We start from the raw sequence: 144,179 nt of genomic DNA, 5'->3' as shown, positions 1-144,179 counted from the left end.
ACAGTCTCCCACTCATTTGGTTGGACGGCTGGTTTGTGATGCAGAGGGGGGGAATACCAGGTTCAATTTCCCACACTGACAGAGGTTACCATGATATGGACGCTCTCTCAGCCTCACCCCAACACCTTAGGTGTGCTCACCCTCAGGTTAAACCACCACGAGTGGTCTCTCTGTCATGACAGAGCAGCCCCATGGTCCTTTGGAACTCTATTCTATCACTTTTGCATTTATTTTATTTATCTACCTTACCATTTGTTTTGCATTATGTTCCTGGGTGTTTTAGATCAGTGTCATTTTGCACTACTGCCAGCATTTCACCCACACTGCATATTCCTGCCCAATAATCCTTGACTCCATTGTTATCTACGAACCTTCTGTCTGTGCCTCAAAAATATTCAATATCTCTGCCTCCAATGCTCTGCGGGAAGAGATATCCAAAGAAGAGAAAATAATAAATAACCTCATCTGGGGTGTGAAGTTGTTTTTTTGTCTCCTTATCTGAGATAAGATATAACTACATTGGAAGCAGTTCAGAGATGTTTCATTTGACGTATTCCAGAAATGAAGGACTGAAATTATGGAGGCTTTAATAGTTTATTACTGGAATGAGAGATGATCATATTGAAATATGCAAGACCGTGAGGAGCATGGATCAGGTAAATAACCACTGGGTGTTTGTCTGGACCAAACTTGCCATTGTCATAGAACCTCTATAATGTCGATGCAGGACATTCTGTCCATTGAGTCCACACTGGCCCACTGATCGGCATCCCACCCAGACCTATTCCCCTACCCTAACCATGTAATCCTGCATTTTCCATGACTACACCAGCTAACCTACACATTCCTGAGCACTATGGGCAATTGAGCATGGCCAATTAACTCTAACCTGCACATCTTTGGACGGTTGGAGGAAAGTGGATCACCGGGAGGAAACACACACAGATATGGTGAGTATTGATGGTTGCTATTGAACCCAGCTCCTTGGTGATGTGAGGCAGCAGTGCTAACCACAGATCCACCAGGCTGCTCCGTTATTTCTATTAGTTATATGTGGCTGAGTAAAGAAATCTGCCTGACTTGTTCCTATCACTGTATTTGACCCAGTCTGAGACCTTTATCATCGGCCATATCTCCAACCTGGTTGCATTTAAAGTTGTTGCAAACTGTGGAGGAGCGGGACTAGAAAAGGTAACACTGGCACCTTCCAACCACAGTCAGAACCGGAGTGAGAAGAATTCACAGAGTGGGCATTTATTCAAGTGGGAATTCTCTTTCCCAGAAGTTTGTGATGGCTGAATCTTTTTGTTATATCGAGGCTGGCTTCATCTGATTTTCCATAGACATGTGTATCGGGGATAATGGTGCATGGAGAGAAAAGTGCAGTCGAGAGCACAGTGAGATGACATACTTTACAGATGAAGTAGTGTCAAAGGGCCGAATGGCCCACTCGTATCCCTCAGCCCTATGCTCTGATGTTCCATTCAGCCCTTCGGACCTGCTACACAGGAGCAGATCGAGGTCACTCCGATGGTTAGGACCTTGTTTCGAAAATGTACTTGCAGAATCCAGGCTGGTTCAACTCCACTTTCCTGCTACCCCCTTGTAACTCTCAACTCGCTTATATGTCCGAAACCAATCCACCCTCTCTGTAAATACATTCAGTGACCCACCTTCCACAACTCTCTGGGTTCGGGAATACCAGACATTCACTATTTTCTGAAAGATGACATTTCTTTACATCTCGGTTTGAAATCGTTATCCCTTATTCTGTATCAATGTCCCGGAATGAGACAGTCTGCCCAGGTGTGGAACCATATTCTCAACAAATACCTTGTCAAGCCCCCTCTGTACCGTGTCCATTTCAGTAATGTCACGCTCATTCATTTCAAGCACAATGAATAATTGCCTCACCATTTTAGATATACTCAATAATTCAAACCTTTCATCGCAGAAACCCGCTTAATGTACCAATTTAGTTACTTTCTGCATCAGCATGATGACTTTATGTTTCATGCGCAGGAACACTCCAATCCCTTTGTACTGCTCTTTTGCTGGGACTCTTCTTCATTAAATAACAGCCGGCCTTTTGTTTGTCAGTGTCATCCTCAAACTCGGATGCGTATTGCACTCAGCTCTCTCCTTCAGGTTCTCAGTATACATGTCAATAACTGAAGCCATTGGACTGATATTCGTGCTACTCCAGTAGATATGTCTTTATCATATACATCGATGAATCCTGACTCTTCAATTTCTTTGTGATAACCATCCGTCATCCCATACTATCCATCATACTATGAGTTTCTGTCTGGTGGAAGAACCTTTACTTTGTGATACCTTGTGGAAAATCTCTGGAAAGCCTCATGACTACCAGTTCCCTTTATTAAGTCCGCTTATTACATTCTCATGGGATGTCCAGAAAAACTTTGCATGATTTTACAAGGCAAAATATAGTTTCCCTTTCTCAAAACCATGCGGACTCTGCCTAATGCTTTTCTAAACACCCTGCAATTCCTTCCTTAATAACAGACTGTCGCAGATTCCCAGCAATAATGGTCAGGCTAAATGGTTCCTGCTTTCTGTCTCGCTCCATCCTTGAAAACAGGCGCCATATTGAAGCTTCACGAGTTTTGCTGAAACACGTCTGTAATACAGAGAGTTATGGCATATTTCACACAGTGGCACCAGTCACTCTGTAGCCACTTCTTCTAAAACCAATTATGATTTACTGCTGACCTGCCTATCCTTAGTTTTATCCTTTGTTAAAAATCTTGTACCTTTTGTTAGAGACAGTTCGAGAACCCTCCTATTACCATTTTCTTGATGATTTTGCAATACTTACAGTGCCTTCCCAGTGAGGATTGATGTCAAATACTGGTGTTAATTATCTGCCTGTTCCCTGTAGCCATTTCCCCAGTGATACCTTCCGAATGTCTTCAATATACTTTCCTGAATTTCATTCTATCAAAGGTCACACACTCATCTTCAACTTTTTATATACGCACAGAAAAACTTGTGATGCTTGTTTTTATATTTCTTGCCAATTAATTTACATCATATCTTTTCATCCTTTATCCTTAGTGGGCGGCACGGTGGCACAGTGGTTAGCATTGCTGCCTCACAGCGCCAGAGACCCGGGTTCAATTCCCGCCTCAGGCAACTGACTGTGTGGAGTTTGCACGTTCTCCCCGTGTCTGCGTGGGTTTCCTCCGGGTGCTCCGGTTTCCTCCCACAGTCCAAAGATGTGCAGGTCAGGTGAATTGGCCATGCTAAATTGCCCGTAGTGTTAGGTAAGGGGTAAATGTAGGGGTATGGGGGGGTTGCGCTTCGGCGAGTTGGTGTGGACTTGTTGGGCCTGTTTCCACACTGTATGTAATCTAATCTAATCCGTCTATGTCTTGGTTTTTCCCTCGCTTTCTAGATTCATACAGTCATATTACACACAAACATTTCATCCAAAATGTCCATGCTGACCAGGTTTTCCAAACTAAACTAGTCTCATCTGATTGCATTTGGTCCACATGCCTCTTAACGCTTCCCATTAATATGTTTGTCCAAATGTCTTTTAAATGTTGTCGCTGTACTTGCATCTACCAGTTCATCTGGCAGCTCATTCCATACACACACCTCCTCTGCGTGAAAATGTTGCCGTTTTGTCCCTGTTATATCTTCCCCTTTTCACCTTAAAGCTGTATCCTATATGGTTGGTCTCCCCCATCGTGTGGAAAAGACCTTGGCAATTCACCCTATCCATGCATCCATGATTTTATTCAGTTCCAGAATGTCACCTCTCAACGTCCTCCATTCCATTTGATACTAACTTCAAGTACAAGCATTTACTAATCAGCATTGCAAATTTGAAACAATATTTAAAACAATGACAGATAAACAACACTCAGCCCAAACTTCATACTGTGATTTGTTCTTCTCCGTGTTACAATACTAAGGCAGCGTGAAACTCTTACTAGTGCCAATAATACGTCAAAAAAATAAATTCCTTTGTCTAAAGGGGGTGATGATCTCTACAGTGAAAACGTTTCTCTCACCAGAGCTATGTAAGAAAAGGAATTCTTATACCACACGGTCAGCGTGCAGTTGCCTTTAGTGCAGTGAGATGAAGGAATGAATACTTTTTAAAATTTGAATTATTCAGTACAAAGGGGAATAGAAGTTTTCAATAAAGTTTATTCCAAGAAGGAAACTTTCCAGAGTGAAGTGTGAGTGGGAGGTGTAAAACAGCATGAATGGAGAGGCCGAACCACACTGAGGCCAGAGGCAAAGTCGCAGCACAAACGTAGCTTGATGCTACTTCAAGGAAGGTAGACTTGATCAAAAAACTTCAGTTGTAGTGGGAAGGGACCAGAATGTGACAGAATGTGCTTAGTAATTGGAAAGGGAGAACCTGGAATCAGAAAGGGTAGACAAGCAGGAAAGAGGATGGAGCAGCAATGGTAGGGATTTCAATGTGTAATTTCGGAAGCACAATTGAAATTCTTGCCTCGCATCTGCGTATGGTCCCTGAAATAAATGTCTTAAATCTGGGCACACTCTAATGCTCGTTAATTTGTCATTAACTAATATCCTTGACAGACTTTATGTGGTTCATCTTCTTTCGAGTCCTTCTTTTCGAACTGAAACAATGATTTCTAAGCAGTATGGGATATCTGCTTGAACGTCTACCCATGTATACCCACTGACCTTCCTCTGGGTGTAATTCCACATCACGACTCAGACCAGATGTGAGACAGAAATCCTCACGTTAGATGTCCGGTTCTATTCAATCATTCGGGGGAACTTCTGCATGTGGCTGAACATATCATCAGTAGAGACTGACTCAGTCACAACTCCCTGGGAAGCAATATTTCACTTGTACTCTTTCAATCCAGTCTTACTGTCTTCCTCTCTGCTCCTCATAATGCAGTCTCCTTTACACTGGGGAGACCAAACAGAGACTGCACTGAGGAATATTCCCACTCCGTCTGGAAGAATAACCTTGACCTTCTCACTGCTTTCCATTTCAATAACCTTCCTTGCTCTCATGCTGACTTTTCGGTCCTGAGCTGCTGCAATGTTCCAATGAAGCACAACCCAAGCTCTAGTAACACCTCACTTTACGGATTGTATGTTACAGCCCCTAGGAGCTAACATTCATTTCCATAGCTTCACAGTCTGAACCCATTATGGCTGTTCTCCATTTTACGTACATTCTGCTTCCTATGACCTTGTCTATGTCTTGTTTACCTTGCACTCAGTAAAGAGAAACCATTTCTCCTATTCACACTTTAATATACACCAAATTTACATCTGTTTCTCTTTCACCACAATCAAACGCCCCTCCTCTGTGATATTGCACCTTCACATGCTCTGTTTCCCATTATCCCTCGTCCACTTCTGTCAAGGGATTAAACATCCTTTGCAGTTCTGAACAAGGCTCAAGCTGGACTTGAAATACTACCTCTGTTTCTTTGTCTGCAGAGATGCTGTCAGACCTGCTGAGTTTCTCCAGCAATTTCTGGTTTTGAACAGCTTGAAAGACGTGTATCAAAGCTACTCAAACGCCCTGTCTAACATTGAGCACCATAAACTGGGAAGTGAACAATAACACAAGATGTACAAATCCATTGGTTCTGAAATTACATAGGATTGGCATCATTGACACTACAAAGTTCTTAATCAAGGGCATGGAGAGAAACAGAGAGAAAAAGTTACAATGTTAAAACCGAAAGTGGCACAACTGGACAGAAAAGATTCAGATGAATATTAGAATTGGAATCGTTACAGTGTGGAAACAGGCCCTTCGTCCCAACAAGTTCTCACCGATCCTCTGAAGACTAAACCAACCAGACCCATTGCCCTATCTTATATTTATCCCTGACTAATGGACCTAATCTGCACATTCCTGAACACTATAGGCAGTTCAGCAAGGTCAATAACCTGCACAGTTTTGGATTGTGGGTGGGAACCAGAGCATGCAGACAAAACTCACACAGACACAGAAAAAATGTGTAAAACAGTTGCCAGAGGATGGAATCGGACCTGGGTCCCCAGCACTGTGAGGCAGCATCGCTAACCACTGAGCCACGGTGCTGCTCCACGGAAAATATTTAGGGGTCTTCAGAAACATGACAAGTAAGTGCTGTGACACCCTGGACAGATACTTAGAGGAATGAGAATATTAAAAGGGTACCACATCAGTAAACAGGGCAGTTCACGGGGTGATGGGTGAATGGGTCTCGGTGTGAACTGGGGGACAGACAGCTGAATTGCATTGCAGAAATAGCAGCTCAAACCTGGAAATTCATGTGATACTGTAGATCACAGCTGGACAGAAGGAAAATTGTATTCAGTTACAACCTGTAACGTTTTGCCCAGTCTAATCTTTCAGTCTATTATTCCCATTATCGGATCGATGTTTCATTGACGATTGTGGGTGAATATACCAGAGTCAGAACCATGTGTCCCTCAAACTTTTGACAATCCATTTAAAGCTATCACACTGGCTACTGTACTTACATTCCAAACAGCAGGAATAATATCTGATCGAGAAGGCAAAATGATTACAAAGCAAACAGATCAAATCGAAGCTCTGCAGTCCTGGCACATCCATCAGAAATGGAGTTGAACCATGGAACAACTGACGAGAGAAAACGTCTCAACAAACATTATTTGAAAACAATATTCATTGGGATTAGGGTGTCGCTTACTTGGTAAGCATTTATTGCCCAGAGGACTGTTAAGAGTCAATGACATTGCTGTGTGTCTGGAGTTACATGTGGGCCAGAGCAGGTATGGATGGCAGTTTCTTTCCCTGAAGGACATCAGTGAACCAAATCTATTTCTCCCACAATCAGCAATCGATTCATGATCATCATTAGCCTCTTAATCCCAAACATTTATTGGATTTGAATTCCATCATGTACTGTATACAGGATTCGAACTCAGGTCACCAGATTATTCCTGGAGTTGTTAGACTAACACATCTGCTGCAACACCACTCAGCTCGAGCTTGACCACTCCCCGAAAAACATGGAACCTTCCTGCACATCAGTGTAAAAGACAAGAATGCAGTGTATACATCATCCTCAGTCAGAAGTGTTGCTTGGATGATCCGCACAGAATCACCGATGCCAGAATTCAAACAATTCGATTCGCAGCACGTAACATGAAGAAACAGCTGAACACAGTCGATACGACAAAGGGAATGGGCCCTGACACTATTCCTGCAATAGAATGAAAGACTTGTGCTGCAAAACAAGCCGTGTCTCTGTGGAAATTCTTTCATTCCAGCTCCAACTCTGACATCTCCCTGGCAATGTGGAAAATTACACAAAAGTGTCCCGTCCCCTAAGAAGAGAATAATTACAATCTGACCAATTACCACCCCCTCATGCCCATCATGATAATCAAATTGGAGGGAATTTTTTGACGAGCACAGAAATAACGTGCGCAGTGCTGTTTCCGATAGGACCCCATGTGGAGACGATGTTGCTGTGGAAATATCACTGGATTACTAATCCAGACCAGAATAATGCTCTGGCCGCTGGTGGAAGTTAGGTATAATTAATAGAATATCGAGATCTAAAATCTTGTGCCAGTAATATTGACCTTGAAGCACATGTCCATTGTCAACCGTAAATTTCCTTTCCCTAATGTACATTCAGGAAGTGAATTTCCAGTGCTTTCCTGGTCGAACCAGAAAGTGACTCCAGACACACAGACATATGGTAAACACTTCGATGGTCTCTGAACCGGCCATGCAAGGCCGTTAAATCATACTTCTCCAAGGTATTAAAGGATAAAAATGAGATAACGCTTGGCACCAGCCTTTGTATCGGAAAAAGGAGAAGGAAGCAGTCCTGTCGACACCGCAGAGACCTCCTTCCTTACATCTAAGAGCTTATGAGAAGAAAGTGAGGACTGCAGATGCTGGGGATCAGAGCTTAAAAATGTGTTGCTGGAAAAGCGCAGCAGGTCAGGCAGCATCAAAGGCGAAGGAGAATCGATGTTTCGGGCATAAGCACTTCTTCAGGAATGAGGAGGGTGTACCAAGCAGGCTAATGAGAGCTTATGACAACATTAACAGAGTTTTCCCACAGACTGCACAGAAACATCGCAAGATGAGTAGGCCTTTCAACACATTGAGCTTTCCCCACTCTAAGTTATGGCCAAACAACTCTTCAATTAACTTTTCCCTAACACTATATACTGTATATCCTTTGAAGTGTTCATATATCAGAGAAATATGAAGTAGGAACTTTGGTCCGTCAATTTTGCTCTCCCATTCAATATAACAATGGCTGATCCTGTATCTCCACACCAAACCCCTGCTGCAACTTCACCCGTTTAGTGTCTAGATATCTTTATTTATATTCAGTGCTTTAGCTTCCACAGTCTTATGTGGGACAGAATTCCCCAGGTTCACCAGTCTGCGAATGCAGACATTTATTCTCATCTCAATGCAGAGTGGCTTGCCTATACATAATACTATGACCCTTGTTTTCGACGTCCCAGCCCGTGGAATTATCATTCCCGCTGATAATCTGTTTCACCCTGTCAGAGTTTTATATATTCCACTGAGATCTCCACCCATTTTCCTAAAGTCCATGGAATACAGGCCCAGTTGCCCCAAACTCTGCTCCCCCAACACGTCTGTCATCCCACAGATCAGTCTGGTCATCCTTCACTGCACTCCCTCAATGTCAGGTTTGTGCTTTATTAGGTAAGGGCACCAATACTGCACACAATACTGCGCAATGTTCGATATGGGGGCTCACCAAGGCCCTGTGTAGCTGCAGTAAGACACACCTGGGATCAAATGCCCAGAAATGAAGATCAATACATCACTTAACTTTCTACCTACTTTTTGTTGCAGCAGTATTGCTTTCTGTGACTGGTGTACAAAGAGGTCGAGATTCTTTTCAATGATACAGCTCCCCACTTGGTGGGTCTATGTATATTGGTCAGTGTGCCAATATCAATCCCAGTATTGACTTCTGGCTTCAGAACTAACTGTCCTGCATGGACCTTGGAGTTTGGTGGTGAAGAAGGCAACAAAAGTATACACGTAAGTATCTTCATGCAGCAACTTTTTTTCATGAATTCCTTTTGAAGTGGGAGTCTGTTCATCTATTTCCTACCAAATTGCTCAATGTTACATCTATCCACATTTTTCTTCATCTGCCACGTATTTTACCATTTCGTCCACTTGTCTCAATCACCTTGGAACTTTTTTATATCCTCCTCACCGACTCACAATCTCAGTTTGGTACCATCAGCAAATTTGAAAAGATTACACTTAATACCCATGAACAAATGTTTGATCTGTTTTCTGAATAGATGGGGCCCAAATATCAATTCCTGGATTATCCGGCGAGTCATTGCTTTCTACTGCAAAATATATGGAACGGTTTATGCTCATTCACTTTTTCCTGTCAGGTCTCCTGTTCTCAACCCATGCCATTATATTCGATCTAGCTGTTATACACTGTTATGGGCCAGTTCAGACACCCTCAAATCATTTCAAGGAAGTAGCACAGACCGAACTTTTGCTCATTGACTTAAGCAAGTCTAAGGCGGATATTCCAGGGGTGATGCAGCTGGTCAAATCACTTAGTTTTAATCAAAACAGAATGTCTTTGCAAGATTACTGAGTGAAACACAGACAATACAGAACAACTTAACCGATCCGAAAACCCAACAGATTATCCCAATTTAATGATGGTGTTCCAAATACTTGATATAATCCCGATAAACATTCAATGGCAAAACCGAAAGGGAAAAAAAATCAAATCCAGTTTCTAACTGGAGAGATGTCAGAGAGAGCGAGGAACAACATGGACCTGCCTCTTTGGGTCCGGTAGCTTCACAACTGCTGCCTGCTTTGAGTAAACAGCCAGACTGCAAAAAATCAGACCAAACAAACCGAAGCAGAGGAGCTGAACTGGGATAACTGGCCACTCCCCTTTCATAAGGACAGAAGAAGAGAAGAACTTGGAGCAGGAGTAGGCCTCTTCCATTCAATAAGATCATGACTAATCTACTCGTGGACTCTGATCTATTTTCCCGCGCTCTCACCGTATCCCTTATTGACTTTATTGTGCACACAGTATCTACCTTAGTTTTAAATACGTTTACTGAAGTAGTACCAACTACTTAACTGGGCAGGGAATTCCAGAGATTACAAACCTCTGGGTGAAGAGGTTCCTTCTCAATTCAATCCTAAATCTACTCCCTCTAATTTTGAGGCCATTCCCTCTTGTCCTAGCTTCACTTGCCATTGGAAACATCCTCTCTACTTCTATTTTAGCATAATTTTATATGTTTCTATGAGATCATCCCCTCATTCTTCTAAACTCCAATGAATATACTTCCAGTCTGCTAAGTCACACTTCATAAGCCAACCCCCTCACCTCTGGAATCACCCGAACTGCACCCCCTCCAGTGTCAGTATACCTTTCCTGAAGTAAGGAGACCAAAACAGCATGCAGTACTCCAGGTGAAGCCTCACCAGCACCCTGGACATCTGCAACATAACCTCCCTGCCTTTAACCTCAATCCCTTTAGCAATGAAGGGCAACATTCCATTTGCTTTCCTCAGTAAATACTGTACCTGCAGACCAACCTTCTGTCATTCATGCACATGGACACGCAGGTCCCTTTGTATAACAGCATGCTGCAACGTTTTACCATTCAAGTAATAATCCTTTTTCTGGCACTCCCATCAAAAAGGATGATATCACATTTATCAACTTTGTATTCCATCTGCCAGACCTTTACCCATTTACTCAAAGTATCTATGTTAATCCACGAAGTCTCACAGTCCTCCGCATGCTTTGCTATGAAACGCATCTTCGTGTCATCTGCAAATCTTGACACACTACACGTTTTCCTCAACTCCAAATCTTCTATATAAATTGTGAATAATTGTGGCCCCAACACCGATCCCTGAGGCACACCACTAGGTATTGATTGCCAGCCAGCATATCACTCACCTACACTCACAATTTGCACCTTTTCCTTAAGCAGCAGCTTCTTGTGCGGCAACTTGTTGAAGAGATTTTGGAAATTTAGGTACACCATAACCACTGAGGCCTCGTTGTCCATCTTACTCGTATTGTCTCCATAGATTTCCAAAAGACTTGTTAAACATGATCTTTCTTCATGAACCCATGCTGCGTCTGCACAATGGGAGGATTTCTATTGAAATGCTTTGCTATTTCTTCCTTGATAATACACTCAAGCAGTTTCCTCACTACACAGGAAAAGCTAACTGGTCTATAATTCCCCATACTTTGTTTACCTCCCTTTTTAAACAGTGGCGTCACATTTGCTGTTTTCGATTCTGCTGGGACTGCCCTGGAGTTCAGCAAATTCTATCAAATTGCCATAATTGCATTTACTATTTTCCCGCTACCTCTTCTAGAACCCTGGGATGCATTCCATCAGGGCCAGGAGACTTGCCTACCCTCACATCCGTTAGCTTGCGCAACACTATCTCTTCCATAATAATGAATGTTTCCAAGGTCCTCACCTACCTTCGTCTCTTTGACAAGTACTAGCATGCTATAAGTATCATCCACTATGATGGCAGATACAAAACACCTGTTCAATGCCTCGGCCATTTCGTCATATCTTATAACTAAATGACCCTTCCCATCCTCTGAAGGACCAACATTTACTCGAGTCATGCTTTTACATTTTATGCATTTATAGTATATACCATCATCTATCTATCTTTATATTCTGTCCTTTTCTTTTCTCTCGTGTTCTATCATACTTTTCTTTATAGTTCATTTTGTGGCTTTCTGTTCACCTTTAATGTTTTCCCCAATATTTTAGGTTTCTGCTGTTCTTGGCCACTTTACATTCCTTCTCTTTCAATTTGATAGCTTCCTTATTTCCTTCGACACAATTGACAGATTATTCGTTTTCTTAAGAGTCTTTCCTATTCACTGGAATATACTTTTGCCACGGAAATTAAAAATCTCCTTTGAAAGTTGCCCACTGCTTGTCAACTCTCCCGTCATGAAGTATTTATTTCGAGGCGACTTTAGCCAACTCCTCCCTCATTCTATTGTAGTCTCCCTTGCTGAAGCACAGCTACTTGTTATTGGATTTTATCTCCTCTCTAACTGTATTCTAAATTCAACCATACTGTGATCACTACTTCACTGTGATGTGAATACTTATTCTTGTCTCATTGTACATGACCAGACCGACGAAACCTTGCTCCTCATTATGCGTGCTTTTATTTTAGACTTGAAAGCATTCCCAAGTAGTCAAACCCAGACCTTTTGGATTCGCTGTTTTTAAGACATCCATGAAAAATAAAACAAGGACAGAATAAACTTGTTAAAGGAGTAGCATTGTCACAACACTAGACTTGGGACTTCATCAAAGATGTTTCTGATAATCCAAATTCTCTGCAGGCATTGCTGCGCCATAATTTATTTCCCAATCAGTTTCTCAAATATGATTGGCCTTTAATAAATCGGCAATGACTTTATCTATGTGCATTACTTCATCATTAATGTAATTTTCAAAGTTCCCTGAAAATGCGTCTTTTCTACTAGACTCTTGTATTGTCCTGATTTTTTTCTTTGGTGCTAAGCAGACTGTGATACCCTGCCTCCTTTACAAACACTGGGGTTACATTTGCTGCTGTCAAATCTGTGAATTCAGTTCCAGAATGATCAAGCATTTGGAAGAGGATAAACAGAGTATTCATTATTACCTTGGCCTCCTCCCTGAGTAATCAACGAGAAGATTAACAGGTCATAGGGATTTATCAGATTTCAGTCAAAATAATTTCTCCAAAACTGTTTATGTACAGATTTGATTCTATTTACTTTTTCTCAGTAGACTGAGAAGTGCTTGGAGTTTACTTTTTGAAATGTTTTCTTTTGTGAAGGCAGAACAAAAGTGGTTGCTTCATAGTCCTGCAATTTTCCTGTTCTCTGGTTTCAGTCTGTAAGGAAGATACAATGATCTTCTCTAACATTTCACCTTGGTATACTGTATGTTGAGAAGCTTTTGCATTTCACTCTTGTTAATGTACGCTTCATAAACCCATCATTTCCTGTCTAAAGCTGCTCAGTGATTGACATTCCATAGCCATACAATCACAGAAGCAATCTCTGTACAGTCCGAAACACAGTACAATCTACATTAGTCCCACTTTCATACATCAGTCCCATAGACGTGAGTGTTATGACACTTCAAGTGCTTGTCCACATTCCGTTTAACGGCTGTGCGATGACCCACAACAACTTCCCTCTCAAAAAGTGCATTCTAGACACCAACATCCTCTGGGTGAAAAAACCATCCTGAAATCCTCTCTAAACCTCAAACCCTTCACTTTAAAAGCGTGCTCCTTTGCTCCTGACCCGAGCGTATCCAGCCTCTCTCCATAGCTGATATGCTCCATTCCAGGGAACATCCTGGTGAATCTCCTCTGCGCCACTCTCAGTGCAATCACATCCTTCCTGTAATGTGGATCCCTGAACTGCACACAGTATTCCATCTTGACCTAGCCAAAGTGCTATATAACTCTTGTAATCTATGCCTCGATTAGTAAAGGCTATGCATACTGTCTCCAATTACTTCTTAACTAATCTATTACCCAGTCCTGTCACATTCAGGAATGTGTGGAGAAGGACCCTCTGAACTTGCGATTCTGCTGCCATTTATTGAGTCCTCCCATGTCTGGTTCCATCTTCCAAAGTGCATCACCTCATATTTATCAGTGTTACATTCCATCTGCCATTGATCTGCCCATCTGACCATTCTATCTGTATCTTCCTGTAACGTAAGACCTTCCTCCTCACTGCTAACCACCCGAGTAATCTGTGTGTCAGACACAAACCTAATTATTACACTCGCCCTATACCCCTTCACATTCACATCTATATCATTTATGAATGCCACAAATAATAAGGAACACGGCACTGACACACAAACAGTCTTCGACAACCACCTTTTTCTGCTGTAGTTTCTCGAACACTGATCTGATACTCACTGGTCTGTGGTTCCTTGGTCAATCTCTACAGCCCTTCCCATAAAGGGTGTTCTCCAGTCCTCGGTACCTTACCTGTGACCAGATTGTATTTAAACATTTTCATCAGCGCCTTTCATCCCTTGTCTCCAACAGAAGCCTGAGACGTAACTGAGCTGGACCTAGGGACGTGAATATTTTATACCAGCCAAAACTATCAATCCCTGTACACATCTTACATAAATCTGCTCAAGAGCTTCTCAGTCCATCTTCTCGAATTCTGTCCCTGCATTGTCCTTCTCCCAAGTAAAACAGACATGAAGCTCTTATATTTCAATCTATCAATGTTCACGAGCTTCACAAACAGATTCCCGCCTTGATCTCAGGCCAAGTTTCACCAGCAGAATACTTTGCTATCTGAGGGATTAATCTGAGAATCTCCATTCAGTATATGGGATCAGTATATTTTATTTAGATCAAGACATCAAAATTGTATACAATGCTCCAGGTACAGTCTCACCAGCACTCTGTATAACTAGTGCAGAATGTTTTTCTTGATCGTCTGAACAAATTACTGCAGAAGCTGGAATCTGTACTGAAACTAACACATGCTAGACATCACAGTGAGTCAGACAGCATCCGTAAAGAGAGAGCAAGTTATCGCTTTCAGTCTAGTTGACCCTTCATTGTCTGTATTCGGATTCCTTTTAAATGAAGGCAAACTTAACTTTTACCTTCCCTGTTTGTATATGTTTCTCCCAATACCCTTTGCTTTAATGTTTCTGCTAACATACTGTATGTGCTGATTAAAAATCCTCCTGAATATCTGACTGTATCACATCCATTGCTTCACTATGATTAGGTCTACAAGATATAGCTTCAAACAAAACGTTTGTAAATTATAACTTCCCTTTCATAAATGCAGAATAATTCTCTTGAAATTTGCTATTACTTTCTCAGTGTCCAATATCACATTCGTTATGATAGTTCGTAAAAGATTACTTCCTGCGGATGACAAGTAAACTGGTCTGTAGTTTTCCACTCTCCCTCTTCTTCCCTTCCTAAATCGTTGGAATGCATTTATATCATTTCAAATTGAATATGGATAAATAAAGTCATCCACAATTCAATCCATCTGTGTATTGCTGCTTTCTCTGAAATTGCAGTGTGAAGTACATCTGGTCTGTCAGACTTATCAATCCTCAAACCAGGTATGTTGTCATATGCTACACGTCACTAGTATGAAGGATTTTAGTGCTCTGTTACAAAAGTTCTATGGTATTTCTGGGATATGTTCTGGACCTTCGTCCGTGAAGGCAGACATAATGTAACAGTTTCGTATCCCTGTCAATTTTCTGTTCTCTACAATAAATTATCCTGTCCACACATTCACTGTGCCACATTTGGCGTTGTTTTCATTTTCCTTTCAAATATGGACCGACACTTTGCGCCAGTATTTACCAAGAACAAAAGAAAATCCAGCACAGGAACAGCCCTTCGGCCTTCCAAGCCTGCACCGATCCAGATCCTCTGTCTAAACCTGTCACCTATTTTCGAAGGATCTGTATCCCCCTGCTCCCTACCAATTAATGCATCTGTCTAGATACATAGTAAATGTTGCTATCGTGACCACGTCTAACACCTCCGCTGGCAATGCATTTCAGGCATCTGCCAGATTCTGTGTAATGATATTTCTGAATATATCTCCCAAAAACCTTTTCCCTCTCATCTTGAATTCCTGACCACTAGAAATTGAGTACCCGACTCTGGGAATAAGCGTCTTGCTATTCACACGGTCTATACCTCTTATGATTTTGTAGAACTCAATCAGGTCCCCCGAACTTCCGTCAGTCTAATGAAAATAATCCTAATGTACCAAACCTCTCTTCATAGCCAGTTGCCTCCAATACCAGGAAACATCCTGGTGAAACTCCTCTGCACAATCTCCAAAGCATCCACATCCTTTTGTTAAGGTGTTGATCAGAGCTGTACGAACTATTTGAAATGTTGTCGAACCAATGCCGTATAGAATTATAACATGACCTGTCATCTCTTGTACACAATAGATTCCAACAGATTCCCTCCTGTGGATGACAAGTTAACTGGTCTGTACTTCGCCACTTTCTCTTTTCTGCCCTTCCTAAAATGGTGGAATGCAGGAAGCAAAGTATGTTGTATGCCTTCTTGACCACTCTATCGACCTGCCCCTCTAAGGAACAATGGATCTGAACACCCAGATCTCTCTGTACATCAATTTTGCCCAGGGCTTTTTCCGTTTACCCGATAGTTCAGTCTTGAATTGGATCTTCCAAAATGCATCATCTCACATTTGTCCAGATTGAACTCTATTTGCCATTTCTCTGCACAACTCTCCAATGTAACTATTTTCTGCTGCATTCTCTGACAGTCCCCTTCACTTTCTGCTACTCTACCAATCGTAGTGCCATCTGCAAACTTATTAATCAGACCACCTTTACCGTCCTTTTGTTCAATTATGTGTATCATAAACAATAGCGGTCCCAGCACTAAACCCTGTGAAACACCACCCAGAACAGTTCTTCATTTTGAGAAACTCCCTTCAACTGCTACTCGCTGTCTGCTGCTGCCCAGCCTGTTCTCCATCCATTCAGCTAGTATAGTCCCTGGACCCCTTGCAACTTCACCTTCTCCGTCAGCTTATCTTAACAAATACCTTACCGAAGTCCATTGTATAACATCTACAGCCTTTTCCTCAATATCAATTTTCACTTCCACAAAGAAATCTATTACGTTTGCGAAGATGTGACCTCCCTGGAACAAAACCAGGGATGGTCTTGTTTGAAGTCTGCTTATGTTGTTCTCTGGAATCAGACGGGTTTTATTTCCAAGGCAGAACTTTATAAAATGCCACATTGACGAACTGACTACAAAGTGCATGTATTTTTTAAAACAAAATTGAATGCATTTGCACATACAAGGCTACAAATTCAAATTCACCCCACAGATTTATGTGTGCGTGCATCTGAGAAATGCGGAGTGTGTGTGCACGGGGGTGGGGGAAGTGTGGGAGAGAGAGCGCGTGTATGTGTGCGCGAGAAATACTGTGTGTGTGTGTGTGTGTGTGTGTGTGTGTGTGTGTGTGTGTGTGTGTGTGTGTGTGTGTGTGTGTGTGTGTGTGTGTGTGTGTGTGTGTGTGTGTGTGTGTGTGTGTGTGTACATGTGCGTACAAGGATGGCAGGTGTGGGTGTCCTCGTTAAGACACAGATTTGACAGATGCCTTTCCCCACACAGACTAACGCCCTGGATTCAGAGCTTCTAAACTCTGCAGCCTCTGCTCCATTTGTTGATCATGTTACAGACTCAGATACTGTAACTACAGTCCCCATGCTCCATTCAGAGTTGGGTCACAAAATCTGCAGGTCTTTCTGAATGCCTGGGGCAGCTCACAGCAGAACTTCCAGCAAACCATCCCCAACACCTCCACTCAATTTTGAATAAAGGGAGTCAGTCAGAAGATTTTCATAGAGTCACAGAGATGTACAGCATGGACACAGACCTTTTCGTCCAACCCGTCCTTGCGGACCAGAGATCCCAACCCAATCTAGTCCTACCTGCCACCACCCAGCCGATTATCGACCCAAACCCTTCCTATTCATATACCCATCTAAATGCCTCTTAAATGTTGCAATTTTACCAGCCTCCACCACTCTCTCCGGCTGCTCATTCCATACACGTACTACACTATGTGAAAAAGTTGCCCCTTTGGTCTCTTTCACCTCTCACCCTAAACCTATGCCCTCTATTTATGGACTCCCCGACGCTTGGGAAAATACTTTGTCTATTTACTCTATCAATGTCGCTCATAATTTTGCAAACCTCTATAAAGTCACCCCTCAGCCTCCGACGCAAGTTCGAGGCCTGCATGCCTGCCCCTTTACAATAATACTCGAGGGCCTCTTTGTTTTACTGGCCACACGATCAGCTGAGAGGGACAAACACAGGCGTTCAGGGGACAGGCACAGACTATGTTTCAAAGACGTGAGTCAAAACTGCTGAATCCCTCCTGTCCAATATGATCATTAAACTGTCAACCTTTTTTCTTTCTTCCATGTGTGTCGGAGTCGTGCAAGAGCACTGCAGGATTGCATATATAACATGAAACATGGGACACACGGGGAAGTGAACAACAGGCCCACATACCATTTCATTGTTTCTGAGTTTCACAATGTCAGCACTCGATACATTAGGGAGCCAAAACTCAAAGCCGGGGAAAGATACTGAGGGATAAAAAAATGCACATTAAAGATAGAACCAGGTAAATAAGATAGAAATAGGCACTATTGGTGAAATATGGGGAAAAAGACTAACTGGGGAGCTGTGCAGACTATGCCGATGTATTGCTTCGGAAGATGAACTATCTACCCAGCATAGGGAGCTGTGCAGACCGTGCCAGTGTATTGCTCAGTAAGTTAGACTATCTGCCCAGCATGGGGAGCTGTGCAGACCGTGCCAGTGTATTGCTCAGTAAGCTGGACTATCTGCTCAGCATGGGGAGCTGTGTAAACTATGCCAGTGTATTGCTCAGTAAGATGGACTATCTGCCCAGCATGGGGAGCTGTGCAGATCGTACCAATGTATTGCTCAGTAAGGTGGACTATCTGCTCAGCATGGGGAGCTGGGTAGACTATGCCAGTATATCTCAGCCTCACTATGGCCGGGGATGGGATGCAGTCAGAGGAACGCAATTCAATCTGTAAGCAGAACAGAGCATAGTGACCTAAATGCTTTCAATATTTAAACAGCAAGGGCAGTGATAAAATAAATCATGTTTCACAGTTAAAACTGGACAGGTCAACATAGAGACCCATGCGTAACAGTGCCAGAAGCAATGAGGGAGAGAGTGAATTAACAAGTTCATTGCTGTAGTTAGTAGTGGCTTGTAAAGTGAACATCTCGATTTAGAGTCTCAGCAGGAACAATACCAGAGACAATGATAATAGAGTCAATGAAAGGATAGCATTACAGTCAATCATGATTTATAAAATTAATGACTGAACATTGAGACTTACCAGGGACACCAACGAAAGCCAGGATTGGATAATAAAAATATTGAATAATGTAAAGTACATATTCGATCCGCCAAGATAATGGGCTTCGATCATAATATGTAGAAAGAAGCCAAACATCCCAAAATAAATTCCTATCCATTCTTGAGACATTCCAGTCTAAGGTTCTCAGATTCTGATTCATTGTTGGAACATTCCAGACACTTTAAAACTACTCAGATTCTGATCTCTCCCCACTGCATCTCTTGAGCTGCCGATCCCTGTTAATGCTGTCGGTGGTGGTCCACTTATACTGTGGAATAGCACATTCAACGGAACCCATTTAAAAGATGGAACCCCTCCACTGGGATAATTACAATCCATTGAGACTGGCATTAATCACAGTCACTAAACAAACAGGCTCAGTTAACCCCTTACTTACGTAACTTTTCCCATCCCAATAAAAGGGAACATTTACTCAGACTGGGTGGAATAGATGGGCGTTGCTTAGGGATGGACCATAAATCTTTCAGTATTCTTATTCTTTCTTCCATGTATGTGGGAGTAGTGCAAGAACACTGCTGGACTGTTTATATTACATTCTGTTTCTAAAGGGAGATTGAGATAAATAAACAGACCAGCTGCACAGGGTGACCAGTGGGGACACTTCCATAGACAATAAAACAGTGTACACTATTTATTGCCCATTGGCGTTGTGTAGTGCTGCTCCTTGCAACATCATTCAGAGCATTGCGACTGCTGCTCAGGAACAGGAGAAGGTAATTCTGTCCCTATGTATCTGTCACAGAGGGACAGGAGGAGACCATTCAGCCTTTTGACCCTTTTACAGATGGACAGTGAGAGGCCATAAAGCCTCTCGGGTCTGTTGCAGAGGTATAGGAGGAGACCATTCAGTCTCTCGGGTCTGTTGCAAATGGACAGGAGAAAGCCATTCAGCCTCTCGGGTCTGTTGCAAATGGACAGGAGGAGGCCATTCAGCCTATTGATCCTGTTACAGAGGGACAGGAGGAAGCCATTCAGCCCATAGAGCGTGTCACAGAGGGACAGAAGGAGGCCATTCAGCCTCTCGGGTCTGTTGCAGAGGGTCAGGAGGAGGCCATTCTGCTTCTTGAGCCTGTTATTCAGTAACTACCAGTTTTAAAATACTTATGGAGAAGAACAGTCCTGTCATAAATGGGAAAGTTCTAAACTGAATCAGGCCAACTTTGAACGTTTTATATTGGCAATTTCAAAAGCTGCTTGGGAGAAACTCGTGGCAGGAAAGTGGGAGGCCGTCACAACTGAGATTACAGAGTCTAGATAGAGTATGTTCCGGTTCATGAACAATGCAAGGCCGGTCGGGAATGCTGGATGGCGAGTGGAATTGCGGTTTTGTTCAAGAAAAAGACCTAAATATATGATAGGTACAGACAGTAGGGATCGAGTGAATCCATCGAGGAGTACCAGGGCTGAAGGCTAATACTCAAGAGGGAAATCAGGAGGTAAACTGGGGGCATAAAACATCTTTCTAAAATAAGGTAAGGGACAATCCAAAGAGAATCTACCAATACATTGAGGTCAAAAGAGTAACTAGGGAGAGGGCAGGGCCCTTTAAAGATCAGCAAAGCGACCTATGTGTGGAATTACAGAAGATTGGTGAGATACTACATAAATATTTTGCATCCGTATTTACTGTGGAGTAGGATATGGAAGGGAGAGAACTTGGGGAAATGAATGGTGATATCTTGAAAAGTGTCCAATATCCAGATGATGAGGAGCTGGCCGTCTTAAAACGCATAACGGTGCATAACTCCCTCTGACCTTTTATGTGACTCTAGGATAGGCACTTGGAAGTTAGCACAATGAAGGGCACATAGGTTAGTCTGATCTTAGAGTAGGAGTAACTGATAGCACAACATCAACTGCTCAAGGGCCCGTACTGTGCTGCACTGTTCTGTGTTCTATGACCTGATCAAGTGTACCCGAGAATCTGATGGGAAGCTAGGGAAGCCATTGTTTTATATCTGGCTGAGATATTTTTATCATGTACAGCCACAGGTAAGGTTGTGCCATTGTTTAAGAATAGTTGGTAAGGGAAAGTGAGGAAACTATAGACCGGTGGGTCTGATGTCATTGGTGGGTAAGTTGTTGGAGGGGATTCTGAGGGACAGGATTTACTTGTGTTTGGAAAGGTAAATTCCGATTAGCGTTAGTCAACATGACTTTGCGTGTGGGAAATCTTGTCCCACTAATTTGATTTAGTTTATTGAAGAAGTGACGAAGAAGATTGATAAATGCACAAAAATAGAACTGTGAAATAGAATATGGACTTTACTGAGGCATTCAAAAATGTTCTGCGTGGTAAACTGTTAAACATGGTTAGATCACATGGAATACAGGGAGAGTTGTAGATAATTCGCTCAAAGGTAAGAGATGAAGGTAATGCTGGTGCTGCATATTTATTTGGACCGGAGGCCTGTGACCAGCAATGTACCACAATGATCTAATGGATTTTATCATTTATGTAAATGAGTTTTACACTATATACTCTACATCCTTTGAAGTGCTTAACTATCTGGATATAAATTGAAGTAGGAACTTCGGTCCGTCAATTTGTAAAGAAGTCAACAAAAGTATACACTTATTTCACAAGTTTACATCAATTTCTTTTGAAATGTTAACCGTTATTTTATTTTTTCCAACCAATGTGCTCAATGTCACGTCCATCCACGTTGTTCTTCACCTGCCAGGTATTTGCCCATTCCCTCCAATTGTCTTCATCTGATCACCAACATCCTGATCACCAACTCACAATCTCAATTTGGGGCCATCAGCCGATTTGGAAAGATTGTATACAATGCCCTTGAGCAAATGTTTAATATGCTTTCTGAATAGCTGGGGTCCAAACATCAAATCCTGGATTATCATGCTAGTCATTGCTTTCTACTCCAAAAATATATAGAACTGTTTATACTGAAACACTTTTTCATTTAAACTCTCCCATTCTCAACCCATGCCAGTATATTAGATCTAGCTGTTACACACTGTTATGGACCAGGACAGACCTCCTCAAATCATTTCAAGGAAGTAGCGCAGACCCAACCTTTGCTCATTGACTTAAGCAGGTTTATGGTGGATATTCCAGGAGTGATGCAGCTGAATGAAACACAAGAGGATAGCAGATAGAATAACGTAACTTTCTGAAAAACCAACAAATTATCTCTCAACTCCGAATTCAACTCAGTGAAACTCTTCTGCACTCTATCTAGTGTCAGTACATTCGTTCTCAAGTAAAGGGGCTTAAACTTGATACAATACTCCAGGTGTGTCTTCACCAGCACCCTGTACAGCTGCAAAATAACTTACCTGATTTTAAATTGAATACCTTCAGCAACGAAAGGCAACATACCATTTGCCTTCCTCAGTACCTGCTTTATCTGCAGAACAACCTTGTGTGATTCATGCACATGGACACCCATGACCCTCTGCAGAGCAGCATGCTGCAACGTTTTACCATCCAAGTAACAATCCTTTTTACTGGTATTCCCAACAAAATGGATGCATTCACATTTACTGACATCGTATTCCATCTGCCAGATATTTGCCTATTCACTCAAAGTATCTGTGCTCTTCTTAAACGTTTCATAGATCTCTGCACACGTTGCCCTGCCACTTATCTTCATGTCATCTGCAAACATTGACCAACTACCGCATAGTTGCAGCCCCAATACTGATCCCTGAAGCACACCACTAGTCACTGTTTGCCAGATATGAATAGCACTCATTTAGACCCACCCTTTGCTTCCTGTTAGTCAACCAATCTTCTATCCATACTAATACTTTACCAATAACGCGTTCCATTTTTACCTTCTGCAGCAGTGTATTGTGCGGCACCTTGTCGAGGACCATTTGGAAACCTAGATACACTGCATTCACTTGGGCCTCGTTGTCTACATTGCTCATAATTTCTTCATAAATTTCCAACAGACTTGATAAGCATGACCTGCCCTTCAGGAAACTATGTTGTATCTGCGCAATGGGCCGATTCCAGTGAAATATATGCTGGATTTATCAGTAGTTAGCTGTGATATAGACATTTCGAAAGCATCCGACAAAATAAGCCAGTATTACCAGGAATGATGGTGAACAGAATATAGGTGTGAGAACAGATGATGGAGAGTTTTGGATGAGGATTTGTTCTGCAACTCTGTAACTGTGAATGGGGTCAGCAAGAGTCTTCATCTCATCCATCTGAATCTAACAATAATCTATCTTTGAATGATTGTCATTGAGTGTGACAAGCTCTGCACGAGGCCGAGCTAGTTTCCTGGTGTTATCTTATCGAACTCACCTCATTAATTACCCACCCTACCCCATGGTGTCGCTCTCATTCAATGCTAGCCCAATTTCCCCACCCATCATGGCTGGAGGTACCCACCATCGCCTGGATGCCCCTGGATATTCCATTATCCCTGGCACTGGTGGCATCTTTAAAAGGACAATGGGCACTCGATTGAGCTTTCCTGAGTTTGGAGCTGTCATGTACAGTTTACCCAGAGCATAGCAGATAAGGTTCAATCACGCCACGGTTTGTCAACAAGGTCACAGATGTCCTGGTGAATGGATTAGTACATCTCTTCCCAAGGGGGCCACACCACCAGACCCACCGAGCAAGGTCTGAGCTCACCACCCAGTTCAGTGCAGTATCTGCGATCTGTAGTAATGTCTAGCAATACAGAACAAGCATCGATAACATTTCCCACTCTGCGAGGATAAGGGTCATCGTATGCTCTCTGGTCCCTCACACTCAATGTATGTCTGTTCCAGCACCGACACCTGAACAAGGTTTATGCTCCACCACTCTCACTCCTGCATGAAGCACCCCCCTCCCCCCGTATCTCTTGCCTTTGTAATATCCCCCCAGATTGTAGATCTTCCGGAGAATGCTGATTATGGAATGTTCCAGATAATATTCCAATAATTCCCAGTTTCAGGAAAATGGCAGTGCCCCAGTGTGTAAAACATTAGGTGAAGGAACAGAGTGTGATTTGTAAAAAATCACATGCAATTAAAATCCATACTGAGTCCATTCAGCCCTTCAAATGTACTGTACCATTTAATAAGATCGGGGTGATCTGACTGTCTCCTGGGCTTCACGTTGCAGGAACTTTCAATCATTCAGCCCCCTGGTTTCCTGTCACTGACCAGACGACACTCACGCACTTTCTACCCTGGGTTTCTTCAAGCTTGTGTTCGGGAGGCATTTCCCATGGGGATCAACCCTCCAAAAATATGTTCCATAAGCTTTAAACATTCATACAATGGTTCGCATGCTTCACACAGACCAATCAAAAATGTACTCATATTTTATACTTATCGATATCTAATCACAATTAGTAATTCTGTTTATTTTGCTTGGGTAACCTTATTATATTCAACCAAAGACAGCATCCCATCAACTGTCTCGTTATAAAATACAATTTCCAGCGGAGATTTTTTTTCCTCAGCCATTATCTTGACCATTATCTGAATTGTGCCTTTTTTCCTTCTTATCAAAGTTTATATTTTACTTTGACTTTGGCTATTTCTATCTATAGCAGTTACACAGTCTCGCAATCTGTTGGCTGGCTGGTGATGCACAGGAAGGCTAACAGCGCAGGTTCAATTCCCCACACAGACAGAGGTTGCCACGAAGGGGACGTCCTCTCAACATCATCCTATCACCCAAGGTGTGATGACCCTTAAGATAAACCATAATTTGTGTTCTCACTAATGAGCAAGTGGTCGTTTGGGACTCTATTCTATCCATGTAAACATTTTAACTTTTTCAAAAATATTTTTATTCAGAGAAAATCTTTTTAATGCTTCAATGAACCAATAAGTACCAACTCAAAAAACAATGCACATTGAACACAATTACACCCATGTGCATGTATATAAAAAAGAAGCAAGGTAAATCAATGGACAGAAGAAAATTTTAAAAAAAATTATAAAATGAATAGTTGAGCTCAGTATAACAAAACTATAGCTCGCAACCTTCAAAAGCATTAACTAATACACGTTCATTTGTTCGTAATTCTTGCTCTCTGGACATTACATTCATTAGTCAAGTTCGTCACAGCTATATACAAGTCCTTATTAGAGTGGCAGATCAGCCTGTATCTTGGTAATTCAAAAAGGGCTGCCATTTTTAATAAAAATCCTTTATTTTCTGGTGCAACATACCTTTAAAAAAGTCCAAAGGGCTATTCTCCATGACGAGGTTAAAGCAACCCAACAGATCCAGGGGTTTTTCAGACACCCAACACAACAGAACATTTTTTCTGAACACAGAGAGTGAGGGTATTGAAGTATTTTTTTTCCTAAGCACATCTGAGTAAGGTAGACTATGCAGGTCCAGGAAAAGGGAAAACGGATCCATCTCCAATTCGGTCCCCAAGACCCTCTCCATCCTACCGAACACACCGCTCCTATAGCGCCGGTGGAAGGTCAACAAGCAATGAGTAAGAGTGCCCATAGTCATTCTGTATTTAAGACATATTCCCATCTTGAATTTTGAGAGAGGATATGGGGCCAGATAGATTCTGTGAAGAAACTTCAACTACATGGCAAGAGTCTTCTTACAGATCAAAATAATTCTTGCCTTTTCACAAATATCCTCCCCTGTGTCTGAAGAGATCTGAACCCCCAACTCTCTTTGCAGACCTCGGAAAGGCACAAAGTCTCGTCTGGGGGCCACTCTCCAACAAATGATAAAGGGTACTGACAGAGGGTGTGTTCTTAGCACCAAGCACCCTCTTCTCTGTATCGGATCTGTATGGGTCTGTTAAAAGCGTGGTTCTTTTTTGAATAACATCTCTGATCTGATAAAAAGAAAACAGAAGAGATCTCTACTCAGTAGTCTATAGTTACGACTTATTTGATCAAAGGATATTCTTGTTTTTCCCTCTGATAAATCATCAAAGCAAGATACACCCACGAGTTGCCCATAGTTTAAACATGGAATCGAGTATTCCCCCCGTCGGAAACACTGTACACCAAGTTTTGGGGTAAGAAATGAGGCTTGGCTATATTGCCCTCGATCGGACACATTGCCCTCCCTACTTTAAAATTATTGATACTCATTGGGAAATGGCAATATTCCGTATCTCCGTCCTCATTTTGTCTATGAATAGTAGACTAATAAGGGAGAATTTTGCCTGAGAAACTTCAATATCTTACCATATTGATGCCGAGGCCTCACTAACACGTGGTAACAAAGAGCTTAATTGATAGATTTTAATATCCAGGAGAACTACTCCCCACAAACTGTGGAGTCGTTGTAATTTGGTTAACTTGATAAGGGGTCGCTTATGGTGACAAGTCGAAGAGCTAAATCATCCATTAAATCTCCTAAATCTCTATCTGGGAATCATCAAATAAAGCATTCACATGGGGTATAGCAAGCAAGGGAGGGAATTCATTTTAATAAGAGCTATCTGATCTAGCCAGATTATTGGAAGTGCCTCCCATCTTCTAAGGTCTTGTTTAATTTTGTCAAACAAATGGACAAATTCCACGTTAAATATAAGTTCAAAGATAGAATTAATGAATACACCTGAAAAGGGAATATCCCCATAAACCCCGGGACCATTGAAAAATAAACCAGGTTTCTCCATCGACATCAGGTATTTACCCAATATTGCCCATAGACTTGGCCTCCGACTTTGTAAAATCAATGGTCTAGCCGGAAAAGGCACCATTCGAACTGATGCATTGCATGAGTTGAGGTACCAAAACTGTGGGATTTAACAAAAATATTAGACCATCATCTGCAGACAATGTAATCTTACGTGACTTCTCTCCCACTTCTGGGGCAGATATGTTGGGGTCCCTGCAGAAGGCCTTCACCAGTGGCTCAATCACCAACGTAAACAACACTGGCGAAAGGGGTCTACTTTGGACTGCCTCTAGCAATATTAATGTTATAGGATAACATAATATTGGTGAGAAACATGGCCAGAGGATCAATTTCAAGGACCATCACCCACTTGATTAAAACCTTCCCTCGACAAAACCATTCCAATGTATACAAGAGATACAGCCACTCAACCCAATCAAATGCCTTCTCTGCGTTAAAAGGGATCACTTATACCTATATAATTTGTTCTGGACACGCTTGACAATATTGAGTAGTCTCCTAATATTGTTGGGAGTATCTTCAGCCCTTTATAAGGTGGTTTGGTCCAGTTTTACAATGGAAGGATACACATTTTCCAGCCATAATGTAAGGGTCTCAGACAGGAACTTGAAATCAACATTTAAATGTGAGATGGGCCTATAAGTAGCACAATCTTCCAGTGTCTTCGTTTTCTTAAAAATAAAAGAGACATGAACCTTTCTTAAGGATGGTAGGAGTCAGTCGTGACTGTGTGAGTGACTAACATGGTAAGCATCGGCTCTGACAATAGTTCTATAAATTAGACGTAAAATTCACTTGGAGATCCGTCAGGATCGGGCGCCTTTCCGCCCTGAAGCTGCTTTACCTCCTCCAGCACTGACAATGGTGCATTAAGGCAAGACTCTTACTTGTGGGTATTCCCTGGAATATTCAAGTTCTTGAAGAAAGACTCCATATTAATCCACCTAACCTCAGTATGCTCAGTCTGATATAATTCGGAGTAAAATCTCCGAAATGGTGCTTTAACCTTTATGGGATTGCAGGTAAAGGTTCCAGTACCTTCCCTGAGGCAATGGCTTTGGGGCTCTCTTTTCCTCGCAAGATAGGCTAAATACTTGCCCGGCTTATCACCATGCTCAAACAGCCTTTGTTTTGCAAAAGTAAATTCATTCTTAGTTGTCTGTATGAGAATAGAATTCATTGTACACCGAAGCATTGTGATCCTCTGCAGCCTAGCCACCGAGGGTCTATCACAGTATACCCTCTCGGCTGCCTTCAACCGTGCCTGGAGCAAGCGTTCTGCTCCAGCATCTGCCGCATCCTAAGGAATAATTATTCCTTTGGCATCAACATTAGCAATTTTCCATAGAATGGATGGGTTACTGGTTGGATCTGAATTAATGGCTAAGAAATATCTGACTTCATTACAGAAATACTCAATGAACTGACTATCCCTAAGAATAAAGGGATCCATTCGCCAGTGTCTTGAGCCTGCTATATTGCCCTTAATCTTAACCAATAAGTATACTGCTGCATGGTCAGAAATGGTAATATTCCCAATTGCACAGAACACCATTGATTCGAAGATTGCTGCAAGGTGAGGAAGAGATCAACCTCGTGTGGCATTTCTGCGGGTTAAAAGAAAAAGGAAAAGCGTATACATGAGGTGGATCTGCCTCCAAACATCCACCAGCCCTAGTTCCACACAAAAATCCACTAATTGCTTAGATTGTCAAGAAGGTACTGAGGGCTTTTGGGCATTCTGTCCACGGTGGGAGCAAAAGACAATTGAAGTCTCCTCCTACAATAACAAGCTGCGAAGAAAGATTATTTATTTGGAAAATGCATATATCAGGAATTTAAGGCTGTGCGCCAGGGGGCAATAACATTCAAAATACCGTTTCTTCCCCATATATATTTGAGATTATGATCCTCCGTGGGTGCCTAATACAAACTCGTGATGAAAATGGAAGATTCTTCCTATCCAGTATGGCTTCTCCTCTACTCCTAGTATTAAAAGACGAGAAATAAAGCCATCAAACCCGCCCTGCTGTAATGTCAAATATTCCTTGTCATCAAGGTGCATCTCCTGCAATAGGACAATATCCACCCTCTCCTTTTTAAGGCTAGAAAGTACCTTTTTCCTCTTAACTGCTTCCCCTTAATGCTACAAATACACCATTTAAGCATGACATTAGCCATAACACACTAGAACAACATTTGAACTCCTGAGAAGAAGAACTCGAATTACAAATCGCTGAGCGTCAATGAAAAACGACTCATAGACCGTAAAAGACACATACTAACTAAAGCTACTACAACTAACAAGCTCTCCAAACGTCCCATAACTAAATACATACAAAAACAAGGATACAACGTGCCAATGGCACTCAGGAGGGGCATTTACCCCCCGCCCACTGGGGGCATTTGCACGTCACAAATCTTTATCTTCTGCCCCATTATCAATACTGCATCCATGGATTGAACTGCCCTTTGGTGGACATTCAGTCATCATGATCACCTTCATAACTCCCTCCAGATTGAGCCGAACCCGACACACAAACTAAGCAAGAGAAAAACGAGTACTAATGTTAATGAAGTTAAAAGTGTGTACTCTCCCCATCCCCGCCTATAATTTAACACTACTTAATACAAGAAAGATTCAACAAGCTTTCTTTAAAACGAGAGAAACATAATTATCGATATCCATTAAAGCATCCAGCCTGCTTTATAGTGTCCACAAAGTTTTCGCGTCCTCTGGAGCGTCAATGGATCTATTGAAAGATCCACCAGTGCGTAGATCTATTGAAAGCATACCGAGAACCGCTGCGTTCATGAAGGAATACTGAATCGCAAGTTCCCTTAGTCTTCTCTTGATATCATCAAAAGAGTTTCTTTCCTGAATCACTGCCGCTGAAAAGACCAAAAAAGAACATAATCCTGGAGCCCTCGTCGGATCTTTTCCCTGTGTTCTGGAAGCTTCCATAAGTCTTTGATTGTCTCTGCCACTACGTAATCGCACAAGGATAGGGTTAGGGCGTTAGTCTGAGTCTGACCTGCGCTCCGTAACCCGATGAACTGTCTCACTCTTCACCCGTCCCTCTTCAGCTTCGAAGTGAAGAAACACGGCAGCCAGTTCTCGAAATAAATCTCACTGGCTGAACACCTTATGTCTCCAGCAGACCGATGATATGAACATTCTTCCTTCTGCACCTGTTTCGAGGTCGTCACCTTGTTCAATTAAGGTACTGACCTGTTTTTCAAGGGCGAGGATCCGTTCCTTAGAGGAATCGATCACAGACTCTGCCCCTGTAGTTTGTCGCTCGACCTCATCCGTTCTGTTTCCAAGGCTTTCAATTTGTTGCTCATGTTTGTGGAGCACGGCTGAGAGTGGTTCTCGCCTCCTGCTTAACCTTTCTTCAATCATGCCTTCAATCATTTCACGTAACTTGGTGAACTCGGTAACCAAGACCTGGTGAGTAACTGGGCCATCGAACGAGCAGAGGGGGTTGCAGATGCGGCCACAGGCATGCTGACAGCTTCTGACGGGTGCACCGCTTGTTGGGACTTACTTGATCCTTTCCCATGTTGTCATTTCCACTTGACAAAATGGCATGAGTAAGGATTCTATAGCTCTTTTAGTGTTAACTTTTAAGTAAATGACTGTGGTGGGGTGGGGTTGAGCATCATTGTGATGCAGAGCTCAGCAAAGCAGACCTTTCAGATCTCTGCCATCTTGTTTCCCCTTTAAAACTTTATCGATGTTATCCATTTCGTTTAATTCCTGGATATTCTGGAGCCGTGTCATTCGGTACCAATGTCTATATTTTCCCCACAATGCACATTGCTGCCCACTCCATGATAATCCTTGACTCCTTTGTGATTTGTGAACCTTGCCTCAAAAATATTCAATATCTCTGCTTCCTATGTTCTGCTGGGAAGAGTGTTCAAAAGACTCACTACACTGAGAAAACAAAGATAAACCGACTCATCGGAATGTGAGATTAGTTTTAGTTTTGCATTCTTATCTGAGAAAGGATATAGTAACACTGGAAGCAGTTCTGAGGTGTTTCACTTCATTTATTCCATGCATGAAGGGCTGATATTATGGAGACTTTAACAGGTAACCCTTAGAATGAAAGCTGATCTTATTGAAATACAAAAAAGCCTTGAGGCGAGTGGATAAGGTATATATCGACTGGGATTTGAATAGCCCAAACTTGATCCCGTTGTCATTAAACCCCTACAGTGTGGAAGCAGGACATTCGACCCATCGAGTACACACTAACCCACTGAACAGTATCCCATCCAGACCTGTCCCCCTCCCCTATCCATGTAACCCTGCAATTCCCATGAATAACCCACTTAACCTACACATCCATGGTCACGCTCCGTAATTTAGCATGGCCAATCAAACTAAGCTGCACATCTTTGAACTGTGGGAGGAAACTGGAGAACTGGGAAGAAACCCACACAGACACGGAAAGAATGTTCAAACTCCACTCAGAGTGTCGGACGAGGTTGGCATTGAACTCAGCTCCTTGTTGATATGAGGCAGCAGTACTAACCACAAATCTAACATGCTGCTCCGTTAGCTCTATTAGTTACCTGCGGCTGACGAAAGAAATCTGCCTGACTTGTTCCTGTCACTAAACCTGACCCAGTCTGAGACCTTTATCATCGGTCATATCACCAACCTGGTTACATTTAAAATTTGTTGTGAGCAGTGGAGGATTGGGACTAGAAAAGGAAACAATGACACCCTCGATCCTCAGTCAGAACCGGAGTTGGTAAAAAATCACAAAGTGAGATTTCATTCAAGTGGGAATTCTCGTTCCCAGAAGTTTGGGATGGCTGGATCTTTATATTAATATTATATAATATTATATGATGTTTTTATGGCTTTGTCTGATTTTACATAGACAAATGAATCAGGGATAATGCTGCATGGAGAGAAAAGTGCAGAAGGGAGCACAATGAGATGAGCCATGATCTTATTTACTGGTGGAGTAGTGTCAAAGGGCCGATTGGCCCACTCGTGTCCCTCAACCCTATGTTCTGATGTTCGATTCAGCCCTCCGGACCTGCTACACGCAGGCAGATTGAGGTCATGCCGATGGTTAAGTGTAGTTTTGGAAGTGCACTTGGAAATTCCAGGCATCGTCAGGAAGTGACCCCGAGCCGCAATCCCTTTTTCCAGGCTTCCCCACTCTGTAACGTCTGCTCTGGAATTGCTCGGAATACAGCCCCCACATCCCATCCAGGGTTAACTCAGGCAAATTTCCTCCTCTCCCAAATGCAACATTGTACAACACGACTTCCAGGAAAATAACCAATTACTTTCCAAAAACATAACGTAAAACCTTAAGAAGTAGGAACATGAGTCGGATATTCGGCCTCTCAGGCCTGAACTCTCATTCAATAAGAATATTGCTGATGTACTTCCAGGCTCAATTCCACTTTCCTACCCAATTCCCTGTATCTCTCCACAACTCTCTGGGTTAGGGAATTCCAGACATTCACTGCCTTCTGAGAGAGTTCATTATTTTTCACCTCAGATTGAAATCGATGTTCCTTATTCGGTATCTACCGCTTCGAGTTCGAGACTCAGGGGAAACACCTTATCAGCATCTACCTCGTCAAGCTTCCTCTGCATCTTGTACATTTCAATAATATCACCCTCATTCATTTCAACCACAATGAATAATCGCCTCGCCATTGGAGATGCATTCAATAATTCATTCCTTTCATCCCAGAAAGCCGCCTCATGAACCAACCTAGTTACATGCTGCATCACCATGCTAACGTTATGATTCATACACAGGAACACTCCAATCCCTTTGTACTGCTCCTTATTTGGGAGTCCTCTTCATGAAATAACAGCCTGCATTTTGGTTCTCAGTGTCATCCACAAACTCCGATGTTTATTGCACCCAGCTCCCGCCGTCAGGCTATCAGTATAGATTGTAAATAACTGATGTCATCGGCCTGATATTTGTGGTAATCCAGTAGATATGTCTTTATTATAAAGATCCATTAATCCTGACTCTCCGATTTCTATGTGTTAAACAACTATCATCCCATGCTAATATATTATTCATCATACTACGAGCCTCTGTCTTGTGTCAGAACGTTTATTTTGTGATACCTTGTGAAAAATCTCTGGAAAGCCTCATGTTGACCAGTTCCCTTTATCAAATCTGCTTGTCATTTTCTCAGGGATTCCTGATGAAGGGTTCCTGCCGAAACATTGATTTTCCTGCTCCTTGGATACTGCCTGACATGCTGTGCTTTTCCAGCATGGCTCTAATCTTCACATTCTCAGGGATCTCCAAAAAATAATTTGTATGATTTTACAGGACAAAAATAGTTTCTCCTTCACAAACCATGCCAACTCTCCATTAAGCTTTTCTAAGTGCCCTGCAATTCCTTCCTTAATAACAGGTTCTAGCAGATTCCCAGCAATAATGGTTAGGCTAAATTGTTCCTGCCTTCTGTCTCATTCCTTTCTTGAAGACAGGCGCCACATTGGAGGTTCTCCAGTTTCACTGGAACACTCCTGTAATCCAGAGAATTAAGGAATATTTCACACAGTGCCGCAAGTCACTCTGTGACCACTTCTTTTAAAATTAACTATGAATTACTGCTGACCTGTCTATCCTTATTCTTATCTGTTAGTTAAAAACCTTGCTCATTTTGTTAGAGACAGTTCAATAATTTCCCTCCTATTACCATTTTGTTTATACCATTGACATGCTTACAGTGCCTTCCCCATGCGGAAATACTGGTGTAAATTATCTGCCTGTTCCTGTGGCCAGTTCTCCAGTCACCTCCTCCAAATGGCCTCAATGTACTTTCCTCACTTCACTTCTGACTCAGCTCACACACACATCTTCAAGGTTTTCTTATGTAGACGAAAAAGCTCATGATGCTTGTTTTTATATTTCTTGCCAATTTATTACATCTTATCTTTTCGTACATTTTCCTCGCTTTCTAGATTCATAGTCATATCATGTGCAAACAGAACATTTGGTCCAACTTGTCCATGCTGATCAGGTTTTCTAAATTAAATTAATCCCATCTGCTTGCACTTGGCCTATATGCCTCTTCACATTTCCCATTCATACGTTGGTCCAAATGTCTTTGAAATATTGTAGCTGTACTATTCCTCTGGCAGCTAATTCCATACATTCATCGCCCTCTGTGTAAAAAAAGTTGCCCCTTTGTCTCTTTCAAGTTTCCCCCTTTCAACTTAAAGCTGTGCATCTGTGTTTGAACTCCCCGATTCTGCAGAAAAGACCTTGGCTATTCACCCCCTCCATGCCTCCCATGATATTATAAACTTCTAGTATACCGCCCCTCAACCTCGTATACTCCTTTTGATAGGAGATCAAAAGTTTAATGATAAGCACTGCAAATTTGAAAGAATATTAAAAATGACAAGTAAAGAAAACAGCCCAAACTTCATACTGTTAGTTTTGCTGTATGTAACAAAACTAAGGCAGCATGAAACTCTTACTAGTGCCAATAAGTGGTCAAGCACCTGAATTCCTTAGTGTGAACGCAGTGATGATGTATACTGTGAAAATGTATATTTCTAGATCTATTTAATACTACCTGGTCAACATTCTCCCTCCTGTTTTCCCTATGACCTTGTGTGGTTGTGTCTTCTTTATCTTACACTCAGTTAGAGAGAACCCCTTTCCCCCATTTACACCTTAATTTAAACCCATTTTGCATCATCTTCCCGTTCACCACTGCTAATAACCCGTTTATCTTTTGCCACGCCATTTTTTCCAAGTCAACCATCCGCCATCTCCAGCAAGGGATTAAAAAGCCCAGTTTCCAACCCTTTTCAGTTCTGAACGAGTCACACTGGACTTGTAACGCTCACTCTGCTTCTCTGTCTCTGCATATTCTGCCAGACCTGCTGGAAACGAATAGGCACAGCACAAATTTTCAATTAAAGAAATAGCGAAGGTATACTGGAACTAAAAACACAAAAAATGCTGGAGAAACTGAGAGCTTCATAAAAGGGTCACTGGACCCGAAACATGAACTCCGCATTCACTACAGAAGATGCCGCCAGACCTCCTTTGTTTCTTCAGCAATTTCTGTTTTTGAACAAGTTCCAATGACGTGTGTGAAAGCTGCTCAAACGCCCTGCCCAACACGGAGCGCCCTACACTGGGAACTGAACGATACCGCAAAGTTCACACATTCATTGGCTCTGAAACTGCAAAAGGCTGGCATCACTGACACCACAGAGCTCTTAATCATGGTCAGGGAGAAAACGAAAGGGAAACGCATTCAATTCAAACGCTGAAGATGGCATTACGAGAAAGGAAAAGGTTCAGATGAATATGTTAAAGGGTTTGAGTAATGTAACATATTAGAAGCATGACACCAAGGAGAGACCCTCAGCAGAATGAGAATATTAAAATTAACGTATTCCTGCATCAGACACCAGATGAGGTCACTGAGTTCACGGCTGATGGGTGAATTGGTCCAGATGTGAACTGGGTGACAGTCAGCAGAATTGAATTGCAGATATTGCAGCTCAACCTGGGCATTCATGTGATGCTGTAGACAACAGGTGAGGTCACTGAGTTCCCAGCTGATGGGTGAATGGGTCTCGATGTGAAGTGGGGGACAGTCAGTACAATTGAATTGCAGATATTGCAGCTCAACCTGGGCGTTCATGTGATGCTGTAGACAACAGCAGCAACAGAAGTCGGATTGTATTCAAACATAATCTGTAACATTTTCCCCAGGATATTCCATCAGTCTATAAGTACCATCAAGCCGAGTGATGGTTCAGTGACGAGTGTGGGAGAACATGCCAAGGTCAGAACCATGCGTACCTAAAGCTGATGACAAACCATTAAAGCTACCGCACTTGCATGGTTTCATTCCAAACAGCAGAACTAACATCTGATAGAGAGGACAAAATGATCCAAGACCAACAGATCAGATCTAAGCTCTGCAGTGCTGCCACATCCAGACATAAATGTCGGTATACTAGTAAACAACTTACTGGAGGAGAGGACTCCAGAAATATCCCCATCTTAAGCAAAGGAACAGCCCTACACATCAGTGAAAAAGAGAAGGATGGAGTATATGCACCATCCTCAGCCAGAGGTGATCCACCTCAACCTCGTCATGATTCCCACAGAATCACAGATGGCAGTGTTCAACCAGTTCTATTCACTGCATGTGACATGAAGAAACAGCTGAACCCAGCAGATACGACAAAGACAATGGGCCCTGACACCATTCCTGCAATAGGACTGAAGACGTGTGCTGCACAACAAACTGTGTCCCTGGGGAAGCTGCTTCATTCCAGCTCCAACTCTGACAACTCCCTGGCAATGTGGAAAAGTACTCAACTATATCGCGTCCCCTCACGGATGAATAATTGCATTCTGACAATTTAACACTCCCTCAGTCCCTTCACGATAATCAAATTGGTGGGAGGTCTTTTTGACAGGGCTGTCAAGCAGTACAGAAATAACCTGCACAGTGTGGTTTCGGATATGTTTCTATGTGGAGATGGTGCTGTTGTGGGAATGTCACTGGATTACTAATCCAATACAGGATAATGCTCTTGCAGCTGGTGGAAGTTATAAACAATTAATACAATATCAAGATCTAGGATCTGGTGTCAGTAAGAGTGACCTTCCACCAGTGTTGATTTTAAACTTCGATTTCCTACCCCAATGTACTTTTAGGAAGTGAATCTCCCATGTTTTCCTGGTCTGGCCTACGAGTGACTCCAGACACACAGACATGTGATCAACTCTTCAATAGTCTCTGAAACGGTCAAGCAAGACATTCTATTGTATCAAACTGCTCTGAGGTCTTAAAGGATAAAACCGGACAGAATACCCGGCCCCAGCCTCGGTACCGGAAAAGGGAACGGTAAAGACAGACCTGTTGACCCTGCAGAGACCTCACCTCTGAGCGCTTGTGACAACATTTACAGAGCTTTCCCACAGATTGAACAGAAACATCGGGAAAGGAGTAGGCCATTCGACACATTGAGCCTCCCCCATTCTTGTTCATGGAGAAAATCTCCTGAATGCAGTTTTCCCGACACAGTGTTCAGATCCCGCAATATGTTTAAACACTGTGAAATATAAAATAAGAACTGCTGTCGTCCCTTTGGTCCATCAATTTTGCTCCTCGATTCAATATACAGGCAGTTCTCTGATAGCGAATGTTTATTAAGTACGATTTCGCTGCAATGCGATTCGTGAATTGCGCACCTTTTTCTATAAAGTGAACTCCCGTTCACTGTGACGCGATTCCTTGCCAGGCACCAGCTGAACAATAAAACCCAGCCTCAGGATCCTCTGTCTGCAAAATGCACAATAAATGTGTTCAGCTAAAACAGGAATGTAATCGCTCTGCAAACCTTGAAACTGAGCCTGAAACTGGGAATATTAGTCTATATTTAGAAAGAATTTTATTTAAAACCGGAGGAGAATCTTGGGGAGAACTGGATATCGCATCAGCATCTCGTGGTCAGTCAGCCCTGAATGCCTTCTGCTGAAGAGCTTGGTGAAAGGGACAGAGCTGTAGTCAGTGACTGTAGTGTGAAAGTGTTACATTCAGAGCACTATTGCATTAAAATATATGATTTAAAGGTTTACTTTGACTGCGCTAGTGTGTGTGTGTGTTAGACTAACTTTAATTTTTGGTTTTTACTGATATTTTGTGGTTCGCTCCTTACCTGTTTTTTCCCATTGACCCCATTATTAATATTGCACGATTTTCTGTAACATAGTATTGCACAGATATACAGCTACCGTGATATTGGAGAATAACCTGTAAAGATATCTGATCTTCTATCTTCATACCATACTCTTGCTTGCTCCATATCCCTTTACTGCATAGAAATCCTTATTTATAATCAGTGCCTTGGTTTACACAGCCTGACCTGGGAGATTGTTCCCCAGGTTCACCAGTCTCTGAGTAGAGACATTTGTTCTCATCTCAATGCAGAGTGGCCTGTCTGTATCTAATATTGTAGCCCCTTGTTTTTGATGTCCCACCTAGGGAAATTATCACCTCTGCTTCCAATCTGTCTCGTCCTGACAGAGGTTTATGTATTTCGTAGAGATCTCCACTCATTTTCCTAAACCCATTGGAATACAGGCCCAGCCGCACCAGCCTCTTTTCCCACAACAAGCCTGCTATTCCAGAGATCAGTCTGGTCATTCTTCGCTGCTCTCCCTCAATGTCAGGTTTGTTCTTTATAAGATAAGGAGACCAAAACTGCAGAAAATACTGCACAATATTCGAAATGAGATCTCACCAAGGCCCTGTCCAGCTACAGTAATACACCATTATTCCTGTATTCAAATACCCCTGAAATGAAGGTGAAAACACGATATATCTGCCTACCAGATTTCTGTTCCTGCAAAAGTGCTTTCAGTGACTGATGTACAGGGAGATTCAGATCCTTTTCAATGTTACAGCTTCCCACTTGTTGGGTCTGTGTATACTGGTCAGCGTACCAATTCAATTCCCAGTATTGACTTCTGGTTTCAGATCTCACTGCCCTGCACTGATCTCGGAGGGCTGCTCAGAAGGAAGCAAGAATGCAGCTTAAGTTCCTTTATAGATCAACATTTTTCAAAAAAATCCCTTTTCAAATGATAGGCTCCCGTTCTGTTATTCCCATCAAAGGTCACAACATCACATATCCCCCGCTCCCCCATTGCTCTTCATCTGCCACGTATTTGTCCAGACACTCCACTTGTCTCAATCACCTTGCAGTGTTTTTGACATCCTGCTCACCCACTCACAATCCGATATTGTTTAGTGCCATCAGCAGACTTGGAAATATTGTATTTGATCTCCTCCACCAAATATATGATATGTATTTGGAATAGCTGGGGCCCAAGCCCCAGTCCTGCTATATCCGCCAAGGGTTCCACTCGAAACAAAACTTGTTTATTCCTACTCACTGCTTCCTGCCAGCTCTCCCATTCAAAAGCCAAATTAGTCCCAGTCCCATATGATTTTAATTTGCATAATAGGCTTGGGACTTTATCAAAAGTCTTCCTGAAAATCGAATCATATTGGATTGATTGCTTCTCCATAATTATGCTAAAAGACACTTTCTCAACTATGATTCCCATTTGATAAATATCTGTTGACCTTGTCTGTGCTCATTACTTTCAGTTCCAATACTTCCTCTAAAACTGTTTGGTTGCTAATTTCATTCTATTCTCTTTTTTTTTCAACAGACTAATGTTCGCTAGTATTGTTGGGAAGTTTTCTTTTTTGTTTTGTTTTCTTCTGTGAAGACATAACTGAAGTATTTGCTCCATAGGTCTACCTTTTCCCTGTCCTCAATTCTCTGGTATCAGACTGGAAGAAAGCTGCACCTTTTTCCACTTAATTTTGCCATTGACATATTTTCAGAAGATATTACAAGTTCAATCTGAAAACCCTTGTTAATATACTCTTCAGAAGCCCATCAATTCCTATCTTAAGCTACTCAATGATTGACCTTCCACAGCCATGCAAACACAGACGCACAGACTTTGTACCATCAGAAATATTGCACGGTCTACATTAGCCCCACTTTCCGACACAAGACCCGTAGCCGTGAATCTTATGGCACTTCAACTGCACAGCCGTATATTTTATGATGGTTGTGAAGTTACCATGACAAATCCTCTCTCAGGAAGGGCATTCCTGACCCAAACACCCTCTGGGTGAAAAACAATTCTCAATTCCTCTCCAAATCTCAAACACATTACTTTAAAATGTGCTCCATTGTTCTTGGACCTTTGACTGAAAAGAACAGCTGCTGTCTGTCCATGTCCCTCGGAACACTATCCTTCCGAATCACGGCCCACTCAGCCTTCTCTCCTCCAAACTAAACAACCCGTGCTAATCCAGCCTCTCTCCATAGCTTATTTGCTCTATCCCTGGGAACATCCTGGTAAATCTCCTCTGAGCCCCCTCCAATACAATCAGATCCTTCCCGTAATGTGGTTCCCAGAACTACATACAGTATTCCATCTTGGCCAAACCAAAGTTCCGCACAGCTCTTATAATCTGTGTCCTGGTGAATAAAGGTTATGTTTACCTCCCCGATGCTTTCCCAAATTGTGTATTAACCTGTTTAGTCACATTCAGGGATGTGTGGAGAAGCACCCTCTAAGCATCCTCCTGTGCTGCCATTCATTGAGTACTCCCCTGTCTGGTTCCTTCTTCTAAAGTGTATCGTCTCATAATTATCAGGGTTACATTCCATCTGCTATTGATCTGTCCATCTGACCATTCCATCTGTATCTTCCTGTAACATAAGGCCTTCCTCCTCACTGCCAACCACCCGGCCAATCTTTGTATCAAACACAAACTTAGTTGTCATACTCCCGCCAACCCCGTCTGTATTCAAAGCTGCATCATTTATGAGTACCACAAATAAGAAGGTTATAGTTCACACAACACCTGGTTATAGTCCAACTGGTTTATTCGGAGGCACCAGCTTCGAAGGGCTGCTTCTTCATCAGGTGTTATGCACTTTGAAAGCACGTGCCTCTGAATAAACCTGCTGGACTATAACCTGATGTTATGTGATTTAGGTTTGTGCACCCCAGTCCAACACCAGCACCTACGAATCACAAATAATAAGGGACACAGCACTGATCCCTGTGTTATACCATTGGACACCGGTCTCCAGTCACACTAAGAGCCTTCAACCCTGACCCTCTGTCTCCTTCCACTAAGTTGATTTGGATGCAACTTGGCAAGTCACTAATGACTCCTACCTGTTCCCTTGTTATTCTTTCCTGCTTGACACACTTGCAGAATACCTGGGGATTTTCCCTAATCTTACCCTGCCAGCAGGTTTCCATGTTCCTGTTTTAGGCAGTTCTCACCGAGTGTTGAATTTCCTCATTATTACGGTCATAAGTGGCCAATCCCTTATCTTGCTTTTATTTGCCCTGAATGTGGGTTAGACAGCCAGGGAAGCGTTCTGTTCATTTCCAAATTGTCATATGTTTTGAGAATTTTCTAAATTTCACTGTGACCCACTTCTCATTCTTTGAAACTCTGGAGAACATAGGTCGAGTTTCCTCATCAAGCAACCTCACCATCTGTGGCATTAATCTGGAGAACGTCCATTGCACTTTATTTGTGGTCAGTATATTCTTTCTCAGATTGGGTCACCAACACTGTACACAATGGATGCAGGTTTGGAATGTTCATTTCCAGACGTTTCATTACCTTACTCAGTAACATCTTCAGTGGACCTCACGCGAAGCAATGCTGAAAATTTCTGCTTTCTATTTGTATGTTAAGGTTTCTTTGGGTTGTTGATGTCATTTTCTGTGGTGATGTTATTTCCTGTGGTGAAGTCACTTCCTGTTGCTTTTCTCAGGTGGTGGTAGATGGGGTCTGACAACCAATAGCACATCTAGTTAGACATCTGTCAGAAATACATACGGATTTTCTCCAGTGTTGCTGTTAATTTCTAAATATCCAGTATCACACTCTGTATAATAGATTCCAATAGTTTCCCTGCAGATGTTAAGTTAATTGGTCGCAGTTCTCCAAACTATGTCTTCTTCCCTTTATAGATGCTTGGATCCTTTCCATTAATCTGTAGTGCTTGGACCACATTTACTAACTTCCATTTATTCGCAATTGATTCCGGCCTCTGCAGAATGCACAGGAAAATAAAACAGTCTCGACAGTGCATTTAATACTTCTAATACTGATTTATGCCTGAGATTTTAATATGAAGTACATCAGGCTTGTCAGACTTAGCAATGCTCAATCCAGTTACTCTTTCAAATATTACCTTGTTACTGATATGAATTGACTTTATGTCTTTAGTTGCACAAGCCCCACAATATCACTGGGTATTACTGGGTGAATTGTGGATTTTCCTCCATGAAGACAGATGCATAGTAACTGATTATTTTCTTGACGATTTCCCTGTTCTTCACAATAAACTCTACTCTCCTGATTACAAATTTCCATATTTGACCTTGCTTTTATTTTGTTTCCTTTGAAATACAGATTGTAGATTTATGCAGCGTTTTTGTTCCTGTTTGTTAGAATTCATGTTCGCGTTCTGATTTCCTGATCAGTTTCAAGGCCCTCGTTTCTGGATCGTGAATTTCTGAAAATTCTCAGGTTTCCACAATGACTGAAATTCTTCTGAAGCCACTTCCTATGATTAATACATTTTCGAATTTGTTATGTTAAACATCATTTTCCTTTCTTTAGTGTTTGTACCTGAAATAAATAGACGTATTTTTCATACTTTGTATTTGTATGAATCTCCTGGTCTGACCAGATATATTCGGGAACACTGCAGGAGGACAGAGAAGGAATTGCGGGAGCCCTGGCTGATAGTTTTGCATCATCTTTGATCAACGGGTGAGGTATCGGAGGACTGGAAGGTAGCGAAACCTGTGCCCTCTACTCAAGAAGGTTTACAAAGAAAAACCTGAGAACTATAGACCAGTAAACCTAAAATCTCTTTAGGTATCTTAATGGAAAAGGTTCTGAGAGATAAGATGTACATGCATTTGAAAATACAGGGTGTGATTAGGAGTAAGATTAGAGTAGTGCTGGAAAAGCACAGCAGGTCAAGCAGCATTCGAGGAACAGGAAAATCAATGTTTCAGGCAAAAGCCCATCATCAAACTCAGCACGGCTTTGTGCATGGGAGGTCATGGCTCACAAATGTGTTCGAATTCTTTGATGATGTGACGAGCAAATTTGAGGAGGGCAGGGTGGTATATGTAGTCTATATGAGTTCCAGTAAGGCCTTCAATAAGGGGTTCCACATGGTATGCTACTCTGGAGGGTTAGATTGCATGAAATTTAGGAGGAGCTGCCAAATTAGATACAAAATTGTCTTGATGGTAGGAACAGAGGGTCATTGTGGAAGGATGCTTGTCAGACTGGAGGTCTGTGACTAGTGGAATGCCTCACGGGTTGGTGCTGCGACCACTACATATTACATATATCTATGATTTAGATGAGAATGTATAGGCATGATTTGCAAGTTTGAAGATGACACGAAAATAAGCAGCATCATGGAGAGTGAGGAAGGATATCAGAAATTTCAGAAAATACAGCAGTATCTTGATCAGCTGTAGAAATGGCTGAGAAATAGCAACTGGATTTTAATATAGATCAGTGTAAGTTCTTGCATTTTAGAAAGTCAAATCAAGGTTGGAGTTTCATGGTGAATGGTTGGATCCTAAGGAGTGTAGTGGACCAGAGGGACCTTGGAATTCAGGTGCATGGCTCTCTGAAAGTTGATTCAAAGGTCGACATGGCAGTGAAGAAAGCTTTTGGCACACTGGCCTTCATCAGTGTATATCACTAAGTATGTAAATTAGGGAGTTATGTTGCAATTATACAAGATGCTGGTGAGACCATACTGGGAGCGTTATGTTCAGTTTTGTTCAGTTTGCTATGGGAAGGACGATATTAAACTGGAAATAGTGCAGAAGAAATTTACAAGAATTTTGCAAATGACTCAATGGTCTGACTTATTGGGAGAGCTTGGACAAGCTAGGACTTTTAACTTTAGATGTATGAGGCTGAGGGGGAATCTGATAGAAGGGTATAAGATCATGGGAGGGATGGACAGAGTGAATGCACTCAGTGTTTTTTTTTCCCAGGGTTAGGCAATCACGGACAAGAGGGCATCAGTTTAAGGTCAGAGGGGAAACAATAAAAGGGAACCTGAGGATCAACTGCTTTACACACAGGGGTGATACGCATATGGAATGATGTGCCCGCGGAAGAGGTTGAGGCGGGAACATTTGCAACATTTAAAAGGCATTTAGACAAATACACGGACAGGAAAGGATTAGAAAAATACAGGGCAATGGGGTTAGGGTGGATGGGCATTTTGGTCGGAATGGACCAGGGGCCGAAGGGCCTATCTCCCTCCTGTCGGACTCTATGACTCTAACAACCATTGCTGTGTACTACTGAATGTTATATTGTACTTTCCCAATTCACTGGAGCGAACCTGACCCTCCAAGCTACCATGATGTTTGACCAGAATACTCAAGCATTCTATTTTATATGCAGACACCGTGTAAAATGCACTTTATTAATGTCACTATTCCTTAAAAGCTGTTTCAGAGCAAGGTTATTAATTCATCCTTCTGGTCACACAACACCAAATCCAAAATAACCTGCTCTCTAGTTTGCTTCACAACATACTCTTCAACCCACCTCATATGCACTTACAGAATTTACTTTTCACAGCGGGAGCAGTCACTTAGTTAATGCAGTTTAGATGCAACTTGAGACTAACCAACAAAACTGCAGTATCCATGATACTTGCATATCTAATTTCCAGAGCATATGATGCTCAGAGTTCCTGCAACCGTTTTGGTTTGGGTATATAACACACCAATATTTGCATCTCCTTGCTATTTTTAACCTCTAGCTAAACTGATTTTGTGGAATCTGAGGGTCAGCTCTGTGTCATTATTAATGAGAGACTTGGACAAAACATTCAGGGAGGCTCACCTCGACACTGAGATGATCTGAAGAAATACAGGACAAGAATCAATAACCTTCCCACTCTGTCAGGATAAAGGTCACCATATTCTCTCTGCTCCCTCACACTCACTGTGTATATGTTATAGCACCTACCCCCAGACAATCCTCATGCTCTATTTCCAAATAAGGCGCCGGCAGTACCACTCTCACTATTGAATTCAGCAACTTCCTTCCCACACTTTCTCTGTCACCTACGCAATACACCCCACACTAATAACACTATCGACTGACTCATTCCGGACACCTCACAACTCCGCCCAGCCCCACCGACACCAGCACTAACTGCAGGGACACCAAACCCTGCCCTCACTCCCTCCCTCCCTTTCTCCCATTCCAAGAGAAACAGCCTGGAATAGGACAGAAATGGCCAAGCCTATCCATGCCCCTCAGTGAAGAATCAAAAGTTCCCAATATCCATTCCCTCACCCGCCTAACACCGCCATATGGGGAGGACCCTAATACAAGATGGAGTGGACAGGGATAACTCGCGTTGAGTTTCTGAAACATCCATATCCCACTGACCGATTAAGGAGCAGTGCTCAGTGAAAGACAATTCTCACTTTAAACCCACTGGCAGTTCCAACGAGAGTCCTTTCACTTCCCCCAAAAAATATAGATGCAGACACTGAAATACACAGAATTATTGGTATATCAGACTCGATGGGCCGAATGGCTTCATTCTGCTACATTTTTCATGCTCATGTGGTGTTATGCTATCAGGTACTCTCTTCCTGAGACAGCAACAGAGGCTGTGTTTGATACATATTCAATTCGAAAGGGTCAGTGGCAATGTGGGACAGGTTTGGAGTCTGCAATGGTTTATGTTTATTCCTAATTAATCTTTCCTTATTTCTGAAAATAGGTGGTGATTTGATGTTCAGTTTTAAAATAACAGGTCTCACAAAGAAATAAGGACGTCCCTTTCACTTTAGTGTTGTGCTACCTGTGGTGTCCTCATCCTCGGGGAGCAGTGAAGAATTTTTTGTAGAGTCACAGCGATATTCAGCATGGAAGCAGGCCTTTCGGTCCGACCCGATCATTGCCGACCAGATATCCCAACCCAATCTAGTCCCACCTGTCAGCACCTAGCCCATATCATAACTATTCATATATCCATCCAAATGCCTCTTAATTGTTGCAATTGTACCAGCCCCCATCACATCCTCTGGCAGCTCAGTTCATATACGTACCACTGTCTGCGTGAAAACATTGCCCCTTAGGTCTCTTTTATATCTTTCCCCTCTCACCCTAAAACTATGCCCTCTATTTCTGGACTCCCTGACCCCAGGGAAAATACTTTGTCTATTTATCCTATCCATGCCCCTCACAATTTTGTAAACCTACATAAAGTCACCCCTCAGCTTCTGACGCTCCAGGGAAAACAGCCACAGCCTGTTCAGCCTCTCTATATATCTCAAATCCTCCAACCCTGGCAACATCCTTGTAAATCTTTTCTGAACCCTTTCAAGCTTCACAACTTCTTTCCAATAGGTAGGAGACTAGAATTGCACGCAATAATCCAACAGTTGCCTTACCAATGTCCTGACCAGCAGCAACATTACCTCCCTATTCCAGTACTCAATACTCTGAACAATAAAGGAAAGCATGCCAAACGCCTTCTTCACTATCCTATCTACCTGCGACTCCACTTTCAAAGAGTTATGAACCTGCACTCCAAGGTCTCTTTATTCAGCAACACACCCGATGATCTTACCATTAAGTGCATTAGTCTGAGCTTGACTGATCTTTGCTGGACAGTTCAGTTAATGTTTCTTGGGAACAGACAGGAGACGGATAGACAGACACATTCAGATCAGACATGAGCATTCTGAATGGTACAGCCAAATGGCCGACTGCTGCCCAAAGTCATGCCTTGTTCCTCAATTCAGCCCTCGGGGCTGTTACAGAGATATACTGCTCCCCTACCACGTGTGTACAGGAGCAGACATGTAATCAATTTCATTGAGTTGTGTAAATCCAATAATAGGATCATTGTATTTAGGCATTTCAATTCCAAACATTCATTAGGGCAGTGAATGTTTTTTTTTAAGAGGGGAAACATGTCTTGACATTTATTCCAGAGAACTTCTTATATCAATATGTAGCAGATACCAAAATGGGTGACAGAAGAGCAGTGAACGTATCGGGGTGCACCCAAGAAAGTTAGTAGAAGAACAAAAATGGGGTTAACAAAAAAATTTGCAGGCAATAGTTTCAATAATCCAAAGACATTTTATCGGTTTATTAAGGGCGAGAAGTTAACAAGAGAAACAATAGGGAGCATTAGGGCCCAAGGAAGCAGCCTCTGCACAGAGCCAGAGAATATTTTAAACACGGATTACATATCGGTCATCATTTTGGAGAAGCAGTTCCTGGATTCACTGTCAGTCTCCAATAGAGTGCTTTGAGCAAATTGAAACACAAGATGAGGATTGAATTGAAAGATTATGCAGGATAAAAAGTGGGCAAATCCCTAGATCCGGATGAACTGTACTTTAGGCTGATGTGGAAGATGAGGGAAGAGATTGCAGCCTCCTAATCTTTGCGTTTTTGATTTTGCATCTGGCCACAGAGGTGGTGTGATCGAATAGGACAGCAATTAATGTAGGTTCACCTTCCACACAGTGTTAGAAAAAAAAACATCATGGGTTTAAAGATCACCAAGTCTTACATCAGTGAGAGTGAAACAACTGTAGAAAATTGTGAAGGCTGTTGAGGCTGGATTACTAAACATCTTCAAGGCTGAGATGGACAGATTTTTAAACAAGTGTTACGGGGAAAATGCAGGAAAGTGTAATGGAGGGTTATCAGAATAAATATACGCTAATTAAAAGGAAAAGCAGAATCAGTGAGCGGATCAGCATACTGCCACTCATATGACCAATGGTAAGCTTTTTTTCCAATAGCCTGTATTGAGTGGAATTTCAACCTCTCTCCATGGGGATTGAGACACAGTTTGGAATGGAATCAAGAGATTCAAGGTATTCATAAATGCAGTGCTATTAGACAGAAAATACCAGAGTACTGCGACAACGCGGATTGGATGTCAGGGGGAGTATTTGCTTCAGCGCAGTCACCACGACCAGAAGGAAGACCTCAGTAAGGCACCTTCCAAGATCAAGCAGTGACCCGCACTGATGAAAAGGTCATTATGTGTGTGGTGTGAAGGAGTGCTTAAAACCCAATCACTACATCACTCTCGTGACTCCCTCCTTCCCTCGCCAAAAGTAAATGTGGAGCAGTCCATAGATATTCTGTCAGGAGCAGAGTAGGTCGTGGTGCTTTGATTTGAGCGGTTTCAGTGAGCAGCAGCTCAGCAAAAGGTGCCAATCAGTTCAGGTAAACTCCTTTTAACTCTAGTCTTATAGCAGTCGGGATGGCAGTTAGGTCAGTCGCATGTTCTTCCTGCAGGATGTGGGAGTTAAGGGAGATTTCAATTTTTTGATGAGTACACGTGTGTGGGAAGTGCACCCAGCTGCAGCTCCTGAGAGACCGAGTTCAGGAGCTGGAGCTGGATGCACTCCAGAACATCCGAGATACTGAGGACTTCATAGAAAAGGCTGGTGATGATACAGAGATAGGAAATCCAAGTGGGAGGTCTTACAGAGAGAGGAAAGCAAGGCTGGAGATGTTACAGAGAGGGGAATGCAAGTCTGGAGACGTTACAGAGATAGAAAAGCAAGTCTGGTAATGTTACAGAGATAGGAAAGCAAGGCTGGAGATGTTACAGAGAGAGGAAAGCAAGGCTGGAGATGTTACAGAGAGAGGAAAGCAAGGCTGGAGATGTTAATGAGATAGGAAAGCAAGGCTGGAGATATTACAGAGATATTAAAGCAAGTCTGGAGATGTTGCAGAGAGTGGAAAGCAAGGTTGGAGATGTTAAAAAGACCTCTCCATTTCTATCTCGGGCAACCGACTCAACACAGACATTTACTATAAACCGACCGACTCCCACAGCTACCCAGATTGCACCTCCTCCCACGCTGCCCTCTGTAAAAAACGCTATCCTATATTCCCAATTCCTTCGCCTCCCCCGCATCTGCTCCCAGGAGGACCAATTCCAATACCGAACAACCCAGATGGCCTCCTTCTTCAAAGACCGCAATTTCCCCTCAGACGAGGTTGACGATGCTCTCCACCGCATCTCCTCCACTTCCCGCTCCTCGGCCCTTGAGCCCCGCCCCTCCAATCGCCACCAGCACAGAACCCCACTGGTCCTCACCTACCACCCCACCGACCTCCACATACATCGTATCATCCATCATCATTTCCGCCATCTCCAAACAGACCCCACCACCACGGATATATTTCCCTCCCCTCCCCTATCAGCGTTCCGGAAAGACCATTACCTCCACGACTCCATCGTCAGGTCCACACACCCCCACGAACCCAACCTCCACTCCCAGCACCTACCCCTGCAACCCCAAGAAATGCAACACTTGCGCCCACACCTCCCCCCTCACTTCCCTCCAAGGCCTCAAGGGATCCTTTCATATCCGTCAGAAAATTCCCCTGCACCTCCACACGCATCATTTACTGCATCCGCTGCACCCGACGTGGCCTCCTATACATTGGGGAGACAGGTCGCCTACTTGCAGAACATTTCAAAGAACACCTCTGGGACACCCACAACAACCAACCCAACCACCCCGAGGCTGAACACTTTAACTCCCCCTCCCACTCCGCCAAGGACATGCATGTCCTTGGCCTGATCCATCACCAGACCATGGCAACACGACGCCTGGAGTAAGAGCGCCTCATCTTCCGCCTAGGAACCCTCCAACCACAAGGGATGAATGCAGATTTCTCCAGCATCCTTATTTCCCCTCCCCCACCTTATATCAGTCCCAACCCTCGGACTCAGCGCCGCTATGTTGACCTGCAATTTTCTTCCCGACATCTCCGCCCCCACCCCCTCTCCGGCCTATCACCCTCACCTTAACCTCCTTCGACCTATCGCATTCCCAACGCCCCACCACCGTGTCCCTCCTCCCTACCTTTAATCTTAGCCTGCTTGGCACACCCTCCTCATTCCTGAAGAAGGGCTTACGCCCGAAACGTCGATTCTCCTGCTCCTCGGATGCTGCCTGATCAGCTGCGCTTTTCCAGCAACACATTTTTCAGCTCTGATCTCCAGCATCTGAAGTCCTCAATTTCTCCTCTGATGTTACGGAGAAAGGAAGGCAAGGCTGAATATGTTACAGAGTTAGGCAAACAATTCTGGAGATGTTACAGGGATAGGAAGGAAGGCTGGAATTGTTACAGAGATAGGAAAGTAAGGCTGGAGACGTTACAGAGAGAGGAAAGCAAGGCAGAAGATGTTACAGAGATAGGAAAGCAAGGAAGGAGATACAAAAGACATAGGAAAGCAAGGCTGATGATGTTACAGAGATAGGAAAGCAAATCTGGATAAGTTACAGATATAGGAATGCCAGGCTGGAGATGTTACAGAGAGGGGAATACAAGTCTGGAGATGTCACAGAGATAGAGAAGCAAGTCTGGAGATGTTATGGAGATAGGAAAACAAGTCTGGAGATGTTACAGAGGGAGGAAAGCAAGGTTGGAGATATTGGTGAGATAGAACTGCAAGGCTGGAGATGACACAGAGATAGGAAATCATTCTGGTAATGTTACAGAGAAAGGAAAGTAAGGCTGGATATGTCACAGAGAGAGGAAAGCAAGGTTGGAGAGGTTAAAGAGATAGGAATGCAAGGCTAGAGATGTTAAAGAGATTGGAATGCAAGGCTGGACATGTGAATGTGACAGGAAAGCAAAACTGGAGATGTTATGGCGAGAGAGGGAAGGAAGGCTGGTGATAGGAAAACAAGTCTGGAGATGTTACAGAGAAAGAAAAGCAAGGCTGGAAATGTTACAGAGAGTGCATAGCAAGGATGGAGATATTACCGAGACAGGAATGCAAGACTGGAGATGTTACAGAGATTGTGAAGCATTCTGGTAATGTTACAAAGATAGGAAAGCAAGTCAGGAGAGGTTACAGAGATTAGAATGCCAGGCTGAAGATGTTAATGAGATAGGAAGGCAAGGTGGGAGATGTTACGGAGAGAGTGGAAAGCAAGGCTGGAGATGTTACAGAGATAGGAAAGCAAGGGTGGAGATGTTACAGAGAGAGGAAAGCAAGGCTGGAGATGTTACAGAGAGTGGAAAGCAAGGCTGGGGATTTTACAGAGATAGGAAAGCATTCTGGTAATGTTGCAGAGATAGCAAAACAAGTCTGGAGAGGTTACAGAGATAGGAATACCATGCTGGAGAGGTTAATGAGATAGGAAAGCGAAGTAGGAGATGTTACGGAGAGAGTGGAAAGCAAGGCTGGAGATGTTACAGAGATAGGAAAGCAAGGGTGGAGATGTTACAGAGAGAGGAAAGCAAGGCTGGAGATGTTACAGAGAGTGGAAAGCAAGGCTGGGGATTTTACAGAGATAGGAAAGCATTCTGGTAATGTTGCAGAGATAGCAAAGCAAGTCTGGAGAGGTTACAGAGATAGGAATACCATGCTGGAGAGGTTAATGAGATAGGAAAGCGAAGTAGGAGATGTTATGGAGAGAAAGGAAAGCAAGGCCGGAGATGTTACAGCGATATGAAAGCAAGTTTGCAGCTGTTACACAGAGAGGAAAGCAAGGCTGGAGATGATACAGAGAGAGGAAAGCAAGGCAGGAGATGTGACAGAGAAAGGAAAACAAATTTGCAGATGTTACAGAGAGAGGAAACAAGGGTGGAGATGTTACAGAGAGAGGAAAGCAAGGCTGGAGATGTTATAGAGAGTGGAAAGCAAGGCTGGAGATGTTACAGAGAGAGGAACGCAAGGCTGGAGATGTTACAGAGAGTGAAAAGCAAGGCTGGGGATTTTACAGAGATAGGAAAGCATTCTGGTAATGTTGCAGAGATAGCAAAGCAAGTCTGGAGAGGTTACAGAGATAGGAATATCATGCTGGAGAGGTTAATGAGATAGGAAAGCGAAGTAGGAGATGTTATGGAGAGAAAGGAAAGCAAGGCCGGAGATGTTACAGCGATATGAAAGCAAGTTTGCAGCTGTTACACAGAGAGGAAAGCAAGGCTGGAGATGATACAGAGAGAGGAAAGCAAGGCTGGGGATTTTACAGAGAAAGGAAAGCAAATTTGCAGATGTTACAGAGAGAGGACACAAGGGTGGAGATGTTACAGAGAGAGGAAAGCAAGGCTGGAGATGTTATAGAGAGTGGAAAGCAAGGCTGGGGATTTTACAGAGATAGAAAAGCATTCTGGTAATGTTGCAGAGATAGCAAAGCAAGTTTGCAGATGTGACAGAGAGAGGAAAGCAAGGCTAGAGATGTTACAGAGATAGGAAAGCAAGGCTCGAGATGTTACAGAGAGAGGAACGCAAAGCTGGAGATGTTACAGAGAGTGGAAAGCAAGGCTGGAGATGTTACAGAGAGAGGAACGCAAAGCCGGAGATGTTACAGAGATAGGAAAGCAAGGCCGGAAATGTTACAGAGATAGGAAGGCAAGGCTGGAGATGTTACAGAGATAGCAAAGCAAGGCTGGAGATATTACAGAGATAGCAAAGCAAGTTTGCAGATGTTACAGAGAGAGAAAAGCAAGGCTGGAGATGTTACAAAGAGAGAAAAGCAAGGCTGGAGATGTTACAGGGATAGGAAAACAATGCTGGAGATGTTACAGGTATAGGAAAGCAAGTTTGCCGATGTTACAGAGAGAGGAAATCAAGCCTGGAGATGTTACACAGGGAGGACAGCAAGGCTGGAGCTGTTTCAGAGAAAGGAACGCAAAGCTGGAGATGATGCAGAGAGTGGAATGCAAGGCCGGAGATGTAACAGAGATATAAAATCAAGGCTGGAGATGTTACAGAGACAGCAAAGCAAGTTTGCAGATGTTAGAGAGAGAGAAAAGCAAGGCTGGAGATGTTACAGAGATAGGAAAGCAAGTTTGCAGATATTACAGAGATATGAAAGCAAGGCTGGAGATGTTACAGAGAGAGGAAAACAAGGCTAGCGATAGAACAGAGATAGGACAGCAAGGCTGGAGATGTTTCAGAGAGTGGAAAGCAAGGTTGGACATGTTACAGAGAGAGCAAAGCAAGGCCAGAGATGTTACAGAGATAGGAAAGCAAGATTGGAAATGTGACAGAGAGAGGAAAGCAAGGCTAGAGATGTTACAGAGAGTGGAAAGCAAGGCTGGAGATGTTACAGAGAGAGGAACGCAAAGCTGGAGATGTTACAGAGAGTGGAAAGCAAGGCTGGAGATGTTGCAGAGAGAGGAACGCAAAGCTGGAGATGTTACAGAGATAGGAAAGCAAGGCCGGAAATGTTACAGAGATAGGAAGGCAAGTCCGGACATGTTACAGAGATAGGAAAGCAAGTTTGCCGATGTTACAGAGATTTCAAAACAAGGCTGGAGATGTTTCAGAGAGTGGAAAACAAGGCTGGAGATTACAGAGAGAGGAAAACAAGGCTAGCGATATAACAGAGATAGGAAAGCAAGGCTGGAGATGTTTCAGAGCGTGGAAAGCAAGGTTGGAGATGTTACAGAGAGAGCAAAGCATGGTTGGAGATGTTACAGAGATTGGAAAGCAAGTTTGCAGATGTTACAGAGACTGGAAAGCAAGGCTGGAAATGTTACAGAGATAGGAAAGCAAGGCCGGAGATGTTACAGAGATAGTAAAGCATGTTTGCAGATGTTACAGAGAGAGGAAAGCAAGGCTGGAGATATTACAGAGAGAGGAAAGCAAGACAACAAATGTTCCAGAGATAGGAAAGCATGTTTGCAGATGTTACAGAGAGAGGAAAGCAAGGCTGGAGATGTTATAGAGAGTGGAAAGCAAGGCTGGAGATGTTACAGAGAGAGGAACGCAAGGCTGGAGATGTTACAGAGAGTGAAAAGCAAGGCTGGGGATTTTACAGAGATAGGAAAGCATTCTGGTAATGTTGCAGAGATAGCAAAGCAAGTCTGGAGAGGTTACAGAGATAGGAATATCATGCTGGAGAGGTTAATGAGATAGGAAAGCGAAGTAGGAGATGTTATGGAGAGAAAGGAAAGCAAGGCCGGAGATGTTACAGCGATATGAAAGCAAGTTTGCAGCTGTTACACAGAGAGGAAAGCAAGGCTGGAGATGATACAGAGAGAGGAAAGCAAGGCTGGGGATTTTACAGAGAAAGGAAAGCAAATTTGCAGATGTTACAGAGAGAGGACACAAGGGTGGAGATGTTACAGAGAGAGGAAAGCAAGGCTGGAGATGTTATAGAGAGTGGAAAGCAAGGCTGGGGATTTTACAGAGATAGAAAAGCATTCTGGTAATGTTGCAGAGATAGCAAAGCAAGTTTGCAGATGTGACAGAGAGAGGAAAGCAAGGCTAGAGATGTTACAGAGATAGGAAAGCAAGGCTCGAGATGTTACAGAGAGAGGAACGCAAAGCTGGAGATGTTACAGAGAGTGGAAAGCAAGGCTGGAGATGTTACAGAGAGAGGAACGCAAAGCCGGAGATGTTACAGAGATAGGAAAGCAAGGCCGGAAATGTTACAGAGATAGGAAGGCAAGGCTGGAGATGTTACAGAGATAGCAAAGCAAGGCTGGAGATATTACAGAGATAGCAAAGCAAGTTTGCAGATGTTACAGAGAGAGAAAAGCAAGGCTGGAGATGTTACAAAGAGAGAAAAGCAAGGCTGGAGATGTTACAGGGATAGGAAAACAATGCTGGAGATGTTACAGGTATAGGAAAGCAAGTTTGCCGATGTTACAGAGAGAGGAAATCAAGCCTGGAGATGTTACACAGGGAGGACAGCAAGGCTGGAGCTGTTTCAGAGAAAGGAACGCAAAGCTGGAGATGATGCAGAGAGTGGAATGCAAGGCCGGAGATGTAACAGAGATATAAAATCAAGGCTGGAGATGTTACAGAGACAGCAAAGCAAGTTTGCAGATGTTAGAGAGAGAGAAAAGCAAGGCTGGAGATGTTACAGAGATAGGAAAGCAAGTTTGCAGATATTACAGAGATATGAAAGCAAGGCTGGAGATGTTACAGAGAGAGGAAAACAAGGCTAGCGATAGAACAGAGATAGGACAGCAAGGCTGGAGATGTTTCAGAGAGTGGAAAGCAAGGTTGGACATGTTACAGAGAGAGCAAAGCAAGGCCAGAGATGTTACAGAGATAGGAAAGCAAGATTGGAAATGTGACAGAGAGAGGAAAGCAAGGCTAGAGATGTTACAGAGAGTGGAAAGCAAGGCTGGAGATGTTACAGAGAGAGGAACGCAAAGCTGGAGATGTTACAGAGAGTGGAAAGCAAGGCTGGAGATGTTGCAGAGAGAGGAACGCAAAGCTGGAGATGTTACAGAGATAGGAAAGCAAGGCCGGAAATGTTACAGAGATAGGAAGGCAAGTCCGGACATGTTACAGAGATAGGAAAGCAAGTTTGCCGATGTTACAGAGATTTCAAAACAAGGCTGGAGATGTTTCAGAGAGTGGAAAACAAGGCTGGAGATTACAGAGAGAGGAAAACAAGGCTAGCGATATAACAGAGATAGGAAAGCAAGGCTGGAGATGTTTCAGAGCGTGGAAAGCAAGGTTGGAGATGTTACAGAGAGAGCAAAGCATGGTTGGAGATGTTACAGAGATTGGAAAGCAAGTTTGCAGATGTTACAGAGACTGGAAAGCAAGGCTGGAAATGTTACAGAGATAGGAAAGCAAGGCCGGAGATGTTACAGAGATAGTAAAGCATGTTTGCAGATGTTACAGAGAGAGGAAAGCAAGGCTGGAGATATTACAGAGAGAGGAAAGCAAGACAACAAATGTTCCAGAGATAGGAAAGCATGTTTGCAGATGTTACAGAGAGTGGAAAGCAAGGCTGGAGATGTTTCAGAGAGTGGAAACCATGGCCGGAGATGTTACACAGATAGGAAAGCAAAGCTGGAGATGTTACAGAGAGAGGAAAGCAAGGCTGGAGATGTTTCAGAGATATGTAAGCAAGGCTGGAAATGTTACAGAGAGAGGAAAACAAGGCTGGAGATGTTACAGAGATATGAAAGCAAGGCTGGAGATGTTTCAGAGAGTGGAAAGCAAGGCTGGAGATGTTACAGAGATAGGAATGCAAGGCGGAGATGTTACAGAGATATGAAAGCAAGGCTGGAGATGTTACAGAGATAGCAAAGCAAGTTTGCAGATGTTACAGAGAGAGAAAGGCAAGGCTGGAGATGTTACAGAGAGAGAAAACCAAGCCTGGAGATGTTTCAGAGAGTGGAAAGCAAGGCTGGAGATGTTACAGAGAGAGGAAAACAAGGCTGGTGATGATACAGAGATAGGAAAGCAAGGCTGGAGATGTTACAGAGATATGAATGCAAGGCCGGAGCTGTTACAGAGATATGAAAGCAAGGCTGGAGATGTTACAGTGATAGCAAATCAAGGCTGGAGATTAGATTAGATTAGATTAGATTACAGTGTGGAAACAGGCCCTTCGGCCCAACAAGTCCACACCGACCCGCCGAAGCGAAACCGACCCATACCCCGACATTTACCCCTTATCTAACACTACGGGCAATTTTAGTATGGCCAATTCACCTGACCCTGCACATCTTTGGACTGTGGGAGGAAACCGGAGCACCCGGAGGAAACCCACGCAGACACGGGGAGAACGTGCAAACTCCACACAGTCAGTCGCCTGAGGCGGGAATTGAACCCGGGTCTCTGGCGCTGTGAGGCAGCAGTGCTAACCACTGTGCCACCGTGCCGCCCAGATGTTACAGAGAGAGGAACGCAAAGTTGGAGATATTACAGAGATAGGAAAACAAGTCCGGAAATGTTACAGAGATAGGAAGTTAAGTCCGGAGATGTTACTGATATAGGAAAGCAAGTTTGCAGATGTTACGGAGATAGGAATGCAAGGTCGGAGATGTTACAGAGATATGAAGGCAAGGCTGGAGATGTTACCGAGATAGCAAAGCAAGGCTGGAGATGTTACAGACATAGCAAAGCAAGTCTGCAGATGTTACAGAGAGAGAGGAGCAAGGCTGGAGATGTTAAAGAGATAGGAAAGCAAGGCCCAAGATGTTACAATACAGGAAAACAAAATTGCAGATGTTACAGAAGTAGGAATGCAAGGCCGGAGATGTTACAGAGAGAGGAACGCAAGGCCGGAGATGTTGCAGAGATATGAAAGCAAGGCTGGAGATGTTACAGAGATGACAAAGCAAGGCTGGAGATGTTACAGAGAGAGGAACGCAAAGCTGGAGATGTTACAGAGATAGGAAAGCAAGGCCAGAAATGTTACAGAGAGAGGAAAACAAGGCTAGCGATATAACAGAGATAGGAAAGGAAAGCTGGAGATGTTTCAAAGAGTGGAAAGCAAGGTTGGAGATGTTACAGAGAGAGGAAAGCATGGTCGGAGATGTTGCAGAGGTTGTAAAGCAAGTTTGCAGATGTTACAGAGAGTAGAAAGCAAGGCTGGACATGTTACAGAGATAGGAAAGCAAGGCTGGAGGCGTTACAGAGATAGCAAAGCAAGGCTGGAGATGTTACAGACATAGCAAAGCAAGTCTGCAGATGTTCCAGAGAGAGAGGAGCAAGGCTGGAGATGTTTAAGAGATAGGAAAGCAAGGCCCGAGATGAATACAAATACAGGAAAGCAAATTTGCAGATGTTACAGAAGTAGGAATGCAAGGCCGGAGATGTTGCAGAGATATGAAAGCAAGGCTGGAGATGTTACAGAGATAACAAAGCAAAGCTGGAGATGTTACAGAGATAGCAAAACAAGGCTGGAGATGTTACAGAGAGAGGAACACAAAGCTGGAGATGTTACAGAGATAGGAAAGCAAGGCCAGAAATGTTACAGAGAGAGGAAAACAAGGCTAGCGATATAACAGACATAGGAAAGGAAAGCTGGAGATGTTTCAAAGAGTGGAAAGCAAGATTGGAGATGTTACAGAGAGAGGAAAGCATGGCCGGAGATGTTGCAGAGATTGTAAAGCAAGTTTGCAGATGTTACAGAGAGAGGAAAGCAAGGCTGGACATGTTTCGGAGAGTGGAAAGCACGGCTAGAGACGTTACAGAGAGTGGAAAGCAAATCTGGAGATGTTACAGAGAGAGGAAAGCAAGGCTGCAGATGTTCCAGAGAGTGGAATGGAAGGTTAGAGATGGTACAGAGATAGGAAAGCAAGGCCGGAGATGTTACAGAGATAGTAAAGCATGTATGCAGATGTTACAGAGAGAGAAAAGCAAGGCTGGAGATGTTACAGAGAGAGGAAAGCAAGGCTGCAGATGTTCCAGAGAGTGGAATGGAAGGCTAGAGATGGTACAGAGATAGGAAAGCAAGGCCGACGATGTTACAGAGATAGTAAAGCATGTATGCAGATGTTACAGAGAGAGCAAAGCAAGGCTGGAGATGTTACAGAGAGAGGAAAGCAAGGCAACAGATGATACAGAGATAGTAAAACATGTTTGCAGATGTTACAGAGAGAGGAATGCATGGCCAGAGATGTTACAGAGATAGGAAAGCACATTTGCAGATGTTACAGAGAGAGGAAAACAAGGCTGGAGATGTTACAGAGGTAGCAATGCAAGTTTGCAGATGTTAGAGAGATACGAAAGCAAGGCTGGAGATGTTACAGAGAGCGGAATACAAGGATAGAGATGGTACAGAGATAGGAAAGCATGTAAGCAGATATTACAGAGAGAGTAACGCAAGGCAAAGGATGTTACAGAGATAGGAAAGCATGTTTGCAGACGTGACAGAGAGCGGAAAGCATGGCCGGAGATGTTACAGAGATAGGAAAGCAAGGCTGGAGATGTTACAGAGATACGTAAGCAAGGCTGGAGATGTTTCAGAGTGTGGAAAGCAAAGCTGGAGATGTTACAGAGATATGAAAGCAAGACTGAAGATGTTACAGAGATAGCAAAGCAAGTTTGCAGATGTTACAGAGAGAGAAAAGCAAGGCTGGAGATGTTACAGAGAGAGGAAAGCAAAGCTGGAGATGTTACAGAGAGTGGAAATCAAGGCTGGAGATGTTACAGAGATGTGAAAGCAAGGCTGGAGATGTTACAGAGATAGCAAAGCAAGGCTGGAGATGTTACAGACATAGCAAAGCATGTTTGCAGATGTTACAGAGAGAGAGGAGCAAGGCTGGAGACGTTACAGAGAGAGGAACACAAAGCTGGAGATGTTACAGAGAGTGGAAAGCAAGGCTGGAGATGTTAAACAGATAGGAAAGCAAGGCCGGAGATGTTACACATTCAGGAAAGCAACTTTGCAGATGTTACAGAGATATGAAAGCAAGGCTGGAGATGTTACAGAGACAGGAAAGCAAGTGCTGAGATGTTACAGAAGTAGGAATGCAAGGCCGGAGATGTTACAGAGATATGAAAGCAAGGCTGGAAGATGTTACAGAGATAGCAAAGCAAGGCTGGAGATGTTACAGAGAGAGGAAAACAAGGCTAGCGATATAACAGAGGTCGGAAAGCAAGGCTGGAGATGTTTCAGTGAGTGGAAAGCAAGGTTGGAGATGTTACAGAGAGAGGAAATTATGGCCGGAGATGTTGCAGAGATTGGAAAGCAAGTTTTCAGATGTTACAGAGAGTGGAAAGCAAGGCTGGACATGTTACAGAGAAGGGAAAGCAAGGCTGGAGATGTTACAGAGATAGCAAAGCAAGTTTGCAGATGTTACAGAGAGATGAAAGCAAGGCTGGACATGTTTCGGACAGTGGAAAGCACGGCTGGAGACGTCACAGAGAGTGGAAAGCAAAGCTGGAGATGTTACAGAGATATGAAAGCAAGGCTGGAGATGTTCCCGAGAGTGAATGGAAGGCTAGAAATGGTACAGAGAGAGGAAAGCAAGGCTGGAGATGTTACAGAGAGAAGAAAACAAGGCTGGAGAATTTACAGAGATAGGAAAGCATCGCTGCAGATGTTACAAAGATAGGAATGCCAGGCTGGAGATGTTTCAGACAGTGGAAAGCAAGGCCGAAGATGTTACAGAGATATGAAAGCAAGGCTGTAGATGTTGCAGAGATCGCAAAGCAAGTTTGCAGATGTTACAGAGAGAGGAAAGCAAAGCTGGAGATGTTACAGAGCGAGGAAAGCAAAGCTTCAGATGTTACAGAGAGTGGAAAGCAAGGCTGGAGATGTTACAGAGATAGGAATGCAAGGCCGGAGGTGTTACAGAGATATGAAAGTAAGGCTGGAGATGTTACAGAGATAGCAAAGCAAGTTTGCAGATTTTACAGACAAAGCAAAGCAAGTTTGCAGATGTTACAGAGAGAGAGGAGCAAGGCTGGAGATGTTGCAGAGAGAGGAACGCAAAGCTGGAGATGTTACAGAGAGTGGAAAGCAAGGCTGGAGATGTTAAAGAGATAGGAAAGCAAGGCCGGAGATGTTACAGATACAGGAAAGCAACTTTGCAGATGTTACAGAGATATGAAAGCAAGGCTGGAGATGTTACAGAGAGAGGAAAGCAAGGGCTGAGATGTAACAGAAGGAGGAATGCAAGGCCGGAGAATTAAAGAGATATGAACGCAAGGCTGGAGATGTTACAGAGATAGCAAAGCAAGGCTGGAGATGTTACAGAGAGAGTAAAACAAGTCTAGCCATATAACAGAGATAGGAAAGCAAGGCTGGAGATGTTTCAGAGAGTGGAAAGCAAGGTTGGGGATGTTACAGAGAGAGGAAAACATGGCCGGAGATGTTGCAGAGATTGGAAAACAAGTTTGCAGATGTTACAGAGAGTGGAAAGCAAGGCTGGACATGTTACAGAGATAGGAATGCAAGGCTGGAGATGTTACAGAGATAGCAAAGCTAGTTTGCAGATGTTACAGAGAGAGGAAAGCAAGGCTGGACATGTTTCGGAGAGTGGAAATCACAGCTGGAGACGTTACAGAAAGTGGAAAGCAAATCTGGAGATGTTACAGAGAGAGGAAAACAAGGCTGCAGATGTTCCAGAGAGTGTAATGGAAGGCTAGAGATGGTACAGAGATAGGAAAGCAAGGCCGGAGATGTTACAGAGATAGTAAAGCATGTTTGCAGATGTTACAGAGAGAGGAATGCAAGGCTGGAGATGTTACAGAGAGAGGAAAGCAAGGCAACAGATGTTACAGAGATAGTAAAGAATGTTTGCAGATGTTACAGAGAAAGGAAAGCATGGCCGGAGATGTTACAGAGATAGGAAAGCAAATTTGCAGATGTTACAGAGAGAGGAAAGCAAGGCTGGAGATGTTTCAGAGAGAGGAAACCAAGGGCTGAGATGTTACAGAAGTAGGAATGCAAGGCCGGAGATGTTACAGAGATATGAAAGCAAGGCTGGAGATGTTACAGAGAGAAAAGCAAGGCTGGAGATGTTACAGACAGCAAAGCAAGTTTGCAGACGTTACAGAGAGAGAGAGGAGCAAGGCTGGAGTTGTTACAGAGAGAGGAACGGAAGGCTGGAGATGTTACAGAGAGAGGAAAGCAAGGCAGGAGATGTTACAGAGAGAGGAAAGCAAGGCTGGAGATGTTGCAGAGATAGGAAAGCAAGGCTGGAGATGTTTCAGAGAGTGGAAAGCAAGGCTGGAGATGTTACAGAGAGAGAAACGCAAAGCTGGAGATGTTACAGAGATAGGAAAATAGGTCTGGAGATGTTCAGGAGAGTGAGGGAAGCAAGGCTGGACATGTTACAGAGAGTAAATAGCAAGGCTTGAGATGTTAATGAGATAGGAAAGCAAGGCTGTAGATGTTAAGGAGAGAGAAAAGGAAGGCTGGAGATGTAATAGAGATAGGGAAACAAGTCTGGAGTTGTTACACAGAGTGGTAAGCAAGACCGGAGATGTTACTGAGAGAGGAAAGGAAGTCAGGAGATGTTACAGAAAGAGGAAAGCAAGTCTGGAGATGTTACAGAGATAGGAATGCAAGGCTGGAGATGTTACAGAGATAGGAAAGCAAGGATGGAGATGTTTCAGAGATAGTAATGCAAGGATGGAGATGTTTCAGAGATAGGAAAGCAAGGATGGAGGTGTTACAGAGATAGGAATGCAGGGCTGAAGATGATACACAGGCAGGAATGCAAGGCTGGAGTTGTTATAGAGAGTGGAAAGCAAGGTTGCAGATTGTACAGAGATAGGAAAGCAAGGATGGAGATGTTACAGAGATAGGAAAGCATTCTGGTAATGTTGCAGCGATTGGAAAGCAAGGCTGGAGAAGTTACAGAGAGAGGAAATAAGTCAGGGGACGTTACAGAGATAAGGAAAGCAAGCCTAGATAGATTAAAGAGACAGGAATGCCAGGCTGGAGATGTTAATGAGATAGGAATGCAAAGTTGGAGATGTTACGGAGAGAGAGGGAAGCAAGGCTGGAGAGGTTACAGAGATAGGACAGTAAGGCTGGAGATGTTACAGAGGTAGGAAAGCAAGGCTGGAAATGTTACAGAGATAGGAAAGCAAGGCTGGAAATGTTAGAGAGAGTGGAACGCTAGGCTGGAGATGTTACCGAGAGTGGAAAGCAAGGCTGGAAATGTTACAGAGGTAGGAAACTAAGTCTGGAGATGTTATAGAGAGTGGAAAGCAAGGCTGGAGATGTTACAGAGATAGGAAAGCAAGGATGGAGATGTTACAGAGATGGGAAAGCATTCTGGTAATGTTGCAGAGATTGGAAAGCAAGGTTGGAGAGGTTACAGAGATAGGAATGCCAGGCTGGAGATGTTAATAAGATAGGAAAGCTTGGTAGGATATTTTACGGAAAGAGTGGAAAGCAAGGCTGGAGATGTTACAGAGAGAGGAATTTAAGGCTGGAGATTTTTCAGAGAGTGGAAAGCAAGGCTGGTGATGTTACAGAGAGATAAAAGCAAGGCTGGAGATGTTACAGAGATAGGAAAGCAAGGCTGGAGATGTTGCAGACAGATGAAAGCAAGGCCGGAGATGTTACGGAGATAGAAACGCTAGGCTGGGGATTTTACAGAGAGGAAAGCAAGGCTGGAGATGTTTCAGAGCGCGGAAAAAAAGGCTGGTGATATTACTGGGCCGATGTCACTACATCACTACACTAGGAAAGCAAGGCGGGAAATGTTACACAGATAGGAAAGCAAGGCTGGAGATGTTTCAGAGAGTCTAAAGCAAGGCTGGAGATATTACAGAGAGAGGAAAGCAAGGCTAGAAATGTTGCAGAGATGGGAAAGCAAAGCTAGCAATGTCCCAGAGAGAGGAAAGCAAGGCTGGAGATTTTTCAGAGAGTGGAAAGCAAGGCTGCTGATGTTAGAAAGAGATGCAAGCAAGGTCTATGGTGCTACAGAGAGAGGAAAGCAAGTCTGGAAATGTTATGAGATAGGAAAGCAAGGCTAGAGATGTTACAGAGATAGGAAAGCTAGGCTGGGGATGTTACAGAGAGAGGACAGCAAAGCTAGCAATGTCCCAGAGATAGGAAAGCAAGTCTGGAGAGATTTAATCGATAGGAATGCCAGGCTGGAGATGTTAATGAGATAGGAAGGCAACGTCGGTGATGTTACGGAGAGAGAGGAACGCAAGGCTGGAGATGTAACAGAGAGAGGAAAGTAAGGCTGGAGATGCTACAGAGATCGGAAAGCAAGGCTGGAAATGTTACAGAGATAGGAAAGCCAGTCTGGAGATGTTATAGAGATTGGAAAGCAAGGCAGGAGATGTTACAGAGACAGGAAAGCATTCTGGTAATGTTGCAGAGATAGGAAAGAAAGGTTGGAGATGTTACAGAGAGAGGAAATAAGTCAGGGGATGTTACATAGATGGGAAAGCAAGTCTGGAGAGGTTACAGAGATAGGAATGCCAGCCTGGAGATGTTAATGAGATAGGAAAGCTTGGTAGGATATTTTACGGAGAGAGTGGAAAGCAAGGCTGGAGATTTTTCAGAGAGTGGAAAGCAAGGCTGGTGATGTTACAGAGAGATGAAATCAAGGCTGGAGATGTTACAGAGATAGGAAAGCAAGGCTGTAGATGTTACAGAGATAGGAAAGCAAGGCTGGAGATGTTACAGAGATAGGAAAGCAAGGCTGGAGATGTTACAGACAGATGAAAGCAAGGCCGGAGATGTTACGGAGATAGAAACGCTCGGCTGGGGATTTTACAGAGAGAGGAAAGCAAGGCTGGTGATGTTACTGGGAGAGGAAAGCAAGGCCGATGATACTACAGAGATAGGAAAGCAAGGCTGGAAATGTTACACAGATAGGAATGCAAGGCTGGAGATGTTTCAGAGAGTCTAAAGCAAAGCTGGAGATGTTGCAGAGAGGAAAGCCAAACGGATGATGTTACAGAGATAGGAACGCAAGGCTGGAGATATTGCAGATAGAGGAAAGCAAAGGCTAGAGATGTTGCAGAGATGGGAAAGCAAAGCTAGCAATGTCCCAGAGAGAGGAAAGCAAGGCTGGAGATTTTTCAGAGAGTGGAAAGCAAGGCTGCTGATGTTAGAAAGAGATGCAAGCAAGGCCTATGATGCTACAGAGAGAGGAAAGCAAGTCTGGAAATGTTACGAGATAGGAAAGCAAGGCTAGAGATGTTACAGAGATAGGAAAGCTAGGCTGGGGATGTTACAGAGAGAGGAAAGCAAAGCTAGCAATGTCCCAGAGATAGGAAAGCAAGTCTGGAGAGAGTAAATCGATAGGAATGCCAGGCTGGAGATGTTAATGAGATAGGAAGGCAAAGTAGGTGATGTTACGGAAAGAGAGGAACGCAAGACTGGAGATGTTACAGAGAGAGGCAAATAAGGCTGGAGATGCTACAGAGATGGGAAAGCAAGGCTGGAAATGTTACAGAGATAGGAAAGCAAGTCTCGAGATGTTATAGAGATTGGAAAGCAAGGCAGGAGATGTTACAGAGATAGGAAAGCATTCTGGTAATGTTGCAGAGATAGGAAAGAAAGGTTGGAGATGATACAGAGAGAGGAAATAAGTCAGGGGATGTTACAGAGATGGGAAAGCAAGTCTGGAGAGGTTACAGAGATAGGAATGCCAGGCTGGAGATCTTAATGAGATAGGAAAGCTTGGTAGGATATTTTACAGAGAGAGTGGAAAGCAAGGCTGGAGATGTTACAGAGAGAGGAATTTAAGGCTGGAGATTTTTCAGAGAGTGGAAAGCAAGGCTGGTGATGTTACTGGGAGAGGAAAGCAAGGCCGATGATACTACAGAGATAGGAAAGCAAGGCTGGAAATGTTACAGAGATAGGAACGCAAGGCTGGAGATATTACAGATAGAGGAAAGCAAAGGTTGAGATGTTGCAGAGATGGGGAAGCAAAGCTAGCAATGTCCCAGAGAGAGGAAAGCAAGGCTGGAGATTTTTCAGAGAGTGGAAAGCAAGGCTGCTGATGTTTGAAAGAGATGCAAGCAAGGCGTATGATGCTAAAGAGAGAGGAAAGCAAGTCTGGAAATGTTACGAGATAGGAAAGCAAGGCTAGAGATGTTACAGAGCTGGGAAAGCTAGGCTGGGGATGTTACAGAGAGAGGAAAGCAAAGCTAGCAATGTCCCAGAGATAGGAAAGCAAGTCTGGAGAGATTCAATTGATAGGAATGCCAGGCTGGAGATGTTAATGAGATAGGAAGGCAAAGTAGGTGATGTTACGGAGAGAGAGGAAAGCAAGACTGGAGATGTTACAGAGAGAGGAAAATAAGGCTGGAGATGCTACAGAGATCGGAAAGCAAGGCTGGAAATGTTACAGAGATAGGAAAGCAAGTCTGGAGATGTTATGGAGATTGGAAAGCAAGGCAGGAGATGTTACAGAGATAGGAAGCATTCTGGTAATGTTGCAGATATAGGAAAGAAAGGTTGGAGATGTTACAGAGAGAGGAAATGAATCAGTGGATGTTACAGAGATAAGGAAAGCAAGTCTGGAGAGGTTACAGAGATAGGAATGCCAGGCGGGAGATGTTAATTAGATAGGAAAGCAAGTTAGGAGATATTACGGAGAGAGTAGAAAGCAAGGCAGGAGATATTACAGAGAGATGAAAGCAAGGCTGCAAATGTTATAGAGATTGGAACGCGAGGCAGGAGATGTTACAGAGATAGGAAAGCATGCTGGTAATGTTGCAGAGATAGGAAAGCAAGGTTGGAGATGTTTCAGAGAGAGGAAATAAGTCAGGGGATGTTACAGAGATGGGAAAGCAAGTCTGGACAGGTTACAGAGATAGGAATGCCAGGGTGGAGGTGTTAATGAGATAGGAAAGCTAGGTAGGATATTTAACGTAGAGAGAGTGGAAAGCAAGGCTGGAGATGTTACAGAGAGAGGAATTTAAGGCTGGAGATTTTTCAGAGAGTGGAAAGCAAGGCTGGTGATGTTACTGGGAGAGGAAACCAAGGCCGATAATACTACAGAGATAGGAAAGCAAGGCTGGCAATGTTACACAGATAGGAAAGTAAGGCTGGAGGTGTTTCAGAGAGTCTAAAGCAAGGCTGGAGATGTTACAGAGTGAGGAAAGCCAAACCGATGATGATACAGAGATAGGAAAGCAAGGCTGCAGATATTACAGATAGAGGAAAGCAAGGCTAGAGATGTTGCAGAGATAGGAAAGCAAAGCTAGCAATGTCCCAGAGATAGGAAACCAAGGCGGGAGATGTTTCAGAGAGTGGAAAGCAAGGCTGGAGATGTTACAGAGAGCGGAAAGCAAGGCTGGAGATTTTTCAGAGAGTGGAAAGCAAGGCTGGTGATGTTACAGAGAGATGAAAGCAAGGCCTATGATGCAACAGAGAGAGGAAAGCAAGGCTTGAAATGTTACGAGATAGGAAAGCTCGGCTGGAGTTCTTACGAGATAGGAAAGCAAGGCTGGAGATGTTACAGACAGATGAAAGCAAGGATGGAGATGTTACAGAGATAGGAAAGCTAGACTGGGGATGTTACAGAGAGAGGAAATAAGTCAGGAGATGTTACAGAGATAAGAAGAACAGGTCTGGAGAGATTTAAGCGATAGGAATGCTAGGCTGGAGATGTTAATGAGATAGGAAAGCAAAGTAGGTGATGTTACGGAGAGAGAGGAAAGCAAGACTGGCGATGTTACAGAGAGAGGAAAGTAAGGCTGGAGATGTTACAGCGATCGGAAAGCAAGGCTGGAAATGTTACAGAGATAGGAAAGCAAGTCTGGAGATGTTATAGAGATTGGAAAGCGTTCTGGTAATGTTGCAGAGATAGGAAAGAAAGGTTGTAGATGTTACAGAGAGAGGAAATAAGTCGGTGGATGTTACAGAGATAAGGAAAGCAAGTCTGGAGAGGTTACAGAGATAGGAATGCCTGGCTGGAGATGTTAATGAGATAGGAAAGCAAGGTAGGAGGTGTTACAGAGATAGGAATGCAAGGCTGGAGATGTTTCAGACAGTGGAAAGCAAGGCAGGTAATGTTACAGAGAGAAGAAAGCCAGGCTGGAGATCTTCCAGTGAGAGGAAAGCAAGGCTGGAGATGATATAGAGATAGGAAAGCAAGGCTGAAGATAGTACACAGATAGGTCTGGAGATGTTCAGGAGAGTGAGGAAAGCAAGGCTGGACATGTTATAGAGAGTAAATAGCAAGGCTGGAGATATTTCTGAGACAGGAAAGCAAGTCAGGAGAGGCGACAGAGATAGGAATGCAAGGCTGGAGATGTTAAAGTGATTGGATTGCAAGGCTTGAGATGTTAATGAGATAGGAAAGCAAGGCTGTAGATGTTAAGGAGATAGTAAAGCAAGGCTGGAGATGTTGAGGAGAGTGAGGAAAGCAAGGCTGGAGATGTTATAGAGAGTGAATAGCATGGCTGGAGATATTTTTGAGACAGCAAAGCAAGGCTGGAGATGTTACAGAGATAGGAATGCAAGGCTGGAGATGTTAATATGATAGGAAAGCAAGATAGGAGATGTTATGGAGAGAGAGAAAAGCAAGGTTGGAGATGTTGCAGAGATTGGAAAGCAAGGCTGGAGATTTTACAGTGATAGGAAAGCAACGCGAGAGATGTTACAGGGATAGGAAAGTGAGGCTGGAGACGTTACAGAGAGCGGAAAGCAGGCCTGGAGATGTTACAGTGATAGGAAAGCAAGGCTGGAGATGATACAGAGATTAGGAATGCCAGGCTGCAGATGGTAATGAGATAGGAAAGCAAGGCAGGAGATGTTACGGAGAGAGAGAAAAGTAAAGCTGGAGATGTTACAGAGAGTGGAAAGCAAGACTGGAGAGGTTACAGAGAGAGGAAAGCAAGACCGAAGATGCTACAGAGATATTAAAACAAGGCTGGAGATGGTAAAGAGAGAGGAAATAAGTCAAGAGATGCAACAGAGATAAGGAAAGCAAGATTGGAGAGGTTACAGAGAGAGGAATACCAGGCTGGAGAGGTTCATGAGATAGGAAAACAAGGTAGGAGATTGTAGGGAGAGATAGGAAAGCAAGGCTGGGGATGTTACAGAGATAGAAAAGGAAGGCCGGAGTTGTGACAGTCATAGGAAAACAAGGGTTCAGATGTTACAGAGATATGAAAACAGGTCTGGAGATGATACAGAGATAGTAAAGCAAGGCTGGAGATGTTTCAGAGAGTGGAAAGCAAGGCCGGAGATGTTACAGAGAGAGGAAAACAGGTCTGGAGATGTTACAGAGAGAGGAAAGCAAGGCTGGAGATGTTTTAGAGATTGGAAAGCAAGGCTGGAGATGTTACAGAGAGAGGGAAATAAGTCTGGTGATGATGAGGAGAGTGATGAAAGCAAGGCTGGAGTTGTTACAGAGAGTGGAAAGCAAGGTTGCAGATTGTACAGAGATTGGAAAGCAAGGCTGGAGATGTTACTGTGATGGAAAAGCATTCTGGTAATGTTGCAGAGATTGGAAAGCAAGGCTGGAAAAGTTACAAAGAGAAGGAAAGCAAGGTTTGAAAGATTAAAGAGATAGGAATGCCAGGCTGGAGATGTTAATGAGATAGGAAGGCAAAGTAGGAGATGTTACGGAGAGAGAGAGGAAAGCAAGACTGGAGAGGTTACAGAGAGAGGAATGTAAGGCTGGAGGTGTTCGAGAGAGTGGAAAGCTAGGCTGCAGATGTTACAGAGAGTGGAAAGCAAGGCTGGAGATGTTACAGAGATAGGAAGGCAAGGCTGGAAATGTTACAGAGATAGGAAAGCAAGGCTGGAGATGTTATAGAGAGTGGAAAGCTAGGCTGCAGATGTTACAGAGAGTGGAAAGCAAGGCTGGAGATGTTACAGAGACAGGAAAGCAAGGCTGGAGATGTTACAGAGATAGGAAAGCATTCTGGTAATGTTGTAGAGATTGGAAAGCAAGGCTGGAGAAGTTACAGAGAGAAGGAATATGTCAGGGGATGTTACAGCGATAAGGAAAGCAACTCTGGAGATGTTACAGAGATAGGAATGCTAGGCTGGAGATGTTAATGAGATAGGAAGGCAAGGTATGAGATGTTACGGAGAGAGTGGAAAGCAAGGCTGGAAATGTTACAGAGAGAGGAAAGTAAGGCTGGAGATGTTACAGAGAGAGGAAAGCAAGGCTGGAAATGTTGCAGAGATAGGAAAGCAAGGCTGGAGATGTTATAGAGATTGGAAAGCATTCTGGTAATTTTGCAGAGATAGGAAAGCAAGGTTGGAGATGTTACAGAGAGAGGAAATAAGTCAAGGGATGCTACAAAGATGGGAAAGAAAGTCTGGAGCGGTTACAGAGATAGGAATGCCAGGCTGGAGAAGTTAATGAGATAGGAAAGCAAGGTAAGATATGTTACGGAGAGAGTGGAAAGCAAGGCTGGAGATGTTACAGAGAGAGGAATGCAAGGCTGGAGATTTGTCAGAGAGTGGAAAGCAAGGCTGGTGACGTTACAGAGAGAGGAAAGCAAGGCTGGAGATGTTACAGAGAGAGGAAATCAAGGCCTATGATGCTACAGAGAGAGGAAAACAAGGCTGGAAATGTTACGAGATAGGAAAGCAAGGCGAGAGAAGTTACAGATAGATGAAAACAAGGCTGGTGATGTTACTGGGAGAGGTAAGCCAGGCCGATGATACTACAGAGATAGGAAAGCAAGGCTGGAAATGTTACACAGATAGGAAAGCAAGGCTGGAGATGTTTTAGAGATAGGAAAGCAAGGCAGGAGATGTTTCAGTGAGTGGAAAGCAAGGCGGGAGATGTTACAGAGAGAGGAAAGCAAGGCTGGAGATGTTACAAAGAGAGGAAAGCAAGGCTGATGATTCTACAGAGATAGGAAAGCAAGGCTGGAGACGTTAGAGAGATAGGAAAGCATTCTGGTAATGTTGCAGAGATAGGAAAGCAAGGCTGGAAATGTTAATCAGATAGGAAAGCAAGGCTGGAGATGTTACAGAGAGAGGAAAGCAAGGCTGGAGATGTTTCAGAGATAGGAAAGCAAGCCTGGATATGTTACAGAGATAGCAAAGCAAGCCTGGATATGTTTCAGATTTGGAAAATAAGTCTGGTGATGATGAGGAGAGTGAGGAATGCAAGGCTGGAGATGTTACAGAGAGTGAATACCAAGGCTGGAGATATTACCGAGATAGGAAAACAAGGCTAGAGATATTACCGAGATAGGAAAGCATGTGTGGAGAGGTGACAGAGATAGAAATGCCAGGCTGGAGATGTTAATGAGATCGGAAAGCAAGGTAGGATATGTTACGGAGAGAGTGGAAAGCAAGGCTGGAGATGTTACAGAGAAAGGAATGCAAGGCTGGAGATTTGTCAGAGAGTGGAAAGCAAGGCTGGAGTTGTTACAGAGAGTGGAAAGCAAGGCTGGAGATGTTTCAGAGATATGAATGCCAGACTGGAGATGTTAATGAGATAGGAAAACTCGGTAGGATATGTTACGGAGAGAGTGGAAAGCAAGGCCGGAGATGTTACAGAGATAGGAAAGCAGGGCTGGTGATGTTACAGAGAGAGGAAAGCAAGGCCTATGATGCTACTGAGAGAGGAAAGCAAGGCTGGGGACGTTAGAGAGATAGGAACGCAAGGCTGAAAATGTTACAGAGATAGGAAAGCAAGGCTGGAGATGTTACAGAGATAGGAAAGCATTCTGGTAATGTTGCAGAGATAGGAAAGTAAGGTTGGAGATGTTACACAGAGAGGAAATAAGTCAGGGGACGTTACAGAGATAAGGAAAGCAAGTCTGGATAGATTAAAGAGATAGGAATGCCAGGCTGGAGATGTTAATGAGATAGGAATGCAAGTTAGGAGATGTTACGGAGAGAGTGGAAAGCAATGCTGGAGATGTTACACAGGGAGGAAATAAGTCAGGGGATGATTCAGAGATAAGTAAAGCAAGTCTTGAGAGGTTACAGAGATAGAAATGCCAGGCTGGAGATGTTAATGAGATTGGAATCCAAGGGAGGAGATGTTACGGCGAGAGTGTAAAACAAAGCTGGAGATGTTGCAGAGAGTGGTAAGCAAGGCTAGAGGATTATTCGAGAGGCTGAGAGGGTGATAGATAGAAGCTACAGGGACATAGTTACGCCAGAGAACAGAGGTAGGTGGGTAACAGTTAGAGGTGGGAAGGGGAGGAAGCAGGCAGTGCAGAGATCCCCTGTGGTCGTTCCCCTCAACAATAAGTATACCGCTCTAGATACTGTTTCGGGGGACGGCCTAGCAGGGGTAAGCTGCAGTGACTGGGTCTCTGGCACGAGGTCCGGCTCTGAGGCTCAGAAGGGAAAGGGGGAGAGGGGGAGAGCGCTAGTTTAGGAGACTTTTTAGTTAGAGGGACGGACAGGCGGTTCTGTGGACATGGGCGAGACACTAGGATGGTTTGTTGCCTCCCTGGTGCCATGGTCTGAGACATCTCGGACCGTGTCTTCAGAATCCTTAAGGGGGAGGGTGTGCAGCCAGAAGTCTTGGTGCAGGTTGGCACCAACGACATAGGTAGGAAGAAGGGTGGGGAGGTCATTCAGGAGCTCAGAGAGTTAGGCTGGAAGCTAAAAGCTAGGACGCACAGAGTCGTCATCTCCTGGTTGTTGCCGGTGCCACGTGACAGTGAGTCAAGGAATAGGGAGAGAGTGCAGTTGAACACGTGGCTACAAGGATGGTGTAGGAGGGAGGGCTTCAGGTATTTGGACAATTGGACTGCATTCTGGGAAAGGTGGGACCTGTACAAGCAGGACGAGTTGCACTGAACCAGAAGGGCACCAATATCCTGGGGGGTAGGTTTGCTAGCACTCTTCGGGGGGGTGGGGGTTTAAACTAATTTGGCAGGGGGATGGGATCCGGACTTGTAGTCCAGCAAGTAGGCTAGCTAGCTGTTTGTCAAAATGTCCAAGAATGTAGGGAGGCTGTGGTGAAGGTAGCACTGAAAGGGAGTACTTGCGGACACAGAGATGGGTTCAAGTGTGTATACTTAAATGCAAGTAGTATCAGAAATAAGGTGGGTGAACTTAAGACGTGGATCGGTACCTGGGACTACGATGTTGTGGCCATCACGGAAACGTGGATAGAAGAGGGACAGGAATGGTTATTGGAGGTTCCTGGTTATAGACGTTTCAGTAAGATGAGGGAGTGTGGTTAAAAAAAGGAGGGGGGGTGGCGTTGCTAATTAGAAATGGTATAACGGCAGCAGAAAGGCAGTTGGAGGGGTATCTACCTTTGGAGGTAGTATGGGCTGACGTCAGAAAAAGGAAAGGTGCAGTCACCTTGTTGGGTGTTTACTATCGGCCGCCCAATAGCAGCAGAGATGTGGAGAAACACATTTTGGAAAAGTGAAGAAGCCACAGGGTAGTAGTCATGGGTGATTTCAACTTCCCAAACATTGATTGGAAGCTCTTTCGATCAAGTAGATTGGATGGGGTGGTGTTTGTGCAGTGTGTCCAGGAAGCTTTTCTAACTCAGTATGTAGATTGCCCGACCAGAGGGGAGGCCATATTGGATTTGGTACTTGGTAACGAACCGGGACAAGTGATGGGTTTGTTAGTGGGTGAACATTTTGGTGATGGTGACCACAATTCTGTGACTTTCACCTTGGTTATGGAGAGAGATAGGTGCGTGCAACAGGGTAGGTTTTACAATTGGGGGAAGGGTAATTAGGATGCTGTAAGACAGGATCTGAAGGGTAGGTCTTGCCTCACAAGTCTTATTGAATTCTTTGAGGAGGTGACCAAGCATGTGGATGAGGGTAGAGCAGTGGCTGTAGTATACATGGATTTTAGTAAGGCATTTGATAAGGTTCCCCATGGTAGGCCTATGCGGATAGTCTGGAGGCATGGGATTGAGGGAAGTTTGGACAGGTGGATAGAAAACTGGCTAACCGGTCGAAGTCAGAGAGTGGTGGTAGATGGTAAATATTCAGTCTGGAGCCCAGTTACAAGTGGAGTTCCGCAGGGATCAGTTTTGGGTCCTCTGCTGTTTGTCATTTTTATTAATGACTTGGAAGATGGAGTCGAAGGGTGGGTCAGTACATTTGTAGATGATACGAAGATTGGTGGAGTTGTGGATAGTGAGGAGGGCTATTGTCGGGTGCAAAGGGACTTAGATATGATGCAGAGCTGGGCTGAGGAGTGGCAGATGGAGTTCAACCCTGCCATATTGGATTTGGTTGTGTGAGGTTGTCCATTTTGGAAGGACAAATACGAATGCGGAATTCAGGGTTAATGGTAGGGTTCTTAGTAAGGTGGAGGAGCAGAGGGATCTTGGGGTCTATGTTCATAGATCTTTGAAAGTTGCCACTCAGGTGGATAGAGCTTGTAAGAAGGCCTATGGTGAATTAGCATTCATTAGCAGAGGGATTGAATTCAAGAGTCGTGAAGTGATGTTACACCTGTACAGGACTTTGGTTAGGACACATTTGGAGTACTGTGTGCAGTTCTGGTCGCCTCACTTTAGGAAAGATGTGGAAGCTTTGGAGAGGGTGCAGAGAAGATTTACCAGGTGTTGCCTGGAATGGAGAATAGATCGTACGTGGATAGGTTGAGAGTGCTAGGACTTTTCTCACTGGAACGGAGAAGGATGAGGGGTCACTTGATAGAGGTTTATAAGATGATCAGAGGAATAGATAGAGTAGACAGTCAGAAAATTTTTCCCCGCGTACAACAGAGTGTTACAAGGGGACATAAATATAAGGTGAAGGGTAGAAGGTACAGGGGAGATGTCAGGGGTAGGTTCTTTACCCAGAGAGTGGTGGGGGCATGGGATACGCTGCCTGTGGGAGTGGCAGAGTCAGAATCATTGGCGAACTTTAAGTGGCAATTGGATAGGTACATGGATGGGTGCTTAAGCTAGGACAAATGTTCGGCACAACATCGTGGGCCGAAGGGCCTGTTCTGTCCTGTATTGTTCTATGTTCTATGTTCTATGTTACAGACAGAGGAAAGCAAGGCTGGGGATGTAACAGAGATTGGAAAGAAAGGCCGGAGATGTGACAGACATAGGAAAGCAAGGGTCGAGATGTTACAGAGATATGAATACAAGTCTGGTGATGTTACAGAGATAGTAAAGCAAGGCTGGAGATGTTGCAGAGATAGGAAAACAAGGCTGGAGATGTTACAGAGAGAGGAAATAAGTCAGGGGATGTTACAGAGATAAGGAAAGCAAGTCTGGAGAGGTTACAGAGATAAGAATGCCAGGCTGGAGATAGGAAAGCAAGGTAGGAGATGTTACAGAGATAGGAAGCTTGGCTGGGGATGTTACAGAGGTAGGAAAGGAAGGCTGGAGATGTGACATACATAGGAAAGCAAGGGTCGAGATGTTACAGAGATATGAAAACAAGTCTGGAGATGTTACAGAGATAGGAATGCAAGGCTGGAGATGTTACAGAGATAGGAAAATAATTCTGGAGATGTTGAGGAGAGTGAGGAAAGCAAGGCTGGAGATTTACAGAGAGAGGATATAAGTCAGGAGATGTTACAGAGATAATGAAAGCAAGTCTGGAGAGATTAAAGGGATAGGAATGCCAGGCTGGAGATGTTAATGAGATAGGAAGGCAAGGTAGGAGATGTTACGGAGAGAGAGGAAAGCAAGGCTGGAGATGTTACAGAGAGAGGAAAGTAAGGCTGGAGATGTTACAGAGATAGAAAGCAAGGCTGGAGATGTTACAGAGAGAGGAAATAAGTCAGGGGATGTTACAGAGATAAGGAAAGCAAGTCTGGAGAGGTTGCAGAAATAGGAATGCCAGGCTGGAGACGTTAATGAGGTAGGAAAGCAAGGACGGAGATGTTACGGAGAGAGTGGAAAGCAAGGCTGGAGATGTTACAGAGATGGAAAGCAAGGCTGGAGATGTTTCCGAGATTGGAAAATAAGTCTGGAGATTTTGAGGAGAGTGAGGAAATCAAGGCTGGAGATGTTACAGAGAGTGAATAGCAAGGCTGGAGATATTTTTGAGTCAGGAAAACAAGGCTGGAGATGTTACAGAGATAGGAAACGATGTCTAGAGATGTTACGGAGAGAGAGGAAAGCAAGGCTGGAGAATTTAAAGAGATAAGAATGCAAGGCTGGAGATGTTTCAGAGAGTGGAAAGTAAGGCTGGAGAATTTACAGAGAGAAGAAAGCAAGGCTGGCGATCTTACAGAGATTGGAATGCAAGTCTGGAGAATCTATACTGGGTGGGCCATTTCAAATCCACCACCCAGAGGGGCTCAGAAGCAGCATTGCTGATCGACATGGTCGTGTCCAAAAGGTCATAGCTGCTTGATTGGGTCTGCACCGGGTCGGGAGGGAATGACTGACAGGCAGAAACATACTTTACCTCATCTTCTCCAATCTACCGCCTGCCGACACATTGACGATTGGGAACAGTGACTACTGCACACAGTATTTCTGGAGACAAAGCCCCACTTTCACATTATGAATAGTGTGTTTGTGTTTCTGTGTGTTTGTTTGTGTATGTGTGTGTGTGTGTGCGCGCGCGCGCGCATGAGCGCACATGTGAGAGATGCTGTCACCATTCTAAATGGAACAGATTTCAAAGCGATCTAGAACTCAGCACTGGCCTGTGTGAGGTGATGTGGGTCAATACCTACAGAAGCATATTTGTACTCTTGCATAATTTTCACTGTCCATGCCTGGCATATGCTCCACTTTACCCTGACCATCAGGCTAGTGGATAAACCCTTGTCCAATGGGGAATACAGGAGGACGATCCAAGAGCAGCAGCAGGTACACCTCAAAATGAGGTGACGTTACCAAACAGGACCACTTACTCACCTAATAGCATAAACAGCTAGTGACAGATATATCTAACCAACAAATCAGACCTAATCTCTGCAATCCTGTCACATGCAGTCAGGTTGAATTGTGTGGTCAATTAAACAATTCAATAGAGAAAGAGTATCCCCACATACCAACTTCCTCAATGATGGAAAAGCCTAGAACAGCAATAGAAAAATTTAGGCTCAATCATTCACAATAATGTTCAGACAGAAGTATTGATGGGATGATCTATTTTAGGTCCCCTCCGTATGGCATTCTTCAGCTAATTCGATTCACTGTATGTGGTATCTACAAACGGCTGGAGGGATTGGAGAATGCAAAGGCTGTGGGCCCTGATAACATTCCAATGAAGCTGTTCCTGCTGGGATACAGCACTGGGACCTACCTGATAATGTGGGAAACTGTCCGGGTGTGGGTTCAATTATATGGTCAGTCCAGTTCTGGATAACGGTAATCCCTGGGATATTGCTAGGTGGGTGTTCAGTGATGGTGGCATTGAAGATTGGAAGATATGGGTGTGTCTGTACACACACAGACAAAACATCAGACAATCAGTGATTGCCCCATTGCTCTAATCCCAATCAATAATAAAGTGATGAAGATGTCATCTACAGTGGGATCAAGCAGCACTTCCTCAACACCAACCTGGTCACTGAAGCTCAGTTTGGGCTCTCATCCCTTAGGCTCATTGAACCCTGGGTTAAATATTGCACAACAAGAAAACACACAGCTGAAATCTAGAGGGGAGGCGACAGTGACTGCACTTAACATCATCAAAACTGCATTTGAGCAAATGTCGTATCCAGGATTAACGGCAAAACTGGAGCAAATAGGAATCATCTGCACTGGCTGAAGTTATACCTGAAAGGAAGGTGGCTGGGGTTGGTGGGGAGCAGACATCTCAGCTCCAGGACAGCTCTGCAGCAGTTCCCCGGGAGAGGGGTTTCTGAGTAAACCTGTAGGTCAAAATTGGAAAGGTAAGGCACCATACTCCTACAGGATGATAGGGCTGCTCTCTCGTTAGACAGAGACGAATGGTGGCAGTTGAACTGGACAGTCATCATGCCTCAAGTAAGGGAGAGGTTGAGTAGAACAGTCCTTTTGTCACCCCAGTCAGTGAAGGAATTAAATCCACACTGTTAGCATTAATATCTAGCCGTCAAATTGATTGAGCTAACCAAGTCCTCCCTCAGCTCCATGGGGAAGATACTGTAACATTATTCTGCTTAGATATGTTGTTAGACACCTCTGGAGCAGGTGGAACTAGAAGCAAGCTTCCTTGCTCAGACAGAGGGACAGTATCAGTGAGATCTCAGAGTGCTCTCTGCCCCAGGCCCAATCATAAATGACCATCCCTACACTGTTAAGTCACAACTGGGGATGTCTGCCAATGATTGGACAATGTTCAACACCATTTGTGATTTATTCAGATTCTGAAGCAATCCTTATCCAAATGCAACAAGGACCTGGAAATATGAAGGAGTGTGCTTAAAAGTGACAAGTACCATTTCCATTACACACGTGCCAGACAACGATTACCTGTAACAATAGAAAATTGAACCATACCTTCCAATGTTCAATGCCACCACCATCACTGAACACCCACCTAGCAATATCCCGGGGATTCCCGTTATCCAGAACTGGACTGACCACATAATTTCATTACCCATTCCTGTGAAGGGTTTATACTAAAACGTCGACTCTCCTGTACCGCAGATGTTGCCAGACTTGTTGTGTTTTTTTCCAGTGCCACAATTTGATACATATAAATTGATTGGCAACAAGAATATGTCAGGAGCTAGGAATTCTGCAGAAATAACTCTATAAGACACACATTGAATGTGTGTGTGATGGAACAGCCTCATTTGCCTGTGTGAGTGCAGCTTCAACCCTCATCCACTGGCACTCAGTAGCAAAAATGTCTGCCATCTACAGGTGCTCTGCAGAAATTTACCAAGGCTCGTTACCGAAACCAAGACCATCAAAAATGACAAGGGAAGTAGACACATGGGATCATCACCATGTTCACGTTCCATTCCAAGCCACCCACCATCCTGATTGGGAAGCATATTGTTGTTCTTTCAGTGTCACTGTTTCAACGTCCCTTCGTAATGCACATCTACAACACATGGACTGCAGTGGGTCAATGTGGTAGCTCACCCCCACCTTCTCAAGGGAAATACGGGATGGGCAATAAATACCATCTCAATCATATTCTATGAATACATTAAAATGAAAAATATTGTCATGCCCAGTGCTGGACACTGTGCTTTGGGTTTTGTCTGCTCAGGCTGGTGAGGTCGGGGCAGTAACTTGCTTTTCGTGAACAGCTGAAGGAAAATGATGTTTAAACAATCTGTCCATCTCTCAGATGCATGGTCTACATACCAAGCATCACACAGACACTGACATTCATATCGCACATTACTGAGCTCTGAGATGGACAGAAGCAATTCAAAATGTACTCCTATCTGACTGTAAAATGTTTAAACACACAGTGATATTGTTGCCACGAAAATGATTATGAGTGCGCATTAACAGGGAGAAAGTGAGCACTGCAGATCCTGGAGATCAGAGTCAAAACGTGTGGTTCTGAAAAAGCACACCCATTCAGGCAGCATCTGAGGAGCATGGAAGTCGACTATTGGTTCACAATATTAATATAAGGGAAAATAATTGTATATTTTCAAAGTCCTTGTACTTAATAATAATGTGGTCTTGGTAGTGGTAATGAGACTCATCATTTCAATGTTCCTTACTGTGAGTTGGGCACTGTTTTCATCATATTGTTGTTATAAAAGTGAACTGAATAAAGGGGGGAAATAATGTTTATTGGACAATCTAAAAGTTGGTATTAAAACAGACTGTCGAAACTTCAGCAAAAAGACTTTACTGTTCAATGTGAGAACAATGCTGCAAACATTTACACAGAGATTTTCAGCACACGTCACACACAAGGATGTTGGGCTGGGATCATACTGTCCATCAATGGAGCTGCACAATTCTATTTGGATACTGACATTGTGGGGCTAACATACACTGGATATGGTTTATGAGGAATTCAATGTAAGATGCCATGTGCTGCAGGAGCCCTCTACCTTCATAACACCATCATTCAGGATCGGGTCTAAGGTATAGGATTACAGAGTTTAGGTGGCATACAGAAAAGATATATTTGCAAGACATGGTTGTTTACAGGTCATTGTTACAAATGCTGGACTGCGTCTGGACCAGCGCCATGTGCTAGTCCATTGACCAGTCTGCCCCACACATATCTTCCCGTTTTCAGTTATGTCTCTAACTAGTCTGTTGTGAGACATTATGTGAGTAACAGCCCAGCTCCAGTTTGGAAGCTCTCTGAACAGATTGTGAAGATGACCAGTGTTTTGGAGGTAATGATGAGACTCAATAACACTGTGTCTGATTTCAGGCTTTTTCCTCAAAGTCATTTTCACCAGCTTTGCTGCCTGCACGATGGTGTGTTCACTGATCTGAACATGAATCATCTGTTTACTACAGTCACTGAATTGTGTAATAGTTAGCGGTGTACTCTGGTATTTTAATTATTGTTCACTTCAATTGTTTTCAACGGAAAAACAATGTTGTTTGGTTTATTTCAAAATATGTAAGAAACAAAGTGATATTAACTCTTCATTACACAAAATGTAAAAGTGACCTGCTGTATATTTCCCTCAGACTAATCAAGCAAAAGTTAAATATTGCCTCTGAAGCAGGATTATGTGAACACGACTATGTCCCAGGCAATATCTCCGTCCTCTCTGGTAGGGTCTGTCCCACTGACAGGTGACAACCAGGCAGAGAGGGCAGATCCTTGGTATATAGTCAATACAGTGCTCAGCATTGATGCTGGATCCTGTGGCTGCTGGACTGCTCTGTGGCAGGTTATGGGGAAATCAATAATAGGGAAACATATCATTGACCACATCGTCACCGATCTGCCTACTGCAGATACACTACGCCATTTCATATATCGGTAAGAATAGTCACTGCACAATGGGAAGCAAGAGCACATTTTGCTGACACTCCTCATGATATGAAGACCTCTGGGTAATGAATGGGACAAACTTTAAACTGATTGAGCAACAAATGATGAGGCATCCATGAGATGCAATGGTCCATCAGCAGCAGAAGAATCGCGCTCTGTACAACTCATACAGTCTGCAACTCCATAGCGCAACATACCGTCTAGTGTACAGTAACACGCTCGGCTCGACCTACCTCCATCAGTACAATAACCATCACGGCCCGAAATACCTCTCACTGTACAGTAACCATCACGGCCCGACATACCACCCAGTGTACAGTAACCGTCACGGCCCGACATACCTCCCACTGTACAGTAACCGTCACGGCCCGACATACGTCCCACTGTACAGTAACCGTCACGCCCCAACATACCTCCCACTGTACAGTAACCGTCACGGCCCGACATACCTCCCACTGTACAGTAACCATCACGGCCCGACATACCTCCTACTGTACAGTAACCATCACGGCCCGACATACCTCCCACTGTACAGTAACCATCACAGCCCTACATACCTCCCACTGTACAGTAACCGTCACGGCCCGACATACCTCCCACTGTACAGTAACCGTCACGGCCCGACATACCTCCCACTGTACAGTAACCATCACGGCCCGACATACCTCCATCAGTACAATAACCATCACGGCCCGAAATACCTCTCACTGTACAGTAACCATCACGGCCCGACATACCACCCAGTGTACAGTAACCGTCACGGCCCGACATACCTCCCACTGTACAGTAACCGTCACGGCCCGACATACGTCCCACTGTACAGTAACCGTCACGCCCCAACATACCTCCCACTGTACAGTAACCGTCACGGCCCGACATACCTCCCACTGTACAGTAACCATCACGGCCCGACATACCTCCTACTGTACAGTAACCATCACGGCCCGACATACCTCCCACTGTACAGTAACCATCACAGCCCTACATACCTCCCACTGTACAGTAACCATCACGGCCCGACATACCTCCCACTGTACAGTAACCATCACGGCTAGACATACCACCCAGTGTACAGTAACCGTCACGGCCCGACATATCTCCCACTGTACAGTAACCGACACACCCCGACAACCCACCCACTGTACAGTAACCGTCACGGCCCGACATACCTCCCACTGTACAGTAACCATCACAGCCGATCATACCTCCCACTGTACAGTAACCATCACAGCCCGTCATACCTCCTACTGTACAGTAGCCGTCACGGCCCGACATACCTCCCACTGTACAGTAACCATCACACCCTGACATACCTCCCACTGTACCGTAACCATCACGGTCAGACATACCACGCACTGTACAGTAACCATCACAGCCCGACATACCTCCCACTGTACAGTCACCATCAAGAACTCAGTGTTTAGCACTGCTGCCTCACCCAAGTCCTAGGTTCAATTCTGGCCTTGGATGACTGTCTGTGTGGAGTTTTCACATTTACCCCGTGTCTGTGTGGGTTTCCTCCAGGTGCTCCGGTTTCCTCCCACAGTCCAAAGATGTGCATGTCAGGTGAATTGGCCATTCTAAACTGCCCATAGTGTTTGGTGCATTAGTTAGGGTTCAATATCGTGCAGGGGAATGGGTCTGGGTGGGTTTCTCTTCTGAGGGTTGGTGTGGAGTGGTTGGGCTGAAGGGCCTGTTTCCACACTGTAGGGAATATGATCTAATCTCCAAGGTTCAAGTCAGGAATGTGATGGAATAAACACTTGTCTGAATGAATGCAGCTTCAACAGTATTATAGTATGGACTTACTCGCAACAGGCAACACAGTTTTGTGTGGAATATCCTGTCTTACAAACTTGATTATTTTAGGGAAGTGAGACAATTGATTGATGAGGGCGTGGGGCTGGATGTTGGCAGTTTGGACCTTAGCAAGCCTTTGATACGGTTCCTTATGGCAGGCTCATAGAGAAGGTGAAGTGAAATGGGATCCGCCGTCAGTTAGTAAGATGGATAGAAAACTGCTTGGTCATAGAAGACAGAGTATTGATGGAACAGTGTTTTTGTGACTGGAGATCTGTAAATAGATTGGCGAAGTTGCAGCTTGTGAGGATGATTGCCAGAGAATACAGCAGGATGTAGGTCTGCTTCAGACTTGGACAGAGAAAACACAGATGTAACTTTATCTGGACAATTGGGACATGATACATTTTAGAAGGTCTAATGCAGGAGAGAAGTATAAGGTGGATGGAAAAACTACTGGCTGCATCAACATCCAAAGAGATCTGGGGAGACAGCTCCACATTCCCGGAAAGTGGCAACACGGGTGGATAGGGTGATCAAGAAGACTGATGGTAAACTTGCAGACAAGCATCAGAGCATCCAATATGAAAATTAGCAGGTCATATTGCAGCTGTGGAGAAACTTAGTTCGGGCACATTTAGAAAATTGTGTACAGTACTGATTGCCACACCAGCAGAACGATGTGGAAGTGTTGGAGAGGGTATGGAAACGTTTTACCAGGATGTTGTCTAGTTTGGATGGTATTAGCCAGAAGGAGAAATTGAACAAACATCGTTTGTGTGCAGCTGGGCATCATTGGCTATGGGGCTGCGTGATAGATATTTACAACATTATCAGAGACATAGAGAGAAGGGCAGTTAAAGACTTTTTTCCCAGATTAGAGATATCCATTACTCAGGACCGTAGGTTTTAGGTAAAGGAGAAAGTTCAGGAGATATACTCGGCAAGTTTTTTATTGATAAGAGGGGAAGAAGCTAATATAGCAAGGTTTAAGAGGCATCTTGACACAGAGTAGAGACAGCAACGAATAGAATTACATAGAATGTGTAGAAGCAAAAACTTTCGTTTTAACTTTAGAAGGGCATCATGTGTCAGTATAGGCTTGCTGGGCCTGAAGGGCCTGTTCCTTTGCTGGACTGTTCGTTAAGTCAAGATTTGTGTGCAGCAGTGGCGAGATGCTCAGTCAATGATTACTGATGATCAATAACCACATTATTGTTGATCTCTCCTCATCAACTTGCAGGTTCATGACCTCCCTTCCACTGTCGGGAAACTCAATACGGAGAATTTGACGTGAAAGTCCGAGCTGGTAACTGGTAACTCCATCTCGCCCCTCGCTCCTGCAGCCTTCTATCTTGGACACCAACGTCTCAGGGAACACTGCACCAACAGAAGCCGCAAGGATGCCACATCCCCAACGTTGGCATCTGACACATGCCAGCCTCACCATGCCATCTCATAACATCTCCGACCCACTGACAATACGCTTCTGTACTTCAATGCTGCAGCTCAGGGTGCACTGACAACTCTCATTGCAATGCTGCTGCAAGGACACTGTGCTCAGGGAGACACACCCAGCTCATGGGCTGTCCCTCTGGGCTGCTCATTCCGTGTTTGTACACGCTCAATGCTGCTGCAAGGACTCTGCGCTTAGGGACACACACCCAGCTCATGGCCTGTCCCTCTAGGCTGCTCACTCCTTGTTTGTACACTGTCAATGCTGCTGCAAGGACACTGTGCTCAGGGACACACACCCAGTTCATGGGCTGTCCCTCTGGGCTGCTCACTCCGTGATTGCACACACTCAATGCTGCTGCAAGGACACTGTGCTCAGGGACACACACCCAGCTCATGGCCTGTCCCTCTGGGCTGATCACTCCGTGTTTGTACACACTCAATGCTGCTACAAGGACACTGTGCTCAGGGACACCCACCTAGCTCATGGACTGTCCCTCTGGGCTGCTCACTCCGTGTTTGTACACACTCACTTTGAGCTGACTTGAATGTTCACAGAATTATTGCCTTGTCTTACCATGCCCTCAGCAGTGTTTCCCCTCAGCCAGAGCTACCAGGCTCAGATGCCTGTTGTATTATCTTGGTGTTTAGCACAGATACAAACCAGGAAGCTTGATATCATTGTCTACAGTCAGTCACGGTGCCCAGCACAGTGATTCAGGGGAGGTCTCAGATCCCAGTCCGGGAGCTTGGACACGGTCAGTCAGCCTGTCGTGATTGTTAGCGTCAGGATACATTCCCTTGAGGCGGTGAGGAGCTGAATGTTGGAGAGACCCTTAATCCTCTTGGCTCTTTCTCTCCTATTGTGGGATGGTTCCATCTGGAATGTGAAAATTAGCAAGAGGTATTAAGGGAGATGGAAAAGTTTGGAACAGCTGTTAGTGCTGGGACAGCTGAGGGAAAGGTGGGGGGGTGTCCTGAGTGAGTGAGTGACTGAGTGGGCAGCACAGACACCAGGCAGACTTGGGCAGAGTGACAGAGAAGAGGTTAGAGAAAGACCGAGAGAAGGTGCTGCATTTAGGGAGAGTGAGAGAACATGCACCTTGGTGGGAGGTGGGTGCATTAACAGAGAGAGAGTGAAGGAGAGGGCACGAAGTGCAGATGGTTGCACTTACCCTGGTGGAGGGGAGAAGGTCACTGACCTCCTTCCTACACTGCTGGGCATTCACACAGAAGGCTGGCACCTCACTGACCCAAGGGTCAGCTTCAGACCAAGCTGGCAGGGTCTGATGTTGTGGCCTCCCCTGCCAGTCCCGGAGGAAGAGAATGTCCCTCTCCTGCACCATGCAATCCACCAGAACCTCAGGGGCTTGGCCACAAAGTGGGGCCCCAGGTTTACCGTGTTTGCCATGTCCAGGCCAGTTTTGGCTTGTCAATCTAAGATTGTACTGTCATTTTAATAATGACACCTAGAACAGGGAGGCTGGTGCATTCTGGGATATCCAGGCAGTGGGCAGTTGTTATGACGAAGGCGAAAATCATCGTGTTAGTGTCAGTTGAGAAGATAACCACGCGGGCAGGGAGGGTAGTTACTGAGGCAGATTGCAGATTGTATCATGAGAAAATGCACTTCACCTGTGGAGAGAAACTCTCCATGAACCTGGACTAAAATGAGACTTGACCAAATCATAAGATGGTTTAGGCCTCTGTCTGTCTGAATTAAAATAGGTATGCAGTGTGAAATATTGGGAGCGACAAACTTGGAGTGGCGAATAATACAGGAGATTCAAATCCTTAAAATGGGATAACACAATGTTCCAGACGGTTAAAAGAAGCCGGGGAAAATTTGCTTCCTTATAGTTACCCACATTATCCAATCCTCATTGGATGTAGGGATGGTGCTGGAGGACTGGAGAACGGCTAACACTGCAGCTTTGTTTAATGTGGAGCAAGGGACTGACTGAAAATATCGAGGCTGGAATTCTGAGACAGTGGATAAACGGTCACTGAGGAAGTCCCATGGACTCCAGGACAGTCGGTCTGGATTTATTCAAGGAAGATCGTGTGTAATTAATCAGAGAGGTGGGCAGAGGGGGTGGGGTTGCCTTGTTAGTTAAGAACAAAATTAAATCTATGGTATTGAATGACATAGCGTCGGATGATGTGGAGTCTGTGTGGGTGGAATTGAGGAACCACAAAGGCAAAAAAAACATAATTGGAGTTGTGTATAGACCTCCTAACAGTGGTCAGGACCAGGGACGCAACATGTACCGGGAAATAGAGAAGGCATGTCAGAAAGGCAAGGTTACATTGATCATGGGAGACTTCAATATGCAGGTGGACTGGGTAAATAATGTTGTTAGTGGATCTAAAGAAAGGGAATTCATGGAATGCTTACAGGATGGCTTTTTGGAACAGCTTGTCATGGAGCCCACAAGAGAGCAGGCTATTCTGGACCTAGTGCTTTGCAATGAACCAGACTCTATAAAAGATCTTAAAGTAAGGGAACCCTTAGGAAGTAGCGACCATAATATGATAGAGTTCAGTCTGGAGTTTGAAAGGGAGAAGGCAAAATCGGATGTAATGGTGTTACAGTTGAATAAAGGTAATTATGAGGGCATGAGAGAGGAACTGACTAAAATAGACTGGAAGCAGAGGCTAACCGGGAAGACAGTAGAGCAAAAATGGCAGGAGTTTGTAGGTATAATTGAGGACACTGTACAGAGGTTCATTCCAAAGAAAATAAAGATTAACCGGGGAGGGATTAGACAACCTTGGCTGACAAAGGAAGTCAGGAAATGTATTAAAGAAAAAGAGAGATCCTATAATGTGGCTAAGAACAGTGGGAAATCAGAAGATTGGGAAGGATACAAAAGCAAACAGAGGATAACAAAGAGTGTAATAAGAAAGGAGAGGATCAAATATGAAGGTAGGCTAGCCAGTAATATTAGAAATAATAGTAAAAGTTTCTTTCAGTACATAAGAAACAAACGACAGGCAAAAGTAGACATTGGGCCACTTCAAACTGATGCAGGAAGCCTAGTGATGGGAGATAAGGAAATAGCAGGAGAACTTAACAAGTACTTTGCGTCAGTCTTCACAGTGGAAGACATGAGTAATATCCCACAAATTAAAGGGTGTCACGGGGCTGAGTTGAGTATGGTTGCCATTACGAAAGAGATAGTGCTAGAAAAGTTAAAAAGTCTTAAAATTGATAAATCTCCTGGCCCCGATGGGATACACCCTAGAGTTCTGAGAGAGGTGGCTGAGGAAATATCAGAGGCATTGGTTGAGATCTTTCAAGAGTCACTGGAGTCAGGAAAGGTCCCGGATGATTGGAAGATGGCTGTTGTAACCCCCTTGTTCAAGAAAGGATCAAGGCAAAAGATGGAAAATTATAGGCCAATCAGCTTAATCTCGGTTGTTGGTAAAATTCTAGAATACATCATTAAGGATGAGGTTTCTAAATTCTTGGAAGAGCAGAGTCTGATTAGAACAAGTCAACATGGATTTAGTAAAGGGAGGTCATGCCTGACAAACCTGTTGGAATTTTTTGAAGAGGTAACAAGTAGGTTAGACCAGGGAAACCCAGTGGATGTGGTCTATCTAGACTTTCAAAAGGCCTTTGATAAGGTGCCACACGGGAGGCTGCTGAGCAAGGTGAAGGCCCATGGTGTTCGAGGTGAGCTGCTGGGATGGATTGAGGATTGGCTGTCTAACAGAAGGCAGAGAGTTGGGATAAAAGGTTCTTTTTCAGAATGGCAGCCGGTGACGAGCGGTGTCCCGCAGGGTTCGGTGCTGGGGCCACAGCTGTTCGCATTATGTATTAACGATTTGGATGAGGGAACCGGGGGCATTCTAGCGAAGTTTGCCGATGATACGAAGTTAGGTGGACAGGCAGGTAGTACTGAGGAAGTGGGGAGGCTGCAGAAGGATCTTGACAGGTTGGGAGAGTGGTCCAGGAAATGGCTGATGGAATTTAACGTGAGCAAGTGCGAGGTCTTGCACTTTGGCAAAAAGAATAAAAGCATAGACTACTTTCTAAATGGTGAGAAAATTAATAAAGCCAAAGCACAAAGGGATCTGGGAGTGCTAGTCCAGGATTCTCTAAAGGTAAACATGCAGGTTGAGTCCGTGATTTCGAAAGCGAATGCAATGTTGTCTCTTATCTCAAGAGGGTTGGAATATAAAAGCAGAGATGTACTACTAAGACTTTATAAAGCTCTGGTTAGGCCCCATTTGGAGTACCGTGTCCAGTTTTGGTCCCCACACCTCAGGAAGGATATACTGGCACTGGAACGTGTCCAGCGGAGATTCACACGGATGATCCCTGGAATGACAGGTCTAACATATGAGGAACGGCTGAGGATACTGGGATTGATTTCGTTGGAGTTTAGAAGATTAAGGGGAGACTTAATAGAGACGTACAAAATAATACATGGCTTGGAAAAGGTGGATGCTAGGAAATTGTTTCAGTTAATCGAGGAGACTAGGACCCGTGGACACAGCCTTAGAATTAGAGGGGGTCATTTCAGAACAGAAATGCGGAGGCATTTCTTCAGCCAGAGAGTGGTGGGCCTGTGGAATTCATTGCCACGGAGTGCAGTGGAAGCCGGGACGCTAAATGTCTTCAAGGCCGAGATTGATAGATTCTTGTTGTCTCGAGGAATTAAGGGCTACGGGGAGAACGCTGGTAAGTGGAGCTGAAATGCGCATCAGCCATGATTGAATGGCGGAGTGGACTTGATGGGCCGAATGGCCTTACTTCCACTCCTATGTCTTATGGTCTTATGGTCTTATGGAGTGTGTCGGTTTGAGGCACTAACCTGTAACTGCATGTGACTTACTTGAATATAACGAGAGAACCCATGGCAGACTGTTTAAAAACAAAAATTATGGGATCCAGGTGAATGGAGCAAACAACCCAGAGAAGTGCAAGGCAAGGCATTTGGGGACATCGACAATAGAGAGGAATGTACAATAAAATGTGGGCAGATAAACGAAGGTAGCTGAAACATCAATAATCTCATTAATGTAGCAAATGGCATTATTTCCTCTATCAGACAAAATAATGAACTTCAGAGCAGGAAGCTTATGCAGGAACTGTATAAGTAATGAGTTCAGTCACAGCTTGGGGACTGTGTGTAGTTCTGGTCACTCCATCACATGGAAGGATGGAATTGGACTGGAGAGGGAACAGAGGAGATTCTTCACCCTGTGAACGGGGAAGTGCAGTTATGAGGAAAGATAGGAACGGAGGATGCTGAGAGGAGATTTGATTGGGGTGCACATATTGTCAGGGACATGGGTAGAAAGGGAGACAACATCTTGTTGCTGTTAGAGAGCTCAATTGCCAGCGGTGAATCTTTAATGTAATTGGATGAAATATTAGAGAAGTGGTGAGGAAAGTTGTTATTTCACCCAGAGTATGGTAGGGACCTGGGAGTCACACATGGAAGCGGAGTACATGCAGAAATTCTCAAACCATTTAAAAAGGGGCCGGGATCTGCACCTGAAGTCCTACACTGTCCGGGGAGACAGAACTAGGGCTTTAACAAACGTTACATCTTGTCCAATGCAGACAGCGGACAGAGTCATATCCTCTATACTGTGCTATTTTCTGAAGTTTTCAAAGGTTACCAATATCTGATAGAATCAATACGCAGTGATGAGGGATGAGGACAGGGAGGAGCAGTGTGTGAATTGATTAGCGTCACAATAATACTGATCCCATCCTTTATACACAATGCTACTTCACTGTGTTGGCCTATTTATCCTTCCTGTAGAAATGGGGAAAACCTTTGATTATCCAGTTCTCAGTCGTGGCCACACTGCAGCCACATCTCCACAATCCCAGCTCCATCTGACCTAGCTATTTAAAGCTACAATTTCACTGGCGTTGTTAACAAGTTCCCAGCTTCATTCTTGCCTTATTGAAGGCTGCTCTCAGTCAACTAATGTTTCTCACTCTCAATTATTGCATATCATTCTCTACCATCATTCTTACCTTTACAAAAGAAAAGATCGCTGCACTCCAAAACGTTCCCCTACTGACACTGGATCCATTTGCCCCATCTCTTTCCCAAGGACCAGGCCCAACAGTATATGCTCTCTTGGGCTGGACACATACTCCTAAAGTATGCTCTCCTCCATATAATCCAGGGATACTGGCCCCTCATGACCCTGCACCACCAATAACCCAGTCAATATTTGGATAAATTAAGTTTCTCAGTATAACTAATCTGTAGTATTATCATCGGTCTCAAATGTCCCTGCATATTTATTCTCTCCATCCTTTCCAATGGTTGCTGGCTGATAGACTATACGTCACAGTTTAATTGTACACTTTTTGTTCTGCAGCTCCAGCCAAATTCATTCTGTCCTTGGACGGATCCTCTTTCTCTTGGACTCCTTAACTAACGCTAATCTCAAGCAGTACTTCTACCTTCATCCTTTCCCTTTCCTTCTATCATTTTGGAATCCTTTATCCCCAGCAATATTTAACACCCAGTCCTGCTATTCCTTGCGCCAGCTCTCGGTGATCAGTACATCAGATTTCCTCGCAGCAATCTGCATCTGGAACTCCCCACATTCCGAGTATTCATGTCCATGCAGAAAACCTCAAATTAAGGCTTTCTTTCTCACTCCATCTTCCACTGATAAACTTGTTGTTGTAAATTAGTACCAACTGTATCTCCCATTATTTTGAGAATCCCGGTAGTCTCCTCCACTATTCCTTTTTGGATCCCTTACACACGTCAAGTTATTTTCAATTCCACCCACACACCCCAGAGGAATTCAGTCCCAGCTCTGTCAAATGTTAGCCCATCCAGTTTGTAGAGTTGCTGCCTTCCCCAGAATCAGTCCCAATGACCCAGGAATCTGAAGCCCTTCCTGCTACACCATCGTTCCAGTCACACACTCAACTACCTAAAACTCCGAGTCCTGTTCTCACTTGTACACGGCCCTGCGAGTATTCCAGGGATTGATACATTTGAGTTCCCATTTGCGAACCATCCACCTAACTCCCTAAATTCTGATTCCCAGACCACTTCACTCTTCCTACACATGCCATCCCTACCAACGTGGACATGACTTTTGACTGCTCACTGGCCACCAGACGATTGTCGTGCAGACACATTAACGTTCTCAACCCCACTATCCTGGAATTACAGACACGCTGACAACTTATTCAGTTTCCTGACTCCTCTGTGACTATTGCTCCTCCTTCCTTCTCCCTCCCCTCCTGTACAGTCAGGCTGCTTGTGGGGCCACAGACATGGGTCTGACTGCATCTTCACCAGCTTCCAAAATGGGAAACTGAATTGGGAGGGAGACGTCAGGTTATACCTGGATTCCCTGGCTGTTTCTCTTCGATTGCCCATCCCTTACTTATTCCAGGCTGTCATGTCTGCAGGGTGGTCTGTTGTGTGTGTGTGCTATCCCCATAACTCTCAGTATGGGAGAGTCTCTAGTCACTGTCTGAGCTCTCCGACCCAGTGTTCATCGAGGACACGAGCAGGCGCTCTGAATTCCCAATGTAACAGAAGACATTTTCCATTTGACAAACATGCCTTGCCATGTCTTAAAATGCAACATGTCTAGAGTAACTTACTTAATTACTTAGAATTAAGTTAACATCAGGGACATCATAATATGGATAAGTCCCTTATTCCACTGTGGCTTACTGAGCGCAATTTATTATACTGGCTCAGAATTTCACATCGCCCTCATATTTCTGAGATCAATCTTTACTTCAGAAGTTAAAAAATAAATTTGCTGACTTACAGCAATTAACTGACAGTCACTAATAACGGTGTATTTTATCAGCCAATGAACATACAGCCTTTTCTGTGATGGCTCTTGCACTTCATTCAAACTCGGTGCAGGTAGGTCCCAGCAGCAGAAGGTTTTCTCAGTGACTCCCAGATACGTGTAATCCTCCAGTTCCCACTCCACTCTGCTCCCTCACAGGGTCACCGTCTCTGTGACTCCCAGCTACATGTAATCCTCCAGCTCCCACTCCACTCTGCTCCCTCACAGGGTCACCGTCTCCGTGACTCCCAGATACGTGTAATCCTCCAGCTCCCACTCCACTCTGGCCTTCACAGGGTCACCATCTCTGTGACTGCCAGGGGCGTGCAAACCTCCAGCTCCCCCTCCAGTCTGCTCCCTCATAGGGTCATCGTCTCTGTGAATCCCAGGCATGACTAGGCCTCGATCCTCAGTGCTGATTTATATCGTCCCATGTTGGTGCATTCACCTCCGAGACGTGAGTGAGCCTCAAGCTCTGGCTCCATGTTTCTCCCTCACATGGTTACTCCCTCTGTGACTCGCTGTTGATTTCGAGCCTCCTGCTCTGCTGTTTCTCCAACTCCAAGTCGCAGTTGGCCTCAATCCTCGCTGCTGATTAATATTCTACTGCTCTCTCTCAGGGTCTCTCCCCTTGTGACTCCCAGGTAATGGTAGGCCTCAAGCCTCAGCTGAGATTTATAACAGCCCGTTCCGCACTGCACTCTTACAGGATCGCTATTGTGCCTGGAAGACAGTGGGAAAGAGGAGGATTAGACAGAGCAGAGGGTGTTACAGTGATTGAGCGAGCTGTATGCGATGGAACAGGTTATCTGGGGAGCTAGGGAGACCTGCAGCCACTAAAGAGGTTTACTGGAAGATAGAGTGAGAGTTGAAGACACAGAAGAAGGCAAAGGAAATAGAAAGATTGTGGCTTGTTCATGATGCAGCTTTGGAGAGTCTAAAGGACTTTTTTCTGAGCTGCTTGCAGAGATGTGCAGACTTCAAAAAATGCAAATTGAGAGCCAGCAAGTGTTATATGGTACTGGAAACTGTTGGATGTTACAGAGTTAGAAGACTCGCAGTAACTGGGCGGAATATAAACTTTTGGAGCACTGGTAGTGTTCAAGGTCCCTCAGGACATGAAGAGGTGCAGAGAATGGAAGCATTCCAAATAGTGGGATGGTAGGGGCGGGAAGTCATGAGATGGATAAAGAGGACGAAAAGTGCCAATTTAGCACACGCTACCATTGTAATTAGAGAGATTTAGGAAGGGAATCTGTGCTGTCATTGATTACAGTTATATGGTGAGTTACAGAAGCTGAAGGGGTGATGAATTTAAAAAGGGAGAGATTTTCAGTGATGAGAATTTCCAACGGCTGGTGCAGTGGCTCAGGAAGGCAGCTCACCACCTTCTCAGGAACAACACAAAATCAACAAGAACTGCTGACTCAGCCATCAAAGTTCATGTCCGTGAATGAATGAAGGAATAAAAGATTAGATTGATTGCTTTACAGTGTGGAAACAGGCCCTTCGGCCCAACAAGTCCACACCGACCCGCCGAATCGCAAACCACCCATACCCCTACATTTACCCCTTACCTAACATTACGGACAATTTAACATGGCCAATTCACCTAACCTGCACATCTTTGTGACTGTGGGAGGAAACCGGAGCTCCCGGAGGAAACCCACGCAGACACGGGGAGAATGTGCAAACTCCACACAGTCAGTGGCCTGAGGCGGGAATTGAACCCGGGTCTCTGGCGCTGCGAGGCAGCAGTGCTAACCACTGTGCCACCGTGCCTCCCAAAGTGATCTACAAGTAGCACTGAGGTCACTCAGGCAGGCCCTTTCAACAGCACTTCCCAAACCCGGAACCACTATACCCTGGAAGGACAGCAGCTCCAGCTGCACGGGAACACCAGCATTTCCAAGGTGCCCTTCAATCCACACTCCATCCTCCCAGCACTGTGTCTGTCCCTACACCTAACGGATTGCAGTGGGTGAGGAAGCCAGCTCCCCACCACCTTCTCCAGGGAAATACAGATGGGAAGGTAATGGTGATACTCTGCGGTTTACAGCCAGACAGAGAAATAAATCCAGCAGTGTATGTGAGAAATGAAATTTCCGTTTCAGAACAACATGCTGAACACGGATAGAGGATTTGTCTGATTGGCACAAGACAGAGAGTGTGAAGAAAGGGGTAGTTTTCACGATGGGAACTGGTGATGAGGGGAGCTCCGCAGGGGTCAGTGTTGGGACTACACTCTACACGTTATTCATTCAGAGTCTGGACAAAGGATGTGAAGCGGTACGAGAAATGGGTTTCCAAGAAAGTTCCCAGGGCTGAAATTCGTGTTATATGAGGAGCAGATGAAGTCTCTGGTCTGCACTTAACGAAGTTTCAGAGGCAGCGGCAGAATCTCATTCAAGCTTACAGAATACTGAGGGGCCTCGATGGAGTGGACGGGGGCAAGATGTTTCCACGAGCAAGAGAGACTACGGGTCAAGGGCACAGCTTCAGAGTGAAGGGACGACCCTTTAGAATAGAGATGTGGAGGAATTTATTCAGCCAGAGGATGATGGATCTGTTGAACTCACTACCTCATGGGGCTTAGGGTGCTAAGTGATTTAACATATCTAACTCAGAGATAGCCAGGATCTTGATGAGTAAGGAGATCAATGGTTACAGGGAGTAAGTGAGAGAATGGGGTTGAGAAACAATTCAGCCATAATCGATTAGTGGAATAGACCCATTGGACCGAATGGCTTAATTCTACTCCTATCAATGGACTGCGCTTTTTCCATAGGTTTTTAACTGTCCAGTTATTTATGGCATATCGTTTACCATACATTCCAACACTTCTCTGATTATTGCTGTTACCTGTTGGTTTCAGATCAAGTGCAGAAAGCTACACCACGGAGTAACGTGGGGATCCTTGTGTATAAATCTCAGAAATATGGCATACAGAGCCAGCAGGACATAGAGAATGTAAATGGAATGCTGACATTGATTCCAAAGGGATGGGGGAATAAAAATAATGAAGGTTTGTAATAACTATAGAGGACTCCAATCAGCCCACACTGAGAATACTGTGATCAGGTTTGGTCCCCTATCTGGAGGGAAAATGTTCTTGCATTGGATGCAGCCCAGAGAAGGTTCACCAGGCTGATCTTCAAAATGGAGGGATATTGATGAGAAAAGGTGGAAAAGGTTGAACTTGCAGTCGTTAAAATTTAGAAAATGACGCAAATTCACTGATACACCAAAGATTCTTGGGTTCTTACGGATTAGGTACTGAGACATTTTCTCCTGAGTAAGGATCTGTAACTGGAGATAACAGACACCAGAGAAGCGAACAGAGAAAAGCTGGGTTGGAAAGACTGGAGGATGTTACAGAGTTCGGGTGGTTTGAGATCACTGTTGGTGGTTAGAGATCAGATGGTTGGCGGCCTGAAAGATGTCAAGGAGCGTTACAGGGTTATCAGTTCTGAAGGATTTAAAGCGATAAGGAGGAATATAGGGACTAGAGATTACACAGATGGGGTAGTCATTGGAGCTACTGGAGATACGGGGGGGGGGGGAGTGGGTTGTCAGGTCTGGGGATTACAGAGATATTGGTGGTAGTTGGAGCTACAGGAGTTTATAGAGACTGGGAGGATTGGACGGTCTGGAGATTACACATATTTGGGTGGTAGTTGGAGCTGCAGGAGTTTATAGAGACCGGGAGGATTGTTGGTGCTGGGAATTACACTGACATGGATAATAGTTGGAGCTGCAGGAGTGAGATGGCCGGGGGTGGGGGTGTTGAATTAGTTGGTTCAGTTCACACAGCCAGGGAGAAGTGTAGGGATTGGAGGAGCCAGATATGCTGAAGGTTCTCAGGCTGCAGTAGTTCAGAGAGCTAGAGAGGACTATGAAGGCAGGTTTGCAGCATTCCCATCAGTATACAGAGATGTGGAATGCTGTTCTGGAGGAGGATACAGAAATCGACAGGGTTGCAGTTACTGGAAGATATTACAAAGACTGTAGTATTTGAGGAGGTTACAGCAACAGGAGATATTGAGGAGTTGGAGGCTACTACAGGTGTTAAACATGCTGCAAGGGATCAATAACCTTACATCGATCAGGGGGATTGGAAGCTCTGGAAATAAAGAATGAGAAATGCAGTAACTGAAGAATATCACAGAGATGGGGAGTAACATATGAGTTAGAGGAATTATAAAATGAGATGAGCTGTATTCAATGGAGTCAGGAAAGATACAGGGAGATCTGAAGGGACTACAGGTGATCAAAAGGTTACAATGGCAGGAAGAATTTCAGGAGGCTGAAGAGGATGAGAACTGAACGAATAGACACAATTATGAAGATTTGCTCGGAGTGCCAGAGGTAACAGAAACACCAATGTCCTGATCTGAAACAGATGACCCAGACTGGGATGGGTGTGGGGATTGGAGGTGATTTCACAGGAAGGGTTTGGGGGTGGGCGGGATGCCCTGTTGGAGGCGGGCGGAGGGTGATGATGGATGGGTTTGGGGCAGGCGGGGTACTCTGTTGGAGGCGGCCGGAGGGTGATGTTGGATGGGTTTGGGGGTGGGTGGGATGCTGTGTTGGAAATGGGCGGAGGGTGATGTTGGATGGGTCTGGGGGCGGGCAGGGTGCTCTGTTGGAAGCGGGAGGAGGGTGATGTTGGATGGGTTTGGGGGCGGGCGGGGTGCTCTGTTGGGGGCGGGCGGAGGGTGATGTTGGATGGGTTTGGGGGTGGGTGCCCTGTTGGAGGCGGGAGGAGGGTGATGTTGGATGTGTTTGGGGGTGGGTGCGGTGGCAAGTGGAGGATGGCATTGGACGGTTTTGGAGGCGGGGGGGCGGTGTGGATCGGTGTTGGATGGGTCTGGGGGTGAACTGTTGGAGGCGGGTGGAGGGTGATGTTGGATGGGTTTGGGGTGGGTGAGGTGCCTTGTTGGAGGCGGGCGGAGGGTGATGATGGATAGGTTTGGGGCAGGCCAGGTGCTCTGTTGGAGGCGGGCGGAGGGTGGTGTTGGATGGGTTTGGGGGTGGGCGGGGTGCCTTGTTGGAGGTGGGCGGAGGGTCATGATGGATGGGTTTGGGGGCGGGCATGGTGCTCTTTTAGAGGCGGGTGGTGGGTGATGTTGTATGGGTTTGGGGTGGGTGGGGTGCTCTGTTGGAGGCGGGCAGAGGGTGATGATGGATGGGTTTGGGGGTGGGTGGGGTGCCTTGTTGGAGGCGGGCGGAGGGTGATGATGGATGAGTTTGGGGGTGGGTGGGGTGCCTTGTTGGAGGCGGGCGGAGGGTGATGATGGATGGGTTTGGAGGCAGGAGGGGTGCTCTGTTGGAGGCGGGCGGGGGGTGGTGTTGGATGGGTTTGGGGCAGGCGGGGTGCTCTGTTGGAGGCGGGCGGAGGGTGATGATGGATGGGTTTAGGGGTGGGGTGGGTGGCAAGTGGAGGGTGGCGTTGGACGGTTTTGGAGGCAGGGAGCGGCGTGGGTGGATGTTGGATGGGTATGGGGTTAGGGTGAACTGTTGGAGGCAGGCGGAGGGTGATGTTGGATGGATTTGGGGTTAGGGCGAACTGTTGGAGGCGGGCGGAGGGTGATGTTGGATGGGTTTGGGAGTGGGTGGGGTGCCTTGTTGGAGGCGGGCGGAGGGTGATGATGGATGGGTTTAGGGGTGGGGTGGGTGGCAAGTGGAGGGTGGCGTTGGACGGTTTTGGAGGCAGGGAGCGGCGTGGGTGGATGTTGGATGGGTATGGGGTTAGGGTGAACTGTTGGAGGCAGGCGGAGGGTGATGTTGGATGGATTTGGGGTTAGGGCGAACTGTTGGAGGCGGGCGGAGGGTGATGTTGGATGGGTTTGGGAGTGGGTGGGGTGCCTTGTTGGAGGCGGGCGGAGGGTGATGATGGATGGGTTTGGGAGTGGGTGGGGTGCCTTGTTGGAGGCGGGCGGGGGGTGGTGTTGGATGGGTTTGGGGCAGGCGGGGTGCTCTGTTGGAGGCGGGCGGAGGGTGATGATGGATGGGTTTAGGGGTGGGGTGGGTGGCAAGTGGAAGGTGGCGTTGGACGGTTTTGGAGGCAGGGAGCGGCGTGGGCGGGTGTTGGATGGGTATGGGGTTAGGGTGAACTGTTGGAGGCAGGCGGAGGGTGATGTTGGATGGGTTTGGGGTTAGGGTGAACTGTTGGAGGCGGGCGGAGGGTGATGTTGGATGGGTTTGGGGGCGGGTCGGGTGTTATGTGGAGGGTGGCGGTGGGCTTTTTTGTGGTGGGGGCTGGCGTGGGTTGGTGTTGGAAGGGTTTGAGAACGGGTGGGAGGCGATGTTGAGGTGTGGGTGGGGGCAGTGTTGGAAGTGTTTGGGGCCGAGCAGCGGGGTGTTTTCGGGTGTTGGCAGGGCGTGAGGGCTCACGCATGGTTTGCTGCTGCCTCGTCACCTCAATGGGGACTAGACATTACCAAAACTCCGAGCCCCAGAGGAAAGGCATGGAATCGATTAATCAAATAACCAATTATCTGAATGTACTATTGCCCGCCCATCTCGTTCAGATAATCAAGGTTCCTGTGTAAACAGCTGAATGTTAACCTGGTGTTGTGTGATTTTTACCTTCACCCAATCAACCCTTGCTCGATCTTTCTGAATGGCCCCAATGTTGGCCCTGTTCCAGTTTACGACCTTAATCTGTGGACCTGTCTGATCTTTTTCCATAACGTTGTTAAAACGAAGACAGTTGTGGTCACTGGACCCAAAGTGCTCTCTGACTGACACTTCAGTCACTTGCCCGACCTCGGTTTCAGAGGGGAGGTCCAGTGTTGCACCCGCCTGAGTAGCATAGAGCCCTGCACATCTTGATTTAGGAAACATTCTTAGACATATTTGACAAATTCCACCCCGTATGTTCCTTTTACACTCTGGGTGACCCAGTCAATCCATTGGAAGTTAAACTCTCCATCCAATACTACTCTATTATTTTTATAGGTACCTGCAATCTGACTACACATTTTCTCCTCTCGTACCCGCTGGCTATTTGGGGGACTAGAACACCATCCCAACAGACTGACCACACCCTTTTTGTTTCTAACTTTTAAAAATATGGCCTCATTTGAGGACCACTTAACAATATTGTCTCTCAGCACTGTTTTTCTGTCCTCCCTAATCAAAGGGACAACTTGCCCTCCTCAATTACTTGTCCTTCTGTCACGCTTGTAGCTTCTGTATCCTGGAACACTGTGCTGCCAGTCCTGCCCTTCTCTCAGCCATGTTTCTGTTATGGCTATAGTATCCCAGTCCCCAGAGCTAATCCATGCTCTGAACTTGTCTGCCATACCAGTCAGGCCTCGTGTGTTCAAATTAATGCCTTTTAAACCAGAAGTCTTTTCCCTCCCTATACTGTGCTCGGATATCCTGGATAGGAAACTTGCTTTCGATGGCTCATGTATTTTCCCCTGACTAGTTGATGGCCCCTGTCTTATTCAGAGTCTCAACTCCCTGCCAAACTAGTTTAAATCCTGCCGGGTAACACTAGCAAATCTGCTCCCAGTGATACTGTTGCCTCTCTGCTACCAGTGCAAACCATCCCCCGGTACACGTCACCTCTACCCCAGAAGAGATCCCAATGACCTAAGAACTGAAAACCCTACACTCTATACCAGCGCCTCAGCCACTCATCCATCTGGCCGATCTTTCTAATTCTATCCTCACTGGCATGTGGTACTGGGGGTAATCTGGAGAGCATTAACCTCAATATCCTGTTTTTTAACTTCTTACCTAACTCCCTGTACTTATTTCACAGGGGCCTATCCCTTTGTCTAGCTCGGTCTCGTGGGCCGATGTGCACAATGACCTCTGAATGTTCACCCTCCCCTTCAGAATGTTCAGTAACCGCTCAGAGACATCCTTGACCCTGGCACCCAGGAGGCAGCACACCATCGGGGGTCTCTTCTGCAGTCACACAGTCTCCTGTCTGTCCCCCTCACAACTGAGTCTCTTATCAGTATTCAATCAGTAGACAGGATCTGGCAAACAGAGACAGGGAGGAACTACCTGCTGTTGGGTCGATATTAGGAAAGTGGGAGTAATTAAAAGTGATGCTGTGAAAACTCGGGGCCAGTGGGTTCCTTGGAGAGTGAATAGTAAAGGCATCAACTCCAGCGAATACTGATCAAACGATAACGTGAGTTTGATAAAGAAAATCCAGTTCAATAAAATCAGGTGAGACCATTCACAAGTATAGAGAGGGCAAAGGGATTGTAGAAAATGAGGGACAAACAATGGTCACGAAGTACATTTGGCAGATACAACTGAGGAAAAACCACAAGGTGTTTGATCACCATCGTTAGCATAACAGGCCTGTTAGAAACCAAAGGGACAATCTGTGCATGGAGCCAGAGGAAGTAGGTGAGGTCTTCAATGAATACTTCCCATCTGTATTCACACAGGAGAAAGGCAATGTAGCCGGGGATTTCAGTCGGGATGGTGAGGATCTAGAACATGGTAAGATCAATAAGGAGGGGGTATTAAATGTTTTCACAGGCATAAATAGGTGGTGAAATCCCCAGACCCAATGAAATGTACCCCACGCTGCTATGGGAGGTAAGGAAGGAGGTTGCTTGGGCCCTGGTGGTTATATTTAATACTTTGCTGGCGAAAGGTGAAGTGCCGAATGACTGGAGGATCGCTAATGTGGTTCCTTAGTTCAAGAGCAGCAGGGGTAGGCCAGGTAATTACAGAGCAGATAGTCTGACAGCAGTTGGAGGGAAATTATTGGGAACAATTCTGAGGGACATTTTGAATTCATAACTGCAAAGGCAGGGATTGATTAAGGTTTGTCAGCACGTATTTGATACAGGAAGATCTTGTCTGGTGAAATCAGTTCAGTTTTTTTAAATGGTGTCTGAAAATATTGATGAGGGCAGTGCAGATGATGTGGGTTCCATGAAGTTCATTAAGGCCTTTGACAAGGTCCCACATGGAAGGCTGGTCCAAAAGGGAAGAGCCCATGGGATCCAAGGCAAGTTAGCAAATTGGATCCAAAACTGGTGAAGGGTTGGTTTTGTGAGTGAAAGCCTTTGCCCAGTGGGTGTACCACAGGGATCTGTGCTGGAACCATTGCTGTTCATTATGGACATTAATCACTCGGATGTGAAAGCAGAAGGTATCTTTAGTAGGTTTGCAGATGACATGAAAGGTCAGGGTGTTGTCCACAGTGAGGGGAATGGTCCCAGGCTACAGTCTGAAGGTTGAGGCTGGGACAGAATTTCAACAGAGTAATTTCAATTGATAACCAGGCTCGGGTACAGCCGGCCATGAGGGAAAACTGATGAATTAAACTGCATTTACTTTGATGTAAAATGCCTGACAGGTCAGTCAGATGAAAGCACAGCATGGATGGGAACGTGGGACTGGGAAATGACAGGAATTACAGAAACACAGCTGAGGGAGGGACAGGGTTCGCAGATTATTGTTCCAGAGGACAGATTCAACAGGAAGGATAGAAGGGAAGGCAAGGGAGGAGGGGGAGTGGAGTTTTTGATCAGTGAAAACATCACTGCAGCACTGAGAGAGGATATTCCTGGGGATCGCCCAGTAAAGCTGTTATGGAACTGAGAAATAAGAATGAATAATCAGTTTGATATGACTGTACTACAAGCCCGCAATAGTCAGCGGGAAATTGAGCAGCAAATATGTCGGAGATCTCAGATGTCTGTAAGAAGGATAGGGTTGTAATGGTCGGGGATTTTAACTTTCCAAACCTAGACTGGGGGACTGTCAGTGTGTTCACAGCTTGGATGGGAGAGATTTGTTCATTGTGTTCAAGAAAACTGTCTCAATCAGTATGTAACTGGCCCGACTGGAGAAAAGGATAAAACCTTTGGGAAACAAGGGAGAGAAAGGGGCTGAAGAGTTTGTGGGACAGCACTTTTGCAAAGTCACCACAATTCTATTAGTTTGAAAATAGCGATGGAAAAGGACAGGCCTGGTCCACAAGTTAAAGATCAAAACTGGCCTTGCCCCAGTCCAGAAGGTATTCGGCAAGACTGTCCAAAAGTTGATTCATGGAGGCTAATTGCAAGTAAAGGAACGTGGGGCAGGTGGGACTCTTTCAAAAGAGAGATAAATTAATATTTCAGGGGCAGCATATTCCTGTTAGTGTGAAAGACAATGCTGACACAAGTGGGATACACTGGATGACTGGGGATATTGAGGTTCTGGTCAAGACAAAAGGGGGCACATGTCATATACAGCCAGCTGGATTAAGTCAATCCCTTGAAGAACATTGTGGGTGTAGTAATACTCTAAAGGGGGAAACCATGAGGGCCTAAAGGGGATCTGACAGAGCTTTGGCAGAGAAGGTTGAGGAAAATCCAGAGAGATTCTATAAGTATATTAACAATAGAAGATTAACTCGCGACAGAATGTGACCCCTTAAAATCATGTGTGAACCACAGGAAATGGGTGAGATCCAAAACAAACACTTCACGTTAGAACTTACTGTGGAAATCACAGTGGGGAAGCAAGGAAATAAACAGTGATTTTTCAAACGAGTCCACATTGGAGAACAGGAGGTGCTCAAGATTTTCAAACACATTAAAGTTAGACAACTCCCTGGGAACCAATCAAGTATATCCGAGGACATTGGGGTAAGTTAGGGAAGAAACTTACAATGATACTTATATCACTGACAGCCACGGGTGGTGAGCTGGGAGCCTGGAGGTTGCCTAATGTTGTGCCAGCATTTCGGAAAGGCTGCGACGGAAAGCCAGGGACATAAACACCAATTAGCTTGATGTCAGTGGTGCAAATGTTGTTGGAAGCAATTCCGCAGGACAGGGCTTGCATGCATGTGAAAAGGCAACGCTTGATTAGGGAGAGTCAGCACAGCTTTGTGCATACAAAGTCGTGTCTCTCAAATTTGATAGAGTTTGGTGACGAGGTGACCAAGAAGATGGATGAAGGCAGAGCAGTAGACTTTGTCTATCCTGACTTCAGCAAGGCCTTTGACAGGGTTTAGCGTGGTGCACTGGTTCGTAAGGTTAGATCACATGGGATCAGGGACAGCAAGACAAACGGACACAAAATGGGCTTGACAGTAGGAAACAGAGGATGATGGTAGAGGGTTGTTGTGCAGACTGGGGGCCTCTGACCAGCAGTGTGCCATAAGCATTGGTGCTGGGGTGACGCATGTGCATTATTGACATAAACAAGAATATATAAATTATTGTTAGTAAGTTTGTGGATAGTAAAATAAGTGTTATAGTGGGCAGGGAAAACAGTTGTCAAAGATGCTTTTAACCAATTGAGCCAGTGGGTCAAGAAATGAAAGATGGAACAGAATTCAGGTGTTGGATGTTGTTAAGATAAACCAGGGACGACTAACACAATTAATGGCAGAGCTCTGGACAGTGTTGTCGAACGGAGAGAGACTAAGGGATGCAGTGACATTGTTCCTTGGAAGTGGTGTCACAGGTGGACAGGATGGGGAAAGCAACATTTGGCACACTGGCCCTCGTGGGTCACAGCATTGAGTACATCATGATGCGGCTGCTTCTGACATTGCTGGGTCCCCAGTTGCAGTACTGTGTAGAATTCTGATCCTCCTGCTTTAGGAAGCATATTCTGAAACTGTAAATGGAGCAAAGATTGACGAAGATGTTACTGATACTGGAGCGTTTGACAGAAACAGAGAGGCTGGATAAGCTGGAAAGCAACATGGGTGGAATGAGATAGATTTGGCAGATAAGGTTAAGGAGAATCCAAAGAGATTCTACAGCAGACAAGTACAAAAAAGCTACTAGAGAGAAAATAGGGCCCCTCAAAGATCAATAAGACCATCCATGCCTGGAACCACAGGGGATGGGCGCGACCCGACATCAATATTTCATGTCAGAACGTACCGTGGACAAAGTCCAGGAAACAAAAGGAAATAAATAGTGAAAAGTGTCCCCATTACAGAAGAGGTGGTGCTGGAGGTCTTAGCACACAAAGGTAGAGAAAGCCCTAGGTCCTGAACAAGTGTATCCTAGAACATTGCGCCAAAGTCGCAGTGGGGACCATGGCAGATATATTTGTATCATTATCCTTCGTATTTCCATTGGGTGTAGGTGGCTGAGTGGTGACCTTATAAATATTTATAAAAACATGAGGGGTATACGTAGGTTGAATAGTGAAGGTCTCTACAGCAGGGTAGGAGAATCCATAACTAGAGAGCAAAAATATGAGGTGGGAGAGGAAATACTTAAAAGCGACCAGAGGAGCACATTTCCACACAAAGAATGGTGCACATATTGAATGAGCTGCCGCTGAAGTGGTAGAGAAAAGTATAATTACATCATGGAAAAGACATTTGGGCACGTACATGAAGAGGAGAAAGTTTGACGGGATCGGACCAAACACAGGCAAATGCGACTCGTTCAGGAACTGTGCTCAGCACAGATTAGTTGGATCGAATGAACCGTTTCTGTTCTGCATGGCTCTTTCTCCAGTTATTGGAGGAGGAGACTACTGAGATAAGGCATGTTGTAGGCACTGAAGCAAGTTACAGCGATGTAAATGGTAGTCGAGAATGCAGTATATTTCAAATATGTGGAGGGACTATCGGGACGGGAGGAGGTTACAGGGACAGGAACTGTTATAGGAGTTAAAAATTATTGAAGACATTGGTCCACGAGACATTGTATCTGTACAGTGTTGGAGGGGGAACACAGAGCAGAAAGATCCCAGGCAGCATTCCAACACACTCATAAGAAACCTGCTTTCCCCTCTGTTATACTGATGTCACTAAGACATCACAGGCCTGGATTGATAATTGTGACACTCCCGATGCTGTCTCAATGCAACAAAACTTACAGTAGGGGTGGTGATTGCCCTGGGGTGTGTCTGTGCTGTGCTCCCCCTCCAGAACTGTATCTAAGTGATGTCTTGTTAGCCGATGTTTGGAGCCCTCTCATTGCTCTCTGCTCTGTTCACTGTGGGTGATCTTACCTCACTGCAGGATTTATTGAAGATTCCAGATTTCCCTGCCCTTTGTCTCTCTGGCTGACCAACCATCTTCAATGTGGTGATGGACGAGACACCCAGTAGTTGGGAATTCTATTGAATCAGGAGCTTCCTGATTAACTGCAGGAGACAGAGAAATAGACAGGATGGGAAATTAGACTAACGTAGTGAGGATTACACATGGAGACTGGCAGTAATTCCCACAAAGATCTGGAAAATCCCAGTCTCCATTCCTGGTCTGTGCTGTTGTGTCTCTGCAGAGTGGAGAATTCTGTAGGCTCAGGATCTGGAGCAGCTGTAAGAGTGAGAGACACTGACAGAGGCAGAAATTGGACCCACACAGTGAGGGATACCACATGGAGAGATACTGAGTGATATCACCAGAGTGCAGGAAGGTATCAGGATCAAACAATCATGAAAGAAAAACAGGTTTGTCTCCATGATGCACTGGTATCAGTGTTCAGGGATGAATAGTCTGTGAGCAGGCGAAGTGATGGCCTAGTGGTGTTATTGCTAGAGCATGTATCCCAAACCTCAGCTAATGTTCGGGGGAGGAAGGTTGAATTTGAAATAAATTATTTTGAAAATAGTAATTATCTATCCATTAATACCATTACTGATGTACAATAATTCCAAAAACTTCGCCTTTCAAGAAAGACATCTGCCCATCCTCACGTGGTCTGCATGACATACCCACAGCAAAGTGTTTGCCTCTCAATAACCCTTGAAATGGTCGAGCAAGTTACTCAGCTCAAGGGCAGCTAGGGCTGGGCAAGAAAGGCTGGTCAGCCAGTGACACCCATAACCCATACTTGATTTCTTTTAAAAATCCATTCCGATGGTCCCACATGGCCAATCATGTCGATAGGTTTATGGACAGGGCTTAAAACTGACAGAAAAGATGCAGGGACAGGATTCAGGTGAAAGAAGCTTTCCAAATCCAAACAGAAAAGGTGATGCATCAGAAGAGCATGGGAATGTGGCCGGAGACAAGCAGAAAGGAACAGGATGGGACAGAGTTTAACTGAAACTATACATCAGTGAATCGATTTGTGATAGGAAATTGTGGGAAAGAGTAAGTTATGTTTTTTTTTGAATGGACAAAGTCTCTTCAATAAGGTGGATGGATTTGTGACACAGAGTTGAAAGAGATTTAAACACCAGAGATATGTGGTTACAGTGCGAAAAAAAGGTGGAAAATAAATACTCAATATTTCACAAGCATGCAGAAACTCAGGCAAAATGGGCAACGCTAAAACTAATGGATAACAAAGGCATTACAGAGAAAGCATTTGGTCTCAGATCATGAAGTAGCGTCAGTCTGAATGTAAATTCTGGCTAATACTTGCCAAGGACACAAGGAGCAGAAGAGATTTAGTGACCTAACAACATTTCACTGCTCATCACAGCATTAAACAGGAATTCATTGGAACCTTTAATAAAGGTATTGTGATAATTTAGTGAAACTTCAATATTCATATAATTTTAACAATCATACTGACAAGAGTGATATTCGAAGAGATTGTAGAATTTTTTTCAGTTTTTTTTGAATAACAAATTGTGCAACTGGTTAAGGACATAACTATCTAAGACTGTTGCGTGATGAAACTTAGTGAATGAGTAATGTCACCTGGGGATATCCTCCTGGAAATTGTGATAAAGTGCAGTTTAAAGAAATATAAAGTTTTAAAGTGAATCACAGAAAGGACAAACTACAACTAGAAACAAAAACAGCCAATTACATGAGTTTGAGAGGAGAACTGACCAAGATAAACAGGCGAAACATACTGAAACATGTGTCTGTAAATGAACAGAGGAAAACATTTGAAGGAACAGTGTAAAATATTCAGCAAAAGGACATTCCATTGAAACATCAAAACCTCAGCAAGAAATTCGCTCCCATCCCTCATTAAGGACAAAATGGATCATATTAGATTATGAGGCTTAGAAGATCACTACAAAGTACTTAAAATCCTGAAATGAGAGAGAGTTTAACCAGTAAGTATTCGAGGGATTGCGAAGGGTTTGCTAGCATGAAGGCGGCAGTGGGAAGGGGAATCATTGTCAGGGCTTAATGACACGATATGAACAGGGAGAGGTGAAGGTACTGGAGGTGGTAAGAGTGTTACAGAGAGTGCTCAGAGCCTGAACGATGTTACAAAGCCAGTACGGATTGGTGCAGATGGAGGAGTTTGCAGAGGTAGGGAGGGACATCTGCATTTTTATTTATTCATGCATGGGATGTGGGGGTCACTGATTGGACCAGTATTCTTTGCCCCCACTGCTAATTGCCCAGAGGGCAGATCAGGGTCGGCTATATTGCTGTGGGTCTGGATTCACGTGGAGGCCAGACCAGGTTAGAATGTCAGATGTCCTTCAGTAAAGGAGGTAAGTGAACCTAATGAGTTCTTCCAACTGATCAACAATGCTTTTATGGTGGCCGCACCAATGTCTTGTTCAGACAACATGAACTGTGTACCTGCATCCCTGGGTCACTGATTGACAACACGACCCAGGGCCCAAACATTTACTGTCCAAGTCCCACCTGGTTTGTCTCATCAAAATGAAACACTTCACCTTTATCTAATTAAACTCCATCTGCTATTCATCAGCCCACTATCCCAGCAGTACTGTTCATCCTGTTGTATCATAGATAACCTTCTTCACTGTCCACTTTACCACATATTTCAATGTCACCCAAAAGACTTACTTACCTGCAAACTAATATCCCCATCCCAACCATTTATCCAAATGACAAACAACCGTGGGCTCACTCCACTGCTGGTCACATGCCTCCAGTCAGGAAAACAACATGTCTCCCACCACCTTCTCCTACCATCAAGGCGATTGTGTAACCAGTTCACGAGCTTTTCCTGAATGCCATATCCTTTTACACTGTTCTGAGCTTATTGCCTAGTTTACCATACAGAACGTAGAACACAGAACAGCGCAGCACAAGACCCTTCGGCCATGATGCCATGCCAACCTTTTATCCGACTGTAAGATCAAACTAACCTACATATCCTTCGTTTTACTGCCACCATGTGTGTATTAAATGTATTATCCATGAGTGTATTAAATGTCCCTAATGTATCTGATTCTCCTACCACCACTGGCCGTGCATTCCACACCCCCCACACAAACTTTGTGTAAATAACCTGCATCTGAAATCTCTCCTTAACCATCCACCATGTATGCCATGATATAAAGAAGTCTCTACTATTCACTCTCTCTGTTCCTCACATCATCTTGTTCACCTCTACCAACTCGCCCCTCACCCTTCTTCACTCCAATGAGAAAAGCCGAACCTCCCTCAACCTTTCTTCATAAGAAATGCGCGCCAGCACAGGCAGCATCGTAGTAAATCTCCAATTTACCCTCCAAAAGCTTCCACTGCCTTCCTGTAATGAGGGGATGAGAACTGAACATAACATCACAAGTGGGGACTAACTCGGGCTCGATAGAGTTGCAGAATAACTTCACTGCCATAAAACTCAATCCCCCATCAACTGAAAGCCAACACAACATATTCCTTCATTACAACCCTATCAGCTTGGACAATAGACAATAGACAATAGACAATAGGTGCGGGAGTAGGCCATTCAGCCCTTCGAGCCTGCGCCGCCATTCAATATAATCATGGCTGATCATTCCTAATCAGTATCCTGTTCCTGCCTTATCTCCATAACCCTTGATTCTACTATCTTTGAGAGCTCTCTCCAACTCTTTCTTAAATGAATCCAGAGAGTGGGCCTCCACTGCCCTCTGGGGCAGAGCATTCCACACAGCCACCATTCTCTGGGTGAAGAAGTTTCTCCTGAGCTCTGTCCTAAATGGTCTACCCCGTACATTTAAGCTGTGTTCTCTGGTTCGGCACTCACCCATCAGTTGGAATATGTTTCCTACTGCCAGTGTGTCTAATCATTTCATAATCTTATACGTCTCAATCATATCCTCTCTCAGTCTTCGAAACTCAAGGGTATACAAGCCCAGTCGCTTCAGTCTTTCAGTATAAGGTAATCCTGCCATTCCAGAAATTGACCTCGTGAATCTACGCTGCACTCCCTCAATAGCCAGAATGTCTTTTCTCAAATTTGGAGACCAGAACTGCACACAGTACTCCAGGTGTGGTCTCACCAGGGCCCTGTACAGCTCCAGAAGCACCTCTTTGCTTCTATACTCAATTCCTCTTGTTATGAAGGCCAGCATGCTATTAGCCGTTTTCACTACCTGCTGTACCTGCATGCTTGCCTTCATTGACTGGTGTACAAGAACACCCAGATCTCTCTGTACTGCCCCTTTACATAAATTGATTCCATTGAGGTAGTAATCTGCCTTCTTGTTCTTGCCACCAAAGTGGATAACCATACATTTATCCACATTAAACTGCATCTGCCATGCATCTGCCCACTCACTAAACTTGTCCAAGTCACCCTGTAATCTCCTAACATCCTCATCACATTTCACCCTGCCACCCAGCTTTGTATCATCAGCAAATTTGCTAATGTTATTGCTGATACCATCTTCTATATCATTAACATATATTGTAAAAAGCGGCGGTCCCAGCACGAATCCCTGCGGTACCCCACTGGTCACTGCCTGCCATTCCGAAATGGAGCCGTTTATCACTACTCTTTGTTTCCTATTAGCCAACCAATTTTTAATCCAATCTAGTACTTTGCCCCCAATACCATGCGCCCTAATTTTCCTCACTAACCTCCTGTGTGGGACTTTATCAAAAGCTTTCTGAAAGTCCAGGTACACTACATCTACTGGATCTCCCTCGTCCAACTTCAGAGTTACATCCTCAAAAAATTTAAGAAGACTAGTCAAGCATGATTTCCCCATCATAAATCCATGCTGACTCTGTCCTATCCTGTTACTACTATCCAGATGTGCAGTAATTTCATCCTTTATAATAGACTCCAGCATCTTTCCCACCACTGAGGTCAGACTAACTGTTTTAGACTTTCCTGCTTTCTCTCGCCCACCTTTCTTAAAAAGTGGTATAACATTAGCCACCTTCCAATCCTCAGGAACCGACCCCGAATCTATTGAACTCTGGAAAATAATCACCAACGCATCCACGATTTCCCGAGCCACCTCCTTCAGTACCCTGGGATGCAGACCATCAGGCCCCGGAGACCTATCAACCTTCAGACCTAACAGTCTCTCCAACACCAAATCCTGGCAAAAATAATTCCCTTAACTTCAGGTCCTTCAGCCACTGTTACCTCAGGGAGATTGCTTGTGTCTTCCCCAGTGAACACAGATCTGAAGTACCCATTTAATTCCTCTGCCATTTCTTTGTTCCTAGTAATATATTCCCATGTTTCTGTCTTCATGGTCCCAATTTTAGTCCTAACCATTTTTTTGCCTTGCACATACCTAAAAAAGCTTTTACAATCCTCCTTAATAATCTTGGGCAGTTTACCTTCGTACCTCATTTTTCCTCTGCGTATTTCCTTCTTAGTAATCCTCTGTTGCTCTTTAAAAGCTTCCCAGTCCTCAGTTTTCCCACTTATCTTAGCTATGTTATACTTTTTCTCTTTTAACTTTATATGTTTCTTTACTTCCCTCGTCAGCCACGGCCGCCCATGCCTCCTTCTGGGATCTTTCTTCCTTTTAGGAATGAACTGATCCTGCAACTTCTGCATTATACACAGAAATATCTGCCATTGTTCCTCCACGGTCATCCCTGCGAAGGTATTACACCATTGAACTTTGGCCAGCTCCTCCCTCATAGCTCCATAGTTCCCTTTATTCAACAGAAGTACTGTCACTTCCGACTGTACCCTCTCCCTCTCAAATTGCAAATTAAAGCTTATTGTATTATGGTCACTACTTCCCAATGGCTCCTTCACTTCGAGGTCTCTGACCAATTCTGGTTCGTTACACAATATCAGATCCAGAATTGCCTTCTCCCTGGTCGGCTCCAGCACCAGCTGCTCTAAGAATCCATCTCTGAGGCACTCCACAAAGTCTCTTTCTTGAGGCCCCATACCATCCTGATTCTCCCAGTCTACCTGCATGTTAAAATCCCCCATAACAACTGTAGTGACATCTTTGCGACAGGGCAATTTCAGCTCCTGATTTAACTTGCATCCGACATCCAGACTACTGTTTGGGGGCCTGTAGATGACTCCCAAGAGGGTCTTTTTACCCTTAGTATTTCGAAGCTCTATCCGCACTGACTCTACATCCCCTGACTCTAGGTCCCCCCGCGCAAGGGACTGAATATCGTCCCTTACCAACAAGACCACCTCACCCCCTCTGCCCATCAGTCTGTCCTTACGATAGCACGTGTAGCCTTGAATATTCATTTCCCAGGCCCTGTCCACTTGAAACCAAGTCTCAGTTATCCCCACAATATCGTATCTGCCAATTTCCAAAAGAGCCTCAAGCTCATCCATCTTATGTCTAAAACTTCGTGCATTCATGTATAGTATTTTTAATTTGTTACTGCTCGCACCCTTCCCATCAACCCTTATTTCACTCAACCTTACAGCATGATGCCTTTCCGAGTTTTCTGCCTCAATTACACAGTTGTCTTTCTTCACTTCTCTTGTTCTAACTTTCCCTTCAATTTCCTTTTTAAACATCCAGCTTGTCCCCTCCCCACCCCCCCCCCCCCCCCCCCCCCCACCCCCCGCTACTTAGTTTAAATGTAGCGGTGTTGCAGTAGAAAATCTGCCTGCCAGGATGCTGGTCCCTAACCTATTAAGGTGCAAGCCGTCTCTCTTGTAGATTTTATGCTTACCACAAAATATACCCCAGTGATCCAAGAACTTAAATCCTTGCTTCCTGCACCAGTTCCCCAGCCACATGTTCAAGTCCATTATCTCTCTGTTTCTGGCCACACTAGCCCGAGGAACTGGAAGCAAACCGGAGATAACCACATTGGACGTCCTGCTTTTCAGCCTTCTTCCTAGTTCTCCGAAGTCTCGCTGTAGTATGTTCCTCCTCTTCTTCCCGACATCATTTGTGCTGACATGTACCACCACCTCTGGCTCTTCACCCTCATCCTTGAGGATTTCCTGCACTCTGTCCGCGATGTCTTTCACTCTAGCACCAGGAAGGCAACACACCATCCTTAAATCCCGTCTGCTGCCACAAAAACCCCGGTCAGTTCTTCTCACGATGGAGTCCCCTATTACCACGGATCTGTGCGATGTCCGACTCTTCCGCTCTGCCTCTGCGGCAACTTTTGATTGACAAACTTGGCCGCCTTGCGAACTGGCAGTGTCATTAGTGTCTGTTTCCAAAAGCTTCAACTTGTTCCTGACAGGTACTTCTCCCGGGGTCTCTTGCACCTGTCTCCTCACCGCCTTCCTCATCGTCTGTTCTCTTCTGCTCTCTTCTGGCATGATTGGTGCAATAACATCGCTGAAGGTCTTGTCCAGAAAGATCTCGTTCTCTCGGATGAGCCTAAGATCTTCGAGTTCTTTCGTCAGCGCTGCAATATGCTCGGTCAATTGCTGAATGTGCACACATTTTCCACACATATACGAGCCAGACACACCAGAGTCGTTGACCTCCCACATCAAGCACCTAGCCCACTGAACCAGCTGGGCAGTCATGTCTTCACCCTCTTCAACTGTGGTGTAATCACTTCACTCAACCTCCTTGTCAAAGATTCCTGAGCTGAAGCCTCACTCTTCGATCTAAACTTCCTTAGACCCTCTTTTTGTGGCACGTCTGTGGACTCTTAATTAAGGTTAGAGGAGGAGGGAGGGAGGGAGACTCTACTTTGTAGGACCTGGGGTTTAGAACACACCCACTCTAATAGCAATCACTTACCTTCCCGACCGGCTTTGCGCTCCGGGAAGCTTGGGTAGCAACTTTGAGGGATCGATGGACGTGGAACCCAAGATTCCTCTGTTCCACAACACAGCCAAGTATTCTGCCTTTAACCCTGTATTCTGCATTCAAGTTCGACTTTCCAAAATGAATCATTTCACACTTTTCCAGATTGAACTCCGTCTGTCAATTCTCAGCCCAGCTCTGCGTCCTGTCAATACCCTGCTGCAACCTACAACAGACCTCCACACTATCCACCACTCCACCAACCTCCATGCCATTGACAAAATTACTAACCCATTCTTCCACACCCACATCCAAATCGTTTATAAAAAAAACACAAATAGCAGAGGTCCTGCAACTGATACCTGCAGAACACCATTGTTCACCGAGCTCCATACTGAATGCTTCTCATCTATCACCACCCTCTGTCTTCTATGAGCCAGGAATTCTGTATCCAGACAGGTTTCCTGTATCCCATGTACTTTCTGAATGAGCCACAAAGGATTCAATAAGATTTGTGAGGGAGAGACCTGTCCCTTACAAAGCCATGCTGACTATCTATAATCAAACTATAGTTTTCTACGGAGTCAAAAAGCCGCTCTCTCAGAGTCCTCTCCAATAAATTGCATACCGCAGACATAAGAAAGTGAAGTCTGTAATTCCCAGGATTATCCCTATTCCCTTTCTTGAACAAGGGAGTAACATTTGCTACCCTCCAATCATCTGGTACAATTCCGGTGGACAGTGTGGATGCAAAGGTCATCACCAAAGGTGCAGCAATTGTTTCCTGTAGTAACTTTGGGCATATCCCGTCTGGTCCAACAGACTTATCTATCTTTATGTTTTACACAATTCTCAGCACATCCTCCTTCTTAACATCCACCTGTTCATATATATCAGTCCTTTTCACGCTGTCCTCGCAAATGACAAGGTGCCTCACAGTCGTGAATACCGAAGCACAGTATGCATTAAGGATCTTCCCTATCCCCTGTCACTCCAGGCACATGTTCCCTCCACTATCCCTGACCGGCCCTACCCTCACTCTGACCATCCTCTTGTTCCTCATATAAGTGGAGAATACCTTACGGTTTTCCTTAATCTTTCCCAAAAAAGCTTTTTCATGTCACATTCTAGCTGTCCTAAGTCCATTTGTCAGTTCCTTCCTGGCTACCTTCAGAGAGTCTCCAGAGTGTGGAAACAGGCTATTTCGCCCAACTCCATACGGACCTTCTGAAGAACATCCCGCCGAAAACCATTCCCCCACCCTATTATTCTCCATTTACCCTGACTAATGTGTCAATCCTGCACTTCCCTGAACACTATGGGTAATTGAGCATGGCTGAATCACCTAATCCACACATCTTTGAACGGTGGGTGGAACCTGGGGCACCTGGAGGAACCCCACGCAGACATCGGGAGAACGTGTAAACTCCACACAGACAATCGCCTGGGACTGGAATCGAAAGCGGGTCACTGGTGCTATAAGGCAGCCATGCTAACCACTGAGCCATCGTGCCAACCCCATATAACCCTATAGAGGTCTAACGATCCTTGCGTCCTCAACCTTATGGAAGCGTCGTTGTTCCTCTGGACTAGTTGTTGTACATCCCTTGGAACCTTATCAAATGCTTTGCTGAAGTCCATGTAGACAATATTGACTGCTCTGCCTTCATCTATCCCTTGGCCACCTCTTCGCAGAGTCAATCCGGTTTGTGAAATACGGTTTTCCACTCACAAAGCGATGCTGACTATCTCTAATCAGCCCTTGCCTTTCCAAATATATGTAGCTCTTTTCTCTCAGAACCTCCTCCAACAACTTACCCAGCATTGGGCCCACTGGACTGTAATTTCCTGGCTTTTCCCTACAGCCCTTAATTGATTGAACAGCATTAACCACTCTCCAGTCTTCCGGCACCTCACTGTGTCTGTTGATAATATATATTTATCTCTGTTCGCGACACTGCAATCTCTTCCCTAGCTTCCCACAATGTTCTAGGATAAGCCTCATAAGCTACTTAGGATTCCTCTACCTTTATTTGTTTTAAGATTGCAGCACTTTCCCTTCTCTGTTGAGGATTCTTTCCAAGAAATCACTATTTATTTCTCCAAGCTCCCAATCCTCCATGTCTTTCTGCATAGTAAATTCAGTCAAGATTTTTTTTTTGTTTAAGATCTCACCCATCTCCTCTGGTTCCACACATAGGCGACTTTATTGATATTGAAGGAACCCTATTCTCTTCCAAGTTATTCTTTAGCCCTTACTGAAACGTGCATCAAGGCTTCTGAAAATTCAAATAGTACATTCCCTCCATACCACCACACCCCCACAGCCTTATCTATTTTGCCATTCATATCCAACAGGCCCAAAAACACATTCTCCTTTATAAAATGTGTTTCTAAGGTTTCAGTTATTTTTTATTGATAGGTCCTTTCTCACTCATTTCAGCATGCTCCTGATTACTGTCAGGCTAACACTATTTGGTTTCAGTTGAAACTTTATTGCTGGAACAGCACAGCAGGTCAGGCAGCATCCAGGGAACAGGAGATTCGACGTTTCGGGCACAGGCCCTTCTTCAGGAATGAGCAGAGAGTGTTCAGCAGGAGAAGATAAAAGGTAGGGAGGAGGGACTTGGAGGAGGGGCGTTGGAAATGTGATAGGTGGAAAGAGGTCAAGGTGAGGGTGATAGGTCGGAGTAGGATGGAGGCGGAGAGGTCAAGAAGAAGACTGCAGGTCAGGAAGGCGGTGCCGGGCTGGAGGGATCCGGCTGAGACAAGGTGGGGGGAGGGGGGATGAAGAAACTGGTGAAGTCCAAGTTCATCCCCTGCGGTTGGAGGGTTCCCAGTCGGAAGATAAGACGCTCCTCCTCCGACCGTCGGGTTGTTGTGGTTTGGCGGTGGATGAGTCCAATGACCTGCATATCCTCGGTGGAGTGGGAGGGGGAGTTGAAATGCTGTGCTACAGGTTGGTTGGGTTGGTTCGTCCGGGTGGCTCAGAGGTGCTCTCTGAATCGCTCCGCAAGTAGGCGGCCTGTTTCCCCAATATAGAGGAGGCCACACCGGCTGCAGCGGATGCAGTAGATGATGTGGGTGGAGGTGCAGGTGAATCTGTGGCGGATATGGAAAAAATCTTGACTGAATTTACTATTTGGTTTCAGACAGGCAGCAGAAAGGGTTGAGGGAGTTCTTGTTTATCAATCTGAAAAAGGTAGCTTACAGAGTCATCAGGTAATAGAGAAGGCAAATCAAATGCTGCGACCTATTACAAAGGGAATGGAGTCTAAAAATAGGAAGGTCTTGCTAAAACTATACGAGATATGAGTCAGACCACAGCCAGAATACTATGAACAGTGTGAGTGCCCGAAGAAAAGATATGCTTAAATTAGAGGCAGGTCAGAGAAGGGTCCCTTGGTTGATCCTGGGAATGGATGAATTTCCCAATAAGAAGTGGAGTAAGTTGAGGTTGAACCCATTGATGTTTAGAAAACATGAGAGAAAAAGTGAATGTAAGATTCAAGATTCGGAAGAGCTTTGATCAGGTAGATGCTGGAAAGTAGGAAATTAGAAAGTACAGCACAGCAATAGGCCCTTCGGCCCACCATGGCTGTGCCGACCATGGTGATATTCTCAACACATGCCATCTGCCCCCACATTGTCCATATCCCTATATTCTCTGTCTGTTCAATGATGTTATTGAAAACCATCCAGTATACAATCCAGGATCCTAGCACTGATACTCATTAGTTATCTCGTGCGGATGGAGACCACTGTCACACACAGATACTGTACTGCCCTTGCTGCAAGTATATTCAGTGTCCTAACTGTAGCCATATTTGCATTCCTATCACTGGTTGGTCCCTATAAAAGAATTCCGCCCAATGATTGCTGCTGTTTGCTTATTCCCAGCTCCATCCAAATCGCCTCCAAATTTTGGACTTCAGTTCCACGTGGCAATTTCATTACTGCATTAACCTCATCCTTTCTTCTTACCTCGTTGCCTTTTTGCCTAGCCTGCCTCGATCCCAACGAACCTTCAATATTCCCTTTCCAACGATGGTCATTCTGCAGCTACATCCTGCATGGTACAGATTACAAGAGATATGGAGGCTAACAGTAGCTCGAGGATATTAGCGTTGAACAGAGTTACATCTTGTCAAGAATGTCAGAAGGACAAAGGGGTTTGGGTAATTGGAGGAATTTATAGAGATAGAGGGAGCTGGATTAGCTTCTGGAGATAGGGACAGGGATGGATACAGGGAGAGGCAGGCAGACTGAGAGTCACAAACAGGGGGTGTTTCAGGGAGAAAATTATTGTGTGTACTAACAGAGATATGGAAGGTTGTAGCGACTGAGCACGTTCACAGATATAAGAAGGCTTCTAGGTTCAGGAAGACTACATAGACAGGAAGTCAATGGAGAATGCTAGGTTACTGGTATGGAGACAGTTACACAGATGGGGAGGGTTGCGCAAATTGGAAGGGGTTCCTGTGGTCAGGCGGGTTGGTGGGGACAGGGTGAAGTTTAAATAGCTTAAGACTGCAGGTTTGGAGAACGATAAGGAAGTTCTGATTTTTTCACAGAAAGGAAGGGTTGTAGGAGCTGGAGAAGTTTACCTACAACATGGACCAGGATTGATGCTTGGGACTTCTGTGCTGTCTCAGTGAGGACCAGTACAGCAAAGGTGAAATAAGAACCGTTACAAGATGGTGGGAATGAAGTCTAGAATGTTGCTGTTCCTTGCCCAGCAGTGTATCTACGTCCTGTTCTTCCGTGCCTGAATACAGAAGGCCACAAACTCCTCCATGTGCTGTTTACTGTGAGTGATCTTACCGGCTGCAGGATTTACTGAAGGCTCCAGACCTCGCTCTCCATCTCTCTCTGGCTAACCAAGCATCTTCAACGAGGTGATGAAAGAGACAGGATTTAGCAACCTCCTGATTACCTGCATGAGAGAGAAACAGACAGAATGGAAAAGTAGACTGATGCAGTGAGGATGACTCATGTAGAGTAGGAGAAAATGAGGACTGCAGATGCTGGGGATCAGAGCTGAAAATGTGTTGCTGGAAAAGCGCAGCAGGTCAGGCAGCATCCAGGGAACACGAGATTCCTGAAGAAGGGCTTATGCCCGAAACGTCGATTCTCCTGTTCTCTGGATGCTACCTGACTCGCTGCGCTTTTCCAGCAACACATTTTCAGCTCATGTCGAGTAGAACTGAGTCCAGCAGAGATCACAAAAATCCTAGTCTCTGTCCCTGGTCTGTGCTATTGTTGATCAGAGGATTATTTTGGCTCAGGATCTCAAACCAGCTGCAAGAGTGAGAGAAGCTGACAAAGGCAGCAATTAGACCCACACAGTGAGGGATACCACATGGGGAGATAATGAGTGCTATCACCAGAGTGCAGGAAAGTGTCAGGATCAAACAACGGTCATGGTGAAAGGGTTTCGATTCATGGAGCACGGGGATCAGTACTCAGTGATGGGTGAACTACGAGTGGGACAGCTGATGACCTCAGGTTATTCTCACCAGACTGTTCATCCAGAATTTCATGCCGGTGTCAGCTAAACCCATCTAACTGCTTAATAGCCTTTAAGGAAGGAAATCGGTTATCGACAGCAGGTCTGGCCGACATGTGACTCCAGACGCAGAGCAACGCGGTTGATTCTCCACTGCCCCCTGAAATGACCTGGCAAGCAAGTCAGCTCAAGTGAAATGCTGGCCAGAAAGAGACAGCAACATCTCATGAGTGAATTGAAAACAACCATGCTGGGAGCAGTGTCCTGGCCAATCGCGTCAGTAGGTTTATGGACAGGGATTTAGACTGACAGAGAGAATGCATAGAAAAGTTCAGGTGAAAGGAGCTTTCCAAATCCAAAGAGAAAAGGTGAAGCATCGGAACAGCATGGGAATGTGGCTGAAGAGAAGCAGAAAGGAACAGGATGGGACAGAGTATAACTATAACTTTACATCAGTGAATTAGGCTGTGACAGGCAATTCTGGGAAAAAGTTAGTTTCAATATTCTTTCTTTGGAATGGACGAAGCATCTGCATTAAGATAATAGACTTGTGACACAGATTAAATAATATTCGGTCACCAGAAAAATGTGGTTACAGGAGAAACAAAAGGTGGAACATAAATATTCTATTGTACACATCCTTGAGGGGTGTCAGGGAGTGCAGGATGGGTAGCCCTGACAGTAATGGGTAACAAAGGCATTACAGAGAAAGCATTTGGCCTCAGATGATGCAGCTGAATCAGTGTGAATGCAGATTGTGAGGAATGCATGTCAAAAACACAAGCAGGAGAGAACAGTTTTTAGGCTGCCTAACAATATTTCATTGCTCAACACTGTTACACATTCCAATGAATTCCTGTGTAATGCAAAGGCACTGTGATAATTTTGGGAGACTTCAATCTTTGTCTAAAATGATATTCTCCGAACTCCTCTCCGAATGGTTGTGTCAGTGTTTCTTTCAACAACACATTGAGTAAATGGCCTGGGATGTGACTGTCTCAGATCGATCATTGGGTGATGAAGCTGAGTGAAGGAGTAATGTCACACTGAGATATCGTCTGGGAAATTGTAGTATAGTGGAATTCAAAGAGGTGAAGAATTTTAGAGTGACCATAAAGCACATCCTATAATCACAACCAAAGCCATTGATATGTATTTGAGAGGGGAACTGGCCAAGTAAACAGGGGAAACAGGGAAGTGTGTGACTGGTAATGGACAGTGGAAAACATTTACAGTCATAGAGATGTACAGCACAGAAACAGGGCCTTCGGTGTCCAACTCGTACACGCCACCCACATATCCTGACATAATATCATCTTATTTGCCAACACTTGGCCCAAAACCCCCTCAACCCTTCCTGTTCGTATATCCATCCAGATGCCTTTTAAATGCAATAATTGTACTAGTCTCCATCACTTCCTCTGGCAGTTCATTCCATACATGCATCACCCTCTGCCTTTTGTATCTTTCTCCTCTCACCCTGAAGCTAGGCTGTTCAGTTGTGGACTCCACTACCTCAGGGAAAAGCCTGTATTCCCTTCTTTGTTAAACCTATCCATGCCACTCATGATTTTATACATCTCTGTATGGTCACCCATCAGCCCCAAATACCCCAGCCCATTTAACCTCTTGCTATAGCTCAAATCTTCCAATCCTGGCAACATCCTTGTAAATCTTTTCTGAAACCTTTAAATTTACACAACATCCTTCCGATAGGAAGGAGACAAGTATTGCACGCAATATTCCAAAAGTGACTTATCCAATGTCCTGTACAGCCAGAACGTGACGTCCTAACTCCTCTATTCAATGCTCTGATCAGTAAACGCAAGCATACCAAACACCTTCTTCACTATCCTATCTACCTGCAACTCCACTTTCAAGGAGCTATGAACCTGCACTCCAAAGTTTCTTTGTTCAGCAACACTCCCCAGGAACATACCATTAAGTGCATAAGTCCTGCTGGGATTCGCTTTCTCAAAATGCAGCACCTCACATTTATCTAAATTAAACTCCATCTACCACACCTCAGCCCATTGACCCACCCGATCCAGATCTGAGGTAACATTCTTCGCTATCATAACACCTCCAATTTTGGTGTCATCTGCAAACTTACTAACTACACTTCCTATGTTCACATCCAAATCATTTATATAAATAACACAAATAGTGGATCCAGCACCGATCCTTGTGGCACTTCACTGGTTACAGGCCTCCAGTCTGAAAAACACATCATCACCACCCTCTGTCTTCTAGCTTCAAACCAGTTCTGGAACCAAATGGCTGGTTTTCCCTGTATTCCCTGAGATTTAACCTTGCTCACCAATTTCCCATGTGGAAACTTTGCGAACACCTTACTGAAGTCCATATCGCTCACATTGACTGCTCTGCTCTCAACAATCCTTTTTGTTATTTCTTCAAAAACCTCAATCCAATTTCTTGAGACATGATTTCCCACACACAAAGCAATGCTGACTATCCCTAATTAGACACTGCCTTTCCAAATACATGCAAATCATGATTCCCTCCTTGAACGTGCCCACCACTGATGTCAGGCGAACCGGTCTGTCGTTCCCTGGCTTTTCCTTCCCATCTTGTTTAAATAGTGGCACCACACTAGCCAACCTCCAGTCTTCTGGCATCTCACCTGGGACTATCGATGATACAAATATTTCAGCAAGGGGCCCAGCAATCACTTCCCAAGCTTCCCACAGAGTTCAAGGGTACACCTGATCAGATCCTGGTAAGGTCCGAGGGAATGCAGTCCATAGCTCCTCGAAAGTAGGGCCTACAGGTGTTCATGGAGATGGGGAGATTGGAAGGTGAAGTTTACAGGTGAAGGATGTTGGTAGGATGGGGAGTTCCACACAGACAGCAGTGGTTTTGGTGAATGGAGCAGCTTATGGAAATCAAGACGGTTTTATCGATTAGAAGAACACACAGCTATGTGGAGTGCAGTCGCGAGTGAAGATGTTTATAGTTAAAGAAAGAATAAAGTTCTGCAGGTTATTTAGATATAGAGGATGTGGAGTAGGACATTTTTTTACCAGGAGGAAAGGACAGTAATTTTGGTTAGAGACAGTTTCACGGATAAGGGAGCATTAGTAACCTCCTGCAGTTTTGTCAAATTGGGATGGGTTGTTGGGGAGGGTGACGTTTCCACAGATAGGGGTGTAAGAGCTGGAGAAGGTTATGGAGATGAGTGGCGAGATGGAGAGACTGGAACAGCTTGCATTGACAGGGTGGGAGATAGCCACTGGAGGATGTTACACATATAGTGAGTCTTTTCGGAAGTGAATCAGATAGTCACAGGCATTGGAGTGAGTTCTACAGATCAGGAGTGCTGCACGGACCTGAGAGGATTGTACGGTCTCCACAGATTGATTGTATCTTTCGGACTGGAAAAAGATACAAATAGCTTAAAGTCAATGTATGCTGCTTTCTTTTTCCTGAACAGAACCTCAAGATCTCTCATCAGCCAGGGATCTCTGAAACTGCCAGATTTTCCCTTCACTCAAACACACTGGCCTTGGCTTCCTGAGATCACACTTTTACAAGCCTCCCATTTGTCAGTCATTCCTTTTCCTTCAAACAGACTTGCCCAATCGATTGTAATCATAATGTGGAGGAGACGTTGTTGGAATGGGGTGGACAATGTTTAAAATCACACAACACCAGGTTCCAGTCCAGCAGGTTTATTCGGAGGCACTAGGTTTCAGAGCGCTGCGTTTTCATCAGGTGGTTGTGGAGGACAATCATAAGGCACAGAATTTATAGCAACAGGATTGCAGTGTCATGGAATGTAATATCAAACACGTTTAGTTTTAGCCTTTCATCTTTTAGGATGATCACCTGAGCTTCGAAAGCTGGTGCTTCGAAATAAACCTGTTGTATTTAAACCTGCTGTTGCGCGATTTTTAATTCACCCAATCAACCTCGGCCAAATAGCCCCAAAATTGGCCCTGCTCCAGTTTCACATCTTAATCTGTGAACCTGTTTGATTTTATTACATAACTATGTTAAAAGCAGGACAGTTGTGGTCACTGTACACAAACTGCTCTCTGATTTTTTACATAACTATGTTAAAAGCAGGACAGTTGTGGTCACTGGACCCAAACTGCTCTCTGACTGAATATTCAGTCACTTGCCTGACCACGTTTTCTGAGGGGCGGTACAGTGTTGCACCCGCCTGAGTAGGGTTAGGCCTTGTTCGAGTTACATCTTGATTTAAGAAAACTTCTTGGACACATTTGACAAATTGCACTTCTTACGGGACTTTTAGTCTGTGGAGTGGCCCAGTCCATTCAGGGAAGTTAAAATCGACAACTAATACTACATTATTATTTCATTAGGTACCTGCAATCTCTCTACACATCTGCTCCTCTAGTATCCTCTGGCTATTTGGGAATCTTGAACACTGTCACAACAGAGTGCCCACCCCCTTTTTGTTTCTAATATCTCAACATATGGCCTCATTTGATGACTCTTAAAGAGTATCCTCTCGACGCGCCGTTTTTCTGACCTCCCTCATCAAAAGGACAGCTCCCCCTCCTCACTTACTTGTCCTTCTGACACAACTGTAGCTTCTGTATCCTGGAACACTGAGCTGCCAGTCCTGCCCTTCTCTCAGCCATGTTTCTGTTATGGTTATAATATCCCAGTCCCTCGAGCAAATCCATGCTCTGAGCTCGTCTTTCTTACCAGTCAGGCCTCATGCATTGAAATAAATGCATGTTAAATCCCATCGTCTACCTCTGTCATGTGGACCGATGTGCACAATGACCTCTGGCTATTCACCCTCCCCTTCAGAATGATCAGTAACCGCTCAGAGACATCCTTGACCCTGGTTCTCAGGATGCGGCACACCATCCTGGGGTCTCTTCTGCAGCCACGCAGTCTCCTGTCTGTCCCGCTCACAACTGAATCTCCTATCAGTATCACATTCATTAGAGAGGATCTGGCAAGCATACACTGGGAAGACTATCTGCAGTTTGTCCATATTTGGAAAGTGGGAGTATGTTAAAGTGATACAGTGAGAATTCAGGGCCAGTGTGTTCCTGACGACGGAACGGTAAAGGCAGCAAATCCAGTGAATACTGATCAAGCGACATCGTGAGTTTGATAAAGAAAACACAGTGCAATAAAACCAGATGAAGCCATTCAAAAGTATAGGGACTGCAAGGATATCCTTAGAAATGAGGGACACACAATGACCATAAAATATCCTTGTCAGATACTATTAAGGAAAAGTCACAAGGTATTTTTTCAGTATATTTAGAATAAGAGGATTACTGAAGAAATAGTGAGGCCTGTTAGAAACCAAAGAGACAATCTGTGCATGAAGCCATAGGAAGTAGGTGAGGTCTTCAATGAATAATTCTCATCTGTATTCACACAGGAGAAAGACATTGTAGCCAGGGATTTCAGTTGGGATGGTGAGGTTCGTGAACATGTTAAGATCAATACGTAGGAGGTATTAAATGTTTTCACAGGCATAAAGCTGGATAAATCCCCAGTGCCCAATAAAATGTATCCCAGGCTGCTATGGGAGGTAAGGCAGGAGTTTGCTGGGGCCCTGGTGGATATATTTAATAGTTTTCCGGTCACAGATGAAGTGCCGAGTGACTGGAGGATAGCTAATGTGGTTCCTTTGTTCAGGAGCAGCAGGGATAGGCCAGGTAATTACAGAGCAGATAGTCTGACAGCAGAGGGAGGGACATTATTGGAAACAACTCTGAGGATGAATAAAACACTTACACAGGTAAGGATCATCTCGGCTCAATCCTCACGGATTTGGGAGAGGAAGATACTGTCTGAGAAATTCAGGGGAGGTTTTTGAAATGGTGAATAAAGGTATTGATGAGGGCAGTGCAGATGATACATGGAATTGAATAAGACCTTTGACAAGTTCACACACGGAAGGCTGATCCAAAAGTAAAGAGCCATTGGGTTCCAAGGCAAGTTGGTAAATTGGATCCACAATTGGTGGACAGACTGATTCGTGTTTGAAATTCCTTCACCAGTGGGTGTACCACAGGGATCTGTGCAGGAACCATTGCTGGTTATTATGTGCATTAACAACTCGGATGTGAAAGCAGAATGAAGCATTTGTCGGCTCGCAAATGACATGAAAGGTGAGGTTTTGTCCACAGTGCGGTGGTTGATCTCAGTCTACATTTCAATGTCTTTCAGATGGTAATTTGAGCAGGGTTTAGTTCTGATCGAAGTGAGATAATACTCTGTGGGAGGTACGATAAGCGATGGACAGACATAATGAACGGTAGGTCCTTGTGTAGTACTGAGGAACACAGGGACCTTGGTGGACAAGTCCATAGATCCCTGAAGGTATCAGCACAGGGATTCAGGGAGGGGAATGGACCTGACCTGGGGGTGGGATGAGGACCAACATTCTGGTGGGGCAAATTACTGAAGCGGCTTGAGAGTGTATAAACTAGTCTGGCAGGGGTTTGGACCTTAAACTGTCATAAAGACAGAAAGAAGATTGAGGCTGGTACACAAGTTAAAGAGAGCAATTTCAACAGACGAGGCAGGCAAGAACATAGCAGGGAATAGGGAACCACTGATGATTAACCTGCATTTATTACAATGCAAGGGGCCTGACAGCTAGGGAAGATGAACGTAGGGATGGATGGGAATAAGAGACTGGGAGATTATAGTTATCATTGTGCTACTATCTGTGTGGAATATGCACATTATCCCCGTGTCTGCGTGGGTTTCCTCCGGGTACTCTGGTTTCCTCCCACAGTCCAAAGATGTACAGGTTAGGTGAATCAGCAATGCTAAGTTGCCCGTAGTGTTAGGTGAAGATCTAAATGTAGGGGAATGGGTCTGGGTGGGTTGCCCTTCGGAGAGTCCAAAGAGCCTGTTTCCACACTGTAAGTAAACTAATCTAATCAAATCATTACAGAAACACTGCTGAGGGAGGGACAGGACCAACAAATCATTGTTTCAAGATAGAGAGAGCACAGGAAGCATAGAAGGGTTGGCAAAAGAGGAAGGACACATGGTGGTAGGTTTTGATTGCATAAAACATCACAGCAATGCTTAGAGAGGACATTCCTATGGGATCAGCTACTGTGTTAGTGGAACTGTGAAATAACAATGGGTCATCACTTTGATACGAGTGTACGGACCCTGAATAACCTGTGGCAGACTGAGGAACAAATATGTCGGGAGATCTCCTGTCTGTACCTGACATATGCTTACTTCTTTTTCTGAACTAAAACCTCAAATTTTCTAATCATCCAGCATTCCCTACACCTTACCAGCCTTTCCTTTCACCCTAACAGGAATACTGTATATTGTCTCTGGACTGCCGTTATCTCATTTTGGAAGGTTTCCCAATTTCCAATGGTAAAGGTTTCATTCTCTCAAAATGGAAACTCCCCAATTACTGCATCTCGTGGAATTGCCACTTGAAAATAATGAAAAAAATGAAGTACATTCCAAACAAAGGCTTGGATGTGGTGAGCTCTGGTCAGTCACGTAGATATACACGGAGAGTGCTTGCTACCTGAGCAGCACCACGTCAGTGTCAGGCACACAGACAGAATGGGTAAATAGATTCACATCTGAGCTCACATCTCCCAGTCTGGGAATCTGAAGCTGTGCACAGCCATTATGATAAATATCTGCATAAATAGTACAGCGAGATTAGCCCAATAGTCCGATCAAAAAGAGTCAGTCATTCAAATTGTAATATCCTTCAGGTTCCACAATCCATTCTCGGCCCCATCCTGCAGGTTCTATTAATCCCCCTCCCTCTAGCCTCCTGCAGGATCCACGTCCCTTCATACATTTGTACCATCCTCCAGGTTCTGCAGCCCTTCCTACTTCTGTAACATAACCCGGACTCTACAACCCTTCCTTCCTCTGCAATGTTCCCCAGAGGGTACTGGAGGGTGATGGGGGTTACAGAGACAGTGAATTTTTATCAGGATGGGACGGTGTTGCAGATATTAGGAATACTGCTGTGGTAAAAAAAAAGAGGCTTCAGGACTTTTGAGGGTTGATGGTAATAAAGGAGGTTACAGAGCGAAGGAGGATTGTCGGGACATGAAGAGGTTTCACTGTTTACGAGAGTTGTAGGGATCAGAGGAAGTTACCAAGATAGGGAGGGTTTAAGATTGCAGGATTTCACAGACAACCTTTACAGGGTGAAAGGCAGGATTCTTGACAGTGTGGAGGAACAGAAGATTCTTGAAGTCCACGTCCATAGATCTCTCAATGTTATCACTCAAGTTGATTGCCTTGTTCAGAAGGTGTATGGTGTGTTGGCTTTCATTAGCAGGGGGATTGAGTTTAAGTTCCACGAAGTTATGCTGCAGCTCTATCGAGCCCTGGATAGAGAACATTTGGTATATTGTGTTCAGTTCTGGTTGCCTCATTATCAGAAAGATGTTGAAGCTTTGGAGAGGGTGCAGAGGAGATTTATCAGGAGTGGAGGTCTAAGGAAGAAAGGTTGAGGAAATTAGGGATTTTCTCTTTGGAATGAAAAAGGATGAGAAGTGACTTGATAAAAGTGAACGAGATGATTTGACGCCTCGACAGAGAGGATAACCAGATACTTGTCCCATTACAAAAATGGCTATAACGAGGGGAAATAAATGGAGGGGGATTGGAGAAAGTTTTACGGGAGATGTGAGAGGGGTTTTTTTTTACACATAGAGTGGCAGATGCATGGAATGGACCGCCAACATTTGTAGTGGAGTCCAATACATTAGAGACATTTAATCAACAATTAGATAGGCACATGGATGATAGTAAAATGTAGGGTCTGTAGTTTAGTTTAATCTGAGAGTAGGATAATAAGTCATTGCAACATCGAGGGCCGAAGGGCCTGCACTGTGCTGTACCGCTCTGTATTCTAAATAAAGAGGCTCACAATGGCACACAGTGGTTTCAGAAAGCTGGAGAGATGGGATCTGAATGAAGAGACACAAATAGGAAGGGTTGCTAGGATTGTCAGGAGGTAACAGAGACAGCAATGGTCTGACCTGGAGCAGACGACCCAGACTGGAAGGGGTGTGGGGACTGGAAGTGGTTTGACAGGGAGCGAGGACCAGAGAGCCACAGGGTGTGACAGAAATGTGGAGAGCTGTAGGGTCTACAGGAGTTCATAGAGATGGGGAAGTAGGGAGGGATGCAGCAGTTCCAGCATATGTGGAGGGTAGTTACAGATATGTGGAGGGTGGTCGTGACTGAAGATTTTATAGTTATTGAAAGGCTTACGTTCTGCAGGTTATTTAGGTATAGAGGGTGTGGTGTCTGACGATTTTACCAGGAGATAAGGACATCCATTTTGGTTGGAGACAGTTTCACAGATAAGGGAGCATTAGTAACTCCTGCAGTTTGGTCAAAGTGGGAAAGTTTGTAGGGGAAGGTGACATTTACACAGATAGGGGTGTAAGAGATGGAGAAGGTTATGGAGATGAGTAGATGATGGACAGACTGGAAGACCTGACAATGAAAGGATGGATGATAGGCAAGGGAGGATGTTACACAAATAGTCATTACGGATCAGATAGTCACAGGCATTGCAGTGAGTTCTACAGATCAGGAGTGCTGCAGGGATCTGAGAGGATTCTACGGTCTCCACAGATTGATCATGTCTTTAGGACTGGAAGAAGATACGAATAGCTTAAACTCTATGTACGCTGTTTTCTTTTTCCTGAACAGAGCCTCAATATCCCTCATCAGCCAGGGATCCCCGAACCTGCCAGATTTTCCCTTCACTCTCACAGGGACATACTGGCCCTGGATTCTTGAGATCACACTTTCAAAAGCTTCCCGTTTGCCAGTCATTCATTTTCCTTCAAACAGACTTGCCCAATCGATGGTCGTCATAATGCGGAGAAGCTGGTGTTGGACTGGGGTGTACAAAGTTAAAAATCACACAACACGAGCCTACAGTCCAGCAGATTTAGCTGGAGGCACTAAGTTTCGGAGCGCTACTTCATCAGGTGGTTGTGGAGCACAATCATAAGGCTCAGAATTTATAGCAACATGATAGCATTGTCATGGAATGTAATATCAAACACATTTAGTTTCAGCCTTTCATCTTTTAGGATGATCATCTGCGCTTCGAAAGCTAGTGCTTCAAAATAAACCAGTTGGACTATAACCTGGTGTTGTGTGATTTTTAATTCACCCAATCTACCTCTGCTCGATCCTGCCTAATGGCCCCAAATCTGGCCCTGCTCCAATTTCACACCTTAATCTGTCAATCTGTCTAATCTTTTTCCATAACAATGTTAAAACGAAGATAGTTGTGGTCACTGGACCCAAAGGATTGGCCAGGTAATTACAGAGCAGACAGTCTGACAGCAGGGGGAGGGAGATTATTGGGAACAATTCTGAGGGACAGTTTGAATCAATAACTGGAAAGGCAGGAAGCAATTAGGGATAGTCAGCACGGATTTGGCAAAGGAAGATCCTGTCTGATGAATTCAGCGGAGTTTTCTTTGAAATTACGATTAAAAATATTGATGAGGGCAGTGCAGATGATGTGGGTTCCTTGGAGTTCATTAAGGCCTTTGACAAGGTCCCACATGGAAGGCTGGTCCTAAAGGGAAGATCCCATGGGATCCAAGGTACGTTGGTAAATTGGCTCCACAATTGGTGGAGGGTTGGTTTTGTGATTGAAAGCCTTTGTCCAGCGGGTGTACCACAGGAATCTGTGCAGGAAACATCGCTGTTTATTATGTACATTAATGAGTTGATGTGGTAGCAGAAGGTTTACAGATGACATGAAGGATGAGCGTGTTGTCCACAGTGAGGGGGATAGTCTCAGGCTAGAGTCTGAAGGCTGAGGTTGGGACGGAATTTCAAAGAGACATTTCAATCGATAAGGCAGGCAAGAGCACAGCAGGCAATGAGGGAAAACCGATCAATTAAACTGCACTTACTTTGATGGAAAAGGCCTGACAGATAAGGCAGATGAGCGCATGGCATGGATGGGAACACGGGACTGAAGTATCCCAGGTCTTACAGGACAAGAGCTGAGGGAGGGACAGGACCAGCAGCTCAATGTTCCAGGGACAGATGCTAGAGGAAGGACAGAACAGGAAACAAAGGTGGAGGGAGAGTGGAGTTCTTGATTAGTGAAAAAAATCACTGCAGCACTTAGAGAGGGTTTGCCTGGGGATCGCCCAGTGAAATTCTCTGAGTGGAACTGAGAAATAAGAATGAGTCATCACTTTGATATGACTGTAGTACAGGCCTCCAATAGTCAACGGGGAATAGAGCAGCAAATGTATCAGGAGATCTCAGATATCTAAGAATAATAGGGTTGTAATGGTCGGGGATTTTAACTTTCCATAACTAGACTGGGACTGCCATAATGTATACAGCTTAGATAGGAGGAATTCGTTCAGGATGTTCAAGAAAACGGTCTCAGTCAATATGGAAATGGCCTCACTGCAGACTGTGATAAAACCTGACCTTCCCTTGGGAAACAAAAGTAGGGAAAGGGACTGAAGTGTCTGTAGGGGAGCACTGTGGCAGAATTACCACAATTCTATCAGTTTGAACATAAATGTCACGTCAGAACTTACTGTGGAGAAACTCTGGGGAAGTCAGGGAAATAAACAGTGATGTCTTCACAAGAGTCCACATTGACGAACATGAAGTGCTGAAAGTCTTAAAACGCATAAAAAATAGACAACTCTCTCGGAACTAATCAGGTATATTCCATGACATTAGGGATGGGGGGGGGAGTTAGGGAACAAAATTGCGGGGTCCCTTAGAGAGATATTTCTATCAAAGACAGCTACAGATATTGAGCTGGGAGTCTGGAGGGTGACTAATGCTGTGTCAGTATTTAAGAAAGGCTGCGAGGGAAATCCAGGGGCCAAAAGACCAATTGGTTGACGTCAGTTGGAAGCGATTCTGTAGGGCAGGAGTTACATACATTTGGAAAGGCAAGGATTTATTAGGGATAGTCAGCACAGCTTTGTGTGTACAAAGTAGTGTCTCGCAAACTTGACTGATTTCCGAAGAGGTGATTAAGAAGATAGATGAAGACAGAGCAGTAGACATTGTCTATCCTGACTTCAGCAAGGCCTTTGACAGGGTTTAGCCTGGTGCACTGGTTTTTCAGTTCACATGGAATCAGGGAGAGCGAGACAAATGGACACAAAATGGGCTTGACAGTAAGAAACAGAGGGTGGTGGGAGAGGGTTGTTGTGTGGACTGGAGGCTCTGACCAGCGGTGTGCCACAAGGATTAGATTAGATTACTTACAGTATAGAAACAGGCCCTTCGGCCCAACAAGTCCACACCGCCCCGCCGAAGCGCAACCCACCCATACCCCTACATTTACCCCTTACCCTAACACTACAGGCAATTTAGCATGGCCAATTCACCTGACCTGCACATCATTTTTGGACTGTGGGTGGAAACCGGAACACCCGGAGGAAACCCACGCAGACACGGGGAGAACGTGCAAACTCCACACAGTCAGTGGCCTGAGGTGGGAATTGAACCCGGGTCTTTGGCGCTGTGAGGCAGCAGTGCTAACCACTGTGCCACCGTGCCGCCCTAAGGATCGGTGCTTGGCCCACATGTGCATTATTTACATAAACGAGAATATAGGAATCATCGTTAGTAAACAAAATAAGTGTTACAGTGGGGAGTGAAGACAGTTATCGAAGAGGCTCTTGATCAACTGGACAAGTGGGTCAAGGAATGAAAGATGGATTTTAATTAATGGATTTTAATTAATGGATTGTTAAGACAAAACCGGGATGGCTTACACTGTTAATGGTAGGGCCACGTTCAATGCTGTCGAACAGACAGCGAGACCAAGGGGTGCAGAGACATTGTTCCTTGTCAGTGGTGTCACAGGTGGACAGGGTGGTGAAAGCGGATTAGATACACTTGCCCTCATGGGGTCAGAGCATTGAGTTGGTACATCATGATACGGCTGTGCAAGACATTGCTGGGTCCCCAGTTGGAGTACTGTGTAGAATTCCGATTTTCCCGATTTAGGAAGCATTTTCTGAAACTGTACACGGAGCAAAGATTGATGAAGATGTTACTGATACTGGAGGGTTTGACTTCCAAGGACAGGGTGGATAAGCTGGAAAGCACAACAGTGGGAATGAGATAGTTTTGGCAGATAAGGTTAAGGAGAATGCAAGGAAAGTCTACAGCATACAAGTACAAAAAAGCAACTAGAGAGACAATAAGGCCCCTCAGGTGATGGGCGAGACCCTAAATGAACGTTTCATGTCAGAACGTACTGTGGACAAAGACTAGGAAACAAAGGGAAAGAAACAGTGATGGCTTGTAGAGAGTCCCCATTATAGGAGAGATGGTGCTGGATGTCTTAGAACACAAATGTAGAAAAAGCCCAAGGTCCTGAACAACTGTATCCCAGAACATTGTAGCAAAGTAGTGGCAGGGATACGAACAGAAATATTTATATCATTGTCCTTCGTATTTCCATTGGGCGTAGGTGGCTGAGGGGTGACCTTATAAAGTATTATAAAACCATGAGGGGTACAGGTAAGGTGAATAGTGAAGGTCTCTACCCCAGGGTAAGGGAGTCCATAACTAGAGGGCAGAAATTTGAGGTGGGAGAGGGAAGGCTTAAAAGGGATCAGAGGAGAACATTTTTCACAGAGAGCATGGTGCACAAATTGAATTAGCTGCCAGGGGAAGTGATGGAGAGAAGCACAATGACAACATGGAAAAGACATTTGGGTGAATACATGGAGAGGAGAAGGTTTGAAGGAATACCGGCCAATTGCAGGGAAACACGTCTCGTTCAGGAACCGTGTTCAGCATCGACTAGTTGGATCAAAGCAAAGGTTCTGTTTCCGTGCTGCATGACTGTGTCATTTGAGGAGGAGACGACCGAGATAAGGCATGTTGTAGACACTGAAGCAACTTACAGAGATAGGGATGGTAGGCTGGAATGCAGTACATTTCAAATATGTGGACGGACTATAGGGAAGGGAGGAGGTTACAGGGTCAGGAACTGTTATAGGAGTTAAAAATTATTGAAGACATCGGTCCATGCGACATGCTATAGATACAATTCCGGAGAGGGAAATACAGAAGAGAAATCCCAGGCAGCATTCCCACCCTCTCTTGGGAAGCCTGCTTTCCCCCCTGTTGTACTGATGCTCACTAAGACAGCACAGGCCTGGATTGGTGACTGTGACACTTCCGATACTGTCTCAGTACAACAAAACTTACAGCAGGGGTGGTGATTGAGCCTGAGGTTTGTCTGTACTCTACTCCCCCTCCAGCACTGTATCTATGTCATGTCTTGTTAGCCGATATATGGAGCCCTCTCATTGCTCTCTGCTCTGTGCACGTTGAGTGATCTTACCTCACTGCAGGATTTATTGAAGGCTCCAGATCTCCCTTCCCATGGTCTCTCTGGCTGACAAACCATCTTCAATGTGGTGATGGACGAGACACCCAGCAGCTGTGAATTCTATTGAGTCAGGACATTCCTGAGTACCTACAGGAGACAGACAAATAGACAGAATTGGAATTTATACTGATGTAGTGAGAGTTACACATGGAGAATGGTCCTGAGTAAAACAGAGATCTGGAAAATCTCAGACTCCATCCCTGCTGCGTCTCTCTGGAGTGGAGAATTCTGTTGACTCAGGATCGGGAGTAACTATAAGAGCTAGGGGAATTGACAGAGGCAGCAATTAGATCCACACAGTGAGGGATACCACATGGAGAGAGATACTGTGTGATATCACCAGAGTGCTGGAAGGTATCAGGCTCAAACAATCATGTCGGAAGGTCTCAGAATCAATCAATTGTGTTGGAAGAAGGGGTTCTGCTTCATGATGGTATAACTGGTCAGGAATGAGCAACCAGTGAGAGGCGAAGTGATGGCCTAGTGGCATTATTTCTAGAGCATGTATTTAAAACCTCAGCTAATGTTCAGGGGAGACATGTTGAACCCCACCATCAGAAATGGGGGAATTTGAAAACAATACTTTTAAAGATAATAATTAATAATCCATAAATAAATATGAGACAATTGCTGATGTACAAAAAATACAAACACTTGTCATTTCGAGAAGGACATCTGCCTATCCTCACGTGGTCTGCACAAAATACTCACAGCAAAGTGTTTGTCTCTCAATGACCCTCTGACATGGCCGAGCAAGTTACTCAGTTCAAGGGCAGCTAGGGCTGGGAAAGAAAGGCAGGTCAGACAGAGATACCATCATCCCATGAGTTAATAAAAACAATCCCGTTGCACTGGGTCCCCCTGGAAATGTGCTGGGACCAGTGTCCTGGCCAATCACGTCGGTAGGTTTACGGACAGGGCTTTAAACTGACAGAGAGGATGCAGGGACAGGGTTCAGGTGAAAGGAGCTTTTCAAATCCAAATAGAAAAGATGAAGCAATGGAACAGCATGGAGATGTGCCTGAAGACAAGCAGAAAGGAACGGGATGGGAAAAAGTTTAGTTAAAACTGTACATCAGTGAATCGGTTTGTGACAGGAAATTGTGGGGAAGAGAAAGTTATGTTTTGTTTGGAATGGACAAAGTCTCTGCAATAGGGTAGATGGATTTGTGACACAGAGATAAAATAGATTTAGATAACAGTGAGACATGGCTCCAGGGTGAACAAAAGGTGGAACACAAATATTCAATGGTTCACAACCTTGTGCAAACTCAGGCAAAATGGGCAACGCTAACAATAATGGATAACAAAGGCATTACAGAGAAAGCATTTGGCCGCAGACCATGAAGTACAGTCAGTCTGAATGTACATTTTGGCTACTACTTGCCAAGGACACAAGCAGCAGGACAGTTTTAGCCACCGAACAGCATTTCATTGCTCATCACTGCAATAAACATGAATCAATTAGAATTTTTAATAAAAGCATTGTGATCATTTTGGGAAATTTCAATATTCCCAAAATCTGGGACATTCACACTGACAAGAGCAATATTTGAAGAGGAGTTCAGAATTTTTTTTTCAGTGTTTCTTTGAATAGCACATTGTGCAACTGGCGAGGGACATAACTATCTCAGAGCGACCGTTGTGTGATGAAACTTAGTGAATGAGTAATGTCACCCGGAGAGATCCTCTGGGAAATTATGAGAAAGTGCAGTTTAAAGAAATATATAGCTTTAAAGTGAATCACAGAAAGGACAAGCTACAACTAGAAACAAAAACAACCAATTACATGGGTTTGAGATGAGAACTGACCAAGGTAAAGAGGCGAAACAGACTGAAACATGTATCTGTAAATGAACAGTGGAAAACATTTGAAGGAACAGTGTAAAATATTCAACAAAAGAACATTCGATTGAAATAGACAAAACTTCAGCAAGAAATTCCCATCCATCCCTCATTAAGGACAAAATGGATCATATTAGATTATGAGGCTTAGAAGATCACTACAAAGTACTTAAAATCCTGAAGTGAAAGAGTGTTTTAGGAGTATGTTTAAAAGGGATTGCAGCGGGTCTGCTAGCAGGAAGAAGGCAGTGGGAAGGGGAATAATTGTCAGGGCTTAATGACACGATACGAACAGGGAGCGGTGAAGATGCTGGAGGTGGTGAGAGTGTTACAGAGAGTGTTCAGGGCCTGAACGGTGTTACAAAGCCAGTACGGATTGCTGCAGCTGGAGGGGTTTGCAGAGGTAGGGAGGGACATATGAATTTTTATTTATTCATGCATGGAATGTGGGGATCTCTAATTGGACCAGTATTCTTTGCCCCCACTGCTAATTGCCCAGAGGGCAGATCAGAGTCAGCTATATTGCTGTGGGTCTGGATTCACGTGGAGGCCAGACCAGGTTAGAATGTCAGATGTCCTTCAGTAAAGGAGGTAAGTGAATCTAATGAGTTCTTCCTGCTGATCAACAATGGTTTCATGGTGGTCTTGCCAATGTCTTGTACAGATGCAACATGACATCCTTCTCCTACTTTCAATGCTCTGACCAATGAAGGTAACCATCCCAAACGCCTGCTTTACCAGCCTGTCTACCTGCGACACCACTTTCAAAGACTGTGTACCTGCATCCCTGGGTCTCTGACTGACATCACTACCCAGGGCCCGAACATTAACTGGACAAGTCCCACCCTGGTTTGTTTCACCAAAATGGAACACTTCACATTTATTTAATTAAACTCCATCTGCTATTCTTCAGCCCACTATCCCAGCAGTACTGTTCATTCTGTTGAACCACAGATAACCTTCTTCACTGTCCCCTTTACCAGCAATTTCAGTGCCTCCCAGAAAACTTACTTACCACAAAACCAATATTCCCATCCAAACCATTTATCCAAATGACAAACAACAGTGGCCCACTACACCGCTGGTCACATGCCTCCGGTGAGAAAAACAAAATGTCTCTCATCACCCGCTGTCTCCTACCATCAAGCCAATTTTGTAACCAGTTCACACGCTCCTCCTGAATGCCATATCCTTTTACATTGATCTGAGCTTATTACCCAGTTTACCATACAGACACAGAACACAGAACAGAACAGCACAAGACCCTTCGGCCATGATGCCATGCCAACCCTTAATCCGACTGTATGATCAAACTAACCGACGTACCCTTCATTTTATTATCATCCATGTGCCTATCGAGAAGTATATTAAATGTCCCTCATGCATCTAATTTTACTGCCACCACTGGCAGTGCATTCCACTCACCCACCACTCATTACGTAACGAACCTACCTCTGAAATCTCCCCTTAACCATCCGAGAATCACCTGAAAATTATACCCCCTTGTAATAGCTGTTTATGTCAGGGTAAAAAATGGCTCTCACTATTCACTCTCTCTTTGCCTCTCATCATCGTGTTCACCTCTACCAAGTCACCCCTCCTTTATGCCTTCTTTACTCCAATGATAAAAGCCTTAGCTCCCTCAACCTTTCTTCATAAGACATGCTCTCCAGTACAGGCAGCATCCTGGTAAATCTCCTCTTTACCCTCTCTAAAGCTTCCACATCCATCATGTAATGAGGGGTTCAGAACTGAACACAATATTCCAAGTGGGATCTAACCAGGGCTCTATAGAGTTGCATCATAACTTCATGGCTTTAAAACCCAATCCCCCAGCTAATGAAATCCAGCACAATATATTCCTGCTTAACAAGCCTATCAGCTTGTGTGGCAACTATCAGGGATCTATGGGCTTGGAACCCAAGATCCCTCTGTTCCTCCACACTGCCAAGGATGCTACCTTTAACCCTGCATTATGCATTCAAATTCAGTCTTGCAAAATGAATGACTTCATATTTTTGCAGATTCAACTCCATCTGCCACTTCGCAGCCCAGCTCTGCATTCTGTCATTGCCCAGCTGCAACCTACAATAGCCCTCCACATTCTCAGCCATTCTACCAACCTTTGTGTCATTGCCAAATTTACTAACCCACTTTTCCACTCACACATCCAAGTCATTTATAAAATCACAAAGAGCAGAGGGTCCTGTAACCTCTCCCTACAGAAAACCACTGGACACTGTGCTGCAGGGTGAGTGCTTTGCATTCATCATCACCCTCGATCTTTTATGAGCCAGGAATTCTGTATCCAGATAGACAGGTTTCCCTGTATTCCATGTCTCTATACTTTCTGAATGAGCCATAAAAGTGATTTGTCACATTGCCAAAGGACTCAATAAGATTTGTAAGGCATGACCTGCCCCTTACAAAGCCATGCTGACTACCTCTAATCAAACTATGGTTTTCCAAGGAATTATAAATCCTGTCTCAGAGTCCTCTCCAATAATCTGCACACCACAGACATAAGACTGACAGGTCTGGAATTCCCAGCGTTATCCATATTCCCTTTCCTGAACAAGGGGATAACATTTGCCGCCCTCCAACCATCTGGTACAACTCAGTGGTCAGTGAGGGCACAAAGGTCATTGCCAAGTGCACAGCAATCTCTTCCCTCATTTCGTGTAGTAACTTTGGACACATCCCGTCTGGTCCAATAGACTTATCTATCCTTATGTTTTACACAATACTCAGCACATCCTCATTCTTAACATCAACCTGTTCACATATATCAGCCTTTTGTCACGCTGTCCTCACAAATAACAAAGGTCCCTCTCAGGAGTGAATACTGAAGCACAGTATGCATTAAGGAAATCCTCTACCTCCTCCGACTTCAGGTACAAGTTCCCTCCACTATCCTGATCGGCACTACCCGCACTCTGGCCATGCTCTTGTTCCTCACATTAGTGGAGAATGCCTTACGGTTTTCCTTAATCCTTCCCAATAATGCTTTTTCATGCCCCCTTCTAGCTGTCCTAAGGTCAATAATCAGTTCCTTCCTGGTACCTTCAGAGAGTCCCTACATTGTGGAAACAGGCCATTTGGCCCAATGCCTCCATATCAACCCTCCAAACTGTACACCAACCAGAACCATTCTCCCAACCTTATTCTCTCCATTTGTCCTGGCTAATTCGCCAAACCTACACATCCGTGAACACTATGGGTAATTTAGCTTGGCTGAGACACCTGACATGCACATCCTTGGGCTGTGGTCAAAACTGGAATACCTAGGGGAACCACACGCAGACACGGGGAGAATGGGCAAACTCCACAACTACAGTCGCCTGAGGCTGGAACCGAAATGGAGTCCGTGGTGCAATGGGGTAGCAGTGCTAACCACTGTGCCGTCGTGCTGCTCCATGTTACCCTCTCGGAACCTGTCTGAGCCTTGCTACCTCAACCTTAAATAAGCTTCCTTCTTCCTCTTGACCAGATGTTCTACATCCCTTCTAACCCAGTTAAATGCTTTGCTGAAGTCCATGTGGCCAACGTTGACTTTCCATCTCTTGGCCACCTCCTCAAAGAGTCAATCCAGTGTGTGAAACACAGTTTCCCACTCACAAAGCCATGCTGACTATCTCTAATCAGCCCTTGTCTTTCCAAATATACGTAGCTCCTTTCTCTCAGAATCTCCTCCAACAACTTCCCCATCACTGGGCTCACTGGGCTGTAATTTCCTGGCTTTTCACTGAGCCCTTAAGTGACGGACCAGCATTATCCGCCCTCCAGTCTTCCGACACCTCACTGTGTCTGTTGATAATATAAATATCTCTGTTCGGGACACTGCAATCTCTTCCCTAGCTTCCCACAATGTTCCAGCATAGACCTCATGAGCTACTGAGGATTGATCTACCTTTATTTGTTTTAAGATTCCAGCACTTTCTCTTCTCTGTTGAGGATTCTTTCCAAGACATCTCTATGTTTATCCCTAAGTTCCTGAGCTTCCATATTTTTCTCCACAGTAAATACTGACAAGATTGTTTTGTCCAATTTGTCACCCTTCTCCTCAGGTTCCGCACATAGGTGACCTTATCGATATTTAAGAGGCCCTATTCTCTACCAAGTTACTCATTAGCCCTTGTTGAAACTTGCGTAAAGGCTTTTGAAAAATCAAATACACCATATCCCCCGTACCACTACATCCCTCCTACGTACTTACAATGCTGCCATTTATACTCACACCAACAAATTAAATCCAACAGGCTCAAAACACATTCTCCTTTATAAAATGTGTTTCTAAGGGTTCAGTTATTTTTTTATTGACTATCCTTTCTCACTCATTTCAGCACGCTCTTGACTTACAGTCAGGCTAACACTGTTGGGTTTCAGACTGGAAGCAGGTTTTCGGAGTTCTTGTTTATCAATCTAAAAAAGGTAGCTTACAGGGTCAGCAGGCAACAGAGAAGGCAAATCAAATGCTGCCTTTTATTACAGAGGGAATGGAGTTAAAAACTAGGGAGATCTTGCTAAAATGACGCAAGGTACCAGTCAGACCACACTAGAATATTATGAACAGTGTGAGTGCCCGAAGGAAAGATATTGTCGCATTGGAGGCAGTCCAAAGAAACTTCAGTCGGCTGATCCCGGGAATGGAGGGATTTTCTAATGAGAAGAGGTGGAGTAGGTTGAGGTTGAACCCATTGACGTTTAGATAAAGAGAAAGAAATGGAATGAAACATCCAAGATTCTGAGGGGCTCTGATCGGGAAGATGCTGGGAAGTTAGAAAATAGAACAGTAGAGCACAGCAACAGGCCCTTCGGCCCACCATGTCTGTGCTGTCTGTGATGCTATTCTAAATTATCCCATCTGCACATGGTCCGTATCCCCCTATTCTCTGCCTGTTCATGTTTCTGTCGAAATGCCACTTCAAAACTTCACTCACATTTTTGCTTCCACAAACACCCTCGATAACTTCCACTCTCTATGTAAAAAATAAACTTGCCTCACACATCGCGTTTAAACGTTCTCTTTCTCACCTTAAACCTGTGCGCTCTAGTATTCAAAACTGACACATTGGAAAAGAGATTCTGACCATCCATATTATCTGTTTCTCTCCCAATGTTTGTTGCTGTACCTGGTCGTCTGTCACCCTCTGATAATCTCGCAAAACAAATCAACTTTGTTTAAATTTCCTCTTACACCTAACAACACTTAAAAAACCTAACGCAGGCAACATGCTGATAAACCCCTTTTGCACCCTCTCCAAAGTCTCCACATCCTTCCTCTTGTGTGGAAATGAGAACTGCACACAGTACTCCCAAGGTGGGTAAACAAACGTCAGATGCAAACCACTGTACCCAATACTGTGACCGATGCAGACCAGTGTTCCATTTGCTTTCCTTCCCATCTAAAACACTTCTGTTGCCATTTTCAGGGAGTTACTGACTTGCACCAAGGTCCTTCTGTTCATCAATGTCCCTATTTATCTTAAATTTCTTCTTGTCTTTGACATGACCTCACATTTGTCCAGATTAAACTCATTTTGCCATTTCTCTCCACATCTTTCCAACTGATCAGGAACCTCCTGCAACCTTGGATCTCCTTGCTCATTCACCCCAACTCCACCAATTTTCATGTCACCTGCAATAATCATATTTGTCACTTCCTTTCATTTCAATTGTGTGAGAATCAGAGGGCATAAACCCCAGCAAAGGCTCATCCATTGAAGATGGAGAGGAGGAGGTTGTCTTCATTCAGAGGGTTGTGCCTCTGTGGGAATTCCTGACTGCGGGGGTTGCTCAGGCTGGGTAATTAAGAATAGTTACAGCAGAGATGGTGAGGTTTTAATGAATCAGGGAAACAAGAGTTTTGTGAAGAAGGCAGGAAAGTAGAGTTAAAGATCATCAAGACAGCCATGATCTGATTGAAGAGCAAGAGCATCCTCAATGGGCCAAATGGCCTAATTCCGCTCTTGCATCTCATGGTCCTAACTCAAACTAAATATGTCCTGCATAACATTATGTGTCTCTGCTCACAAAACTCCTTTATAATGGGATTTTTAGATACTTATTGTTACACAGCATTTGATCTACAGTAGACAATTTTGTTGATGGCTCCTTGATGTGATGTTACAGCAAACCATCTCGTATCCAATCCAGGATTCCATCCATTCCTGCCCTGATACTCAATAATAATCCAGTCGACATGGAGACCACTGTCACACACAATTACTGTATTGCCCTTGCTACAAGTACATTCAATATAGTTACATCTGACTGTAACTATACTGACATTACCATCACTGACTGGTGCCTCTCAAGGAATTCCTGCTTCTGGTTGCTGCCCCTTGTTTACTCTCAGCTCCATCCAAATAGTATTCAAAGTTTGATCTTCAGTTCCATGTGGCTATCTCATTTATGCATTAACCTCGTCCTTTCTTCGCAACTTGTTGAGTTTTTTTGCCTAGTTTGTCTCTTGGGACGAGATTGGGTTGGGATATCTGGGAGGCATGGATGGGTTGGACTGAAGGATGTGTTTCCATGTTGTACATCTCATTGGCTCTATGACTATATCCCAACAACCTTCAATATTCCCTTCCCAGCGATGGTCATTCTGCAGCAACATCTCCGGAATGACAGTTCCATCATATCTGTTTACTGTTATTCCTTCTGCCTTATGGCAAATGCAGGGAGTCAATCCTCCGTAGTGGGGAGTTGAACGGATGGGTAGAGGTTACAGAGATAGGGAGGCTTACAGGGGCTCGAGGATGTTTGAGTTAAATAGATTTACATCTGGTCAAAAATGTCAGTGGATCAAAGGGGTTTGAGGATAAGAGGAATTTACAGAGATATTGGGAGCTGGATTAGACTCTGGAAATAGGGATAGGGATGGATGTAGGGAGAGGGGCAGACTGAGCGGCACAGACAGGAGTGTGTTTCAGTAGGATAGTATTGTATATACTAACAGAGATATGGAAGGTTGTAGTGACAGAAGACGTTTACAGATATAAGGCGTTTTCTACTTTCTGGAGACTTCATAGATCGGAAGGCAATGGAGAATGCCAGGCTACTGGGTTGGAGACAGTTACACAGATGGGGAGGGTTGCACAAACTGAAATAGGTTCCTACGGTACAGATGGGTGTGGGGTCGGGAACGAGGGTGAAATTCAAAACAATTCAGATCGAAGAATTGGAGAAAGATAAGGAGATTACAAATCTTTCACAGCTAAGGAAGGGTTGTAGGAGCTGGAGAAGATTACTTAGGTACGGACCGATGGAGAGGTAAAAGACAAATACATTGATATGGAGGGTGGTATTGGTAGGAGGAGCTTACAGTGATAGACAGGACTGTCGGGGTTTGCAGGGATGAAGGAAATTGGCATCTACTGGAGAAGGTTAGGGATTAGGGTGTTAGGGGTTAGACAAACTGACAGTGACAGAGAGAATGGTGTGGACTAGAGGAGATTCCAAACAGAGGAAGGATTATCGGGTTTGAAGGATATTACAGAGATAACTAATACAGCATGGGCCAGGATTGATGCCTGCGATCCCCTGTGCTGTCTCAAGGACGACTAATACAGAAGGGGTGAGAGCAGGATCCTCACAAGATGGTGGGAGTGAAGCCTAGAATGTCGCTGTTCCTTGCCCAGCTCTGTATCTATGCCCTGTCTTCCGAGTCTCAATATATATGGCCACTAACTCCTCCCTGTGCTGTTTACTGTGAGTAATCTTACAGGCTGCAGGATTTACTTAAGGCTCCAGACCTCCCTCACCATCTCTCTCTGACTGACCAAGCGTCTTCAATGAGGTGATGAATTCAGAATATTCTGATTACCTGCAAGAGGCTGAGAAATAGACAGAATGGGAAATTAGACTGATTCAGTGAGGATAAATTGTGCAGAGTGGCACAGAGTCCACCAGAGATCACAAAACTCCCAGTCTCCGTTCTTGGCCTGCGCTGCTGCGTCTCTCTGAAGTGGACAATTCTGTTGACTCAGGATATCAGACAAGCTGTAAGTGGGAGAAACACTGACAGAGGCAGCAAATAGACCCACACAGCGAGGGGTACCACATGGAGAGAGACTGAGTAATATCACTAGAGTACAGGAAGTTGTCAGGATTATATAATGCTGTCAGAAGACGTGGTTTTGTTGCGGTGGGAACAGCTACCAGTACTCAAGGAGGCGTTAGCCATTATATTGGAATGGGTGGTACGGTGCTAGGGCCAATGTCCTTGTCAATCATATGACCAGGATTATGCAGATTGCTTTAAACTGACAAAGATGAGGAGGGACACGGTATAGGTGAAAGGAAATTCCCAAGTCCAAAGAGAAAGGTTGAAATACTGGAACACCATGGGATGTGGTTAAAGACAAACAGAAAGAAACAGGAAGGGACTGCATTTAACTGAAATTGCACATCAGCAAAAAGGTTTGTGACGGAAATTGTGATTAAAAAAAGTAAATTGCTGTTTCTTAATTTGAATGCATGAAGTATTTGCAATAAGTTACATGGACGTGTGACTGTGATTTCTGTCTAATCACAATCGGTGACATTTTCACAGAGTGAACAAAAAAGGTGAGTCATTGATATTCGAGGTCAGACAACATTGTGGAAAGACAGACAGAATGGGAAGCAGAATGGGGAACTCCCACAGTTCGAGATTACAATGGGATTACCAGCAAAATATGTGTCCTCAGATTATCATGTAATAGGAAACCAAATTCTGGGTAATAACGGTCAGAACACAAAAATGGAAGGACAGTGTTAAAGCCCTTTTATAGCATTACATTATTAGACACTGCATTAACGGGGAGTTATTGGAATTTGTAACAAAGGCGCTGGGATAATTGAGAGGGAATTCAGCCTTCCTATCTCATCATCTCATTGGTGATGGGTCACAGACGAGGCTGACTCTCATTCACTCTCAGTGGAGCCTGTAGGTGGCTGTACAGACCGATGTGGCCTTCCATATGTTCTCTTACACTTGGGCTAACAGGTTGCCGTGGGAAGGGGGTGGGTGGGGCGTTGGTGTGGCAGCACGCTCGTTGTGCTGTTTTCTCCTGGACTCCCCTTTTTTCCCACAGCAAGTCTCGAGGTGCCCGACACCGTCCCAATGCTCCTTCCCCACATCGGACGGCCTTGACCTAGTATTTCCCAGGAGTTACCAGATTTGATTAAGAGATGAAAAATCCTATCAATTCTGAAGGAGCCAAAGTTTAGAAATGTGGACACATTTGTTAAAGAGATCACTAGGGAGTCTCCGAGCAGGAGTGCAGTAGGAAGAGGAAACGTTGCCAGTGTTTAATCAGAAGATAGGAACAGGGAGAGGTGAAGGTGCTGGAAGTGGTGAGAGTGTTACAGAATGGGCAAAGGCCTAAACAATGTTACAAAGCCAGTACGAATTGCTGCAGCTAGAGCTGTTTGCAGAGGTAGGGATGGACGTATGTATTTTTCATTGATTCATTCACGGCCTGAGGATGTCATCGGTTGGACCAGCACACATTGCCCTCCTGCTAAGTGCCCAGAGACAGCCATATTGCTGTGGGTCTGGAGTCACATGTAGGCCAGGCCAGGTAAGAATTTCAGATGTCCTTAACTAAAGGACATACGTGAACAAGATGAGTTTTTCCAGATAATCAACAATGTTTATATGGTGACCTCATGAATGTCCGGTACAGATACAACCTGACATCCCAACTCCTATTCTCAATACTCTGACCAATGAAGCTAACTATCCCAAATGCCGGCTTCATCAGCCTGTCTACCTGTGACGCTACTTTCAAATTACTGTGTATCTGTATCCCCCCCGGGTCACTGATTGACAACACTACCCAGGGTCCGAACATTAACTGTACAAGTCCAGCCCTGGTCTGCTTTACCAGAATACAACACTGTGCATTTCTCCACTTGCTATTCCTAACCTCTCTGACCCAGCAGTAATGTTGATCCCATTGTAGTCTTCGATAACCCTCTTCACTGTCCACTTTACCACTACTTTCAGTGTCACTCACACACTTACTAACCATGACGCCTCTCTTCTCATCCAAATTGTTTATATAAATGATGCACAACAGTGACCCAGCACACCGCTGGTCACAGGCCTGCAGTTTGAACAGCAACCCTCTATGAATACGTTCTGTCTCCTACCGTCAATCCAATTTTGTATCCAGTTGGTGAGTGCTCCCTGGTTATGTGTGATCTAAACTTATTAACCAGTCTGCCATGCAGATCATTGTCAAAGGCCTTGCTAAAGGTAATGTGGACATCATGTACTGCTCTGCTTTGATCTGTCACTTATCCACCTCTACACACAGGTTTGAGGCATGATTTCCCAAACACAAAGCCATGCTGACTATCGTTAGTCTGTCCTTGCCTTTCCAAATGCATGATGATCCTTTCTCTCAGAATCACCTCCAACAACTTACCCACCTCTACCATCAGTCTCACTGGTCTGTAGTGGCTGTCGATGACACAAACATCTCTGCGAGGGACCTGGTAGCTTCTCACAAGGCGCTGGGATACAGCTGATCATGTCCCAAGGTTTTATCTAACGGTTTGCATTTTTAGACTTCCAGCACCTCCTGTTCTCCAATGTGAACTGTGTTCAAGACATCACTATGTATTTTCCCAAGGTCCCGAGCTTCCATCTCTTTCTCCAAAGTAAATCCTAATGCAAAACACTTGTTCAGTATCTCACCCATCAGCAGTGATTCCACATAGACAGCCTCATTGACATTTCAGGGGCCCTATTATATCCCGAGCTATTTTTTAACCCTTGTTGAAACTTGTCAAAATGCTTCTGAAATTTAAAATATCCCCCGAGCGCTACTAGCCTCCCCCAGATTTAACTATTCTGCCATTTATGGTCACACTAAAATATAGAATGCAACAAATTTTAAAAATATTCCCCTTTTATAAAATCATGCGTCTCCCGTTGTTTCTAAGCGTCCAGTTATCATTTATTGTCAGATCCTTTATAACACATTCCAGCACATTCCCGACTTACTGTCAGGCTAACACCGTTTGGTTTCAGACTGACTGCACAAAGGGTTTTGGGAATCTTTGTGGATCATTCTGTAAAAGGTAGTTTACAGTGTTAGCAGGTAGTAGAGAAGGCAAATCAAATGTTGGCATTTCTTACAGGGGAATGCAGTCTAAAATTAGGGAAGTCTTGCGAAGACAATGCAAGGTGCAAGTCAGACCACACCTAGATTATAATGAACAGTATGCATGCCCTAAGTAAAGATATTCCTGTATCAGAGGCAGG

Source organism: Chiloscyllium plagiosum, unplaced genomic scaffold, assembly GCF_037043375.1.
Source record: "Chiloscyllium plagiosum isolate Xiang-an unplaced genomic scaffold, Cpla_swu_hap1 HiC_scaffold_33, whole genome shotgun sequence".
Classification (NCBI taxonomy): Eukaryota; Metazoa; Chordata; class Chondrichthyes; order Orectolobiformes; family Hemiscylliidae; genus Chiloscyllium; species Chiloscyllium plagiosum.
This window is presented reverse-complemented; position numbering follows the sequence as displayed.